The sequence below is a fragment of the Sinohyriopsis cumingii genome, chromosome 2, assembly GCF_028554795.1.
Source record: "Sinohyriopsis cumingii isolate HCF-2022 chromosome 2, ASM2855479v2, whole genome shotgun sequence".
Lineage (NCBI taxonomy): Eukaryota > Metazoa > Mollusca > Bivalvia > Unionida > Unionidae > Sinohyriopsis > Sinohyriopsis cumingii.
The window spans coordinates 148,778,092-148,887,102 of record NC_142962.1 but is presented as its reverse complement, the minus strand read 5'-3'; the positions used below and the strand labels follow the sequence as shown (position 1 = coordinate 148,887,102).

Below are 109,011 nucleotides of genomic sequence, written 5' to 3'. Positions count from 1 at the left end.
CATCAGCTATAAGACTAAAATAAAACGCAAAACATATGCCCTGATGGGGGTCAAGAGTTCACCTTTCTGGAAAAAATAGAAGTTTGTTTACGAATTAGCACGTCACTTAGTACAGGTTTCACCTTGACTCAACTCAATGATTCTTACTCTGATAAAGAATTTTAAAAAATATGATAAATTGTTTACCAAAACTGTCACTGATTTTAAGGTCAGAAACTAGATACAATGTTTCTATAATTAGGTATTTACATCAATTAAATAAAAAAAATTAAAAAATCAATCAAGTCAAACAGAACTGAACTTAATTCTGAAGAAAACAAATCAACTCCAGTAAGCAATATTACATTACAATAACATGTAATGGAAAAAAATATTTTAAAACAGACAGACAAACAATTAATTTAAATATAAATAGCACATGGTACACACAGAAATGGCATACGTCGATATGCTGTTTACCGTATGTGCCAGGAATTAAATGCCCCCTCCCCCTTTCATTTTGCTGGCGTGTTTCACAAAGTAAAACTCCGACAACCAAGGGTTCTGATATTATGTTTGCGTGTTTTGCATCTTAAATCACCTTCAAAAATTTATCACAATTTAACACTATTCCGACAACTGAAATAAAAATGGTTATATATATATATATATATATATATATATATATATATATATTATAATAATAATGAGGACTTTGTATAGCGCCTAATCTTTAGAAGCTCTAAGCGCTTTACAACATTAGACAACACCTATAAGATAATAAAAAAAAACATATAATGATATGATTACAAAAACAAATACCATTAAATTAGAAAACATTTTTTAAAAAAAACATGCTGAGAATATTTCAGGTAAGGAACATTATTAGGTCTTTAAGTTTGTTCTTGCAGTCGAAATAAGGGAGTTTTGAGAGCCCTGTTGAAGATGATCACTGTGTCTTTGTGTCTAAGTTCAGTGGGCAATTCATTCCACGTTGCTGGGCCCTGGTATGCAAAAGAACGCTGTCCATATGACTTTGTTTTCATAGTGGGAATAATGAGTATACGATTGTCAGAAGAGGAGCGTAAGTATCTTGCTGGTGTGTACACATGGGTGAGGTCGGACAGGTATGTTGGACTAGAGTCCAACAGTGAAACGTAGCAGAGAACAAATATATATATATATATATATATATATATATATATATATATATATATATATATATATATATGGTCACATCCGACTTAAAGAAACTTTGTCGCTATTCACAAACTTGTCAGAAATCACAGACGGGTTCAGCAGTCTCATTTAAGGCAATGCTATGTCATAACGTTTGTTCGTCTGCACGCATCTAGAATCTATTTGATTTACCTTAATTGGTTTGTTCCACTTCGTGATCCTTTCTACCTATGCAAATTAGCACAATGGGCTCACCCATTCCAATCTTGAAACGAACCACCCTAGTTGTTGTAAGCCAGTTAGGTTAACCATGCAATGGTGTTTTATATTGCCTTATAAATTGCTTCGATTTAAACTGCCATGGCAGGAACGAAAATGCCCGTATGTAAGCATGGTTACCCTAATTACCTACAGAATAATAACCAATCCAAAGTTGTTTTTTTAGTACATAGGCGATCTTTTGGCCAATTTAATAACACCGGTGGATATGTCCGTGCCCCAATTTAAGAGAAGCATGCAACAACAAAAAAAAAAAAAGAAAAGAAATGCGGTTGCTTAAAACAGGGCATGGCTGTCTACCACAAATCTAAATACGGGAAACGTCTCACTATTACCACACTTTTAAAACAATAGGATTTATTAATTTTCCACTAACGTAGAATTGCAACCGTTTCCTCTTCAATGTGAAATCTAAATTAAATGTAAAATTCTGACATTGTAAGTACAAATTAAAGAGATAAAAATTAGGACTGAAAATATTACTTTAGAAATGAGAGGAGGGAAAAGCATTTAATTTTTTCCCGCTCTCGCTCTTAAAACAATAAACCAATATATAAGAAAACTCGAGGGGAAATTTGACACCAATGCTGTCCTTACACACAAATCTATAACATACAAACAAAATTGCACTACACATATAGCATCCATAGAACATAGGAGACCCTTAGCAAAAGTCACTTGAAATTAACAAGGAAAGGGAATTCGGCTGGGCAATAGAAGCCCAGGCCAGATGAACAACCCTTAAGAATACACTAGGGAAAAAAAATACCCCATCATTAATGTTAAATTTTGGTCAAAATTCTATTTTAAAATGAAAAACACACACACGCACCTTAGGCGGAAACATGAAAACACTATATTGTTTTGAAACTTGGTGGGGGGTGGGGTGAATCTGTCTGGTGCCCCCCCCCCCCATTAAGTCAACATAATTTTGAATACAGGACTACATCATTGGAAATGTTTGTGAACTATGCGATGAATACTTGAAGATAAAATACAAAACTACAAATAATACATAAACAATAACCTAAAGAAGAAAAGTGAACTTTGAACTGTACTCACGAGCTACACGAAGAGAAACAAAAGATGGCGGATGAACAAAAATATATCAGAAATCAGCGAGTTAGAGAAGTATTTCGAGACAAGGAGAATAGAGACAGAGGAAGGATCTTTTCTTGAATGTGCCTACAAGGAAGGCACACAAGAAATATACATGTCTGAATTACTAATGGAAAGAAGACCGGGAATATCTATAATCATGACATTGTTACAAATAATGAATCCAAACCTTGCGAACCTAACTAAATCCCTCAACAGAAAGGCTTTCAAAGCTACATACTAAAACTAAAAGAGGATCAGCCAATATTGCCAATAGGAGAACTAATCGCTGGAAGTGACAAAGTAAACATCAAGAAATCTGCACCAATATTGAGAAAAATAAATTAAAAAACCGGAGAACTACACTCAGCAGTTATACCATTGCAAATACATGTACAAGCAACGGTGGGAAGATTTGAAGGGAAATACAAGATAATGGTGATCAATGCAAGAATGGGTACCCACACGCTAAGCCCAGTTCTAAATGGAATATGAATTTTGGGGATTGCGATGACAAAACTACTAGAAATTGAAGCCAGTCTTTTTTGCACGGATTTTTTAAAATAAAAAATCATGGTGCAAAGGATGTATCATCACAGAAAGTGCAACTGATGTGGAAATACTGGGCACACCCCACATAAATGCCCGAAACCCTAAGAAAAGACTCAAGGCGATCCTAAAAATTGCTAGTGGCGATCCTAAAATATTACGGCTACGAATACCGGGACCAACAAGAAGAAGTGCACACGGAGTGCAAAGTGAAATGATTGACTCTCAAGTGAACTTTGGCGTACTGAAAGAAGCCTTGCAGTCTGGACAGGATAAAAACTTTAAAGTAACGACCTACGAACTACGAACCTCACAAAATTTATTGTTTACCCACACATCAAACGTGCAGACGATGAGAGAAAAATTTGACATCACCGAAGGAAAAGTGACCATTCATATTGCATACATTGTACCTCCATGGTAAGAAGACAATGACTGCACTTGATCTGTTAACCGATTAGTGAACATAGCATTATGGATATAACAGCAGATTTACGAATGAAAATGAATATGCGATGGGAAACATCTACGCTAGGACACAAGTGGTAGCTGACCAGATTTTAAACAACGTGTGTGACGGATATAGAGAGAAACATAAACTTTGTCCTATTTGATTGTTTGTTACTTGTTTTAGCTTTTTCTTAAAAATGAACATTTAATGCAGCACGAAAGAAAATTGTATAATTTTATGAAATGTAAATACGTTGTATATGAAGTTTATTTTTTGAAGGCATGAACTTTAATTTTAAAAAGTAGTTTACGAGAACCAAGAACTAAATAACTTGAAAATAGTTTTGTTTCGTCTCCAAATGTTAATTTTTTAAATGGATAGTGCTTAGACCCTAACACAGTCCAGAGAGTCCATGTATATAATTGAATAAATGTTTTGTACCCGTACAATAGACTTTTCTTATTGGACTCTCTATTATATCTCTGAGTCTTTCTTTGGAACCTCTCTGTCCTTTATTATGTAAGTTTGGATGTGTATTTGTTTGTTTCTGTATGTATAGTTTTGTCCCTACCAACCCTTTGTTCATGCAAATACATTTCACCCTATAAATAGTTCTGACCCTATAATCCCCATGATGCCACCAATGTTCAATTCCCATTGACCTCCAGGTGACATTCCCATTTTAAATTCCCATTGACGCCAATTTGGTTATACACATTTTTAACGTTAAGGTCCCATTTATGCTCAAGTGTCCCAATCCCTTGTCGCTATATTCCATTCCCATTTACTCCATGTTAAATTTCCCCATCTTAAGTTCCCCTTGACGCCAAAGTGTCCCACGACCTTTTTGACTCGGATTTCCATTTACGCCAAATTATCCCCATTAACTATTCATTTCATTATTAGGACTTCTAAAATTTAATTCGTGAATTATTCTTGGATTATTTTTGGATTTGATTCTTAAAACCGTAAGTTCTTTTTTTTTTCATTTTACACAGTTTTTCCAGGGAAATAACTTATTTGTTAAAGTTTTCAAAGCTTGTTGTTTTCACTTTCTTTTTTTACTGTTTATTCGAGCCTAAACAGGTAACATAAGAGAAGGCATGTAAAGTCGAATACATGAGCTCAACAACAGTATCCAATTTATTACGCTACGCGAAATATACCTTGAAACAGTGGCGTTGATTCTTAAATAGGTCGCGCCTGTATAGAGTCCTGTTAGGACTGGTCTGCCTGGTATCATAATGTGACTAAGTCGGACATCATGCTAGATGTCTGTTGTTTAAACTACGTTAAAAATCTAAATCAGAGAGAGAGAGAGGTGTCCTCTCTGACAGGATTATATATGTATGATTTGTAGGGAAATTGTAAGCAACGATACGAGTCCCTGTGGTTGGAACTATGATCAGTCTATTCGACTTGTACAAAATAATTATATCGATTAAAATATTATATTTATCCTTCGCGGAAAAAAATTGTCCTCTATGTAATTGCCTTTGTTCTACACATAGAAACCCCAGTTACAGACAGAAAACAATCGTATGACAGTTACTTATATAAAACTCAGAGATAAAACTTAAATAACCTTATAATCATTTCACCAAATGCCTGCACTAGCAAAAGCTGGAATCTATAAACAATCTCACCTTCCAGTGCTATGAATAGTCAGTGTGAGGTATATACTCGCTTGTAAGTAGAGTCAACTTGCAAAACAAAAATAAGCTCCTGATTTGCCTTGGTATAATGTGCTTGCAGATCAGTGTCTATGTTGTTTGTTCTACTGATTACTCCTAACAAACTGCACAGACCCATATCTACTGATGCTAACTCATGCTAACGGTACAGTTGTTGTTGTTCTAGGGTTTAACGCCTTTTTCAGCACAAGATAGGCTATACATGGCGGCCAGTATAACTGGTGGAGGAAGAACCATGGAAAACCCAGGGAAGAACCACTGACCCACGAGAAGCTACTGGCAAGCTTTCCCACATACCCACGCTAGCCGAGCCTTGGACTCGAGCCCACGCAGACAGGGGTGAGATGGCAGTGATCCGGAACGGTGAGCGCCTTAGATCACTCGGTCACTCGGCTAACGTTACAGTAAAATAATTTAGAAAGCTCGCGCAACTTTATCTACATATAGTAAATACACATAAATCTAGTACCAGTCGGATCCTATTTCGCTAGCCAAGGTTCCCATATGTTAAGCGACCGCTTTGGTGGCATTGGTGGCATTCGGGTTCGAGCGTCCGCTCCGGATGCGGGAGGTCGTGGGTTCGAACCCCTGCCGAGTAATACCAAAAACTTCTAAAAATGGTACTTACAGCTGCCTCGCTAGGCGCTCGGCATTAAGAGGTTAGTGTTAGGATTGGTCGGCCTGGTGTCAGGATAATGTGACTGGGTGGGACATGATGCTACAAGTCTGCGGCATGATGACCCAGTGGTAAACATCAATTTTAACTGCTACACTGCAGACATCGTAGCGATATGACTGGAAAATTGTTAAAGCTACGTTAAAAATCTAAATCACACACACACACACACACACATGTTAAGTCTTTCTATATTGTGTAGATGGCGAAGATGGACTGATTCCGAATTATCGAATAATATTCCGGTTGAATTTGAAATACAACATATTACTGCAAGTTGTACAAAATATTACCGCAACAACGATTATTTCCTGTCTTTTGTGTTACCTTCTCTCTGCTGGCTTGGGATGTAGGATTACCCCTCCCCAAGATGTTGTAAGAGGCGACTGATGAAAGCAGGTGCTGAGATGGCGCATTGGTGAGTGTGTTCAACTAAAAACCGAAAGGGTACGCATTCGAATCCTACCATCGGATCAGCCTAGGTCTGCCACCGTGGCGTGTCTCTGGGTGAGGCGCTTTATTGTAACTGCCTCGGCACCAAACAAACTATTTGTGCTGATGTGCCGCAAAACACTGAACCAAAAAGAAACCAAACTCGTTTATTACCTTACCACCATGCCCCCCCCCCCCGATTATAAAAACAGATTCAAAATCCTGATTTGTTCGTTCGTATAATTTGTACTGGCTTTAGCTGTCAATATCAACTCAGTTTTAAATACAGATTATCATATATATTTTTAAATACAGATTATAATATATCTATTTTTAAATACAGATTATCATATATATTTTTAAATACAGATTATCATAGTTTTGGTTCATTGTAAATATGTACTAGTTTGTATTTTGTTTCTTGCAGTCGCATCAAGTTTAGCCTTTAAACGAAAATAGTATTTTACGAAATTATAGATATATAAATTATATACGTCTAAAAAAAATTAGAACTTGGTGAAAACTGTCATCAACCACGCACGGGATTCATCTTGACAAGGTTAGAGGTAGCGGTAAATAACAAAACACTATCAATGTTCTTCGCCGTCATCATCTGTCCGATAAGTTTTTCCTGCATCGACGTTGAATAATAAAACATCTTGAATATTTGGTTCTTTTCATTTCAGACAGTTAATTATTTGTATGAAAGCTTTCTCGTTGAAGTGCTCCGGTTTAATTTGGAATTTGGAATATATGCTAAACTGAAACTTTACAGATATATGGGCAGATATACAGATTGAGTGAGTGAAGGAGAGAGATTAATTAAAGGTTACAACCTGACAATCATTCCAGTACCCTTTCAACGTTTCCACCACCTAATTTCTTCTTCTTTTTTTTTTCTTCTAACAAAATATAATCAAAATGAATTTCGAAACTGTCAGTATTTTGCGTGCATATTTTCACACAAAGGAACGTGGCCTTAATAGCTTTCAGCTTGCGATATAAAACGTATTTAAAGCAACGGAAATAAAGTTAGCCGAAAAAGTGCTCCTTGGTTCAGTCTGGAAGAGAGAGAGACAACTGGCCAATGAGACGATTTGGGATGGATCTTAAGTATAATGTGGGATGGATGGATAGCGAAACTGACAGACATAGAGACAGACGGAGGAATTTAGGGATTAAGCAAATGAATATATTGCCGGACAGATATTTGAGAGAGACAAATAAACACACATGTGAGGAACACGGTAACACAAAGGGACATCTATGGAAACAGTACGGTATACAGTTGCTGCCGTGCGAAGTTTTCAGGCGCCCCCTCTCATCCTGCAAGTAACAGAGGTTAGGTGCGCTTTCAGTTCACACAAAGGTTTGCGGAGCTGTTGTCAACAAGTTACAGAAATCAAAGGAATTTATTAATTTCGGTCTTTTAACAACAAACTTTACATTGAAAAGACTGCATTGTTTCAGTGAATTGTGAACTTTTTGATTCGTGTTTACAATTCACAATACTGTTTGTGGGTTACAATAATACGCTATCAGTTATTGTGTTCAGTTATCCCTTTACTGGCGTGATAATTTCAACACCAAATATCTGAATATACTTGGCATTTACAGTAGTGAGAAAATTCGTAGAAAAACGATTCACTTAAGAAATCTTGGAAAAAGCAGGATATAGAGGAGAAATGTGGCGTTCACCATTGAAATTATTTTTTGACTTCGAGGAAGAGAAAGAAAAATATGACGATCAAAGGAACGGTTCGAAAGAGAAATCAAAAGAACATTTTCCAGCAGACAAACCATTACAGTTTCTTCAAGAAGAACATCATAACTTAGAAAGCCGTAAGTTTCATAATTCCGCAGGTTCCCGAGTAAGCATTTATTCGATGCAACAACGAACAGAAAGAAGACATTCCGAAATAATATCAGAAAAGACAACGAATCCTACGGGAAAGTTGTCGTGTGTAGAAGCACTCCATGCAAGCGTTGCAGCTTGTTTCATTGGTGATAGGCAAACCCATTGTAAGTTAAATAGCAGAGAGCGAGCAATATCAGCATCCCGTCAACATCACTTTGATGATGTGAGATCGCGACATGAGACCACAAGAGCTACAGCCGCCGTTGATAGACTGTGTGCGCTGATGACGCAACAAGCCAAGAAAGAAATCGAAGAAGCGGAATTTCATGCCGCCGGTGAAATCGTAACGCAAAAGAACAAACCATCGGGCACTGTGCACATCGTAGAGGATGCTAGTTCGATACAGCAAGGATACAGATGGAACTGTCAAAGCCAAGCCAACTTGACAAGTCAGAACCCTTCACAGTCTTTTGAATATGAATTTAATGGGCGTACGTCAGGTTTGAAAGAAGATAATATATTCAGCATTTTAAACGTTCCATCAACTATGTTACAACGGAAAGCAATAGACCATCCACAGTGTGAACAGAATATCGTAGAGGTTAGGCAAGTACATCATTTTGTTCAGAATCCCTACGCAACACCACAAGCTTCTCAGACTAGAACATCCCAAACAGCTCGAATAGGACTGAGAGGATTTTGCAGCTTTTGTAAGCGTAATGGGGAGAGGAGCGCCTTTTATGCATCGCATGTATTACGAGACGATCAATGTCGTGTCGTTTGTCCCGTGCTCAGGTCTTATGTGTGCCCGTGGTGTGGGGCAACTGGTGATTTTGCTCACACTTCCAGTTACTGTCCGTCCGGAAATGGGATTACCACAATGTCTGCCTCTAGGACCCCCAGGAAAAGTTGTGGATGTAGGAGAACATGCTCGGGAAAACACCACTGATATAAACAATTCTATTCCTCGCTCATAACGTGTGACTTTCGACTAGAAAGGGAATAAAACTGCGTTAGTTCAGACTCGGGATCTACAACTGTGCACCAGTACTCTAGTCCTACAATGTAAGACATAGCAGATGTTTTTGTTTTAGTGCTATGTCTTACTACCTAAATAACGGCCTTGCATAGCGTGTTCCGATGTCGGTTGACATCGGAATTAGTAGTCAAACTTTCAGGAATATCTCACACTTGACAGCCTATATCGACACTCTTCCACTAATTTATGAGTAATTAATATACTTACTGTGCTGTCTTTATCTGGCGGAATGAAAATATGACACAAGCAAATGGACGCATTTTCATTGTTAGTCGACATCAAATCACTCTACACAGCGCCGTTAGTTAGGCAGCAAGTCACCCCCCCCCCCCCGAACAAAAATATCGGGTAATGTGTCTTATGTTTAGGACTAACCAATATTTATAACATGGAAGTATCACATATGGGAAACAGTTATTTAAATAGTTTTCAATTTGGTAAAATACTCATGTTTTTATGTTATTGGTAAGAGAGACGAAGTGACCTTTCCGTTTGGAACTAAAGTAAAGACTAGTTCTTCATTAGGACTGACCATTTAATTTTCGGGGTAGGGTTTATCATTTTTTGCATTAAAAATTTCCGGTTCTCAAAAAAAATATCATTGCTCTAATTTATAGCAAAAGAACTGTTATATTAATTATGTTAAATAAAAATAATAAATAACCTTGAAGTAAAAGAGAACAAACATCAATATCCCGGCTTGAAAGAAAATCCCAGGTCACTTATCCCCCACTACTAAGACAATTAAATGATCGGTCCTTAGATATAAACTAACATTACTCCACATCTCGGGATCTAATATCGATTTCTTTATTAGGTGAATATATAGATTTTTCATGTAAGTAGTGGTTTCTAACTTTAAATATAGTGATTTTCGTGATTTTATGTTCCTTGAATTGTTTCTTTTTAAACTTTTGTTCTATATAGCCCATCGTTCTGTCTCCAAATTGCCTTTACATGACATAGATACATAATAGAATTTATTGTAGTATATAAGATACTCTAAAATAGTTTTAGACATACGAGGCCTATTACTATGCTAGATTTATACATCTGGTACAATTTGGGGACGACTCTTTATCCTTTCGTCAGCGTAAGTAATTGCATTACAAAAATTAAATTATTGAAATAATTTTATCCCATTTACATGCGAACGACTTTATATGACTTGTATTTGTATTACTTATATATACATAAGATTCTCTTTCATGATTTAAATAACTTAGAAATTGGTATCTAAAAATCGTACGCGGACGTATTTGGTTTCGGAACTAGTGTGCATGCATGATCCAGCCCTATCACGGATTGACTGGGGACGTCCATTAATTATGTCAACAATTTTTAGGCAATTTTTTTACTCCCTCCCCCCTCCTTGTCAACAACTGTCAAACTTTCAGTGACCCCCCTAATAAAATTATGTCAAAATTTTTTTACCCGCCCCCCCCCCCCTTACAAACTAACAATATTTTATACGGCTGGCTTTTATGCAGAAAATAGAATTATGGAAATTAAAAGGTCTACAAATAAATTTTAATACATTTTTTTTTTACTTGTTTAACAGATTTCAAATTCACTATAACACTTTGAATTCATGAAAAAATCGAGACTTTATATTCTAGCTTCTATCATCTTCCCATGGGGAAGCCAAATGTTCCTCAATTGTTATAATGGGCATAGTGGCTGATTCATTAATTTCTTCAGATTAATACCATATGTAGTTAATCTGTCTACACTCTACAATCTACATTGATTAAAAACAAAATATGATGATGCAAGACTATGACTTTCTTGGCAAGAGCTCAACCGGTTTAGGATTAAAATGGTGGGCTGTTGACGGGCGAGCGAGTGTGTGCCATACCAACGCACCGACTAATTTCCTATTTTTTGATTTATTAAATTTATTGTAAAAAATAACATTGTTGACGTCAATTTATCTTGAACTCCCCTCCCCCATGTCAACAATTGTCAAACTTCTTCAAACCCCCTCCCCCCTATTTTGTTGACATAATTAATGGACGACCCCTGTCCGATACGGTGACAGAATAAATTCAACATTCGTCTCGGCAACATCTGCTAAAACTAAACACATTGATGGTGGTGGATGTAGATTCACCCTAAAAAAAAATCACAGACACATTTCAGTAATGAAAATAACCCTCATCTTAACATGCCGCTAGTTTTAGCTGATTGACACCCTGGTATTAACTAACTAACAGAAATACATTTAGAGATTTAGAGAAAGACGGAATTACCAGATGCACTACATTATCAAAGACAATGACTAGAAAATGCAGCTAACTTTAGATTTGGCGTATTTTCATATATTAACTTTATTTTTAAATTTGAGCATCTATTTTAAACTCCAATCAGCGAATTTGAAAAGAGTAAACAAAACGAATTTTAACACTCAGCCAACAAAAACGAATACTATATATATATATATATATATATATATATATATATATATATATAAACTGATTTTGAAATCTTAATAGTTGTGTCAATTGCCGGTCTATCTCATGTTGTCTTGCATAGCCAAACTATTGATCAGAATATCTGTCTTTCCCAGATATGTTCGTTTTATTATAAGTGCTGTACTGTTTCTGTATCTTAACCGCGTAACTGATTTAAGGATTTATAAAGTATACTATATTGCCAAAAATCATTGTTTAGCAGACGAGAGAGAGAGAGAGTCCTAATTCAACGTACATGACAACTACGTGTGGGTAAATTGTGTGTGTATTTTCACCCAATATATTTGTATATCACCAATGTATTTGAATATTATCATTAATTAGTAAAATTGCTTGTTGTATTTTCTCAGTATATATCAGTTCTGTAAGACATATAAATTGTTGAATTTTCCACCAAAGAAAATTCTCTGAAAATTTGCAACTTGACATACATTAAAACTATACGAAAGGACCGCTATTACATTTGCTGATTCAACATCTGTATCGATAATACATGTGCGATTTCTCTGAAACAAGAAAATGATATCGTTTTACTAGGTTATTTTGCGCCACCCCCGCTCCAAAGTTTATACTATCATATATCTTTGAAATCTGCAAATACGTGGATGAACACCAGTTAATTAGTAAAGTATGTTTCCATTGAAATAACTTTATTAAACAATCGAATCAATTTAACATTAAAATGATTATTGTTGCAACAATTATTTTGAGGACGACAATACAGTCGTCTTTATAAATTCTCTGTGTCTCTCTCTGTCTCTCTTCTGAATGCCTGAAAATTATTAAGAAATACAGACATTTTACTCACATGTGGATACAATACAAATGAAGAAAAATGTTTAGATTCGCAGAACCATGTAAACTATTTGATAAGAGGATGATAGACGTGATCACTTGAGACTTTATGCCACAGAGAAAGTAGAATATATTCAAACCGAAGAAAATATATACAGGTAGAAGACTTGTTATAAATCCTCACCGACTCATAGGTTTAAGTGTTGACAACTTTAGTGGAGCAAAACAAGAATCCGGGGATAGACTATATAGCCATCTCTCTCTCTCTCTCTCTCTCAAAAGAGCTTCAGGATTTAATGAATGCACACCTTTGCATAAACTACACTGTTATGAATTCAAGGTGGCAGTGGACTTTGGTAGAGGTGGGACTGGACTTGGAGTTTTATAAATATGTTTTGTTTGTTTCTTTTATCTTGAGAAAAGAAAACCCTGCTCTAATAGATTCAAACTGGATGGAAAGGTAACATCAAATGTCACCGTAGTATACGATGTCACACATTTATATCAGGGATTCTAGTAATTTCCTGAACCAAGCAGCCCAGCACTTCATGGTTATTGGTTCGGAAATTGTTGGGGGCCGTCTATTTAGTAAGTACGCATGGAGGGGGGAGTGGGTAACCCAGATGCATACGCTTACGTATGGGGGTGGGTGTACTGATAATGTACGTACGCATAGGAAACGGGGGAGGGGTGAAGCCTCGAGAATAATTTGTCTAATACGTAACTTGTTCGATTGGGTTCAGTCGGCATTTGAATTTTAGTGGACACTAGACAAACTGTTTAAAGTTACGCAGCTTATTTCTTTGATGCAGCCAGACATTCAACGTCGTTGGACTGTTTTATTAAACACGTTAATATTATAAATCCTTTATGGTTTCTACGTGGATTAAATATAAGCCGTTCTATAGAATTGGGGGGGGGGTGGAGCGTCAAGCGTACTCAGGTGGGGGTGTAAAAAAGTACGCATGTGTACAGGGAGGGGGAGGGGTCAAGCTTTTATTTTTGCGTATGTACTAAATGGATGACCCTTTGCGAGTTTAACACAATTTGTCAGCACGCGATAGCTATACATCGCAGCCAGTATGACTGGTGGAGGACAAACCTCGGAAAACCCAGGTAAGAACCACCGACCCATAGGACACTATTGGCAGGCTTCCTCACATACCCCCATTAGTCTTGCCCGAGACTCGAATCCCCATGGACAGAGGTGATCGGTAAAGGCTATCACTTTAGACCACTAGGTCTCACGGGTCCCCTGTTTTGGAAGTCCCAGCCTTAACTATTGGAAGTTCCCAGATGTTTAGTGGTATAATCATTGAAACTTTCTTTAGTTTTAACATACAGGTATAATGTCTCTTATATTTGCGATAACCATGTACTGATAGAAAGAGATAACGATTCTAGAGTTTAGAAGATAATTGTTTTGCTGTTTTGATTGCTGAGTGAAGAGAGAGGGGTTAAGATTTAGACAAGTCAACAAATGTGATCTTGGTATAATCATAAATGGGGTAAGAGAGAGGGAATTCTGTCAAACGGAAGAAACTAATAAAAGAACACTGTGATGTACAATACATTTATTTTTATTCGCATTGCAGAAGGAATTAATGTTGCGAACAAAATTTATTTGAACAGCATACTTTATTACTTGGCATGCATACACACAAATCATTGTATATAACCACTACATGTATATATAAAAACTACAATACAAAGGTACAGATAACGATTAAGCTCCCATGTATATTGCAGTAGCACAACATATTTATTATATGGTTGTTATAGTTCTATATATTACATTTCAAACTGTTTTCATTTCTTAGGTATTTCTAAGAACTTGGCTGGTAACATTGCAAAGGTTCTTCTTTTCTCTTTTATTCAGTTACTGACCGGCATTATTTTAGCTGCTATTTGAAATGAAGCAAGATTGTTTACATGTGATAAACAGAATGTTACTTTGTGCTTAATTGGAAAGAAAGTTCAGAAAATGTCATAAACATGTTTCATCTTTTCAAATTATTTGATTCATAACGTTCATTTGAAATGAGCAACCTACCGGCTCAGTATTGAAAATACGTTTCTTTGTAGCCATAACGACTAGTAGAGTGAGAAATTTTCTTGTCTTGCTGAACTTTAACTAGTCTTTCACACAACACACTGTCAGACAGTTATGAAGATTAACTAGCCATTGAACTATTGAAATTATGTAAATCACTATTTAGACAGAAAACGTACTTGTCTTGGACAAGCAGACTACCATTCATTTCAAGGCCTTTAGGATGGCACGTTGTCTGTACATGAGTATATTTGTTAACACCACTTATTGTAAGTTAATTTGGACAATTGTCATGCAACATTATACTCACACATTCATTCTGTGGTCTGGACTAGTTGGTCGTAAATGAAAATGGTGTCGCTCCGACATTTAATATGGCTACCGCAACAGTCATCATGAAATCTTTTTATTGCTGCTAGTTAATGGATTGTCATGACAACACGAGGTTTTCAGTGAAAGACTTCTTACGATGTCTCTTGTTGATCCTAAATAAATATATTGCTGCTCAGATATACAATATGGTCACCACATTCGCCATCTTGAAAGTCCTATCACTACTCCTCAATGAACTGTCATACATGCATAGGCTTTTACTGAAATATTTATTTTGATGTGTCGATGGTTGTAAAATGAAAATGATGCTGACCAGACTTCCGATATGGCCACTGCAATGGCCATCTTGAAAATTTTGTTATGGTAACTTCTCCTAGATAACTCATACTAATATTGTGCTTTCACAAAAGACTTCTTAAAATGTATTTTTTTCCCTAAATACAGTCTTGGTTTTTTATAATTCAGCATGGTGCCAATGTGACGAAAAGCAGCTGGTTTGAAAATCTTGTCATTGCTGAAGAATATCAGAGATGGTTTAAACACTCAGGAGTTAAAACGAACAAATAGTGTTATATTGAATTCCTGAACATTCTTTTGCACCAGTAGCATGTCAGATCCTTATAAATCTCGCACACAGTAACGGATGAGACTCTCTGTTCTTCAACCATTCGAAATTCACTTCTTTGAGAACATAAGACATAGATATAAGGACATAAATACATCGTATAAAGAAGTTTGCACACTATATAAGGACGAAAGCATCACATATAAAGAAGTTTGCACATCACATAAGGACGAAAGCACCGCGTATAAAGAAGTTTGCATATCATATAAGGACAAAAGCACCGCATATAAAGAAGTTTACACATCATATAAGGACAAAAGCACCGCATATAAAGAGGACGAAAGCACCGCAGATAAAGAAGTTTGCACACCATATAAGGACGAAAGCACCACAAATAAATAAGTTTGCACATAATATGACGAAAGCACCGCGTATAAGGAAGTTTGCACATCATATAAGGACAAAAGCACTGCATATAAAGAAGTTTGCATATCATATAAGGACAAAAGCACCGCATATAAAGAAGTTTACACATCATATAAGGACAAAAGCACCGCATATAAAGAAGTTTACACATCATATAAGGACAAAAGCACCGCATATAAAGAGGACGAAAGCACCGCAGATAAAGAAGTTTGCACACCATATAAGGACGAAAGCACCACAAATAAATAAGTTTGCACATAATATGACGAAAGCACCGCGTATAAGGAAGTTTGCACATCATATAAGGACAAAAGCACTGCATATAAAGAAGTTTGCATATCATATAAGGACAAAAGCACCGCATATAAAGAAGTTTACACATCATATAAGGACAAAAGCACCGCATATAAAGAGGACGACATCACCGCATATAAAGAAGTTGGCAAATCATATAAGGACAAAAGCACTACATATAAAGAGGACGAAAGCACCGCATATAAAGAAGTTCGCACATCATGTAAGGACAAAAGCACCGCATATAAAGAAGTTTGCACATCATATAAGGACGAAAGCACAGCATATAAAGAGGTTTGCACATCATATAAGGAAGAAAGCACAGCATATAAAGAGGTTTGTACATCATATAAGGACGAAAGGACAGCATATAAAGAGGTTTGCACATCATATAAGGTCGAAAGCACAGCATATAAAGAAGTTTGCACATCATATAAGTACAAGAGCACATCACGTTCCATAAATACGACCGTGGAATTCCATATGCGCTACCGAACCCCTTTCCCACTGTAAACTCCTGATCCCCTGTCTCTCATCGGAGACAGGGTTAAGTTTTTACGCTGACATTTTGCGATAAAGGTCAATTCAGTTGTTAATGCATGGTTAGTGCTTTTTAACTGAGGTATTGAAGAATAATCCTAGAAAATAGTAAAAGAAATACATGCTAAGCAATAGGTAGAGAACAGGACACAAGCATTGTCCATTTTATCTTGCACATGCATGTACAGAAGCTTTATTACTAACTTTGCTATTTGAACCAAATATTATATACATTTTTATAAGTGGATTATTGAATGTAAATGCAGTGTCACATATCGAATTTTTAAAGACCTGACCGTTTGCTTTAATAGAAATTCCCATCTTTTCGGAGGTTGTGATGTACAAGTAAATGCTCAAATTTAGGGGGGGGAAATGCAAAATATAAAAGGTACCAAATTATGTATTGCCTCAACATTTTCTTTGAGTGTTCTCTCTCTCTCTCTCACACACACACACACACACACACACACACACACACTGTATTTGTTTGAATCAATTATTACGAGGTAGACCACCAAATCTTTATTTCCCCATTTTGGTTTTTACGTGTGAGAATAAAAGTCTGGACTGATGACAAGGGTGGTGTTAGGATTAAGGTTATTTGCTCTTTGTTCTGGATGATTTATTAGTTTTGTGTTAGTCTTGACTCTGTCATCCTTTTCATCTGTTGTCAGCGCCGCTGACCTTGTCACCTTGTCGATGAGAAAGTACACTTGCAAGTTGTACTGCATCAGATAACTGGCGATAGGGGTGGAGCTTAAACTATCTGTACTTTTACTATTATCCCACTCCCCAAGTTGAACTAACTCCTGCAATTTGCATTTACTATTTGTGTAGCATGTATATCATAGACTGCATCGTTACATCGGCCAATATTGGAATACTTTACATTCCATGTGCTTAGTCTCAAAACTACACACGTCAACATTCTAAACTGTAAAATTCCATTTCTATGTTTCTTTTACTACATGTTAATCACCATAGCTGTATAAATTTTACAACTATTGGTCTTAAAATATGTAACAGAACAGAAAGCAACAATCTCAGTAAAATCAACAAAATTTTTCTTCACAATAAAAAATTAAAAGTACGTAAAATATTGTGAATTAAATCCCAAATAATTTAAATGTCCTATCACATGTCCAAAATTACAGAATGTTCAGAATGAAATCAGTAGTCTTAAATGTTCTGATGTACCACAATGATGCAATCTAGACTGTCATTGAATGAGCTCACATAATCCAAAATAGTGTGTTAGTCCAAAAGCCAATGAGCACTTTAGTAATTCCAATGAATATTATTAAATAAATAATTCCTTTCAAAATATATCTGAGAGACGGATCGCAAACTTGAATGAATTATTTGTTTATCCGATCCCTATTTATACACCTTTTCACTTGACCTATAACATAATAGAATGCGAAGATTTGCAACCGAAAAACTTAGTCTGACGGGAAACAAGAGTCACCTAGAACCCTTGCTACGTAAACATGTTGTTTATAGCTTACAGTCATGGACAAAAATTGGTCAATTCTTAGCATACATGATACACCATTTAAGACAGATAAAGTAATTCTCACAAGTCGTATGATAGTGAAGCATGACCTTTCTACGATATATGGTTTCTATTACATACAAAACCACTAAATCCGAATCCACTCATGTCACTGAAATATGCTATGACTTTCTTACGATACGTGAATCATATAACGTTCATGACCACGAATGCACGATTATTTTTTAAGTCAAGGAAAATTGAATTATGAATTTAAGATGAATAAATTCAACGAATAATTAAAAAGCTTACATCAATGACCATATTGTATGCAATTGAGACTAACCTTACAATTTCTATCAACTTTTTTAAATTTGCCAATGGAAATGCAACTTTCGGAAATCTAAAAGTAAATCAAATCGTTCAGCACAAACTGATGATCTTCGGTCATACTGCTCAGTCTCCCAAACCCTAAGATATAAGACTTCATCTGACTGGCTGATAACATTAGCGATTATGGTAATAACATGGGTCACCAGAACATTGACCCGTAAGCGGTCGCTGTTAGATTTTCACGTAGGACAGAGAAGATCTGATTGCGATCATGGTTTGCATCGAGTTGGGTTGTGGGTGGAATCACTTAAGTTGTTACTTGCTGGTTGTTGTGTTTTTGTTGTTGTTTTTTTTGGGGAGGGGGAGGGGTTAGCGGAAGGCGGAGAGACAATGTATAAAATAAAAATACATAGTGTAATTTCAAACATCTCTTTTCAACTCACGATTTCAGCTGAATAGTCCCAATATATTTTTCATGCAATGCATGATGTAAGTAATTTTGGTAATAGGGTCTGTGGCTAGAGTTGCTTAAAGATTCAGAAATGTATTACAGTTAGGAATCGTGAGTATAAGAAAAATTCTCTCACAGATAGGTGTAACTTACTGTCTAGTCACTATCGTACACTTGCCGTAGACTACGGCTTACAATTTCTATCAACTTTAACTATTTTCCCCAACCCACCAAAATCTCTGTTTGGACACAAAAGGATTCGTCAAGCAAACGAAAGATAGATGAGTGAATTGCACATATTGATGGACAAAGTGTAAAAAGTAGTGAAATCAAAGACTTCTTAACGCACAAGCAAACATTGGACCGCTATTCTAATATTTTTTAATAAATTTTCATAAGGATAACTATCGATATTGGACTTTTGCTATGAAACCGATGTGAATGACGATTGGGTGGATGAACTGAAAAACGAACGAAAGCGTTAAGTATATTGAAATGCAAGGATTATGGATTTCATAAGGCACATCTACACCACTGGACAATAGGTGTTCTCAGTTTCACAGAGATATCGTAGACTGCTTTGAAACTTTGCCCCGAAAACGGAAACTAAAGCTCGATGAACTGACTGACAAACCTTCATTTTATTTTACTGTTTTATTATTATTATTATTATTATTATTATTTATTTATTTATTTATTTATTTATTTTTTCTCGGAAAATGAATGTGTGACAGGTATAAGGAAGCCATTAAATATTCAGTAAGCCGGATTTAGAGGATATACATGTAAGTAGTAGTTAAGTACACATTTTATAGCAAACACAAATGTCGTAAACAGCTTTTCCGAACTTTACTCTTTAAATTACTGAAGGTGTCACTATCAATCAGTGAAAATAAAGATTTTGAAGAATTAAATGTCATATGTTTTAAAAATACCGACAAATATTTGACATACTTACGTAAGTTTCTAGATTCTGCACTTGAAGAATTAGGAGAGGTGAATGTGTTACACCATATACTTCTCTCTTACTCTATTATGATCGCGCACGTACTGTGATGTACGGTAATGCCCGAATCTTAGTAGCGGTTTTCACTGCTCAAATTTTCTTAGCTCACAGGCGAAGAAGCTGTAAGACGTCGTATGATTAGAACAGTACCGAAATGCCCTTTATGTAAAGTAGAAAATTTTACAAAACTCCATACGATTGCCAAATGTGACAAAACCAAAAATAATAGAATTAGTTTGATAATGGAAATATGTAAGAAGTATAAATATTATAAATACCACAGGAATAATATTTTATATATAGATGTAAATTTCGAAAATAAGGTAGTTTTAAAAATAATTGATTATATTACCACAGTTATGCTATTCTGTGGCCAAGTAACAGAATTATAAAATAAAAGTTTTTTTAAAAAATTAAACCCAATTAGACAAGATGACATACCACACACACGCGCGCGCGCGCGCACACACACACACACACACACACACACAATAGCAAATACTCACATAACATACACAGAACGTAGGGGACCCTTGGCAAAGGTCACCACTACCAAACAAGGAAAGAGACCCCGACAAGGATAAAAACTTAGATCGGACGAACAACCCTTTAGATAACACTAAAGGAAAAAAAAAAATACCCCATCAAAAATTTGCAGATAAGTAATTTTTTTGGTATAAATTCTTTTATAAAAGAATACAAACGCGAACCTTAGGGGGAAACACAAATAAATAAAAACACTTGTATATTTTTTTGGGGGGGGGGGAATTTAGGGGGTATCTGTCTGGTGCCCCCCCCCCCCAACAAAACCTTTTTTTTTTATTTTTTATCTTCGCAGAAAAGGGGCAAGTATCATGAACAAAGACAGGCTAGACGAGAAGATAATATGGAACTGTAGATATCTGATACAAGCTGCTGCATCAAAAGCGCAATTGAAAAGTCCGGTAATATATCGATAAATCTAGTTTGTCATGTAAATATCTTAATTTGTTTTAAATCAAGTTAATTTGTTTTAAATCAGTCATATTGTTAGGTAAGTATGTTGCCTAAATTTTATGATTTTACGGTTTGGATCTTTAAATTACCTGAGATATAGAAGGTTTCAAGATTGATGATACTCTTAAAACGAAAGCGAAATTCTGCTGCGATATGGAGATCTCCTGTGAACACAATGACAAACCAGAATCTGAAATCTTAGTGCCCACTTTATTAAAGCACATTCCACGAATTATTACGGTTGTTCAGATTTGAAATCGTCCCTAGATATAGCAGTATACTGAGTTTGATGATGGTTTCAACTGGTACGATTACGTAAGAGGTAGGCCGATAAATCAGCCCTTCACCCGTGATGATATTGATTTTCGGGTGAGGGGCTGATATCATGTATTCATTGAAAGCTGCAATTATCTGCATCCAGATTTTGCAGCACACATCGGTGTATATTTTATACACTTACCGGTATTTTTCGTGGCTGTGCAGCTACCGTCGGCTGAAGGGTTCTTTTGGTGACATGTAGCTTATATTTCCTGAGTAAATCGTATGTTTGGTGACTTGTAAATCCACTTGGAATAACACAACCATCTGTCTTGTGGCCATTTTGAATTTCGCGCTTGGTATGGCTGTTACCATTTACCGGTATGTGTCTAAAGTGTACGCCAGTTTGTTCATTAATGGTTTGCATGCAGCAAAATTTCTAGATTAAAGACATAACGAATGCTGTGATCGCAATTTCTGATAAAACAAATCATATTCCTATCGATTTCGTGCAGATATATCTTGATGAAAAGTCGTTGAAGTTTGCTGGGTCGGCTAGAAGGCGGCTACCCCATACCGACACCAAAGATGGCGAATTCCAACTTTTCGATAGGGAATGCGCTCTGACCCTACACCCCAACATAAATGTCCAAATATCAAAAATGGGGTGGCAAGGGTCACAGGAAACTCGGACTACAAAATTTCATATTTTAATGAACAGGTGACATCATACCCACAACATGGTCCATCAGTATCAACACCGATTTGTGGGGTTGATTTATCGGACTACGTAAGAGGGTGAGACGCGATCTCTCGAGACAGACACATTGGCGCCCTGTATCCTTATTCTCTCAATATTTTTTTTTTTTAAATTGTGCAAGGAGAGAGAGAGCACGCAAAAAATACGAAAATTGGACAATAACCACTGGTACTTCTGAAGACCCGGGGAAACGATAATATCGCTGAAAAGCAATTGCCTCCAAATAATAAATAAAATGCAAGCTCCCAAGTCAGAAAAGAATTGCCATCCGCCAAAATGCAACTTATACCTGCACAACATCATCCCCTCCCTTCCGAAGACAATACGTATACACGTGTATGCAAGAGTGTGCATGCACGTGTGTCGGAGCGTATAAGTATATAGCTTACATTTTAACACAAACATGAACAGGGCTATTAATAACTTGTACACAGTATAGCACAGTATATAGCACACACACCTACTCCACCACCACCACCACCACCCCCAAAAAAACATACACATTTACCATACGGGGCTTTCAATCTGACGCACGAAAGCCCTCTTTAGATCAACAACTCGCTGGTCCCGAAAAGATTCTGTTTGGTTACATTTCTAACTCTTGATGTTTGACACCCAAATTAAGACCTCAAAAAACGAACGGCTACTAAAGCCTACGCGGTATTATGAACCTTTTGAAAAATTACGTAGGCACAGAACATAAAATTAAATTACCACATGATAGGAAAATTCACAACTCAGGAACATTCGAATCGAATGTGACCACCATTTGTTTGGCAATAAGGTATGAACAGCCCGATAAAAATAGGAAACTGGGCATTGATTTGGAACAAATGAATTACAAAACTGTTGCTGCTTGTGTACATAATGACGGCCTTCAGCGGAAGAAGACGGTGATGCAGACGAACATCACCGGAAGAGGACGCAAGAGGGTGTGGCTGTGGTGGGGACTTTGGCGAGCAAATTAAGCAGCACGCAAACGGGTGCAAATTAACGAGCCGTTCATACCGACTATTTCACGTATACAAATTGTTCATCATTCAATTTTTCGATAGGATATAAAGAGGTCCAGGTCACTGTTTGAATAAACGTCTGCAAAATTCTTACTCAAACTGAGATTTGTGATATTTCTGCTTTAATTTGACAGGGAGCAACGATATTAGCATGCATCGGGGATTAGAATGTAGTCACAAACTCTTGAATTTTTCTTAAAGGAATATTGCCTTATCGGTGAGGAAATTTGATGATTTCTTTACAATTTATGAATTGCTTCACTCCTTTTTCAAGACTATAAAGAGTTCCAAGTGTTAAATTTTAAAGAATAGTTTTGTTTCATTCCACTATCTCTATACGTAAGAGATTTTTTAATTATTTTATATTGGATGAAGGTCCATAAGGAGGATAATATATGACCTCAATTTCCGGATACATTTTGAGAACTTGAGACAAGATCCCGATATTGCAAGTTTGCTCAGGCCAGTTTGTAAGTCGTGTATAAACTAAGGTATTAGTACAAGCCATGGTTGCTGTCTAAACATACCCCAGGCTAGCGTTAATCTCTTACGCAAGGTTACTGTGACCAGAGAGACGATCCGACACTTGGATCAGCATAGGCGTTAGATCGACGATTTCCCACCTAGGTGTTATAGCTTTGTCCAAGATCAGAGGAACCGCGAAGGGAACCGGGGCGTGTTCTAAATCAGTCCCCACGTGGACAGACAGCGAGAAGGACATTATCCGCTAAGCTGACTGGATCGAATCAGTGCGACATCCAGTTGGAATTGAGACGGAGAATGTGGTAACAATTTTGATTCGAATTATAACTTCTAACTAGCAAGCGAAAATTTAGTTCTCCTGAGAAGATTGCCGAGCAAATGTGATTACTCTGAGAACGCCTGGCTTACAGGCGAAGAAGCTTTTAGACGGTAGAATAATACCGAAATTCTCTTTGTAAAGCAGCACATTTCACAAAAATCCATACGATTGCACAATGTGACAAAACAAAAAATAATAGAATAGTGTTAATAATGGAAATTTGCAAGAAATATAATAGAAATAATATATTATATATAGATGTAAATTATGAAAATAGTTTTAAAATTATTGGTTACATTGCAACAACAATGCTAGTCGGTGAGCAAGTAATAAGAGTTATAAAATATAACATGCAGAAAAAATGGTTTGTAATAATATAAATTTCCAGATTCTGCTATGGTACAATAATTATGGTTTTCACTAAATTTAAAAAAACAATGGGGAGGGAGATGGTGAGAAGGCTTCGGTTTACAACCCAACCAAGGGTCTGTACGTCAGTGCACGGACTGGAGCCCTGATCCAAACTCCCCCCTCTGGTATTTTTAATGATATCTAAATAATTTGAAGCAATATAGATTATAAAAATAATACATTCTATAGTATTAAAACACAAAGATTTCAATGAGAAAGAATACTATGGAAATTTATTTTGTAGTTTTATGCTTTCGCATAATAACTATGGTGTTTATGAAATTATACAAAGGGGGGGAGAGATGGGGGGGGGATTCGGTTTACAACCCAAGTAGGGGTTTGTACAGTCAGTGCACGGGCTGGTGCCCTAATCCCATCTCCCACCCACCCCACCCCAGGTATTTTTAATGAAAATTTAATAGTAGGACTTCACTGTGATGAATCCAATGCATGCACCACCTGTCCATGCTCATTTTTGGATAGGAATAAAACTTAAATGAAAAGTCAATTTTTTACTCTGTCAAAACAATTTAACAGTGGATACCCGAAGGGACAAATAAAAGGAAACCAATATACACAACGCTTTTATTAGGGAAAATCCTTTCCCTCTCCCCTTTTCTCTCTCTCTCTCTCTCTCTCTCTCTCTCTCTCTCTCTCTCTCTCTCTTCACAGTCCCAATCTATCCCGACCCAAATTACAGTAAAATAGAGGATACAGGGACCTGCATGACGAAGAAACAAGAGACATAAACATCGCAGGGCTATATAACAATGCTCGACCCAAAGTGGCCAGACCTGAGAAAGAGCCTCAGAAAACTCAGCATGCATGAAATGGACAAACAATACAAACAAATGGGGAATAAGTCTTATTTCTTGAATTACCGGGTATCTACTAAATATATTAAAAGCAATGACAATCTAGACAGATAGAAGCAAATTTATTTTCTAAAAAAATATACCAGTATTGGGTAAGTTAAACAGGGCTATACTCCCAGTATAAGAGCAGCATAAATAAGAAATAAAGAATATGAAGCTTCTTATTAACTACATCTTTGTAATTTTAAAATCAGATCTGAGGGAAAAGAGAATCGCCACACTAAATCGCATACCTACAAACAGTTGGTTTTCTTTTAAACTATATAAAGACATCGATTCTCTTTCGAACTCATAGATTTCAAAATGTATTATTTAACAAAAATAGATTAAAGTCTACAAATAAATATACCAACCAAATTTTGTCTTCTTAAACATACCGAAAATAGAAGGTGAAAACTCGAGGGGAAATTTGATATAACCGCTGTCCTAATATATACATCTATAGCACACAAACAATATATACATAGCATACACAGGACGTAGGGGACCCTTGACAAAGGTCACTGCTACACAAGGGAAGAGACTCCGACTAGGGACAAACCTAGATCGGAAGAACAACCCTTTAAAAAATACTAGGAAAAAAAAATATAAACACACACACACCTTCGGGGGATACACTAACACATAAAAACACCTTTTTACTTTTTGGGGAAATGGGGGGGGGGGGCATCTGTCTAGTCCTACCCCACCCCCACCCCCACAAAGAAATTCGGCGTGAAAACTTACAAAGGAGATTCTAAGTAAAGACAAAGCTTCGTAAACGTCAGTAAGTTATTTGCTCTATTTTTGCAGAATATTACGGCATTGTAATTTTAATTATGTGTAGTATGTATACTGAATTACTAGGATCGGTTAGTACGTAGAATTACCCTCGTAGTGTTTAATTTACATGCATATTTGAGAAACGAGTTTGAGTATCATGTAGAGAATTATACAGATTGTTAGCTTGTGGTCAGAATCAATTTTGTAATTCGCTATTAGGTTACTTCGTAGTAAACTAGTGCATTTATTCATGTGATAAGTTAGATTTTACACATACTTGAATTGTGAATTTGGAAAATGGTTGAAGTGTGTAAGATTAGTTAATATTGATGTATGGGTATATCAGAGCATTTATATGTGAATATTTGTGTACTTTGTATGAATTGTAATATAAAGAAATGTGTCTGATTGTTGTGATATTATTTGGTATAATGGGATTAGGAATATGTACTGATTTGACGCAATTTATTGATGTGTGTATATATATATATATATATATATATATATATATATATATATATATATATACGACGTTGTTTTACCATACAAGAACGAATGAGTATGTTGATGTGAATGAATGTGTGACCGAAGAAATTTAATAGCCGTTATCGGATAATAGGCTGGGTATAGTGTGAGATGACAGGGCTTGGGGAAATATTGTACCGTCATTGTATTTTCACAGGAAGCTTTTTGGGGGACTGAACTTCCGGTTCAGTGAGTTACGAGTCTCTGAGGGGAGACGGAAGTAAGACTCGCAGAGCAGTCGGAGTCGACAAGTCTGGTCGGTATAGAGTCGAGGAGAAGGAAAAGGAGTCGAGGAGGAGATAGTGGGAAAGGTGGAGAGGTATAGAGAAGTCGAGGAGAGAAGGTATTTGGAGAGAGTCGGGAGGAAGAGAAGGATTTGGAGGAATATGAGAGAATAATACACAGAGGAGTAGAATACAATGACAGGTGGAAAGCTATCTCACACTACAAATCAAATGATGCAATAGGCTATCACAGGGTCGAGCGGAAGGAGAGTACTTGGGAATTTTAGTCATTTGATTATTGAATTGACATTAAATTGTTATTAGTTGAATTTCAGTTTTTTGTATATTCAATCATTTAACCGTCGGCATTGCTGACTGGGGGCTCAGAGCTTTACATCTATCTTTCACTAATTTTCCAACCAAAATCGAGCCTGGGTGGGACTTCTATAATAATTTAAATAAATATTGGAAACACCCCACCCCTCACCTACCACAGTGTCGGCATAACAACCCCGACACGCCATAGTAAGTCTCAAACTCTTCAGGGCAGCCACGTATAGCTCTGCTCTTTTAGCGGATATTTGGACTTGTTATCCAAACATCGCTGATTCTATTTTAGCTTAGACTAGCCAGGGTCGGCTGCCTCGGTGTTTTTCTGAGAAAGGGTCTTAGCCCCAACTTCATAGCCAATACGGTAAAACCAATAGAAACAACAAACAGACTTTGGATGCCGCTTGCGGCTTACTATATAGATTACCGTATGCAACCGTGCATAGTAGATAATTTACACACACAAAAAAGAAAGAACTGACCTAGATATGATGTTGTATAATGCGCCAGCAAACAAGGGTCTACGCTGTTTCGCATACAATTTACAGGTAAAACGATTACTGAAGACCTCTGGTTTTCTCGCAAGGTTTGCGAATGTAGATCTTGGTCTATCTAGTTCGGATAAGCTGTAATTACACCAGAGGTAGTATGGCATACTTTTTTTTCTGCTTCTTCCTGCATAAATAGTTCAGTAGAAAGAATAGTACAAATTACCAGTTCAAAGACCGAATCGTGTCATCACTTCAGTCGTTTGACATCTTTATGCACAATCAAAGCGTACACTTTAAACACACATGCACACACAGATGATAACAAAGTATGAGATGATCTCTAATACGCAGAGTACACGCAGGAAGAAAACGTTGAAAAATCCTTTTGTAGTCGTCCGATTTGATTCAACAAAGCTGGATTTTTAGAAAGTGGGGGTTCCTGCCAGATATCGAATTATGCTAAGTGTTATTGAACAGAAAGATCAAAAAGATAACACTGGATAGAAAAAGCCAGTCTGCCTGTTTGTGATTAATATGTCTGTTATCGACGTGTTAAAAGTAATAAGCATGTCATTTGTTCATGCATTAAGTTTTGTAAAATAATTTTTTTTACAATCCTTTGTATTTGTAAAGGGTCTGAAGCGAGCTGAAGTTGCCTGCTATATCGCTGACAGAAAAGAATAATAGCAGGGTCCCTAGCATGGAACCTTGGTGAACCCCAGCAGTTACATTTTGTTTGATAAGTAGCTTTATAGCCATGATAGAAGTTTATGGTTATTTTTGAAACTTTAATCCCATGTCTATTATTTCAATCAAATCAAGACGGAACACATTTAATGATAAGTTAAATTATTTGATGAATTGTTGAACGGCTGGATGAAATCCGCATTGATGTTTATTAAATCATTTTCATGCACATATTATATGCAGGACTCAGTATGATCCTTTCATAAACCTTGGACACACAACTCCTAAGAAGAAAAAAAAGGTCTATAACTAAACAACAGCATTTTGTCTCCTGTTTATAAGTCAGCCTGACATCAGGTAGCTTTTGCAGTGAAGGGAACAATAGTTTCTACTGATTAACTGATAAATATTTGCAAGGACAGAGAAATTTCTTCAACTATAATTTTTAAAAAGTTTATGACTACGCTCATGGGATCCAGCAGCTATTTTTTTAGGTCAAGACTCGTTATTCCATTTATAATGTCTTGTTTATGTAGTAAATGTGGTCTTTTTTAAGCATCATTTTTATTTTTTTGATGGTTATGTTTTGACATAAGACTTCACTGGGCAATAGCAACACTCCCATTAGACCTTTAGTACCTTCGTTTATATATATATATATATATATATATATATATATATATATATATATATATATATATATATATATATGTGTGTGTGTGTGTGTATATGTGTGTGTGTGTATATATATATATATATATATATATATATATATATATATACACATACACACACACAAAATAGTAACCAATACAAGAAGATGAAATAAACGAAATGAAAAGGAGTCATGTATTGTTCTCAAGATTTTATTAATCTAATTTTTTTTTAAAGAGAAATTATAGTGAAACAGATTTAATATACAATGAATCGTTATGCTCCAAGAATTATAAAACCTTTCAAATTTACATTTTATTTTCTTATTTTTATTATTCTTATTTTTAAAGAATAATAATGTAATCATTGAATGTGATCACATTCGTATATCTCTTCAAATTCTCCACTTCGATGTTATATGTCAGGAATTCCACCATGACAACAGGCCCAGTCCAGGTTCACTAATGGAACCCTAAAACAGAAAAACAAAAGAACTGAACAGAACAACTATTAACTGACTGCATTGGTATTACAGACTTCATTCACCTCGATTTGCTCCATAGCATATTAAAGAGAAAAACTTGTTTGGGGAAACCAAAATTAGGAAAAGATGGGGATTCAGGGGCAATTAATATAAAAGGCTGGCATTCAGGGGCAATTACTCTAAATGATGGGCATTCAGGGGCTTTTGCTTGAAATGATGTAGCAGAATGCTTGAAATCCAAATCCACTGACTCATCAATTCAAACAATAACCCATAAAAATATATGATCTTGACAACAGCCATTACTCTGTCCAAAATGGAGTATGAAATGATGTATGTATGTATGTATGTATGTATGTATGTATGTATGTTTTAAGGCACCTCTGCACAAAAATGGCTCCATTGTGCTAAAAAAAGGTCAAGTTAATTTTTGTTGCTGGGGGTGGGTACTATTTCTCAGTGCAAGATAGGCAATCAGTAGTTGAGAAAGAACACAGGAAAACCTTGGTAAGAACTACCGACCCATGGAAGCTCCTGGCAAGCCATCCCACATAGCCACATTGATCAAGCTGGAGACTCAGACCTATGCAGACAGAGGTGAGATGGCAGTGACTGGTAAAGGTGAGTGCTTTAAACTACTTGGCTGCCCAAACAATTTAAAATTAAATTGCACAAAAAATAAAAAATAAGGTCTAAACACGAACAAGACAACTGTCAAGATAGATTTTGGGTCATCAATGTAAATGGCAGAAATGCACATAGTTCGGTTTTGATTCATAAAATTTGAACCTGTTTTCTTGAACCCAGTATGAACTTTGTTTATACTCATCTGTAGTTGACATTCAATGGTCTTTGATCGATGGCAGATCAAAATGTGATCAATATACCATGAGCAATCAGTTCATGGATTAAGGCATTTCACTGTTGTGGTGCTCTTAATTCTATTATTTTGCACAGGGTTAGATTTTTAAAGAAACGGAATTTCCCATGTTTCCTCGCTGTTTAACCTGGATATCTAAAAAAAGACCTTGTGTACTGTAGGTATTGTTAAAAAACAAGTAAACAGCTTGGATATACTTCAAATGTACACTGTCAGAAAAACTGATAGCTCTGCTTGGTCATTTTCACTTCCAGACTTTAAAGGTAAATTGTATTTTAAAAAAGTGAATAACTTTCTTACTTTTTATATATTTGGTTATTCATTCACAGCATTAGATACTAGTTTTATACTCATACTGAGAATGTTTTTTCTAATGAAGCTGTTTGCTTTCTGTATAAATTACTTTTATTTTTAATAAAACCAACAGATGAAAGATTGCTAAAAACATTTTTCTATGAGGTTTCAACACATATGGTGTGTACAGAAAACCTTGTGTATTATGTCATTGCTTTTTGCATGTTAATGTGAAAATATTTGAGTGTTATTGTTGATTCACAAATGTTGTTCAAATGTCAGAACTCAGTTTTTATTTGAAATTTAACCTGATGCAAAATCAAAACTGTGTTCTGGATGGAATCCAATCATACGTACGGTCACATAATACAAATAGATTTTTATCATAATTGTATTCATCCATTATCTTGATGATTTAAGCATATTTACTAAAATCTGAACAAAGTCTCCAAAGTGGAAACAAGCTCAACCTAGCACAGGCAAGACCAGCTCAATAAAATGCATGGTGTTTTACTCAGTATTTGTTATTTTATTATTGGAATATTAAGCATTCATTAAGCAGGTGAGAGCTCAAAATCTCAGATTAATTTCCAGAATTAACCCGCATTTTGCAAGTATGCAAGCATTAAATTCAAACCCTTCTCCCACATCTGACTTCCAAATTTTTTACAAAATATTCCATAGCTGTAAGACATATTTATCTCACCATGTTAATGTAAGTGAGACAAAAATTTAACACAAAATCTTCCATAATTGCAAGACATATCTCACCATGTTAATGCAAGTGAGACAAAAATTTTAAACAGAATCTTCCATAGTTGTAAGACACCTCTTTCTCACCATGTTAACACAAGTGAGACAAAAAATCTGATTATGATGTAGTTTGGATTCAACACCCATTATTATTATTATACACCCTTACTTAAATGCAATCTTGCCAAGAGTTTTATTGCTCCCATAACAACTGTATAAAAGGGAACTATACTTAAAGGGTGCCAGTGTGAACACCACAGCATACACATCTAGTCCATCTAGCCAATAATTCAGAAGAGTTTTATTGCTCCCATAACAACTGTATAAAGGGGAACTGTACCTAAACAGTGCCAGTGTGAACACCATGACATGCAAATCCAGTCACTAGCGTTACCAACTGTGTGTATATTTATAACCTGTACCAAAAAGTGACTACATGACAGTAATGGTTACTGTGAGCCCTGTAACAGTACCCATATAATGTCCTATACTTACAATTAAGGTGTAAGGTGACTTTTTAGCCTCTGGATCAGACATATCAGATCCCTCAGTCCCTAAACCATCTGGCCCTGTTGGTGTTGTGTCCACAAACACTTCATCTACCACTCGAAACCTGGGAAAATACAAGGATAAATATGAGGTAATCGTATAAAACCTGAATTTTGTAAACAGCATGGATTATATGCAACACAGTGAATAACCTGCAAACCATGTTACCGTATTTTCTGGTCTATAAGTTGATACTTTTTGACTTGAATGTCAGGTCTTTGTCTTATACTCCAAATCGACTTATATATGGATTGTCACTGAAATTGCATTGACTTATATATGGATTACGGTACCCTGCATGTTAATAAAATTGCTCTATAATCGACATAATCGAAAACGGGTCACATAGAAGTACAAATTCTTGTGAAATTACTATGTCAATAAATTGTTATAAACTAATTTGACTGCATTTGTATTTGTAACTTTTGTCATTATTTAATTTGCATTCTGCATGTATTTTCTTGTTTCTCAAACAAGAAATAAAAGAAAACAATTACTGGTAAAAAATTCACCGGGCTGCATAGCACACTTATGGTCTATACTCTATAGTGTGCTGTACTAATTCAAAGCATATTGTTTGTTCCTAAAAAAAGATATGAAATAATTTTGTTTTATTCATCCCTTTTAACCATACCTCATGCTTCCCGATAAGTTTTAAGTACTGGTCCATTGATATTTGATTTTCCAGTATACTGTTGGACACATGCAAGCGATTATGATATAGCTTTTTCATTGATCTAACTGATCCTACAAAGGGATGTAATCCATATTAACTTGAGCGTTATATGATTCCCCATAATCATATGTTTATAACTGTAGTTGACAAAGTTTCTCAAATAAATATGGTTTAAACTAAAACACCATATTTCATGTAATTTTTCTTACATGACAAAACAATTAACAGTTTCAGTGTACAAAAAATTATATTTAAAATAAATAATTATCATTTTGCAGTTCTGATCATGAACTAAAAATAAAGGGATCATACCTGAACAAATTCTACGAAACACATGCTACTTGACAACCTAATGGTACAAACGTGCAAAGTAACTGTATATTTTTTTCTGTCTCATTCTGCTCTCAACTCAAGAGTCTAACTACAATAAAAATATAAATACACAAAAAGATTTTTGTTGTTATTAGTGAATGAGAGAGAAAGAAAGATTGGGGATTATCTCTCAGTGTGAAAGCTCGTCTGCATTTAGAGCATATGTAACTGTTATGTTGTGTAATGTTGGCAAAATGATAGTCCTACATGAAAGACGTATCATTTGTTATTATGTTTTAGTGTGCACAAAAGTCAAAACATAAATATCAGTGTTGAGGTCTTACATGTAGGACTAGCAAAATGATCAAGATGGTTTGAACAATCATGTATTAGTTAAGGGTATTATTTATTGGTAAATTGTATGTGACAAAATGAGTCCACATTGTCAAGAAATCAAGTGCAACTTGAATTTTACAGCAGCAATAATCTCATTATCAAACTGCAATAAAAAAATTAAAATCACGTTTCAGTTAATGCACGTGAGAGTGCGCGCACATGTGTGTGCCCACACGAGAGGGAGATGAAAAAAAAATGTGTACAAGACTGTATTTATTCAGGGCGGTTTTTATTTGCAGCTTTTGCAAAGAGAAAAAAGACTGTATTCTGAGATGTGATAATCCTCATGTATTACGACCCTACTAAATTCCATTATCAAAAAATCCCGCTAAATCAACTATTCATTCTTGTTTAATTACGATGTACATTGTCACAACAACTACATGACTATGCAGTGTTATTTACACAGTAATTAAACATGCTTAGCGCTTTGGTTATTCCAGTTGAAACCAGATCAATGGCAAGAATCAACAGAACAGGTTAAATCAGTGAGGCTTCCAATAGGGAAATGAGGCTTTCTTTAGGGTAATGAAAATCTGTTGACGTGCTTTTGAAGCCATTGTCCATACAGAAATTTGTTATAAGGACAAGCGATCATACGCATTACTTGTTATTCAAACTCGCCAATAAAGATAATAGAGGGGTATATCGTTGAATTTGCAATTTGCAATAAAATGTTAATTCTATCCAAGTCAAAACAGAACAAACATTTAAAAGATAGTATATGTATATATATATACGAATCAATTTAATGGAGTCTGTGACTTTCAAATTTATGATAGAAAATGACAAGGTTTTGTATTTTACGTTTGTGCGACTATAATTTGAAACAATAAGACTAATTGACCAAGGGTCTGTGTTCTTCACTTTAGCATGTACAAGAAAACATTGAAAGGGTTTCTGAACTCATTTTAAAATGCACGAGGTGTTTTGTTACGGTGATGGACTTTATAAGGAGAAATAATTAACGATAATATTTAAAGGTATGTTCTCTAAGTCCTTTGTCCATTTGTTAATAAACACCAGTAGATATTGTAATGACAATAAAACAGCTTATGCATCATTCATTGTATTTTCTCACCAACAATTAATTAATAATTTTTGTAAAATCAAAATGGCAATACAGTATTATTGATCTTTTTAGCATTTTTCCTCACTAAGAAGTCTCTCTTCGTTATGGATTATGTGCATGCACACATCAGTGCCGAGACAAAGGTGAAGACTGAAACCAAGAAGACATCGTTAGGCATCATCTCAGGTGGTATGACAAAGTTATTACAACCATTAGAAATTTCTGTTAATCACTGTTTCAAAGCTGAGCTTTGGAAGTTGTGGGAACATTGGATGACGGCAGACAAGCACAGCTTCACAAACACGGGACGTATGCGGCGCACTACATATTCCCAGATTACACATTGGGTTAAGGATGCATGGGACAAGGTTCCTGAATCGGCTATTGTGAATGGCTTTGCTAAAGCAGAAATTGTCAGCAGGATAGAGAAGCCAGATGAGGATGATGAGATGGAGACAGACGACAATGAGAACATTTCCAATGATCTGAGCCCTGAGATAGCTGCCATTTTTCATTCAGATATGGAAGATGAAGACTTCGAGGGATTTTCAGATATTGGAGATCATTAAGTGAACTCTTAATCACTATTTTCTTAATTAGTGTGTGGGACAGTTCTACTACAGGTAATAAAATGAATTACAACATCGATGTGCTTTCAATTAAAATTGACATATTAAATAATATTATTATAAAACTGTTCATTTGTGTAAATTTGATACAGCATTTCATAGATATGTTAAGTATAATAAAAAGTATTTTTATTTATTTTTTGTTTGTAACTTTTCTGTTCTCTGTCTCTTAATTTTCTTCACATTTCTGATTTCCCTATGGATAGCCTCATTTCCTTAATGTTAGTCTCACTGAGTTTATCTCGTCTGTTGAATCTTGCACTCAAGACTGGTTTCAACCTAAATAATCATGTTAAAGCTTTAGATCTTTAATTAACATGTACACAGCATGCACAACTATGTCTGTTGTTGCAATGGATATCATAATTAAAACAAGCACGGACTGTTTATTCAACTGTGTCAACTGATAACGGAATATAGCACTGCCTTATACAGGAGTAAAATCATAAACATGTTAGCATCGGTGATGCAATTTCATGATTGCCGGTAATATGGAATATCATACATTGATACCATTAATATTCATGAAACTGGAAGTTACTAGTATAAAATACAAAGCCAAGTTATTGACCTGGGCTCGTCTTATACTCCAAATTGACTTATATATGGACAAAAAATGGAAAATTTACAAAATTAGTTAATTCGACTTACACTCTGCATCGACTTACAGACCAGAAAATACAGTATGTCGCACCATAGCTGTATATGACTTCAAAACCATGTTGATGCCAGCAGTAGGTGTGTGTTTGTACAATATATATGCATGCACTGCAGACCACAAAAATGTTCAAAATTTAGAAGACTATACAATTTGCTATGATGTCCCAAAAAACATTAATTTTTTCATCTGCTAGTGTTTTTTGCTTGATTGTGCTAATAAGGCTTTCCTCAAAAACTAAACAGTAAGTCTATTAAATCTAGCCACAAATGAAAATGGCTGTAATGACCTAAAATCAAATCAGTTCATCAACAAAAATGCAATTATGCCATCCAAAATTTCATTTAATTGCATTTTGATTCATCATGCTAAATTGTTTTATATTATCAAAAAGTCCCAATCCAATAAAGTTATTAAAACATGTGTAATTTAAATTGAAAAGCTGCAGTAATGGCTTGAAATTCTAACCAGGTGATTGATTTATAAACACAAATACACCTTATATACCTATTACATTTAATCTACAAAAAGTAAAGTTTAATAGTTCTTTAGGCACTTGCTGAGTATAGCTGGCTTGTAGAGTATTAACCATTGGGTCTCAACGACCTTAATCTTTGTGGTCTCACTGTGTAAAAGCCATTTTGTTCTTATTAGACTTATCATAACATTTAGACACCACAATGTACAAGTTCTTTTATTAACCTAAGTGCATGCCATCCACAAAGCTTGGTCAAGGAACTTACTTTAGAACGAAATTTCTTCTGCAAAACCCATTTTTTAAGGGTCACAGTGACTTGATCTTTGACCTTGTGACAGCTGCAGATGCAAGCCATCCACAAGGTTTGGTCCATGTATGTAGTGTAGAACTCATGTGATTATGTGTGGAAATGATTTTTCTTCGTTCAGTTCCAGTGACATTCAACTTAGACCATTTGACCCCAAAATGTAAAGACTTTCTCCTTATTCTATGTGCAATCTACCCACAAAGTTTGGTACAGGTATGTGTTGTCCGAAATAATGTTATGTGCAGAACCCAATTTTCTTCTTTCAGTCAAAGTGACCTTGATCTGAGACCTTTTGTCCCCAAAATAGATAGGCTTTATATAATCAAAAAGAAATTATTGCAAAATTTTGGCAAAGGTAGGGGCTGTAGAAATGAAGTTATTATGTGGAAAAGGAAAACTTAACAGACAGATGGAAAGATAGACAGAAAGACAAGGTAAAAGCATAAAATGCTCCAACAAAAGGTGGGAGTATAAAAATGTGAAAAGTGTGATAATGGCCTGAAAATCGAATCAGGTCTTCTACATATGAATACAAATATTCTTACAAAAACTGTTTGTCTGCCTCAAGTGATGCTGCTTAATTATGCTCATGTTTTTCTCAAATTAGTCAAAGTTAAATAATTGTTAAAAAAATATTAAAAAGGTTGAAAAACATTTGAAAATATCTTTCAATTCTTGTCAAGTCATCTCATGGTTAAAATATGCAAGTTGTCTTTGTTGCATGTTTTTTGTGCAGTTTTTTAAAAAAGTTTCTTAGAACATTGGTACAGATGATCAGACCAGAGCAAATCAAATCAAGATGTCCTTGTTGATAGCTGTGAGATGTATGAAAGCAATACTGACAACTATGTCTAGTATTAACACCATCTCACTTACAAGGAATTTTGAGAATTACTCCATCCTCATGCTAAGTTCTTGCATTTATCTGTGTACATTTGTAACACATGAAGACCCGGTATAAGACAATACCAGGTCAGAAATAAAATACCTGGTCAGTGAGTCACCACACCACAAATGGCATAATTTTACCATGAAGCTGCTCAACATTTCATTGATAAAACAGGCAGGCAGGCATAAACTTGAAATAATTTCTAAATTCATTTAATTAAATGTTGCAAGTTTTCAGTTTAAGATGGCCAGTCCTTTGTAAGGCACATTGTTGTTTCTCTGTCTTAATGACAAAATGCCTTGTGAAAAGTATACACTGCAAGCATTAGCCCCATTATGTAATATAAATTGGTAATCACTCCCTGTTTAGGCAGATTATGAAATCTGCATGACAGTTACATTACATGCATGACATTTAGAGCTTTACAACTGAAATAGGTGAGTAATAGCTCTGAATAAAAGTAATTTGAACAAAAAATTATATTTAAAATAAATAATTAAATTAAAATAATGTATAATACATGTAACAACATAAACAATAAATATTTTAAACATTTTAATACATGTATGACAATACTAGCGAAATGTCTATTTAAAAACATTATCAAACTCATTTTTTTAACAATTTTAAGAGTTATTATTTCTGCGGTCGAAGTTTAGCAATAATTCTCTGAAAATAAATTTATAAACTTAAACATGGATTTTATAAGAATAACGTTCTTAAGCAAAATCCTTCTCTTGCACAGAATTATAATTATTAATTTGAAATACCTTCATGCTAAGATGCTATCCATCAAATTTGGTCAAATTCTATTAATCAGTTTTTTGGCAAATGACGTTTTCTATTTTCAAATGGTATTTGTATTTGATGGTTTATCAACATTATTTTAATATATCTGAAAGTACTAAATGCCAAAATACTTGTTTTTAAAAATTTCAGTAGTGTTCAAGAAGAAGCTGTAAAAATAGCAATTGTGAGTAGATGAAGCATGATGCTGCCTATACTGTATGTTTGAAGTGTTATCATTTTCATTTTGGACCAACCTGACATCACAAGTTGTCTTTTGGTGAAAACCCTATGTTGAGATGAATTTCCATTCAGGAGTAGCGTGTAACACCAAACATTTTAAGATGGCCACCATGTGAAATTTATATGGGCACCACTTCATTTAGGACTAACTAGACATTATAAGACTGCTAAAAAAATCTGGACAGCCCAACACCCAGGGCCCCCTCTCATATTGTAAGTGAATTACCAACAGACCTGTCCCAAAAACAAGTTTTCTAATTTGCCTGAAAGAAATGTTGAGCCTGTCAACTAAATTCTTCATTTTTATTTTGAACATCTAATAAATGGGGAGTAGTAGCATTTGATTTCTCTGCATTTTATGAGATACCTATAATTATCACTCATTTGTACAGTGTGAATAGTACCAAGCTGTCCCTTGTTCACATTGACTTGGTTTAAGTACCTATGTGATCATTTGACAATTAAGATCAATTAGGGGATCTGTAACTAATGACAGCCCCCAAGACAATGATTTTCACCCTACATGAATTAAGATAATCACATAATATTTAAATCCATTTAGTTCAATGACTTCATATAAACTCATTTTATTGTTTTCAGTGCCATATAAACAGTACTATCACAAGAACTAATTAAGAACTTGAAGCTGCTGTTTTCAGTTGTTTTCTTGCATGTTTTTTTTTGTTTGTTAAGCACAATTTTTAGTGCATGAAAGGTTATTTATACATGGCAGCCAGTATAACTGCTGGAGGAAGAACCTGGGAAAACCCTGGTGGGAACTACTAACCCATGGGAAGCTACTGGTTAGCTTTATCACATAGACACACTGTCAGAGCCAGATACTCAATTGATATTTTTATAAAATCTCAATGCCTCTCCGAGCTGATTTGTTTTTCTAACTTTGGCCAAGAAACATGGAGATTTGCAGCATTCAGAAAATGAAATTACTCCAAGGCCCCCAAATACTTAACACTAAAGAGAAATCATGGCAAAGTACAAGCTGTACATTGACCTGAAGGCATATAACAGTCAAAAATTGTAAGAGCTGAGTTGTAGGCCAAATTTTATCCACTGAGCATGCAGAAATTATGACAATTTTGGAAATCTCAATGGATGTGAAACCCTCTTCAGCAGAATGTGAATAGGGTTCTGTAGCCAATATTCCTTGTATAATGACCAACCATTTATTCTTCTATACAGAGTGAGTGTCAAAATAATACTAAGAAAAGTGGCCTTTTTAAGCAAGTGGATTTTAAGTTTGGCCTGTTTCTATCTGTGTCTATAAAATTCTAAGAACAATGAAACAATTGGACAATCATTGACATCAGGGCCTTGTGAAAAAAATTGCTTATTGTGAAATATTTTGGGAGTCAGTTTAATGATTTTTGTTTAGTTCTTTTCACTTGTAATGTACAGCAATTTCGATGTTGCGTCAAAATAAAAGAAGTAAAAAAGTATGGCCCTTTTGGTCATATGGAACTGGAGTCGGGGCTAGTGGAATTTGAGCCAGGGCTTGTGATTTTCTTAAACGTCACAGGCTTGGGCCTGTGTCTGAAAAAAACTTTTTTCTAAGCACTTCAAAAAGTTTTCATTGTTTTAGTGAAAGCCTCGTGTTGATATGACCATCCAGTTAGGAGGAGTAACAATAACAAGATTTTGAAATTGGACTACTAAAATTTGTCCAGTAACAATAAAGTAGGTAATAAAAAGAACTACTAAAGTCTGAATATACCTCCCCATTTGTTTAAACCAACCTTCCGATTTAAAAAAATGAAAAGTACAAGATGCACGAACTGAATCAGTTCATTTATTGATTTATAATTTCAAACCTGATTATGCCCAGGGGTGCCCTAACACCTCTGGTCTGCACAATTCACGCCAAAGGGAAGTTTTCAGTGTAAAAGATGACCAGTTCCTGGACAAGTCCATTTTCAGCAAAGAGGTATATGCATGACTACACATGAATGTACATAGAAGGAAAATACAATGTTGTCTGCTTCCAATATTTACGTCAAATCAAGAAAAGAAAAAGAATGAAAACTAAAAATTTGCCTTTCTCATGGATTTAATTGGATTTTTTCTCTCCAAAACATTAGTAATTAATTACAATATGCCTAGAAAAGTGTCCTGTCACTGGCCTTCCAGATAAAGAATGCAGCAAAATATAGTTTACTATTAACCACCATTTGATTAGTACAAGTTTATCTCCCCTTACATACAGACATACCAGCACTGCTGTTCTTTGCTGTGAAACAGGAATCTGGAGCTTGGAGTGTTGTCATTATTTAGCATGAAATCCAAAGAATGAAGTTTACACTTGACTGGATGTCTAACATTCAGTTAAAGGTATATTTTTAAAACAAATAGACAAAACTGCCCAGTTTTAAAAAAATGTCTCCAGTAGCAAATGATGCAAAACTAGCAATAATTTTTTCAGTAAAAAACATACAAAGTCATTTTTGTTGTCATATTCTTCCTGCTTAGAACAGTATCAGATAAGTTTGCAAATATATGTATTTATGATTTTGACTGACTAAGTACTCTGGATCATTTCATTTTCATAATAATTTTGTGTTTCATAAATCAGTCCAGAGCAAATAACAAATTTTATTATCGCTACCAAAAGTTTACTAAGCTCTGAGGTCACAAAAAAGATAATGGTGTTAATGACTGTCTTCTCTATTCTGCATAGTGAATGTCCAAAAAGACTTTTTCTTTGCTTTTACATTTCATTTAAGTCGATGCAGAGTATAAGTCAAATCAGCAAATTTGGCAGATTTTCTAGCCTTCATCCTTATATAAGTCGATGCTGAGTATAAGACGAGGCCAGATCAACAGCTCGGATTGTGTTTTTCATGCATATTTTCGATGCAATGACTTGTGGATTCAATGAATGTAATGATATTTGTGGGTGTGTACACGGTGTTGATACTCTATTCAAGCTATACATCAGACATGTTGTTGTTGTATGGTTTAATGCCATTTTTAGGCTATACATGGTGGCCAATATTAATGGTGGAGGAAGAACCTGGGAAAACCCTGGAAAGAACCACCGACCCATGAGAAGTTACTGGCAAGCTTTCTCACTTACCCACATTGGCTGAATCTGACACTCGAACCCACGCTGACAGAGGGTAGATGGTAGTCATCCGTAACAGTGAGTGCTTTAGACCACTTGGCCACTCGAGGCCCCCATTAGACATGTATATATAAACAGTATACATGTATGTGTACCTATGCATGGTTCTCTGAATAAAGTAAAATATTATATATCCCTTCTCTGTTTTCACAGGTGTATTTCACATATACTCATTTATGTCTATGTGTTATAGACATAAATGAGTATGTGTGAAATACACCTGTAACCGTGTTGGTTGGGTTCTATGGCTCCTAACTACAGTGTAATAGCAGGGTAACAATGTTATTATATGTTTTAAAAAATATTAATTATGAAGAAAAGTAAATTAATTGTGTCATGTTTGTTGCTTGTTTATCATCAGTTCATAATTAGAAAAAGAATAGAAAAAGAGGTAAACAAAAATTACATGGAAAGGGAGTTGAATTCTGAAAGAACTGATTTGTGAATCCAAAAACCAGATTGATTCAGTCTCTTTCACAATATACAGTACCTATTGTACTCATATGTACAATCAGCATCCTTTTCTAACACTCACACTGACTTATCTGCACTCAAATTAGCTAAAACTTTCATCACTGTTCATCTGCCTTTAGCTCAAGTTCAAAATAAATGGTAAGCTGTCTTTTGCCAACTTTGTTTGGCATATGTTTGTTATCCCCGCTTGATGTATTTAAAATATATAAATTTTACACCATGCTGGAAATAGTGGCTTGTAATTCAACACATTTGATGCTTCACAAAAAACAACTTTCTAGGCATTTGATGTCATGACGTTTGAAGTATAATGTGTGATATCAATTTATGTTGTGCATTAGAATGCAAATAAACAATATTACAGTTTGTCTTTAAATGTTAACCTACTTTATATAACAGTGGTCATACTGGATGGCATATCTGCATCATTTGCACGCACAGAAAAATTCTGTCAAATACTTTTGACAAGACCATTCCATAAGCTCGCTTGGACTTACTGTCTGATGAGCTGAAAATATATAACTTTAATCTGTTCGATGCACAATTTTAATTTTTTCTCTCAATATGATACAAATGTTTGCTACTGTTATACAAATACCCAACTGGGCAAAGAACACTCACCTGATTTGCTCCCCCACATCCATAAATAGATCATGTTTGCCACCTTCTGTCTGGTACTCCCAGGCCCATAGCTGTTCCTTTTCATCGCTGGATAGTAGTTAAGTATCTACTACAAAGTGTCAAATACAACAGTCACAAAAGCTTTTCAAACTTTCAAAAAATAACTTCTTAAATGGGAAGAAAACACATTTATAAACTTCAGTAAAATTACATGGTTCAACAAGTCAAAGGCCCAGTGGCTGCCAGAAATTTAATTCTAGGTTACCAGATACTGTATTGAGGTAACCCACGGGATTACTACACAATATAATGCCTTGATGTAGTCTACTATATAGTGTACTGTACTGTGTACTGTACTCTGGAAGCACTGTGGACTACAATATGATGTAGTGCCCATAACCCAGGGACTACCAGAATGCAGTAACTGGTCTAATATACGTTGTATTCAGGTAGCCCTGTGTACTACTGTATAACATAGTGCCCAGAGTCCAGGGGCAACCTGAATGTTGCATCTTGTTCACTATGCTGTATATAGTGCAGGGAAGCCAGGGACTACCAAATGCAGTATCTAGTATACAATATGTCAAGGGCTACCAAAATGATTTATCTGAAATACTGTAAGTTCTATTCATGTAATTCAATGGACGCTATATCATATAGTGCCCCAACCTCAGGGCTACCAGACTATTATATAACATAGTGCCCAGACTCAAGGCTACTAGAATGCTGTGTCTGGACTACTATATGTTATATTCAATCAGACCAGTGGAATAATACACGATATAGTACCAAGAGCCCAAGGGCTACCAGAATAATTGATCTGCTCTACTATATGTTCTATTCATGTAATCCAATGGACTACTACACCATACAAAATATTGTCTGGAAAAGTAACATCTTTATTGTCATAACTGCGTATTGATCAGCTTTGCAAGTTTGTCCAGGGAGAAGAACCAGATTACATTACATCCTTGGCTTGCCCATAAAGAACACTTGCATAATAATGTTACAAAAAAGAATTGCATTTCTGATGTTTGTTTATCTTCTTGTTTGTAAAACTTTGATGGTGTGTTCATTGCGAATATGTACTGTTGTTGATGATAAGTCAGGGTGGAAATTTCATTTATGACCTTGGCCCAGTTCTAACAATGATATTATTTCATAACATGGAGACTCTCTTTGATAACAGACTGTATCACCGTATCACCGAAATAAGAAACATCCCCCTCATATTATCTGAAAATCTTGAAAGTAAATTCCATATTTTCCTTCTGAGGCAATCTCCAGACTTAAATGCCAACTATGGCAATCAATTCCACTGTCACATTATAGAATGATGCCAAATCACATACGCTGTTTAAATAATTTAATTGCAAAATACCATTACTTGAATGCAGATTTCAAGTATTAGGACTAAACTGGTCATTTCCAAAAAAGAGTTTACCAAAGAAATATGCCACTGTGTGTCAGATATGTTGACTACTTTATCAGAAATAAATGTAAGCCAAGTTTCATTGACTGGAAAAGGGAAAACAAAAATAACAACCTGCATAATATTTAAACACTTTATAGCAATTTAGTCTTCTTTAGTGAGAAGAGGAACTCCCTTTGTATGCTCTTCAGCAGTAAATATAAAAGAAGCCTGCAATCACATGCCCGCCTAATGTACCACTGATGACCATTGATTTTATTGTTTTCAAAGTGATTCATTAATTCCACAAACTGTTTCAAGATGAAAGGTTGAATTTCTTTTATCATTTGTAGCTCACTATGTTTAAGGATCTGCTTGATAATGAATTGCAGTCCATGTTAGCTGTTTTTGTAGCTGCCAATTGACAATACCTTCAGTTAATCCCCATGGTAATCAAAGTGGTATCATGGCCGAACATTGTCTATTCAATCTTCAATTTTTCAGTACCAATCAAAAAATTCCTTGGTTCACATTTCAACTTAATTTTTTTTATCAGCTTCAAAAAATCATAATCTCTGAATAATGTTTGTATTATTCAACATTAATGAAAATATGGTGTCCTGATAAATGGAGGGTCCATCTGTTCAAACAAGTAAGTTAAGATTGATAGAGGTTAATAATTTCAGCAAGTACCAAGAAACAGAAAACCATATTCATCTTGATGTTATAAAATCACATTATCAACTTTTCACAAAATTGGATCTCTGTTTATTCAGTTTTTCCAAAAGCTGCATGCATTCACTGGCACAAAACATCAAAAAAGAAAGAAAATACCAAAGCTGCAAAATCCTATCACAACAACAAACATGCAAACAATCTCTTAATCAATGATTTAGATAGAATAATGAATGGTTATCAAACTTGAAGACCTATATATCAGATAAAATTACATGTCACATCTTTCATTGTACTTCTTACAAAACTGGGGTGGATGTAAATCCTGATCAGAAATCTCTTAATCGACAAACTTAATGGTATATTTTGTTGCTCTGAGTTTATACCTGAACTTCTTATTAAAAGTGTCTTATGAAGAAAACAACAACAAATATATGTAATACAGAACTTTACAATTATACCACAAGAACAATTACATTTAAGGAGCTGAATTAACCAGCAAGTGAATGAAGTTTTGTCCACATGGGATAAAGAACATAATAGAAATATGTACCAAATATACTCGCTTATAAACAAACTGCACAGATGAAGATCTGCAATGACATAATGTACTGTCATATCAGGGTCCATGCAGTTTGTTAGTACAGTACAACAAACAAAAATTGATCTTGACCCACTGGCACATTATGCAATAGCAGGTCAAGGTCTATGTTGTTTCCAGTTAATTCAACTTGTAAGCTAGTATATACAGTAACATTTCACAACCTTTAACAACTTCTTTAAAGGATACAATCTTGATGGATGCTGCAAAGAGTCTGCAGGAATAATTATATCATCGAAAAATCCCAACCAAACTGAAATGAAAAATAAGAATAAAAACATAAACCAGTCAAACCTATCCCAACAATCACCTTTACTCAGCAGTCACCTGTTCACAATGGCAATTCTAATCCCACCCTCCCCAGCAAATTTCCCATATCAATCTCATGCATGTAAAGATCACGTGCCTTCTGTGGGTAGTAGTCATGTGTTTCCTAGCCAAACAATGGTTTCTCCCTGCCATAAGCAGTTTTTGTCTTAAGTATATATGATCTAGAAATTTGTTTGCTAGATGGTGGGAACTGTAGCTATGTTATTGCACAAGAAATGAAAGTCGACTTATGTGCCAGTGTGATAGGTATAGGTTAATATCTTCATCTATCTGCTGGTGAATTAAAGCAATCTCTGAGGAAAAAAGTTCATCTTTCAGCAGAGATACGAGTTACATAATACAATAATAATAATAATAATGATAATAATAATAACAAAAGTAATAATAATGATAATTAAATTTGGTAAAATAACTCTATTCTTATTCTACCAGATTGGTACAATAACTCTCCTCTATTCCAGAGCTGAGCTAAAACCTTCAACCAAAACTTTACATGAATTTTCTACAACTGTTACCCTAACGTCCAAAGAAAACAGGCAGTGTCACAGAATGATGTGTCTTAATGATTCATGCCAAGTATGATGAGAATCTATAAAGTGATTTAGGAAATATAGCAAATGAAAAAACTGCAAACAATACTGTAACATAAATATTTTATAACTGTGACCTTGAAACACAAGGTAAAAGGGGCAAGTAATCATGAATTGTGAGGGTCTTAATTTCACAATGATTCATGCCAAGTACATACTTGTGACAGAACTGCAAAGTCAGCTTCTGACAAATCATTATATTAGCAAAATTTGGTTGGGAGTTTTTACTATGAGAGAGAAGATTTTCAGTGCAAATGGGAACTTGTCAATGCATAACATGTCTTCAAATTTCTTTTCTTGGGTCACTATGAAAGCAGTTTTTATCCATTTGTGTGAGAACTTTTTGTGATTTCTGAGTCAGGGAGTGTTACTTTTACTAGATCTGAAAAATGATCTGCTACCACAAACAGGAGCTTATGTTTGGCTACAAAGTTGGCAAAATGTGTCTTATCATGTATATCTTTATCCACATTTGACATGGATTTCAGGTGACAATTTGTTGTCACATTTAATATGCTGCATGACAAGCGATTTCATTAGTCACTGTAGCAGATGTTAAAATCAGCTTTACTGGATGGGCAGAATACATAACCGTGTTCTTTTTACTTGATACCAACCAGTGAAATTTGCATTTCATTCCATCAGACTGGGAGATAATGCATGCATACACATATCAACAAATTTTAACTCTGAAGTCAAACTAATCTAGTTTTATGCTGATTGAGCTATTTAGTAATACAACTATAATCAATTAATCTCTAATCCTTTTGGAACTATGTCTGATCACACATAACATAATTCATGTCCACAAACTTCAAAAACTGATGCCAACTGACCTTGCGGACAGAATCAGAAGGCTGTTAACTGTTGTATGTTGCTTCAAATCAGCAACTGAATCATCTTGCCATAAGTCATGTGATCACAGGCAGTAGTACCATAAATATATACTAAACCGAAAGCAAGGTGCAAAAACAAATGGAAAAAAATAAAAAATTTCAATAATGATTTTGCATCTATGAGAGATTTCAGTGAGTGATGGGCAGGACTGGTGACACTACTCAACTTGGTAGCAAAATTCTCCCATATAATAGGCTCACATGTATACACACATGATGAGAATCTCTCAAAGAGTTTAGAAAATATATGTTCTTAAAAACTTCAATCAAACTGTTAAAGATGACAATGATGTCACCATAGCAGCCATATTGGATGTTTAGTGGGTACCATTTAGGACCAACTAGACCCAAGAGCAAACTGTTGGCCAAGTTTCACAATTTTCCTAAAAGTTTTTTTTTTTTAAGTAGCCATATCCAGCATTTGCTAATGGACAATAGAAGCAGGTCCTTGAGATCAAGAGAACTGATAATAAGATTTCCACGATGACCACCATAACCATCAAGTTGGACATCAGGTAGGCATGATTTTCATTCATGTCCAACTACATAAGAGGTCTTTTACTAAACACCAGCAGGCAATATGAACATCCACTAAGGAAAAGTAGCAGTAACAGGATTTTCAAAATGACTATCCAGGTGGCCATATTAATTTTCATTTGGAATCAAACAAATATTGTAAAAAGAATTTTAATAAAATCCCATGTAAATATGATCACCCATTCAAGTAGAACAGTGACAAGACTTCCCAGATGGTCATGATGGGCATCAGATAAACATCTTTTCCACACAGGAGCAACTGCATATCATGAGAAGTGTTTAATGAAAATCTCATTTCAATATGACTATTGATGAAAGTCAATATGACTATTGATGAAAATCTCATGTCAAAATGACTATTTATGAAAATCTCACGTCAATATAACTAATAGTTCATTTGATTAGCAATAACATGAATTTCAAGATGGCGATCCTGATGGCCATATTGGGATGCTGGTGGTGGATAAGGGGTTTCGGGAAGGTGGAGGTGGCAGGACCATTTTCATTCTAGGATGAACTAAACTGCAATATGAAGGTACATGTCAGATTTCAAGACAATACTCCCAATGTGTAAGGAGAAGCAGCAATAACAACAATGACTGACAAAGGATGCATGAATAAGTTGTCTTGGTCTTTGAGCAATAGTGCCGAAAAAAACGAAAGAAAATTTCTAAAAATATAACTTTTTATGAAATTGTGTACATCCTACATTCAAAGTACAGTTAAAAATAAACCTACCATGGACACCCTCTTTACTGCAGGATTTGATTTTGCCCACAAGAATCTGATCCATAAAAGGACGGAAAACCACATATCTGAAATGTACTGAAAGAAAAGATGCAACTTCAATGAAAATACAATGACAACTGTCCCCATCTTATGATGGAAAACCACATACCGGTATCTGAAATGTACTGAAAGAAACTGCAATGAAAATACATGTACAGCTGTCCCCATCTTACGACGGAAAACAACATATCTGAAATGTACTGAAAGAAAAGATGCAATGAAAATACATGTACAGCTATCCCCATCTTATGACAGAAAACTACATATCTGAAATGTACTGAAAGAAAATATGCAACTTCAATGAAAATACATGTACAGCTGTTGCCATCTTACGACGGAAAACCACATATCTGAAACGCACTGAAAGAAACTGCAATGAAAATACATGTACAGCTGTTGCCATCTTATAACGGAAAACCACTTATCTGAAATGTACTGAAAGAAAAGATGCGACTTCAATGAAAATACTTGTACATCTGTCCCCATCTTACAATGGAAAACCACATACAGTGTGACCCCACTATAGCGCGCTCTGTTATAACACAAATTCAGATATAACAGTCATGGTGTGGCTCTTGAAATTTCATATACACGTATTTTTCTTGTACATGAAAAAAATTCCTTTCTTAAAAATACGAAGAAAAAAAGTTTATTATCATTTTGGGGAAGAGATTGTGTATGAATAATATAAGAAGATTGTGGTGTGGCTTCTGAAATTTTATATGTATTTTTCTCATACCTGATAAAAGTGTTTTCTTCTTAAATGTACGAAAAATAACATGTAAAAAGTTTATTCAGGGATCACACAGGGCTTTGGCAATGCCTGAAATTGGGATTTTTTCCCCCCTTATTGGTGGCAAAATAACATCTGGTGATTTATTTTATTGATGACATTGTTGGCTGTTTAAACTTGTATATATAACCATTGGTTTGGAGTGGAAAGATTCAGAGATCCCATGAAAGAAAGCCGCAAAGTTGATACAAAATGCACTGAAATTTATCTATTGTTACATAAACAAATTCCTTGTCCATACTGACAAGCCATCTTAACAGTGCATTGTTATATCATAATCCGCTTACACTGACATCTAGCATGAGTACTGTATGTTGTGAGATATCAGCTTTTTTTTAAAATTTACATTTCTGGTAGCAGATATCAACCGGATGAGACAATATCTCATAATCTTTCTTTTGTCAGATTTTCGGCTACTCACTAGCAATTAATATATTTACACAGACTGACATTTGTATGTAGTAATCCCTGTCATCAGACCACACCTGCATCTCTATCATCGATTGACCCTTTCTTTAAATTTCTTATGCATGAAAGGAAGAAAGCATCACTCCACTACCACAAATGTATAAAAATACAAATAAAAACCCGAAAACAAGATCTTACTTGTCTATTCAATAGGCAGGGAGGAACAGTAACTACAACTCACCATACGATAGCCTATTCATTTTTTAAAAAAATGCACCCACATAAAATAGTTTGATGAAATTACAAAGAAAACTACTTTTGAAGCACTGATTGTTATGAAAACATTCTAAGCAAATGAAAAAAAATCAGTCTCAATCATGCAATACAACTATTTGATGTTGCTGCCACAATAAGAAACAAGCATTTATTTTGTTCCCCAAAGCTGTCCTTTAGCGGTGTCTTCAATAACACATGCACCTTTCAAAAAAAAGGCAGACTACAATCTTCATTAAAAACAAAGAACCTTTCTTCAAAGGAAGTCAGTACCAAAATTAAATAAAAGCAATGGAATCTGATGGATTGTTTCATTTTTCAATGTGACTGGAACACTTTTATTGTGCCGTGAAAGTTTCCTTTTCACAGGAAAGCTACCAACGGTGGCTTAAAACTTTTACTGACTTGAGATGTACTGAAAAGTAAATGTACTTCATCATTCATTATGTGATTGTGCTATGTTTTTTCCACTGAATTCAAACCTATATGACCTGTGACAAAATTATTGAACATTTTAAATCTGTCTGTGGGCATATTTTTGATGGAATTACTTCAATGTATTTGATGTGATCTGCAGGTGAGTACATGGTGTTGATACTTTATTCATGCTATACATTAGACATGTATATATAAACAGTATACAAGTATATGTACCAATAAGTGGTTCTCTGAATAAAGTCAAATATTATATATGCCTTCTCTGTTTTCACTACTGGTGTATTTCTCATTCAATATGCATCGATTTAAGATGATAACTTTGCCAATGAAGCACATACTTTGCACCCACATTTATTACCTACACCCCCCAAATTTGCTGGGGTACATGCATCATTTTCTTCAGCCAGCTGACCTGGTTGCTTATAACATGGCTCGATCTATAACACGGTCGGGTTCTATGGCTCCCAACTACCATGTTATAGCAGGGTCACACTGTATCTGAAATGTACTGAAAGAAAAGATGTAACAGCAATGAAAATACATGTGCAGCTGTCCCCATCTTACAACGGAAAACCACATATCTGAAATGTGCTGAAAGAAAAGATTTTTCAGCAATGAAAATACATGTACAGCTGTTTCCATCTAATGAAACCATCCCTTCTGCAGTGAAAAGCTGGTCTTTTAAAAACGGTGGCCTCTCAAGTGGGGGTGGGGGTGGTTATTGAATTACAGTTTTATAATCCTTGGAATAAAGCATACTAGAAGAAGCAAGATTTTATTGGAATGCAGTCTCACCTGTATACAGAATAATGTTGAGACAGCTCTTACCTAAAAATGCAGACATGACAGAAACAGTATGCACATTTGTGTACAATCTTTAGACATATAGTAATACTATCCCAAAGTTTAAAAGGGATTTGAAGATTTGATAACTTTCATCAACTTTAACACAGGTTTGTAAATACAATTGCTGACTCTGTTGCCATGATTACTGTTGCCATCAGAAGAGCAATACCCACATCTTGCCATTCCAAGGTCAGACAAAAAATCCTTGTTCAATTCATCAATTGTTGAAACACCATCCTGAATTCTAAGTGAGGCTTGTACAAAAGAAGAAAAAAATTCCTGAGGAAACTTTGATCCTGCTGATTATATGTGTAAATGTGTTTTCAAGATGTTAATATACCTGCCATAACACACTGAATTCTAAATCCGATCACCACTGTACTATGTGAAATTGAAATCTGAAAGTGAAGCATGGAGTGTCATGCTTAAAATACAATTTTGTACTCTTAACCCCCGACATGACTGTGGTTGAGAAAACACAATTTTCAGTAATCTTTAAAAAAAATTAAAAAAACCCACCACTTTCAGTATTACCTCATTATATGTAGCATGTATAAACAGTAAACAGTCATGATTGTTGCTGATGTAAAACTATCCCTTTGGCAGTTTAAATAACGGCAATTAAAGGCAAAGAGGTCAGATATAAACCACCATTTCACATAGTCCTATTCTGACTGACATTAGCTAGTGAGAATTATTTGAAAGCTGCAATGGGTGAGCCCACTGTGCTAATCTGCATAGGTAGGATCAGGGAGTGGAACAACCCGTTATAGGTAATAATGGAGATCCTAGATATGTGTACAAGAACAAAAATTATTACATATCTTTGCCATAAATAATAATGTTTAAGTCATAAGTATTTTATTTTTGACAAGTTTGTGAACAGCGGCAACATTATGTCAGATTTTACTGCATATATAGAATGCAAATCATGATTATTTCAGTTGCTGGAATAGTGTTCAAGTGTAATTCATTTCTGAAGGAAAATTAGGAAGCATTAGCTATCAGTCAAGCCCAACAAAAATAAATTTCAGAACTCTTGGTTGATGGAGTTTTACACTGTGAAGCACGCCAGCAAAAAAAAAAGATAACATGGTGCTATTAATTCTTTGCACATACTGCCAACAATACATTGACATATGTCAACTCAGTACTGGCCAGGATTCACTCAGAGAATCCAGCAGAGAAGTTGAAAACCAGGACAGTCCAGTCCCTAGTAAGTGTAGTGATGAACAATAACGACACTTGCATTACTTTCAAACCCCTTTGAACACTACTTAATTTATACCAGAATTGTAGCTATTGCAAAAGAGGAGATTTTTGATATGTAGAAACTGGAGTCCAGGCTTGTGGAATTTCAGTCTGGGCTTGTGAGTTTACTTAAGTCACCAGCCCAGGGCCTGTGTCTAAAAATAATGTTCTTTGAGCACAAGTGCCCCCACCCCTTCAAAATGGATATAAATTCTAAAACCATTTTGCATATCTACAGACCATCCTCAATGATATCCCAAGGTCTCAAGTTTTGATCAATGTAACAGAAGTAAAGTAGTGTGACTTTGTTAATGCATGCATGTCAGAACGTGCAGAATCCCATATCACAGATTTTTCACCAAAAATCATGAAAAAATATTATGATGTACAGTACTGACTATACTAATTGTACTTGCTCACCTACTGTATGGTGTGACCCATCCCCTGGAAAGATATAACTGTCCTCTAACTTGGTAATATCCCACAATGCAATACACAGTCCAACATTGTGGACAACCTGCAAAAGAAAGACAACCCTAAAATAATTTTGAATTCAACCATAAGCTATTGTGTCTGTTTGAGATCTCTGCCAGTGAAAGTTTGGCAAATATATGCTTAACAATAACTGTTTTCCTTTTAATGCCAGAATGAGGCTGTTCCAAAAGTTTGGAATTTTATTGACTGATGAGATGAGGAGACATATTACATCACTGTGATGATGAGGCAAAGTGACATAATATGTCAGAGATAAAATGACATAAACATCATTGTGATCATGAATCAAGGAGACATAATACATCTGAGATAAAATGACATAAACATTACGGTGATCATGAATCAAGGCGACATAAAACATCCTGAGATGCAGTGCTAAAAACATCATTGTGATCATGAATCAAGGAGACATAATACAACCTGTGATGAAATGCTATAAAACATCATTGTGATCATGAATCAAGGAGACATAATACATCCTGAGATGAAATGCTGTAAAACATCATTGTGATCATGAATCAAGGTGACATAAAACATCCTGAGATGAATAGATTAATAGAATCTATGTTGGGGTTTGGACCAAAACAAGGAAATCCCAGTCACGGGGTTACATTATTTGTCTCCATATGGGGCTCTGCCGAGGAGGGGGGCGGGGAGGTGGGATCAAAAAATGTAACCCCATGACAGAGATTTCCTTGTCTTGGTACAACACTGACTTAGATTATTTTTCTCACCTAAATTTTTCCAATAACCCTGCACTTTTGCAATATAATTAGCAGATTCAAAACAGTATTTTTCAGCTACTATTATTGCCTCTCACTCTATATAAAGGTCATCAGGTTTTGCACTCTTTATCGAAAATCGGAATATTTATCTAAGAGAAATCTAGCTATATATGCCATTCTCAGAAAAGAAACCCCCAAAACTCAAGAAAAAAAAAAGTTCTAATTGTTACATGTTGCAAGTTATGCATGATGAGCATCTCATGCCGACTGGTTTAATTTTGTAAACATGCATAAAGACAATATTTGTTAATGAGAGCAGTGAGATGGCCCGTCAATCCTACGTACACAAGTTCTACTCATAAGAAAACAGAAATATAAAAACATTAGATACTAACTGTACAATCACATCTAATCGATGGATGTCATATGAAAATAACAACAAATGATTAATATATTTTATACGGTTAAATTTTAACTTTCATCAGTTCTATGTTGGAAAATGTTCTAAGGTATGCAATTGTACGATACTGTGCAGTACAATAGGCCTACCCGGTACAGTTCTAACAAACTGTGTAGTGATCAAAGAAATTTCTAATTCATTTTTTAATTCGTAACTTTCTTGGAAGTTTATATTTTTTGTCCTGGAAATATGGCAAGTGTTGCTATCAAGAGTACAGTGATAAGCTAACTGGAAGTCATCTTTTCGAATAACATGTGGACTGATGAATGAACCACTCTGGTTGGTGCGTGCAGGAGTTTTCATTTACAATTGCATTATTACACTTGATTCAGCTGGAGTGGATTGTGGGTGTTCAACAGAGTTAGAAGACATAAGTTTGACATAACACATTTCTGGTTTCTGCTTGTGGCCAGTGATGTGTATTACCTGTGTCTGGAGCTCTATCAAATACCTGTGTGCGTGTGTGTGTCAAATTTTTTGCATGATGTTATCAAAGTTGGAGAGACCTTAAGTTGTTTTATGAGTTAATTTCTTGTTGCTATATATATGTTGTTGTTGTTAGATTTTATAACAACTCCATCAGGCACACCATAAGACAGCAAGGGTTTCTTTTTAAAAGTAGCTCCTAGTGCATGAACACCATGACTGAGACAATAGGTCTGAGATAACCAGACTGAGATAGCAAAAGTAAGGTTAGCAAAACAGGTAGATTTCTCTGTCACATAGGTGAGAAAAGGTGATATAATGCATCAGTAATAACGAAACAAGGTGGCATAATATATCACTTTTGTGATGAGATGTGGTGACATAATATATCACTGTGATGAGACAGAGTGTATTAACACTGTACATGTATATCATTGTGATGAGATGAGGTGGCATAATACATCATTGTGATGAGACAGAGTGTATTAACACTGTACATGTATATCGTTGTGATGAGATGAGGTGGCATAATACATCATTGTGATGAGACAGAGTGTATTAACACTGTACATGTATATCGTTGTGATGAGATGAGGTGGCATAATACATCATTGTGATGAGACAGAGTGTATTAACACTGTACATGTATATCGTTGTGATGAGATGAGGTGGCATAATACATCATTGTGATGAGACAGAGTGTATTAACACTGTACATGTATATCATTGTGATGAGATGAGGTGGCATAATACATCATTGTGATGAGACAGAGTGTATTAACACTGTACATGTATATCATTGTGATGAGATGAGGTGGCATAATACATCATTGTGATGATGTCACAAGGTGGCATAATACATCACTGAGATGATGATGTGAGGTGACCCAATATATCATTGTGAAGATGAGGTGACATAATATATAATATAACATTGTGATGATGAGAACACATGATATCATACATCACTGCCATGATGAGATGAGGTGACATAAAACCAGTACATCACTGTGATAATGAGATGAGACGACATTTGCATCAATTTGACAATGACACATCATATTTGACATACACATGGACAGTGTCCCTGATTGACTGAGACATGCCTCTACTACTGAGTACCTGCTTAAGTTTTCAATTTAATTTGGTTTGAATACTTCCAAACATTTCAAGAATATGTCTATACAAAATATGAGATAGGAACAGCTATCAATGTAGTTTGTAGAAAGCTTAAATGAAGCACCTTCTAATGGTAGCAGATATCAATCAAAGATTTTATCATACTGTCGTATGGTGGAGGTTTCACAAAGCCACACAAGAAGTCTGACTGAATGAAACAAAATATAAATCCGACAAATTTTCCTACAGCTAAACATCCTTAGCACTAAGCATTAATTTTCCATGATCATTCAGAAATAAAAATGTTCAACTTTTTTTCTCAGCCTTAAAGTCATTTCGGGGATTTATATAAGCATTAAATTTCATCATGACATTACTGAAAAACACAAATCACCTTATACAATTGAATATTTTAAATTGAACAAATACATATGTAAATTTCAAGAATGTAATCAATAAATATTTTATCTTTGAAAATGTCAAAATAAAGGGAAATATAAAAACTACTTTCTCTTCAAATCAAATATATGTAATACAAGATTGATTGGCGGATTTCAACAAATTAAGCAATGTAAAAACATAGGATCTAAATATTAAATTCTACATACCTTGTTGGCCAGTTTTGTATTCAAAGCAATGTAAAAACATAGGATCTAAATATTAAATTCTACATACCTTGTTGGCCAGTTTTGTATTCAAAGCAATGTAAAAACATAGGATCTAAATATTAAATTCTACATACCTTGTTGGCCAGTTTTGTATTCAAAGCATGTATAATAGCATCGTTAGTATCTTTCTGGAATGTATGTGGTGGAATGCGGACAGTATCTTTCATTTCACTTAGGACAAACATTGTTGGTTCATCTCTTTTTCTCTATCTCTGAAATGAAACAAACACAATGATACAGCATCTAAAAACACAGCAGATCAACATGTATCTATGGTTACCAGGTAATTTATTTTCCACTGCCCATTATCTTTACCTAAAATCTGTGTGCTTGGTAAGGTTATGAACAGATGGCAAAATATATTAATTAGCTGGCAGGAAAATCATTCGGCCTGCCAGTAATTAAAGAGAATAACTTTAGTGTCTCAGAACCAGCTTGAGTGAATGAATCACAATTTACACATAATTTTCTCAGATCAACACCATAACTCTGGATTCATTTTGGCAGTCTTAAAAGCCTATATTATACACATATACAAATACAGAAGGACTGCAACAGCCCCAGCCCACCTGTGCTCCTCATATAAGGATAGTCTACTGCATAGAGGATGTGGGTTTGCCGGCATATCTGAGCAGGATGATTTAATCAGTAAAGTTTCTCAACAAAATAAGAGTATCACCCTCCTTTTTGTATCGTGACATAATGGGCCATAAATGTGAATCATAAGTCCAAATTTATAAAATTCCAAATGAATTCCAGTGGTGTCTCAAAATATACTAATGTGCCAGTAGCCTGGATTGTGGCAATTTGCCACAAATATTTTGAGGCATCACAATAATATACATGTAATCCAAAAGTATTCATGTCTGAATACACTATAATTCCAAATTAACATTCCAGTCCAAGAATATTACTGATCAGCAGTTTGTATTTCCAGTGAATTATAATTTGAATAAATAAATTCACCCCATGAAAAACGGAACACAAAAAGATGATTCTATTACATGACGTTAAAGCAAGAATGGGTAATTTCTCAAGTAAACAATATTATATAAAACTCTAAGACATAAATGAAACCAGGAGGAGGGTCAAAAGTTCATTTCTAGAATATTCTAAGTCATCAACAGGATAAGGACTATTTCTAAAATTATAATAAAGAACATATCAAGCATCAGGTACACCAGGTTTTTCCAAGGGGATGGGAGATTTCAATGACCTAGACTCAGATTAAGATAAGCATGTTAACTTCCACCAATGATAATGATCCTAATATTTAATCTCGACTCACAGAGAAATATTAGCTAGGTATTATGTTGTTTACAAAATCAATGTTCCTAATTAGGTACACAGTGATTTTGGACTGAGGTAAATTAAAATTACAAATATACGTAACATATAATCATTAAGAAAAGGCAACAAATTAAATACATAACATATGCCATTAGGATTGGTGATGAGGAATTACATTAGACATAAACACCGACCACACTAGGGGGTGAATCAGATAAAATGGTCACCACAGATTCTGTCATTTCATTCAATCCAGCTCAACAGGTGAAGTTCACTTTGCCTTGCACTGAAGACTTCACAGCTAAAGCTTTACATAATAACAGCATTAAAAAGGCAACTGTGATAAATCTTATTCACCCAACCTATTAAAACTCAAAGAAAGACTGGTCCTGTAACCAAACTCATAAACTGCATCCTTGACCAAAACATTTTCACAGCAAGACTCAAGGAAGCCATGGTGCTCCCAAAAAATGATACACTTGATAAACAAAACTACCATCCTGTAAGTATTCTCTCAGCTATGTTGAAACTGTTTGAACAAGCTATCTGCGACCAGATCACTGATTACTCTGACAATATCTCAGCTACATCTCACTGCTTTCAAAAATGGTTTCAACTGTCAAACTATACTAATTCAACTACTAGAAGAAAAGCACTTATCCACAGACCAAAAAGAATCTGCTGCAGCTATTTGATGGATTTGTCAATTGCATTTGAATGTTTAAACCAGAAACTCCTACTACAGAAACTGGCAGAAAATGGGCTTTTGGTTTTGGTAGTAAAAACTACAGAAGATTACTTCTCAAACAGAAGACAATGTGTCAAAATAGGAAACTCAGCTAGTTCATGTCCAAATATTATTAAAGGGGGTACCCCAGGACCCATACTTTTTAGTAACTTCATTAATGACATCTTTGTCATAAATGGTTCTAATTTATACAATTATACTGATGACAACATACTTGCCTACTCACCACAGCTTTAACATTATGAAATCTACTTTGGAAAGGAATAAGTGGACTATCAACAATAAAATGAAAGAAAAACTCGATAAGTTCCATGCAACTGGACTTAGAAAGAACTAATGAACAGCAAAGTTAATATGTGAAGATGCAGTAAAACTACCAGTAGTCACGTTGGATTTTAAGGTAAACTTCAACCAGCGAATTACTAAAACTGGATAGAAAGTATCTAAACAATTAAATGTTCTCAAATGAATTGGAAATACATTAAAACTGAAGGAAGATGTCTGTGTACCAATCTTTCATCATGGCAAATCTTAACAACTGTTCCCTAGCTTGGCATTTTAACAATCTCACTAATATGATTAAACCTGAAAATCTCCATGAATTAGCTCTGAGATACATGTATATCTTCAGTGATTTCAAGAAACCTTATTCTGAAGTCTTGCATTTGGCAAATGTTTCAACTGTTCACATCCAAAGGATAAAGACCATTGTATCTGAAGTACTGGTACTCAAAATTTTAGTAAAGAACTGTCCAACATACTTCAATGATCTTGTCGTTTTAAAACAATTTTTATATATCTATACACTATGGAGATCCCAAAAAGTAAGAACATCCAGAAATGGGCTACTATCATTTATGTTTGCAACAGTAAAACTAAGAACTCTCTCACCAATAATATACACTTTCAGGTTTTAACCATTTTAAATACCTGATCTGGTAGATTACTGTGCAGAGATCTCAGAAACGCTTAATTATGCGTATTTCAACGCCAATTTTTTATCTGGGACACAGAAAATCACTGAGGCAGGAGTCCTCCATACGTATGTAATAGGTGTGCAGCAAAATTCAAAGACTTGCCAGTCCTGCTTCAGCCACCTGCTTTGTGGGAAAATGTGTTGATCAGTTAGCTGTGCTGATATTTACAATGACAGAATTCAGTGACTGAAAGATCCCTTGATGTACATACATGTTGCCATTATAAGAGTACATCATAAAGAACATGGTACAATAGCTGGGCAGCAATTTCAAAGGCTATGACTGGCAGCCGGATGCGAAAATGTAATGATATTTACAGTGATTGAATTCAGAGTCAGAAAGACCCAGAGATGTACATCTGGTCATTTATAAAAGTACATCAAATAAACAACTTTAGCTTTTGTTAATGTGTTCATTTCTGAATGTATCGGAATAAGTAGTGCACTAGAATCAAGATATGTTGAGACTTAGACAAAATGCCATTTGTAAATTTGAATAAGTATTTTGTGGTTAAACTTACGAAGATTGTAACGAGATTAAGAAGAGTGCTAAAGCTGCTAGAATTGATAGTTCGGATAGGACAGTAGCTAAGTGTAAGAAAGTGTGTGATGCCTAGCTTAGTGTTTGGAATAAGTCCTTACTTGGATTGACAAAAATTCAGTATCACTCTGATGGACAAACAAGAGTTATTTAAGAGGTACAATGACTGACCATACTTTTTTTAAAATGCCCCTCACCTTAGCCGGGTTAGTTCTAGTGTTGTAGCGAAATGTATACATCAAGACATCAGTAGCTAGGCTTAGTTTTGATATCAATTATGTTGACAAACAAACTCTTGCCCATTCACAAGCATGTTTTGATAGCTGATTGACCATTAACCCTTTTCCGAGTAAGGTAGCAACTATCAATTTCCTGCATGATATCCTTTGATGATAAAACATACAAACATGTGTTTTAAGATCAGAATCGGTGATCTGGACATATATTAACTGCCTCTTGTACACTATTTCGTCATAAAATTAGTTTGAAACTGTAAGTGAACCAGTAGGCATAACAGGAAATAATGGCAGACTTTGCTAAGTCTGGGATGTACCAGTTTTATTAGATTGTCTGTTTTCGTAAATCATCGGGCAAATATTTTCAGAAAAATTTACAGATCATTGAAAGCAAAGCCAAAGTATTATTTTATTAAAGATTTAACTTTAAAATGCAACTTATGTAGGTCAGATATGTATGGGACAATGCTATGTTGTGGAATTCATGAGATGCGCTTTACGGTCTAAGATGTTTTCCAACCTGACACGTTATTGCGAAAATACGGGGAAAAAAACAGCAAATCAGATACTATTTAACCATTGCCCAAAATTACTACAAGGACGCAGACAAATAAATAAACCATAAATTTGCAACCCTGTCAATGGACTGTTGTAATGAACTTATGAAGCTATATTAAAGTGAGTGATTACATTATGAAAACCTCTCCATCTAAAAATAGATGCACTCACGTCTGTGTTGATTCTGTAGGAAAGAAGGGACTGCAACTTTTGATGGTGGGACTCCTATTTTTACCAAAATGGGAGTCCTGGACTCCTAGTTTTAAAATCCTAGCAAGACCTCTGACTGTGTATCTAAACACAAGTATGTTGCTGCTGATACCTTAATCGGCTGCATGTTTAGTGTGTTTGATGTGGTTATCTTAAAATTGAATTTCTAGGGTGAAAACATCTCTCAATGACATCACAACCACAGCATTTCTTTACACTCGTCAAAACTTATTCATATAAGGCTGAAAATCTGATAATCCTATCATTATGTGTTGTGAAATGAGAGACATATCATGAAAAACCCACAGCTTCACTAATTATCTTTTTTACAATCAATGAACAGACTTTTGTAAAACTTCTTTAGTATTACATTTTCTTGGATTGTTTACAAAGGCATCCATCAATAGATTACCATGTTGCAGCACAGGCCTTTAAAATTTTATTGCTGTAACGACAGCACAGGCCTTTAAAATTTTATCGCTGTAATGACAACACAGGCCTTTAAAATTTTATCGCTGTAACAACACCACAGGCCTTTCAAATTTTATCTCTGTAATGACAACACAGGCCTTTAAAATTTTTATCACTGTAACAACACAGGCTTTTAAAATTTTATTGCTGTAATGACAACACAGGGCTTGAAAATTTTATGGCTGTAATGACAGAACAGGTCTTTAAAATTTTATCACTGTAATGACAACACAGGCCTTTAAAAATTTTTTTTGCTGTAACGACAGAATATCAGCACAGGCCTTTACAATTTTAATGCTGTAACAGAATATCAGCACAGGCCTTTAAAACTGTATTGCTGTAAAGACAGAATATCAGCACAGGCCTTTAACGTTTTATTGCTGTAATGACAGGATATCAGATGGAGAAAAAAATCACACACATATATATCTATATAGATGGCAATACAAAATTTTACTTTATATTGCACAATATTCCTATAATGTAAGTAGCTATGTCCAAGCAAGGAGGTGATAACTCTAATATGTTTTTGAAAATTACCATTAGGCACAAAGATCAGAACAGGTCTCTTTTTGCAACATATCCTGTGTTCAAGTGATAAGGTCAGGCATAGAATTATTGGCTTTTGTGTTAAGTAATAAACCCAAATCTTGCGTATGTGGCATCATTTTAATTATAACACATATTTTAAGATGAGTATTATAAGGCGAATAAAGGCACGAAATAATATTTAAATTGCATTTTATCCTCTTATTCTGCCAAATACGGGCTCTATGCAAATATTTTTAGAAAGAGCAATGATTTTACCATTTTTTAAGATATTTTAGAAAATTTTAGTTGACACACATTGCCTGAAATGGAGTTTTTAATTAAGTGGGTCAGACATGTAATCCAAACCAGAAGATGCATTGCCAGCAAGATGGAAGTAGTACAGATACTTACTGACACGATTCTGAATGCTGGAAAATATGTTCCATTGCAAATTTATATCAAGAGTTTGATCAAAACTAGCATACCATATAGCAAATTCATAATTTTTAAAAGACTAGATATGCAATTTTAATTGGACTGACCTCCATTATATGAGGTATAAGCTTCTGGACTTCTACTTTGGTAATTTTCAGTGCCAACCTACATTGTTATAAATATGACTTAACCCATAGTCATCTCAATGAAGTGTCGGTAAGTATAGTCTCAATTTTTAATATGCTACTCAGTTATTAAGAACATATATATGTCAAATTGAAACAATGGATAGTAACAAGCATTTTGCAGTTTGATTCACTCAGATTGATATTTTGGAGTAAATCAAAATGATGTGAATCCTAATGCATACTCAGAGACAATTTACTCCAAATTACCGTAAGTAGGAACAAATCTGAATACATGTTTTAAATAGCTTTTTTTATTTACTTTTATAAATTCATTAACACCTTAATATTTATTTAGTTTAAGGTATTATAAAAAATGTTTCCATCTTTTAAATTTTTGCAAATTCCTGTTTGAGGAGAAAACTGTTGATCTCCAAAGGTCGTAAATTTTGACTGGTTATTTTTAGATTATAATTTTTGGACTGCTAATGGTGTAATATTTTAGGGTTTCTGGGGGAAAAATATAAATATGTAATAATGTGACCATAATAAATCCCAAAAAGTTGAAGATGCTTTTTTCATAATACCTTTCGAATAGCTAATGTAAGACATTAATCCCGATATTTATGGTTAAAAGGATAAGCATCTTGAATGAAGAGAAGCTATCAAAACACTTTCTTCAATATTTTTTCTCTTGAACGAAGAGAAGCTATCAAAACACTTTCTTCAATATTTTTTCGCTTCGATAAAGAAACATACTTTATATCTATCTATCCATCTATTTATCTATACATACATACATACATACATACATACATACATACATATATATATATATATTCTGCCAAATTCTTACTATACTGCGAAAGAAATTCAATGGCATCTGATGTACGCACGTTCTCTTCTAAGTGACTGATTATGCAACTAGCTCTTACGTGTTCCTTTAGTTTGCTGGTGATGCATATTAGTGTTAGCATACAGGAAGTGTATATATAGATACTAAAATGTATGCAGTGCTCGATTGTAAACAGCAGTTATAACTCCTATTGTATTAATGTACCACGCGTTTAACACCGGTTTGTTGACATCTATCATACCATCATACTTTTAAAGCGCTTATTTTTTCAACAGTGTAAATTAAAGCATCTTACGTATCCCAGATTGCGCTACCAGAAATTGACAGCATTTTTGCGACATAAAAGTTTTCTTTCCTGTCATAAAATAAGTATATAACGATATACCTTGGATATTACTACATACGTATAGTATGTTTGTATTGTTTTGCATCTTTTCAATGTAAATTTCATTTTTTGCAGACCAATTTTGTTTAAATTACGATAACCGTATAATGTACGGCTATACGTAGTCGGAAGAGATGTTGAAACTTGGTCATTTGTTTGTGATTTTGTCGCATTTTTTCCTGTTATTTTTTACTTTTCTACCAGGACTTAATTGTGATGATGGAGGATGGTAATGTTTATGAAAATTTTGTATTGGAATCAACTATTGTTTAGTTTACTATGGTTATTTTCATTCCATAAACGTTCGTCTTGTATTTTCGATGATTAACTATAGTTCGCTCCACAACATCGCGAATTTTATCCTGTCAGTTACTCAGTAACTTTTCAGGTTAGTGTCATGTAATGTTGCCAAAAGTTCCTAATTCGTTTCTCACTGGATATTTTAAACGAATTCGGTACTTTTAGTTACATTTAATGACGCGGACCTGAAAATTTGATGAGTTACAGATACGACAAAATACGCGACGCCGAGTGCAACGAATTTAGACCAGCAAACAGATCTCCTTTTTTCTGACATTACTGGTAGTGGATCTCAACCATACTGGGCACAATTTGGAACGAAGCTTTCACCATCTGATTAGTTCACTCTATCAGCCAATCGTTAATAATTAATACATTTATTTTGACTGACCTTTGTATGCGGATGGTACATAAATTCCTTATTTTGTTACTCGTGGCATCAAATCCTTCAAAATATTCACTTTTTCAATATGAATCCTGTTAGAACACCTGTGTATCCATCGGTTACTAACCTACTTTTAACATTACTGATGTGCTGAAAGCAGGATCACCCCAAAGAAAGTATAGTGTGTAGAGTTCCTAATGATATAGTCCTTGCTAGATGGTCTCCATGCTTTACTCTTACCTTGGGGTGATGCTGCTTTCCATCAGGTTCATTTCAAAAAGCTGAACTGTGACAGCTTCCTTTCCTGGAAATTAATCAAATCAATGATCTCTCATTATTTAACAGCAGTTATGTATTCTGAAATTATTTTCGTTTCAAACTACTGAATCATTCATCAATATGTTATACTAGTGGCCATGAGTGATTTTGAATTATAAATCATTAGATTATTATATATCTGGAATAATTTAGTTGTTAAAAATGTTTTAAAACAAATTAACTGCCATCTTAACATTTTTATTATTGTTGACCACTTATGTAGAGACATCATCATAGCCATGAACAGATGTGTACTAAAAGAAAATAGTTGTTTGATTTTTCTTTTTCTTTTAAGAAATAGCTTGCCTTGGGGGATGTATAGGAGTCAAGTTCTGAAAACATCAAAAATCAATCTGATTATAATCAGATCTCCACTGTCCTATGTGAAGATTTGACAGCAACCACTTAAGGTTCACGTTCTCATAGCATTTGAATTAGCCAATGGAAAATAAGCTTGTAAAAATCTGTAAGTGAGTCAAATTGTTTGGCATACATCGATGTTCTTCAAGCATACTACCCAGTCGCCAAATAAAAATATATAAGGCTTCATCCGATCATCTAATTAAATTAGTGATTATTGTAGTAACATAGGTCACCAAAATATGACTCCTAAGCAGTCACTCTCAGATCTTAACATGGGATAGTGATCTGATTTTAATTAGATTGTGGAAACAAAACAAAACCTATGATCCTGGTGCAACACTGATTACTAGTATTGCTAACAGAGGTCCCAGAAATGCTTGATCACGCATATTTGGATGCAATTCTTTTATATGGGATGCAGAAAATCACCTATACAGGAGTCCTCCATACGCATGCACTTGCCTGAATGGCAAATTCAAGGGCATGCCAGTCCTGCTTTACCATCCTGCTGAGTGGGAAAATGTGTTGATCAATCGATCACTTTAGCTGTACTGATATTTACAGTGAGAAAATTCAGTGGCTGAAAGACCACCAGATGTACATGTTGTCACTGTAAGGAAACATGTAAAGAACATGACCCAGAATCTTGGCAGCAAGTTCAAAGAACTTAGATTAGCTGCAGAGTGGTGGGAAAATGTGCTGATATTTACAATGACTGAATTCAGAGGCAGAAAGACCCAGTGATGTACTGGTGTTTAATAGTACATCAAATGAACAACTTTAGCTTTCACTGTTATGTTTGTTTCCATGTGTAGCCAAAATAAGTAGTGCATGTAACCTTGAAATCAAAACATGTTGAGAGTTAGACAAAATGCTGTTTGCAAATTTGGATAAGTATTTTGGGGTTAAAAAGCAAATTAACGTAGATTGTAATGAAATTCAACAGAGTGCTAGAAGTTTATAGAACTGATATTTTTCATGGAACACTATGTGTGATGCCTAGCTTAGAATTTGGAATAAGACCTTTCCTTGGCCCGACAAAATTCACTCTTACTCTAATGGACAAATAAGAGTTATATGTCATTGGTGTAAAGAAGTTAGAAAATTAAACTCAATGGCAACCACTGGTTCTACTCATCTGGAAATTTAGCCACTTCAGATATGCCCAATATGCTTCTGGCAGGGGACTGCAACTTTTGCTGGTGGGACTCCTGTTTTTCTCCAAGTTTTAAAATCCTATTGAGACCTCGGGCTAAAACTAGACTTGTTTACAGCTAAGTTACTGACTATTTTGGTATTTTCCCATTCTTTAGCTTTATAATGGTATTCTTTTGTTGTCCAGAACAGTAGAATAATTATGTCTTTGGAGTTTTTGAGGGATGGGGGCTTAATACTAGACTAGTAGATATGCTTGAGTTTTTCCAGTATTTTCTCTCATAAAAGGAGAAAACTAGGACTGTTTCAGTGACTATTAATTCAGTCACCTCTTTTTGCTAGTTACCCATTTTTAGTATTAGCATCTAAACATAGTTAATAGAGTGTATGTGAATGACATTTGCAATATATTTATATGTAAATCATATTTATACCCAAGGATCCATGTGTGACTTGCAGCATAATCATTTATTGTTTTGACAGGCAATTATTGCCCATCATTTAGGGATTTTTCTACTATTTTAAAACAGGGCCCAGATGCCATGGAATTGAGACTTTTTACACATAAAATGGTTGCAGTGTTTTTTTCTTATTAAATACTTTAAAAAATTTACAAAGAAAAGATTCATTAACATTTAAATAATTCATGACCCTAGATTACTTTTACTATTTGCATCCTTTGCTGTATTCATGGTAGTAATTTCTCTGCAAAGTGGTTTAAGGTGCTTGCCTTTACAGATTACTGACATCTCACGTCTGTCCACATGGGTTTGAGTCTTGTGGTTGCCAACTTCAGTATTTGAGAAGGCTTACCAGTAGCTTCTTCTGGGTTGATGGTTATCCTGGGGTTTTCCTCCACCAGATATACTGGTCACCATGTATAGCCTATAATGTGCAGAAAAATGGCATTAAACTCGTATCAACAATTCTTCATATCTTCAGTTTTATCCTCCAAATTGTCCACAACATTTTTAGGTTGAACATAACCATATTTTGAGATCAGGTAAGATTTTTAAAAAACATTTTAATGGGTTCTTTGTGCATAATATTTAGAATTATGAGATGTTTTTTGTCTCGTAGTGCACCCATTGTGCAAATGGAAAGTCAAGTCAATTAGGCAATTGTTGTTTAAATTGCAATGCTAAATTGTCATCTTTTATGAACCAGATCAGGTCATTGCTAATAAGATGCTTGAATTTCTTCATTGAAATCATACAGCATCTGCCTTAGCCCAAAGGCAAGGGAAGTAACTAGTAACTAGTTTACACAATTTCCCGTCGATTCTATTTTTTTGTTTAATTGTCAGAATCTTATATGAGGTGTATTTTCTTGACAAACTGCATCAGTTGTTTTTTGAAAGGTCTGATTGGAAAATTGTTACAATCAGATAATGAGGAAAAGGACAGTTTTTAAAAAATCCCTTTATCAGCCCCGACTTGTAGTCTGTTGTAGAAATTTTGTCAGTCTCTAACATCAAGACTTTTTTTAATGGGACCAATGGTAATGTGGAAAAAAATATTACTGAAGAGGACTAAATGAGTGAGGTCACATGCACATAAATAATCAGGTTATTGATCTCCGAGACACATTTCCATGGTTACAAAATGAGGGCTGAAAATGTATCTGGGGAAGCAAATTTTGGTTGTTTCAATAGGCATTTAACTCTGACATGACCAGTTTGCAAAGTGTCATTCTAATTAGATCAAAGTTTGAATTATTATTTAAACAAATTCAATTGTGCAAATTGAATATTAAGCCATTTTGTACATACCTTAATAATTTATACTAGCTATTTTTGATACCTTGAAACAAATTGACATTACATACTTTATTTTGTCAGGTTTACAGATGAATCTTTGCTCCTGGCACACCCTGGTCCTTGTACAATAGATGTCAGAGATGAATCTCAACTGTCCCAAAAGGAATTCCTAGAAAGGTTTGATTAGCAGCAGATGGGTAGATAATTGTTCAGAATGTATGGTTATCCACTAGACATAATGGTTACCTAACAAATATCACCTGGTTGTCCAATTAGAAATTTCATAATGCAATTCCAGTGAAAATGATTAATCAACAGTAAGTCTACTTTCTTTGCCAAATGTTTGATCAGATTGTTTACTTAATTGGTCCTCCATATCTTAACAAATTTTGATTTTTCTCAGCTTTGTCTGAAATGGAAATTTCTGTGGATTCTGTCATGGTTGATTATTGCACCCTTTGAACCATGTTCCGGAATCTTTGTTACTCAAACTCATACAAGATGTGCCTCTTAATCACTGTAGCAGAATCTTTGAAGATATAGGCTTAGATGGTTGACTAAAACTACCAGCAGTTTCACAATGGTTATTCATTTTCTCTCATGAGAGCCCCTGCTTTCTTTGCCATTAACAAATTGCTGCTGATGTTGTTCAACCCTTTGTATTGACATCACTGCCATATTTGGATCCTTTATCCTAGATTGTTTGCATGACATCATTAGGGCTCAGAAGAAAATTCATTGTTGCCTGAATTAAGCCAATCAAAAGAAGGAGATTTCTCTTCTTATTCCTTGAAGAAGGAAAGGATTTTATTTCTGCTTAGGATCTATCAACCTGGATATGATGGGTTATGCTCTCAGCCTTCAAAGAACCATATATACATTGGTTTTCAAGGTCAGCTTAGGTACCATTAACATAATTTGGTTTCTGCTACTCAATAACTGCCATCATCCAAGTCATGGGATGGAGGTCAGAGATTGCATTTTAAAGTTCTTACTTCAATGCCCTTTCATCCTGCTTGGCTCTACATTTTAACCTGGTAGGACTTATACCAGCAGAACAACACCTTCCAGGGTCATTCAACAGCATGGCTTGGTGCAGTTTACTTCAAAGGAGTGAAAATACTTTTTCAAAAGTGTCCAGCCAACCTTAGCCCATATCTCACCAAAGAGCCAAAGTTGTTTTATATGTGTTATGTGATAAGAGGATGTATCTTCCTGCTCCTCTTACCTCCTTTTCTAATGTATTATGTTTGGGCAATTTCTTTGAAGAAACCAATTTTAAGTGAGAAATACGTTTCTTAAAATAATATTTACCCAACCATAGTATGGGCACACCTTCACAAGTCCTTTCAACAGTTATATCCCCGGAAGAACATGCACATCCACTTTAGCAGTAACTGACAATTGACATGATTTGGCACCAATCATTGCATCCAAAATGGGGAGATCACTCTAGTCTGACTTCGACCTTGGCAAGCAGACAACCTGATTTTTGTTTGCTAAAAAAGCCAAAAGTGTGGCAGACTTCTGGTTTTTGTAACTTGGGATGGGTGGATTTGTGAGACATTTGATGTACTTCAAACATATTATGTTTGGATTAAAATTATCAAAGAAACATACTTTTAAAAACCTGGTTTTTATGCTGTATAAATGACTTTTGTGTTTTTTGTACTTCAAAAATATTATGATTGGATTAGTATTATCAATGAAACATAATTTTAAAAACTTGGTTCATAGGACTCTTTTGCTTTCAGCTATTCATTTATTAGACCTTCAGTGTATTGAACCCTATTTCACCTACACACATGAAACTTGGCATGTGGATGCATCTCAAGGAGGGTAACTCAGATGTACCAAAACAAGTTAATATGATCTCATGTTTATATCTGAGTGACTTTTTAATGCTATCTGTTCATTACTCCTAAAACATCTTGGACATACAAATTAATATGTGAGTAAATGTCAAGGAGAGTAACATGGCTATATTGTTGTTATTGTTGTAGGGTTTAACGCCATTTTTCAGCACACAATAGGCTATACATGGCGGCCAGTATTAATGGTGGAGGAAGAACACGGGAAATCCCCAGAAAGAACCACCAACCCTCGAGAAGCTACTGGCAAGCTTTCTCACAGAGGTGGCATGGCAGTAATCTGTAACGGAGAGCGCTTTAGACCACTCAGCCACTCGGGGCCCCCAACATGGCTATATAATGTGACTTTATTTTCTGGTTTGAGTGACTCTTTTATTTTCTTCAGTATTAGTTTGTATATTGTTGGCTTCTTCAAATGTGCTCTTGTTGATTAGTGATTTGTGTTTATGGGCATATACCTTGTTACATTAACATACTTATACATAAAGTAAAAGCTTGAGAATATCATTCGTGTAAGATTACACATATTAACAAATTCACATACAAACTTGTTACCTGTAACAACTCGTGAAAATAAAAATAGAGATATTGTGAAAGTAAAAAAAATAGATATTTGACAAACAGTGAATCGAGTTTAAATATATCTGATACAATTGATTTTATCTCATTGGTATGTAGAATTTAATGAGCCTATGTTAAAATTTGATATTCCTTTCATCCTGTTGTAACAATAATCTGTTGTAACTAATGGCATGGTCATTTCATTTGATATGCTTCAGCTTGTGTGGTTGAAGCATATAGTGCTTTTGTTCCCAATATCTCTTTGCTGCAATCCAAAATTGACAACCAACAGGACTTCCTGACCCTCAGGTTTATGATATGATTTCTTCTGATTACCCTTCATGACCATACTGAGACCCACTGTGACCCTGATTTGGGTCGCAACCTGAGTTTGGGAACTACTAATATAGTGCCAAACTTAACCATTGACCCATCCATCTGTATGAATTTTACATTTAAGTTAGCTCCTCATTCAATATTGGCTGTAGGTTCTTATATGTTTGTATACAGATAAATCTTGGAGAACACTTAAAAGTTTCACCTAAAGTAGGTAAATATGACTTTTATGTCATACCTGCGTGACTTTTGCAATAACTTGGGTTGCTGGACATTCATGTTCTAATACACATTTTTGACATTCATGTTCTGGTACACATTTGACATTCATGTTCTAATACACGTTTGACATTCACCACATTTGACATTCATGTTCTAATACACGTTTGACATTCATGTTCTAATACACGTTTGACATTCATGTTCTAATACACGTTTGACATTCATGTTCTAATACACATTTTTGACATTCATGTTCTAATGCATATTTGACATTCATGTTCTAATACACATTTTTGACATTCATGTACTGATACACATTTGACATTCACCACATTTGACATTCATGTTCTAATACACATTTGACATTTATGTTCTAATACACATTTGACATTCATGTTCTAATACACGTTTGACATTTGTGTTCTAATACATATTTGATATTCATGTTCTAATACATGTTTGACATTCATGTTCTAATACATATTTGACATTTGTGTTCTAATACATATTTGACATTCATGTTCTAATACATATTTGACATTCATTTTACACATTTGACATTCATGTTCTAATACACAGTTGACATTCATGTTCTAATACACATTTCTAGCTTCATTTACTTTCAGATATGCATATTCTAAACCAGTAGTTATTAAAAGAGCCAATGATAATTTAGTAAGTATTTTAGCGTCTTACCTTAGATACTGTACATGAACTTGGGGCATTTTAAAGACTTTACACAAGTGTTTTATTAGCAAACCTTTCATTTTATTAGCCCTTATGAAGTTGTTATGCACAGCAAGAAATAAAAAACAGTGCATATCACAAGGATTAATTAAATAATTTCTCCTTTTCCTGAAACTCTTCTGAATACAGGTTTATGGCTCTAAGTAGACACCTAATATACAGCAACCCCTGTTCAAGTGCTGATCTGTGAATTAAAATGTTCTGCATATCTTTTATACAACTATGATAAAATTACTGTATTTGCTGGCCTATAAATCAAATGAGCAGATTTGGTAAATTTTCCATCCTTCATCCATATATAAGTCGATGCTGAGTATAAGACGAGGCCAGATCAACACTTCAGCTTCATCTTTTTCACTTCGTTCCACACACCATCACAAATTTTATCCTATCTGTAACTCAGTAACTTTTCCAGTCTGGATCATTACTTGTTTGTTTCACACGAAGTATTTGAAATGTATTATTTACTTTTAGCTACTAATATTAATGCTGACCTGAAAAAATTTTGAGTAACAGATAGGATAAAATTTGAGATGGTGTATGGAATTAAACTATAACAATTTCCTGTTTCGAAAATATTAAAAGTATCACTATATGCTATTTCAGATTACCAGCAAAACGGAAAATGCATTATTAATGCTAAAATGCTTTCTCCACATTTTTTGGGGAAGAGAGATACACAGATAGATGCATGTGTATTCCATTACATTTTTCTTCTTGCCCCTCGTGAAATATGGCCCGATATATATGAGAGAGAGAGATTCCAGCTGATCATGTTGTTTTTGACCTTGTTATCCTGGTTTAGCGGAAGCTTTTGTCAAAGAGAGAAAACATTAATCAATTAAATAGTAACTGTAAACTATGAAAATACATTCCATAATCCTTTAGGGTTTAAATATTCACAATAGTTATATCCATAGAGACTCCACTTAGGTTAAATCCCAAAAAGGACCATTTCGCATGCTGTCTAATTTTCTTTGCAAGTATAACATCCTCTCCATTTCCAACAAACAAGATTTTTTAAAAGTGCATGTAATCTTCCTGTACTTATGCAGCATTGTTTTTTGATCTTTGCACTTGCTAAATGTTACTGTAATTGCTGTCAGTCCTATCGGCAAGTTCAAAAGATGTCACTGGTTGAGAAATTTACATAAGTAACAACCAGGCATTTCCTTTCTTTATATGGTACCATATTCATAATCACCATGGGAAGCCGCTTTTCCCTATTGGTAGCCTCACTAATCTGATCTGGTCTGCCAAATCTTGACCTCAGACAGGTGATATTTTAAGAAAACCTGACTAGAGCTCTAGCATATTTAACTGGCATGTAAATACCACTACAAAGCCACCTAATTCTTGAACAATGGAAGTTATAACTAAAACTAGAAGGAATTGCTTACCTACTGGTATTAATTGATAATGGAATATGGATTGCACTTTTGTACATGAGTAAGATAACAGACATCAAGTGAATTCTCTCTCTCTCTCTCTCTCATAATGGAGCACAATTTTTATTTGATCATGAGGTGCAATATGAAAATTGTGATGGAATATCTGTCTTTGTCATCATTATTCATCTTCTAACTTGTCATTTTATAGGCACATATATCAAATTTAAACGTATATTACAAACAATATATATTACTAATGCATGCTGCTTTAGCGCAGTTACATCTGATATACGTTCATTTTTAATACTGACCATCATGTAATTGTTTAAAATCCTTCTCCTATTATTTTTCCTACTTTTTGGAGAATTTTTTCCCATACAAAAAGTTATGTGACATACGATGAAGCTATTTGGATGACAAAATCTATACATAAGTTGATTTGGAGTATAAAACAAAGCATAGATTTCCTGGTAAAAAAAAGTATCATCTTATATGCCAGCAAATATGGTAGTTGTTAAATTACTCTGACTGACAGTTTTTGACCATGCATACATTCTGTATTATTCCTTTTATCAACCTTGGTAGAATATATGGATGTATTTTCAAACTTGACTATTAAAATCATATCAGATTTATTAATTTTCAGGTTTTTCAGCAGATGTGTGAAAGAAGTAACCTGATTAAGAAATTTGGTGATAAAAAGATAAGACTGAGCTCAGCTAATACATATTCATACACCAAAAGTAAGTACAAGTATTCAAGCACAGATAAATGTTTTGTAAGTAGCAAAAACTTACATGCTTTTTAATGTAAATTGAGAAAAGGTATGATAGTCACTTTACTTAATAATTCTTTATTGCTATTCATTACTGGTTCAGATTTTATGGAATACTGGAAAGCTTATGTCTAATAGGAACATTCAGCAACATAGCTAGAAAGAAACATACTGTACATTAGCTCTATGTAAGTCTTTGACATTTAGAGTTGAATATCCTCATCCTCATGAAATTTGGGGTTAGGATAGGAACATTTTGGGGTCCAGGTAAGATAAAGGTAAGTTGATCAATAGGCATAAGGTCATTTCATTTCCAGGGAAAAAAAATCTTTATTATTGCCATTCTAGATCCCCAACCCTGTGTAAATCAGCTGTACATACTTTCTTTGTGGACCTCAGTAATTGTGTGACGCTGAAAATATTATTTGTTCTGTATGTATTTTATAAGAGGAGATTATGTCTTGAACCTATGCAAATCTGATGAGTATTTAAGTACACATTCAGTTTTTATATATGGATAGCTGGAGGGATTGTCCTTTTTCCCCACACTTTTCTTTGTACTGTTTCCCAATACTTTTCTTTGTACTGTTTCCCAATACTTTTCTTTGTACTGTTTCCCAATTCTTTTCTTTATTCTTCTGCCCGATACTTTTGTATATATGTTTTTCCCATAGTTTCCTTGTATGTTTCCACATACTTTTTTATGTACATTTTCCACATACGTTTTTATGTATGTTTTCCACATGCTTTTCCATGTACATTTTCCACATATTTTTCTATGTTCATTTTCCACACACTTTTCTGTGTACATTTTCCACATACTTTTCTATGTATGTTTTCCCCATACTTTTCTTTGTAATTTTTCCCCTACTTTTCTATATACTTTTTCCCCATACTTTTCTTTGTACTTTGTCCCCATACTTTTCTGTGTACATTTTCCCCATATTTTTCTGTGTACTTTTCCTCATACTTTGTATTTCTTCCCCATGCTTTTCTATATATGTTTTCCCCATACTTTGTACATTTTACCCATAATTTTCTATGTACTTTTCCCAATATTTTTCCAACCTTTACTAGAGAATAGATACTCAGAGAGGAATAATTTAAACAATAGTAATGATAGTAGGTAAATTAAAATCTGGAATACAGAATTAAGGGCTATCTTGAGCTCATTTCATGGTGTAAAGTTAGTCCTACTAATGAAAATGTTATTTTGGTGATATGTCTTGCTGCCCAAATAACAGCATTGTGAAGCATGTTCTGATGTTGACTGACATTGGAATGGGCATCCAAATTTTCAAGAATATCACACACACTTGGCAGCACATATTGAAGCTTTTCCACAAATTAATTACAGTCATGTTGATTTAGGCGGACTTTACCTGCTCCGTTGCTGAAAAGATCTGATAGCCCAATGCCCAGGGCTTCTCTAATTTCAGATCAGACCCCTACAGTATTTTAAGTGTGAAGCCCATCAGACTTGTCGGAAAAATCTGATTTACCAGGAAAAGCTTCGGTTACATTCTGAAATGTGTCAATTTAATTTCAAGATGTTGACCTACCATAACAGGGTGTGTCATGCTGAAAACACAATTTATACTCCAAAAACCCCTGACATGGTTGTGTTTGAAAAAATAAAATTTTCAGTGATCTTTGAAAATGGAAGGAAAAAAAGCAACACTTCAGTATATGCCTGTTACATGTAGCATGTATAAACGGTAAGCAGTCATGATTGGAGCTGATGTAAAACTATCCTTTGGACAGTTAAATAAAGGCAATTAAAAGAGGTCAGATATAAACCACCATTGTATGGTTTACATAATGGGCTTACAATAGCTAGTGTTTTGCATTTGCAGACTGCAATGGGTGAGCCCATTGTGCCAATTTACATAGGTAAAAAAAGATAATGAAGTGGAATAACCCAATATAGGTAAATCAGACAGATGCTAGATGCATGCAAAGTTATTACATATTGCCTTGAATGAGAAATGCTTAAGCCATCTGTATTAGAGATTATTGACAAGTTTATGAACATTGGCAATGTTTCTTTCAAATTGGGTTTTACACTATAAATATATAAAACGGAAAGCATTATTTCTTTTGTCAGAATAGTGCTCAAGTGTGACTAATTTTTAAAGGCAATTTAGGAAGCAAAGCAAGCAAAAATAAATTTCAGATCTCTTGTTTGATGGAATTTTCTCTGTGAAGCATGCCAGCAAAACAAAGGGGATTTAATTCTTTGTGCAGACTGCAAACAACACATCAACATCTTTGTCTGTCAAAATAGGAGACCACCTGCATGCAACATATTTGACACACTAAATTGAACATTCTGATTAGTTAATTGACCTATGCTTTTCAGTATGATTTTAGCCATGAAATAGATTGATTGATAGACAAAAATATGCACATGCTTGTGTTTTGAACAGTTGTTTTGTGTTCATAAAGTGTTTTACCCATACTCGTCAGAGGCATTTAATTATAGTCTAGGCTTGTGGAATTTGATTTGGGGGTTGTGATTTTTTTATTGTCACCAGCCCTGGGCCAGTGTTTAAATGTTTTTCTTTGAGCAGTGCTTACTCTGATGTCTTTTATTGATTGAAATCAAATTATCACACAAGCAAATGGAGTATTATAAAGTTCCGTTGACCTACATTTCAGTTGGTTGGAATGCGATGGAAGCCATAAATGTTGAAATTGAGTAATATCTTGTATAAAATGAAGCTATCTTAACACATTTTTCAATATTACTATATTTTTATTTGTTTCATTAAAGAAACATTCTTTAACCTAATCCGATTTCAGCATTCCTGGCTTCTATCGCATTCCAACCAGCTGAATGGAACATAAAAACATGTCCATTTGCTACTGTCAGATTTTGATTCCATCTGGATAAAGACAGCATAGTAAGTATAATCAATTAGATTTAAATTTGTGGAAGAGTATTGATATGGGCTGCGAAGCATGTGAGATGTTCCTGAAAATGTTACCTCTTGTTCTCCTGTCATTCGATTGGGGAACAAGCTACACAAGGCCATTATTTGGGCAGTATGACTAAGCACCAAAGATAAACATCGTACATTGTAGGAGGACCACTGCGGTGGCCTATTGGTTAGCGCATCCACCTCAGATGCAGGATGTCGCAGGTTCGAAGCCCGGTCTAGAAAAACCAAAGACTTATAAAAATGGTACCAACAGGTGCCTCATTAGGTGCTTAGCATTAAGAGGTTGATGTTAGGACTGGTCAGCCTGGTATCAGGATAATGTGACTAGTTGGGACATGATGCTTATTTATTTTGAGGCATCTGACTAAATAGTTTGTATAGTCCTTATTGCATTACTGGAGAACAATCAAAACTGTTCTTCTCATCATCTAAAATATGCCTGTTTAACTAGATGGAATAAGTGTAATAATTAACAAATAAATTAATAGTTATGTGGAACTAATTGTCCATAGACCATAGACACAAGGATGATGTGATCTCATTTAAGAGTCCTCCAATTTTGACTACTAGAACAGCCTTAAAGACTTAATAATGTTTTCTTCCTTAACTATAGTCAGCATATGTTTGTGTTTGTAATTTTATTATATATGTTTTCAAGTGTTATCTAATATTGTAAAGCACATAGAGCTTCTAAAGATTATTATTATTATTATTATTATTATTATTATTATTATTATTATAAATGACTAATTTTTCTCCAAAATAAGTTTATGCTTCTTAAGTTTTGAAATTATACATCAGTATTATAATGAATCAGCGAAGTTTGTTTTACTTAACTGTTTTTCTTTTACAGAGGATGTTTCTCTTCTGACATATATAAATGAAATATTGCAGCCCCAAACCTTGACTATGCTTGGAAATGGTGAGTGTCAGTTTTGTTTGTGGCAAATAGTTTTGATGATATTAAAGCAGCCATTCTGATGTGATACATTAATCATTTTTGTCTTTTTCTCTCTGTATTTTCATGTGTCCATTTTCTCTTTTATTTCCAAGTTGAGACTAACATTTGTTGGAGTTCTGTATTTTTTGGGAGGTTTTGTCTTGTTTCCTCCCTTCGGGACAGTTATGGGCCCCTGTCATTCAGCTTAGTGTCTTTACTTGAGATGTTGCTTGTGATGAGCACAGCACATAAATCATTCATTAGATTCGGATGCAATTTGTTGCCAACATTATTTCAAAGACCTATGTGTTGCATCTACTCAGTTTTCAACAGAGTTATGGCCCTTATTAATCTACTTAATATCATTATCTTTACATGGTATGTTGCTTGTTTTGATGAGACCTTGACAGAGTTGGATTTCAAGCATTCCACATATCATAAAGAGCTATGTGCTATGAATGCAGTTCCTCTGCTTGAGAAATGATGGACATACTTGTAGCAAGGTGGTCTCTTTACAATACACCCATTGCAGATAGCTTATATGTTTGTATTTACATGGAACATCAGTATGAAAATGGAGACAAACTTGCATGACATACTTGTATTTAAACTTTAATTATTTATTTATTCCTGTTTTTATTGCTTACCTTTATTAATAGAATATTGTAATATTGACATAATATAATATCAAAAAGTCATCAAAAGAAGTGTTTAGTTTGCTTAAAACTGAAACTCATTCTAAAACATAAGTACCATATAAATTAAATCATGACCATCATCTTCATAGTATGACATATATGAAGTAGCACATCACCATATTAATTACTTCTAGGAAACTAAAAGTAAAATGTTAATATAGTAAAAATGGAGAATTGCTCAAAAACCCTTGGAAGAAAAAAACAAACAGTTTTGTTTTATAAGATACATTTAAATTTTTACTTATTATTTAGGTGTTGGTTTAAAAAAGGGATGGAAAATTTTAAAGTTACCCTCATTTTTTGTTCTCTTCTGTAATGACTGGAGTCAATGTCTTTTTCTCTGAAAAATGTTGTTTTGCATTTTATGGATGAGTTAATTCTATTGTTATTGACAAGGTTTGTATTGATTGTTACTTTTATTAAAGCCTGCACACAATTAAAAAAGTGTCAGTCAGAGATTTCATCATCTGTTCACTGTGAAACATCTGTTATACCCATTAATTTATAAATTTGATCCAATCATTATCTGTATCAAGGATGAGTTAGGTTTTGACCTTTGGCTCTAAAACAGTTAATGTAAGTGTTATCATAGCTAACTGTATGCATTATGGACAGAATAGTAACTAAATGTTATCATAGCTAACTGTATACATTATGACAGAATATTACCTAAATGTTATCATAGCTAACTGTACACATTATGGACAGAATATTAACTAAATGATATCATAGCTAACTGTATACATTATGGACAGAATAGTAACTAAATGTTATCATAGCTAACTGTATACATTATGGACAGAATAGTAACTAAATGTTATCATAGCTAACTACACATAATGGACAGAATAGTAACTAAATGATATCATAGCTAACTACACATTATGGACAGAATAGTAACTAAATGATATAGCTAACTGTATACATTATGGACAGAATATTACTCTGATGTTATCATAGCTAACTGTATACATTATGGACAGAATATTAACTAAATGTTATCATAGCTAACTGTATACATTATGGACAGAATATTAACTAAATGATATCATAGCTAACTGTATACATTATGGACAGAATAGTAACTAAATGATATCATAGCTAACTGTATACATTATGGACAGAATATTACTCTGATGTTATCATAGCTAACTGTATACATTATGGACAGAATATTAACTAAATGTTATCATAGCTAACTGTATACATTATGGACAGAATATTAACTAAATGATATCATAGCTAGCTGTACACATTATGGACAGAATATTAACTAAATGATATCATAGCTAACTGTATACATTATGGACAGAATATTACTCTGATGTTATCATAGCTAACTGTATACATTATGGACAGAATATTAACTAAATGTTATCATAGCTAACTGTATACATTATGGACAGAATATTAACTAAATGATATCATAGCTAGCTGTACACATTATGGACAGAATATTAACTAAATGATATCATAGCTAACTGTATACATTATGGACAGAATATTAACTAAATGATATCATAGCTAGCTGTACACATTATGGACAGAATATTAACTAAATGATATCATAGCTAGCTGTATACATTATGGACAGAATATTAACTAAATGTTATCATAGCTAACTGTATACATTATGACAGAATATTAACTAAATGATATCATAGCTAACTGTATACATTATGGACAGAATATTAACTAAATGATATCATAGCTAACTGTATACATTATGGACAGAATATTAACTAAATGTTATCATAGCTAACTGTATACATTATGGACAGAATATTACTCTAATGTTGTCATACCTAACTGTATACATTATGACAGAATATTACCTAAATGTTATCATACCTAACTCTATACATTATGACAGAATATTACCTAAATGTTATCATAGCTAACTGTATACATTATGGACGGAATATTAACTAAATGTTATCATAGCTAACTGTATACATTATGGACAGAATAGTAACTAAATGATATCATAGCTAACTGTATACATTATGGACAGAATATTACTCTGATGTTATCATAGCTAACTATACATTATGGACAGAATATTAACTAAATGTTATCATAGCTAACTGTATACAATATGGACAGAATATTAACTAAATGATATCATAGCTAACTGTATACATTATGGACAGAATATTACTCTGATGTTATCATAGCTAACTGTATACATTATGGACAGAATATTAACTAAATGTTATCATAGCTAACTGTATACATTATGGACAGAATATTAACTAAATGATATCATAGCTAGCTGTATACATTATGGACAGAATATTAACTAAATGATATCATAGCTAACTGTATACATTATGGACAGAATATTACTCTAATGTTGTCATACCTAACTGTATACATTATGACAGAATATTACCTAAATGTTATCATACCTAACTGTATACATTATGACAGAATATTACCTAAATGTTATCATAGCTAACTGTATACATTATGGACAGAATATTAACTAAATGATATCATAGCTAACTGTACACATTATGGACAGAATATTGGATTACCACACACATACCCAGAGTTACTTTTGGACTCTAATAAAAATAAACAATCAGCATATAAAAATATAAATCAATTCATAGACTTAGCAGGACTTAGGAACAAAATATAATTACTATCCCCACAAAACCAAAAGACCCAGTAACTAGCTAAATAAATGTAGAAGCCACCACATAAAAAACCATAACATATCATTCAATTTTATAAAAGTATTAAAAAATAATTCACTTACGAAGCACCTATAAAAAATTAAGGAAACCGCAAAATCGGATGCCCTAGATGTCCTTAACGAACCTAGTAATCAGCTAGGATTCCTGTCCTAGATGTCCTTAACGAACCGTGTAATCGGCTAGGACTCCGGTCTCTTGCTAAATAAAGTATAAATAACATTCAGTCTCTAAAAACATCAATTAATAAATAACTTAAAGAGGTAATATCTAAAAACTTATAAATAACATAACGTAGGAAACACACCCTAAACACCTCGACTAGTAATACCATAATAATCTTGAAAATCTCTCTTCATACATGATATCTACTAAGAACCTCTATAAACAGCATAGAACATCCCCCCTCCTTTTAGAACATTTTGAAGAGGAAAAAAAAAAAAAAAAAAAATCTCGGAAAAAAAAAATCTCAAAAAAAAAAAAAAGAAAGGCAAATGCAACAAGAAACCAGCGATGTAAAGCAAGCAGGACCATTCCCGAGCTCTCCTTCCCACTAATGACAGCCAACCATTCAAATGTAGGGACCTTTATGGACCCACAGATTGAGGCCAAACTATCAGGTTTCCTTGAATCCATAAAAGCCTGGGGGAGGTGGCACCATCCCCTTCCCCAGGAACAACTAGCAGGCTGCGGTGCAGTCAGAAAAAAAGTGGCACATGCACAATTGTGCGAACGCTACTATAATTAAACTCAACAACAACAACTAAATGTTATCATAGCTAACTGTACACATTATGGACAGAATATTACTTAAATGTTATCATAGCTAACTGTACACATTATGGACAGAATATTACTTAAATGTTATCATAGCTAACTGTATACATTATGACAGAATATTACTAAATGCTATCATAGTTAACTGTATACATTATGACAGAATATTACCTAAATGTTATCATAGCTAACTGTATACATTATGGGCAGAACTTTAACAAAATGTTATCATAGCTAATTGTATACATTATGACAGAATATTAACTAAATGTTATCATAACTAACTGTACACATTATGGACAAAATATTAAGTAAATGTTATCTTAGTTAACTTTGCAGTTGTTATATTTAAGGACTGTATGTGAACTTCAAATAAAAGTGATAATGTTCATGATTAAAGCTATTTATGTATGTAATAATTTGAGCAAGCACTATGAATAAAGAATAACATTGTCATGGGTATTTTTTCTTTCATTCAACTCAGTTGAACTTTTACGATGAAAACTGGCCTTCCACAACAGACCTGTTTTGATAAACCACCTGTCTTGAGAGTCCACTTTTTGTTTATAAAAGGATGGGTTCTCAAGTCAAGTTTTACTTTATGATCAGTGTTTCTTAAATATGCTCTCACATTCTAGGACTGCCTCTGTCTCTGAAACAATGTCAGCATAACAAAATTTCTTCTTTGTTATCTTGTTTTTCATCAGAAACGTTTTATTGGTTTGGAGATAACAACTACACAGAGTGGGAGGAGCTATTCAGTCAATACAAACCTCCACCATACAGAATTCCTGGGATGACAGGTGCATACAGTTTTGGTTTAGCAGGTAAGTCCATGACACAGGTATATTTTATACAGGTATCCCTATATTTTTTATATAAATCTTTCTGTTTTTATCCCTTTAACCTTTCCCAAATCCCTATAATAACCCCAACATTATTGTAGGGAAAGCACATGCCAATTTTTCTTATGAATTTTTCATCAGAAAAAAGAAGTCAAATGACATATGTTGATTTATCATGGTAGATGTACTCATATTGAAGTAGCAGTTATGGTTTATATATTGTGAATTCATTATTTGTGGGGTACCATTAGCAAGCAAGACAGTTTGTGGTACTATTTAGCCTGCTAGACCATGTTGGGTACCAATTAGCCTGCTAGACCATGTTGGGTACCAGTTAGCCTGCTAGACCATGTTGGGTACCAATTAGCATGCTAGACCATGTTGGGTACCAATTAGCCTGCTAGACCCTGTCGGGTACCAATTAGCCTGCTGGACCATGTTCTGTACCAGTTAGCCTGCTAGACCATGTTAGGTACCAGTTAGCATGCTAGACCATGTTGGGTACCAATTAGACTGCTAGACCATGTTGGGTACCAATTAGCATGCTAGACCATGTTGGGTACCAATTAGCAAGCTAGACCACAAATTTAAAGTTGCAACAAAATATGAACCAAGCTAATATTTAAAGAGCACATACTGTAGTATCATTTATTTTTGTTGGGCTCACTTTTCATGGTTTTGTATTTTAAAAAAGGCATTTTTGTGGGTACTTAAATTTGTGGTTTTGCCTGTCAAAATTTGCATATTAGTAGGTATTTAATTTCATGGTTTAACCTCTACAAATACACAAAATAAAGAATACAAAAGAATAAAACTGTGCCGACACAAATGGTGTTTACTTTAATGTTTAAGACAATACTACCACCTGTATGAGCACAAATCAAAAACCTCTCAAGTTCAATACTTACACCGTGTTTTTGGACCAGATGATTAACATCATTCGAAGCCGATGCAGCCAACAACACTAAAACAATATTTCCATCTCTATGAGCACAGATAAAACACCTGTCAAGATTAACCACTTTCGCCATGTTTTCGTTGGAGTGCTCAACATCAAAGGAAGCTGATGCAGCCAACAACACTAGGCCAGTCAGTTATTAAAGTACATATGAATTATCTCTTAAACCACTGTCCATCAAGCTGCACCATCAGCACTTTCTGATGATCATGGCGTTAACACAGTGGTTTAAGAGTGGTAAAATTCAACTAAGACATCCCCTGCTGAATGGATAATTGCAGCTTACGCGACAATGAGTGAAAGATCAGATCTAATTATCATTAGTTTTGAGAAAGCTAGACTTGTTTAATTCAGCAATTTGGGGATTATTACCTGAGAAGCATTTGTGAGTACCATGAGACTTGATTGACACAATGTTAATACAGTGGTTTTGTCCAAAAATCGGTGAAGTGTGAGCTTTAATACTCTGCTGTAATTAGTGTATATACACAGTGTTTCAATAATAATAGTGTTTCAAGAAATAGTTATAGTATTTTACAGGATTGTTGTTCTTTTGGATTAAAAATGCATGGATAAAATGAAATGTGCTTTCAGAAGGATTTAAATGTTTCAACAACAGTTGTACTCGAATGAAGGATTGATTTGAATAAGCATTAGATTTCATTTTTGTATATTGTTATTTTGTATTATTTTTTCTTTCATTTTCAGTATTACTGTTGTTTGAATACATTATGCTTTTTCTCTATTTTCTCTCTATCCTTACCTCACTTATTGATTTAAGGCAGTGAGTGTAAAATTATGGCTATCAGATATCTTATTGTACGTGTGCATTGAAACAATATAAAATGTTTTATAATTCCTGTTTCAAAAGGTTAAAATAAAAAATAAAACAAACACATGTAAAAGCTAATATTTAATTACCATATTACAGTATTGACCTTGATTTATCAAATACTAGTAGCTGTGTTAATCTCTAGGTATGAAACACTGTAAGAAAATGGGGTGGGTGGGATCATCATCTGACGTGGCTCATTGTTCATTGGGGATTTAAATTTGTGGTTCGGGGCAACAAGGAAAACCATGAAAATTTGTCTCCCATGAAAACTGATGATACTACAATATATTCAAAAGTCTTGCTATGAATTTAAGACTAGGAGTCAGTGACTTTCGGGAAAATAGGAGTCCCACCAGCAAAAGTTGCAATCCTGTCCCAGAAGCATATTGGGCATACTTGAAGTGGCTAAATGTCCAGATGAGAGAACTGGGGTTACCATTGAGTTGATTTTCCAAATTCTTTATATCACTGACATATAGCTCTTGTTTGACCATCAGAGTTTAACTAAATGTTGTCAGTCCGTAGAAAGGTCTTATTCCAAACACTAAGCTAGGCATCAGACACTTTCTTACACTAGGTTACTGTTCCATCCAAACTGTCAGTTCTAGCAACTTGAGTACTCTTCTGAATCCCATTGCAATCTTCATCAGTTTGCCATCTAACATCAAAATACTTAATGACCAAATTTGGAAACAGCATTTTGTCTTAAGTTTTGATGTGTCCTGATTTCAAGGTCACATGCATCACTTATGTCCTGATTTCAAGGTCACATGCACCACTTATGCTACACTCTGAAATGAACACAATAATGAAAGCTGAAGTTATTCATTTGATGTACTCTTATAATGACCACATGTACATCGCTGGGTCTTTCTGCCTCTGAATTCAGTCATAATAAATAAAAGCACATTTTCCCACCACTCAGCAGTTAGTCAAAGTCTTTGAACTTGCATCCCAGCTATTGCATCATGTTCTTTTGATGTACTCTTATAATGAAAACAAGCACATCCTTTAATAGTGTTAGTAATGTTTATCCATTTTAAGCACACATATCCTTGATTAGCTTTAGTCCCTGTTTATTCATTTTAAACACACATGCCATATATATTCACTTATAAAACAAGTCCAACTGCAAACTACACAGACCCAGATCTGCATTGCATAATGTGCTGGTAGATCTGAGTCTGTGCAGTTTGTTAGGAGTAATCAGTAGCACAAACAACATAGACCATGATCATCAGGTGCATTATACTACGGCCCATCTGGATCTTAGTTGTTTGCAGTTTGACTTGACTTATAAACGAATAAATATGGTATACTTTATTAGCTTTAGTCCCTGTTTATCCATTTTAAGCACACATATCCTTAATTATCTTTAGTCCCTGCTTATCCATGAAAATATTGAACATTATACACGGATCATGATAGTACTGTATTGTCTGCTGTTAGACAGTGTTAGAGTACTTATTGTCTACTCTTAGACAGTGTTAGAGTACTTATTGTCTACTGTTAGTGTTAGAGTACTTATTGTCTACTGTTAGTGTTAGAGTACTGTATTGTCTTCTGTTAGTGTTAGAGTACTATATTGTCAACTGTTAGACAGAGTTAGAGTACTACATTGTCAACTGTTAGACAAACCGCTCCTGTGGCTTAGTGGTTAGAGCATCTGCCTCAGATGCAGAAGGTCGTGGGTTCGATCCCCGGCCGAGTCATACCAAAGACTTACAAAAATTGTACTAACAGCTGCCTCACTTGGCGCTCAGCATTAGGAGGCTAGTGTCAGGACTGGTCAGCCTGGTGTCAGGATAATGTGACTGGGTGGGACATCATGCTACATGTCTGCAGCATGATGCCCCAGTGCTAGACATCACTCTAAACTGCCACACTGCAGACATCGTAGCGATGTGATTGAAAAATTGTTAAAGCTACGTTAACAATCCAAATCACACACACTGTTAGACAGTGTTAGAGTACTATATTGTCTACTGTTAGACAGTATTAGAGTACTATTTTGTCTATTGTTAGTGTTAGAGTGATATGTTGTCTACTCATAGATGGTGTTAGAGTACTATGTTGTCTGCTATTAGATGGTGTTTGAGAGTACTACATTGTCTCTTGTTAGACAGTGTTAGAGTACTATATTGTCTACTGTTAGTGTTAGAGTACTACATTGTCTGCTGTTAGTGTTAGAGTACTATGTTGTCTGCTGTTAGATGGTGTTAGAGTACTACATTGTCTCTTGTTAGACAGTGTTAGAGTACTACATTGTCTACTGTTAGACAGTATTAGAGTACTACATTGTCTGCTGTTAGTGTTAGAGTACTATGTTAGATTGTGTTAAAGAACTACATTGTCTATTGTTAGAGAGTGTTATTGTCTACTCTTAGATGGTGCTGGAATACCTAAGATACACAAGGCCTTTTTTAAATAGCCAGTAAAACCAGTGTGGAAAATAGGGGAAATTATATTTCTTTAAAACCCCAATCCTATGCAATGTATGAAACAGTAGAGTGCCACCTATTTTCAGTCAAAGGAAACAAAAATTTAAATTTGCTAACAAATACTTTATAGCTATAATTGTATATTTTAATTAAAATCCAGAGCTGTCTTTTGCATTTTCTGCATGAGCTATATCATTACAGCACACATTTAATAATACAAGGTACAAAATTGTGGTTCTATCCCTTTAACACTTTCAAAAATGGAAACCTAACTTCAATAAATACTAATCCATTTCTTTCCAAAGACTGAAAATGAAAGGAAATGATGGATGAAAGCATTAATTGCAAAATTTGAATTCAGTTTTGAGAAAATGAAAGAATATGATTGATGAGAGCAATAAATAGAAACTCTGAACTCATTTTTAAAAAATGATTGATGAAAGCAATCAACACAACAAATCTGAATACATTTTAAGACCATAAGCAAAGTAAGAGATGATAGATGATTGCAAATCGAATGCAAATACAATGCAGACTTGTTTTAAAAAATTACTTATTTCTGGGCCTATAAACTTCATGAATGTTACAATATTTTAAAAGATTCTATTTAATTGAATGTATTCTTTAAATGGCTGTTATTTTTTAAGCAAAAGCAAATAAAGCTAACTGTTCCTGTTATCTTCTGACTGTTGATGTTTGATTTGGAGCTGTAATTTAAAGAAGGATTCAGGTTCTTAATATCAAGATGTTTTAGCTGCAACTAGAATTTAATCATACAGTATATTTTTGGCAAGTGGTTGAGATTTTTCATAAATTTAAATCACTTAAATCTTGATGATAGTGCAGCTGTGTGTTAGAAATGAGGATTGAACAAATATTTACTAAAGGCAGTTGTTATATCTTGTTGAAATGTTATATATACAGTGTATAGTCTACTTGGTCAGATGTATAACTATGGGTTGAGAGAATCAACATGAAACTTAGTATTGTATTTTTACATTCATTTTAAAACATTATTATTTCACAAAATAAATGTAAAACTACCATGGAGTGAAATTTTTATCATGCTTGACCTGCCATGGTTTGCATTCATGGACTGTAAGTACTGCATTTTAGTAGGGGTGATTGTATTATTAGAACTATTTAAGAATCTGCTCCGATATGCAAGCAAATGTGTATGACCCAACCTCATTTCAATGATTCTAGCACATCTCACTGGGGGCCCCGAGTGGCCGCGTGGTCTAAAGCGCTCACCGTTCCGGATCACTGCCATCTCACCTCTGTCTGCATGGGTTCGAGTCCAAGGCTCGGCTAACGTGGGTACATGGGAAAGCCTGCCAGTAGCTTCTCGTGGGTCAGTGGTTCTTCCCTGGATTTGCCAGGGTTCTTCCTCCACCAGTTATACTGGCCGCCATGTATAGCCTATCTTGTGCTGAAAAATGGCGTTAAACCCTAGAAATGGACTATAACAAGAAAAATCTGATTCAAGTTCTAATAATAACAATAACATCTCACTGTAAGCACATTTGGACACACCTGCCATATCTCCATGCATAAATTCCAGATATTCTTAGTAAAGCCTACCATTTGCATGGTCATGTCATAGCACTGCTTGATTTTAATATCCTATTTAGTAAAACAGATTTTTTAGTGCTGGTGTATTTGATGAATCCTAAGCAGCCAGTGGGTGACAACGACACTGGACATTCCACCAAATGCAGCCATATTTGCAGTTAGAAACAGGGAATCCAGACAATCGGTTCACTTTTGAGGATTACATTTATCTCAAGACCTTATCAATAATTTTGAGAAACTGTCTGGAAAACAAAAATGAAGAAAACAAGTCCAAATAACCTTCACATTAATGACACCAAATTTAACATTGAGTGGAATATATTTATTGTACATTGTCTCACCACTTGAAGTACAAGCTAGCAAGGCTGTTGGTGTTATAATGCTATACTTTAAGAAAGAAGTAATAAGCACTAAATATTACATTTGAAAGCATAAATGCTTATATCAGTGTGCAGCTTTCCCCAGTCAGCCATTTTGGAACTGTGTCAGCTGGTGGCATGCTGTTCTGTTGATAACATATTGTACAGTGTAGCAGCTGACATGTACTCAGTGGTAAGCACCATGAGGGAAAGCTTTGACTAACTCAGTATTAGTCAGATATGGTGCTAACTTGCATATGTAGTCCAAATGATAGAATTCAGTGATTCAGATATCCGTATTAGATACGGTGTTAAATTGCATACCCGTATAACAGTAAATCTCAATTTCAGGTGCAGGTACTGGTGTTCCATTTCATTTTCATGGTCCAGGATTTGGTGAAGTTATATTTGGTAGAAAGGTAACGGTATAATATTTAGTAGAAAGAGTGTATGGAACCCAAGTACCCCAAATGTAGTGGTCAAATTTCAGAACTTGACTGGAAAGACACATGGAAGGACAGACAGACAGATGGATGTTTGGACAAGTGTAGAACAGTTGTGGAGGCATAAGAAATAATTTCAAGCCTTAATGCCTTAATTTTATTGTGTGTATAACAGACATGATTTTTCTCCATTTTAAAGTGAAATTCTGCTTTTCTCCTGACTTGAATCAGATTTTTCTTGTTATAGTCCATTTTATATATCATCTCTGATCCAGTTTTTAAAAAACGGTCAGTCTGGTCCCATTCCTCAATGAATCCTTGTAAATTATTTGTTCCATATATTAGTTAGCACATGACTCTCGTAAAGAATATTCTGATTGGTCAAAGGTTTAAATTCATCCAGTGAATCTTCATGTAATGGAAATTGATGACAATGGAATAAAAAGCATGCTTGCAAAACATGGCGTCCTGAGTTGTTGAGAGAGACCATGATACAAAAAGTTTAGATAAAGGTTTAAAAAATGTATGGAAATGGGAATGACTGGAGCAAAATGTTGACGGAAATTTAGTTGGTCAGTTTATAAGGAAACTGATTGTTAGAAAGATCTGAATTACGGTAATCACAGTTGGAAGAGTTTGGAATAGCACCTACAGAAGAAGCTGCATACGGAAAAATTTAAGCTCAGAAGGCATCTGGAAAAAGTGCAGTTATTTACTATAAGAAGAAAGATTTCTTGCATGAGAGAACAGAAGGAACCCCCCACACACCCCTGTAAGAATATGCGTACTGCATGTTGCCAATACAAGCACCAGCTTGAAAGAAAAAAAGGCTCTCATTGAGAAGGAAAAGAAACTATTGCACATTGAGCCAAAAAAGACAGTGTTGACAGAAAGGAAGGCTAAAGAAATCTTTGCCAAAGCTGCAAAAAGAGCTAGTCTGGCATATCAATAGGTTGTGTCTATTGGAGAAAAAGACAAGTGAATGTATGGGATTATTTGTATATAGTTGATGTACTTGGGTGTTTATTTTACAGATTTGTTATGAAAAGAGACAAATTTTTGTGACTTAATTGTGATGTGAACACTGACATGCACATGAAATAACTTCAGCATCAATAGTATTGGAGAACAAATTCATGTGACAATAAATATTGTGAAATTATTGAAGTCAAGTTGAATATTTTTAGTAAGTTTATTAGTTTTTCAAATGATTATTTTTGTTTATTTTATGATCATAAGTTGCACCAGGAACAGTTTTTTATGAGTGTAAAATGTGTTTTTTGGCCTGCCCCCCCCCCCCATGTCAGGGGCACTGCCCTTCAAAACCTTGTTGGGGGAGAACCCCCAAACCCACCTTTAAAAAATTTCAGGTTTTTTTTATGAAAGACCCAAGTCATGTCTGGTATAAATAATTCAGCAAGAATTTTCATTTTGGAAGGATACAATTTTTTATTCTTTTCTAGAGTCGTTAAAGCAGTAAAGAGAAAATTGCACGAATGAGCATGCAGTCAGGTCAAACAACCATAACACCAATGAGTATGCAGTCAGGTCAGACAACCATAACACCAATGAGCATGCAGTCAGGTCAAACAACCATAACACCAATGAGCATGCAGTCAGGTCAAACAACCATAACACCAATGAGCATGCAGTCAGGTCAAACAACCATAACACCAATGAGCAGGCAGTCAGGTCAAACAACCATAACACCAATGAGCATGCAGTCAAGTCAAACAACCATAACACCAATGAGCATGCAGTCAAGTCAAACAACCATAACACCAATGAGCATGCAGTCAGGTCAAACAACCATAACACCAATGAGCATGCAGTCAAGTCAAACAACCATAACACCAATGAGCAGGCAGTCAAGTCAAACAACCATAACACCAATGAGCATGCAGTCAGGTCAAACAACCATAACACCAATGAGCATGCAGTCAAGTCAAATAACCATAACACCAATGAGCATGCAGTCAAGTCAAACAACCATAACACCAATGAGCATGCAGTCAGGTCAAACAACCGTAACACCAATGAGCATGCAGTCAAGTCAAACAACCATAACACCAATGAACATGCAGTCAGGTCAAACAACCATAACACCAGTGAGCATGCAGTCAAGTCAAACAACCATAACACTGTAGTATTAGGCTTTAATGTTCTTTAAGTAATTATGCATTATATGAATTAAATGATCACAAAAGGCTTCATGATTTTTTATTGCTCCAGATTATTATTTTTCCAACTTAATTAAACTTTGATCATGAAATACTGAACAGAATCTCAGATCTACCACTAATAATGAACTCTAGATTCTAGGGTTGAGAAACACCCATTTTAAAACTGCTTTTAAAAGTCAGCACCTACGTTTTGGAATTCCCTGTCCCTGTTGACATGAAATTTAAATTCCTTTGCTTCATTTGAAATGTCACTCAAGAAATTCTGTCTTGATCAGATGGACTGATATATTAATGCCTCCCAGCAATGAAGTTTTTCATTGCATCCAGAGATGATCTGTTTTTTTAATTCTATACGTGTCTGCATGACTTCTGACATGATGAAATATGTATACCTGTGCATTGTGTATGTTCATATGTGTATCTGTTGTCCACTATAGCTATATCAATGATTCTATTTTTAAATCTTTGTGAGTGAATGTGAGTGTGAGTATTATATCTGAATGTGTGTAAGTTTCTTTTTGTGTAATATAACATATTATTACATTAGGGTCACATGCAGGGTTCTCAATAGATGTGTACCGTCTGCTTTTGAAGCTTGGACTTTAAATGTGAACCATTTCTGTACATTTTAAAAGCTGAGCATCATTCCTAATTTGTCTTGATGTGCCTCACACACCGCCAGTAAGAAGTTTACTGCATGCTCCAGTCATTGACATTTGCTAGACTACTGTTTATTGCTCTTGTGTAAAATCAGTATCAACTGGGTGGAACTAACAGGTCACATAATGTCCTACTTAGGTGTACATAATTGAATGAAGGTGGAACTAACAGGTCACTTAATGTTATACTTAGGTGTACATAATTGAATGAAGGTGGAACTAACAGGTCACTTGATGTCATACTTAGGTGTACATAATTGAATGAAAGTGAAACTAACAGGTCACTTAATGCTATACTTAGGTGTACATAATTGAATGAAGGTGGAACTAACACTTAATATCACACTTAGGTGTACATAATTGAATGAAGGTGGAACTAACAGGTCACTTAATATCACACTTAGGTGTACATAATTGAATGAAGGTGGAACTAACAGGTCACTTAATGTTATACTTAGGTGTACATAATTGGATGAAGGTGGAACTAACAGGTCACTTAATGATATACTTAGGTGTACATAATTGAATGAAAGTGGAACTAACAGGTCATTTAATATCACACTTAGGTGTACATAATTGAATGAAGGTGGAACTAATAGGTCACTTAATGTTATACTTAGGTGTACATAATTGAATGAAGGTGGAACTAACAGGTCACTTAATGTCATACTTAGGTGTACATAATTGAATGAAGGTGGAACTAACAGGTCACTTAATGTCATACTTAGGTGTACATAATTGAATGAAGGTGGAACTAACAGGTCACTTAATGTTCACACTTAGGTGTACATAATTGAATGAAGGTGGAACTAACAGGTCACTTAATGTCATACTTAGGTGTACATAATTGAATGAAGGTGGAACTGACAGGTCACTTAATGTCATACTTAGGTGTACATAATTGAATGAAGGTGGAACTAACAGGTCACTTAATGTTGTACTTAGGTGTACATAATTGAATGAAGGTGGAACTAACAGGTCACTTAATGTTCACACTTAGGTGTACATAATTGAATGAAGGTGGAACTAACAGGTCACTTGATGTCATACTTAGGTGTACATAATTGAATGAAGGTGGAACTAACAGGTCACTTAATGTTCACACTTAGGTGTACATAATTGAATGAAGGTGGAACTAACAGGTCACTTAATGTTATACTTAGGTGTACATAATTGAATGAAGGTGGAACTAACAGGTCACTTAATGTTCACACTTAGGTGTACATAATTGAATGAAGGTGGAACTAACAGGTCACTTAATGTTCACACTTAGGTGTACATAATTGAATGAAGGTGGAACTAACAGGTCACTTAGTGTTCACACTTAGGTGTACATAATTGAATGAAGGTGGAACTAACAGGTCACTTATGTCGTACTTAGGTGTACATAATTGAATGAAGGTTTGATTGCTTTGAGATTATCTTTAATGTTTATGATGGAGGAAGAGGGAATCGGATGTGACTTGACTGGATTAGCTTTTGATCAAAATATTGGCATTTATTTGATTACCCATCATTTTATAATCAGTTTGACAGAAATGGAAAATATAATGTGTTGTGTTTCATTTACAGTCAGTCTGCTTCAGGCTGTGCTAAAGTTAAACAATTAATTTGTTTTAATTAATGTACCATTCATTAACTATTTACCAGACATTACACTCCATGATTTATTTCATGCTTAGGAATTACTCAAGATTGAATAATGAGAGGGAATAATTTTGTTGCGTTAGATGGATCTGTTAAATCACAATGGCTCAAAAAAGTAATATTTTCTTTTTGTCTCCATCTTAGAAATGACCTGTTAATGATGATCATTCCAACCCTTAGACTCAAAAAGAAACAAAGTTAGGAAAAGTTGAGAGTATGAGAAGAAATCTCCTAAGTTGTAGGAACATTTAAGGAAGTGTGGACAAGTGAATTTCCATGTTTTAAAAATGTTATGAGAAATGGAAATACAGTGTGTAACAGAATAGAAACTGAGTGGGTTTTTTGGATTAAATGAATAACGCAAACACAATGTGATGGACGATAGAAATTTATAAAATGATTTTTGTTGTTGTTGTTGTTGTTGTGAGGTTTAATGCCATTTTTCAGCACACAATAGACTATACATGGTGGCCAGTATTAATGGTGGAGGAAGAATCCGGGAAAACCCCGGAAGAACCACCGACCCGCGAGAAACTACTGCCAAGCTTTCTCATTATAAAATGAATTAATAAAACTCTATATATATTATAAATACAATGATTCTCTCACACTCTCATCATACAATTGATCCAGTCACTCTACACAAACATTCACAAATTGAAAAACGAAAATACGATTCACGTAATCTTACGTATGGAAAGTGAGATTCAAATAACCTCATGGACTGCAAATATGTTTCAATAATATTATGTAATGTAAGAGAGATTCACATAATCTCAAGTATGGAATTCGATTAAGAATCAAATAATCTCAAGGAATTCAAATATGTTTCAAATAATATTATGCGCTGTTAGTGAGATTCACATAATCTCCTATATTATGCAATGCAAGTGAGATTTCAAATAATCTCCTATATTATGCAATGTAAGTGAGATTCACATAATCTCCTGAACTACAAATAAGATTCAAAAATAATCTCATGTAATTGAAAATGTACTCAGTTGAAACATCAGTTGGAACAAAAAAATGACTCTTGACACTTGTACAGTTGTATGATTCGTAAACTGATGAACCACACAGTTCACTGAATCCTTGGGTTGGCCCACACTTTTATCGGCCGCTCACACCCTTCATGGATCCACCACATGTACAGACATACGTATACACATACGTACAGACAGCATACAGCACCCTTGTATTGGCTATGTCTACATTCGTGGCTCCACCATGTGTACAGACACACATATATACATACATGTAGACAGCATGCAGCACTAAACAGTTACTGACAGCCCTTCACAGCTACAGTCAGCCCTAAACAGCTACCATCTTCAGTCAGCTCTAAACAGCCCTGAACATCTTCAGTCAGCTCTAAAGAGCCCTGAACAGCTACAATAAAACCAAACTGGTCATAATAATGGCTTTTGAAAAATCTTTAGATATATGCTAATAAATTAAACTCTAATAGCAACTTATAATTCAAAGTTCACAACGTTTCAGATCTGCGTAGTAGTAAATGCATCATTACACGATATGACATTAAAACCTGAATAAGCTTCACATATCAAGTAAAATATGAATTTAACACCTACCCCTATGGCTGGAGAACACAATGGAGAACGTTCAGTCCTTGACAAGATCCAAAACGACCAGTGTCAGTTAGAAATGGATTCTACCTTAAATCCATAGGAGAGTGAGTAGTAGGGTAAAATACCCGTGTATACCATGCTATTAGTGTCTCTCGCCTTAAGTGATTTTCGACGAGATACAAGCTAGTACAGTCGCTTACATGGAAACACAATTATTCACCCTAGATAATAATGTATGCATGTACAATGAAAAATGGTCAAATTGTTCTAAGGCAAAACCAAGTTATTTCTTGCCTTATTCTGTGACACAGTGATGATATATGACTTGGTGTAAGGATGCTGGAAAATGAAACCTGTTTGCCACTGAGAAGCACTTACACAGAAATAATTATTGGCCCTGTCTGTCTCACTGTCTGCTTATCTTTTTTGTACAACATACTGTTATGTGTTTCTCTTTATTTAGCATGAAACAATAAATCTTAAACAAAAATCCCATCTATGAGTTGATGACTGTCAAAAACTGATGACTCTTGAGATTTCAGTTTTGACTTCTGAGATTTTAGTTCTGACTCTTGAACTTTCAATTCTGACTTCTGAGGTTTCAGTTCTGACTTCTGAGATTTCAGTTTTGACTCTTGAGCTTTCAGTTCTGACTTCTGAGATTTAAGTTTTGACTCTTGACATTTAGTTTTGACTTCTGAGATTTCAGTTCTGACTCTTGAGCTTTCAGATCTGACTTCTGAGATTTCAGTTCCTACTCTTGAGCTTTCAGTTCTGACTTCTGAGATTTCAGTTTTGACTCTTGAGATTATGACACTTTAGTTTTGAAACTTGTTGCAAACCAAATGTGTTATACTCATGAAATAAGGATCGTTATTATTGCCACAATTTTAAGCAAATTGCCATTTTTGCATTCCAAAATACGGTGTACATAATACGACTTTATGAGTTAATGGAAAATCAGACCAGAACAGTAGAAGAAGAAAATGGAAGATTTGCATACTTTAAAAAAAGATATAAAAATGATAGTATGAACAACAATAAAAGTAGTTTGTAGACATACTATATTTTATTGTATTTTTTACTGAGCTGAATTTAAACATGTATAATAGTAAAAAAAGGAACATTTATAATGTTGCAGAGATGGTTTATGTACCCACCAGAGCAGACCCCATCATTCCACCCTAATAGAACCACCCTCCAGTGGCTTTATGAGGACCATCCAGAGCTCCATCCAAGTGACATACCTATTGAGTGTACCATTAATCAGGGGGAAGTAAGTTGGATTATAGATCCTAAACTTTTACATGCAGTATAAAATGGAAATTATTGACAAGGCTATATAAGACAGATTTTTTTAAAAGCTGAAAATCAGAAAAAAATGTATTAAGAAATTACATTGATATTGATCCTCATCAGATTGCATCTTAACATCTGACCTATCATTGTAGAATGGCATCCCTCATATAGAACTAATCATATAAATGAAGTGCAAAACAGATTTTGAACACTTATTTTTACAAATTGTATATATTTTACCATTGTGTTTTATTTCATATGCATTTGACAGAATTCTAACATATCTACTTTTTATCTTTAATGATAGTACCATATATAATCGCTTATAATTCAGGTCAAACTGCACATGACAAATATCTTGATCTGTCATTGTATAATGTGCCTGCAGATCAGGGTCTTTGTTGTTTGTTGTACTGATTACTCTAAACATACTGCACAGACCCAGATCTGACGGCACATTACACAGCAGCAGATCTGGGTTTATGGAATTTGCATCTGGACTAGTAAGTGAGTATATATTGTACTTCATGTCTACTTTTATTTGGAATGGTTTATCTTTCTAGAGTTTCTCATGCATTTCCTTATTTGTACATGTTTAAAACCTTTAATTGGCACCATATAGCCATTATTGTACTGAGGTGCTTCGAAATGCTAGTACATACATACATACATACATACATACATACATGCATACACACACACACACATACTTGCATACACACATACATACATACAGGGGCTCTGAGTGGTCTAAAGCACTCTCCGTTACAGATCACTGCCATCTCACCTCTGTCTGCGTGGGTTCGAGTCTCAGATTTGGCGAATGTGGGTGTGTGAGAAAGCTTGCCAGTAGCTTCTCGAGGGTCAGTGGTTCTTTCCAAGGTTTTCCTGGGTTCTTCCTCCACCATTAATACTGGCCGCCATGTATAGCCTATCGTGTGCTGAAAAATGGCATTTCCCACATACCCACGGTAGCTGATCCTTGGACTCCAATCCCATGCAGACAGAAGTGAGATAGCAGTGATCCAGAACATTGAGCACTTTAGACCACGCAGCCACTTGCAGCCCCACATACATGCATGCATGCATGCATACATACATACATACATGCATACATACATACATACATGCATGCATATCAGATCATTCATGTTTGCATTTTACTTTCATGTAGATTAATTGGTTCATTTTTATTTATTTATTCATTAATTTATCATCTTACTTTATTTTACATGCTTGTTTATTTTCTTTTTGTTTTTGATTCTTGTGAACATTCTTTATGATTGACTCATTCATTAATTAATTATGCATTTTTTCTTCTTCAGGTAATATACTTCCCAGATAGATGGTGGCATGGAACACTAAATATAGATACTAGTGTTTTCATATCAACATTCCTAGCTTATTAAATGTTTTTAACAAAACATGAAAGTATTAATTATAAAACCTCATGTACAGGAAATGAAGCATTTCTTTTTTTTCTCCATGTTTTTTAATAATAAAAATACATTTTTGTTGACATAATTTGATTCTTAGTTCTGTAATACTATAATAGGTCAAATTTATTTTGAGTTGCTACAACTGGTGACACAGGTCATTGAGACTACTGTACTATAGGTATGTTACCAGTTTTTGTTGCATATTTATCCATTTTTACTCACTTTTAAGTTGATTCAAACTGCAAACTACAAAGATTCTGATCTGCTATAGCATAATGCACCTGCAGATCAGGGTCTATGTCATTTGTTTTACTGATTACTCCTAATCAACTGCACAGACCCAGATCTGCCAATTCATTATGCAACAACAGATCTGATTCTGTGCAGTTTGCATTTGAACTCAACTTACAAGCGAGTATATATGGTAAGTATGTATAAATGGTTGTGGAAACTGGAATCCGGTATATCACAAACACCAGCTCTCAGACATGTTTCTCTTGTAATTTTGAAACTTATTTCCAATTTATGCTCAACCACATTTATACTTAATTCCCACCCACCCCCAAAGGCAACATGGAAATTCTGTTTTGCATATCTGCAGGCTATTCCCAATCATATGCCAAGGTCTAAAGACTGTCTTAAACAGCATAGGGGGAGCTGAGTGACCAATCATATGCCAGGGTCTAAAGCTGTTTTGAACAGTGTAGGAGGAGCTGAGTGACCAATCATATGCCAAGATCTAAAGACTCTGTCTTGAACAGCATAGGAGGAGCTAAGTGACCAATCATATGCCAGGGTCTAAAGACTGTCATGAAAAGTGTAGTAGTTGAGTGAAATTATTCATGCATGTAGATGGATGTGATTACATAGTTTCTGCCTTCTCTAGAAAAGCATGGGGAAAAAACAAGGGAACAACTCAGCCATATCGTAATTTTACCCTTCCTAATGATACAGCATGACCCTTGTTTAACACAATGGTTGGGGTCCACAGAACCAGACCATGTTTTAACTGACCATGTCAGTTAGCTACGGAAAATGATGCATTTACCTAAAATATGGGGGTGGGGGTAATAAAAGCAGGCACAAAAATATGTGCTTTGGACTAAATGAAGACAAGCTAGTCTGAAAAACACTTGTATCTTGACAACTTACATCTCTGTAGTACAATCTATAATCAGTTAAGTACTGGGTATGTACATAATAAGTCCATGAATTTGAGTATAGATCACATGTTTTAAACTTCATGTTTGACTCACATTCTGTTAGAAAATACAAATAACACATATAATTTTTTTAGTTATATCCAATTGTTACTAAACACTTCATTACAATATTGTCACCAGCAGCGTGTGGCTATAGTTGTTTACGTGCTACATGTGCATGTACCTAAATTGACCTAAATTTTGGTCAGCTAGAGACAGCTATCATCTTGCCGAGGCCACCCGAGGGATGAGGCTATTCATAGGGAAATAAAAATGTCAACAAATTAAAAAGTTTAACAAACATATTTGCAAGATATCCCATCTTCAGTTAAGACTTACAAAGATGGTACTAACATCTGCCTCGCTTGACACTCAGCATTAAGAGGTTAGTGTTAGGACTGGTTGGTCTGGTGTCAGGATAATGTGACTGGGTGGGACATCATACTACATGTCTGTGGCATGATGCCCCAGTGCTACACATCACTATAAACTGACACACTGCAGACATCGTAGCGATATGACTGAAATTGTTTTAAAGTTACGTTAAAAATCCAAATCACACACACACACACACACATCTTCAATTAACTTGACGGCCAGATATCTATGGTTTCAAAAGATTTTATATTCACTTTGCATTTTATTTTGCTGCTGGCAGAGACCATAAGTACAATTTTATTCCCTGCAAAAATGAAACTTTAGCTGCACAATAAATGTGTTCCAGTCACTTTGGACAAGGCAACAATCCATCAGATTCCATTACATTTAAGTTTGGTACTGACTTCTTTGATGAAAGGTTCTTTGTTTTTGTTGAAGATTATTGTTGGCTTTCTTTCATGAAGGGTGCATGTGTTATTGAAGTTACCGATAAGGACAGCTTTGGAGGACCAAAGAAATGTCCATTTCTTATTGTGGCAGCAACATCAAATAATAGTAGAACATTGATTGAGACAGAATTTTTTCATTTGCTTAGTATTTATACAGAACAATCAATGCTACAAAGGTTGTCAGTTTTCTTTGAAGTTTCAACAAAAATATTTTTCAGGGTACATTTCAAAAACAAAATGACATTTTGTGACCCATGCCATCATCATGTTGTATCTTAATTTGTGTTATAACGGAGCATGTTGTAGTGGGCTAACACTGTACCTGGCTTCAGCCTATTCCATTGGAGGGAATTATGAAGTTCCAAGATAAAATGCCTGCTTATGAATTTCCTATTCTGGTTTGATTATCAGTGATGAATTTAAAGAAATGTATGAACGTCACTGGTCTAAAATTTTACCTTAAACCCCACCCCCAATAAAAAAAACAAGACACAATGCCCAGTATTGTAACAAGTTTTGAGCATGAAAGAAACCTCAAGCTCAGACCCTTAAATAAGATAATGGTATTTGGAGTGCATACATGTCAGTGAAATTTAGCAGTCTTTGAGAAGGACTGGAGGCAATGCTTAATGGTATATGGTTCTGAAGGAAATAAAATTAAAGATAAGGAGTGGCAGAATTTTGGACCCTGAATTTGAGCTTGCATCTTGTTTAAAAATGTTACAAGAATACAGGGACATAGCTACTTAATTTGGTTATGAATTTTTTAATATCTCTTTCAATATTAATTCATATCTCAGTGTTATTCTCCAGGCATTTTAGTTAAGCAGGCCCTCTATCAGGCCACTATCCTTGTGTAGATATGCTTTAGCCCAGTAATGCATTGCCGCCACAACAACACTTGAGAACTACCAAATATGCTCCCTTATAAGTCAAGTCAGACTGCAAATAACAAAGATCCTGATCTGCCATAATGTGTCTGCAGATTGGGGTCTATATTATCTGTTCTACTGATTACTCCAAACAAATTGTACAGACCCAGCTCTGACAGCACTTTATGTGATGGCAGATTTGGATCTATGCAATTTGCAGTTGGACTCATCTTTTAAGTGCGTGTTAATGGTACTGGAAAATGGGTGTCAGTTAAACATGAAGGTGCCATAATTCCATGATTAAGATTATATGTGCCAGCTTGATTATCATATAATATAGTAATGTTGCATAGTGTATTGTTTTTCATAAACTTATTGGTTGATCATGTAGCATATTGCACTGGTCAAGACAGTACCTGACAGCGATTTGGAATTGTGATATTTTTGTGTAATTTCATGGCAAACACAAAATTCATCAAAGAATCACTCGAACAAAGTCAACAATACTGTTAACTTATCCACCTTCTCTAATGCACACACACAAATATGGTTGGTGCAGCAGCTGAGCTTTCTGCAGTGCACAGTGGATTTGTGAACACAATAATTATTTGAAGTTCTTTTCATTTCTTACATATTGACTTGTGGGTATTATTAATTGTGGCATGTGAATTGAATAAGCAGGAGACCACATTCTGTGGACCTGCTAAATAGTGAATTTACTATTCTGAAAATGCAAGGAATGGAATGGAAATACAGAAAAATAAAACAGCTAAAATATGGCATTGTGTGTATATAAATAAATAAATATATATATATATATATATATATATATATATATATATATATATATATATATATATATATATATATATATATATTGGATATTTACTGTTATGAATATATGCTCTTAAAATAAGTAACAGAAAAGAGTGAAGACAACAAACTTTGTAAAATTTAACAAATAATTCATTTCCCTTGAATACAAAGTGAACAATGAGAAAAAACTACAGTTTTGCGAATTAATCCAAAAATAATCCAAGAATTAAAGACACAAGTCCTAGTAATGAAAAGTCCTGAATGAAACTCAGTTCAGGTCCCGAAGAGATCCAAAATTGAAGGCAATGATGTGTCTGTTATTGTCAACGAAGTGCTGATGGCATCAAGTCTCTTGTTGAATTACAGAAATATTATTCCAGGTTTGAATTCTGTATAAATGCCAATGAATGTCTTTATCCAAGAAAGTTGTCAGAGCACTTTTGTATTTCCAGAGAAAATAATCAATTGAAATCAGTAATTTGGAAAAAATAAAATTCAACCCAAACTGGTCACAACATAATACAACTTAAAGTGCTAAATGGTAAAACACAACTGGTAAAATCCTCACAGTCACAAGATCATATAGTTCTCTGCTTGACTCCAGGTCACAGATTAGCATTTTGTAAAAACAACCATTACCTACTGGAAAATAACCCAGAATGATCTAATGAGTCATGTTTACTTACAACACAATAGCCTGTAAAATTCACTTTAGAATCTCCAAAACCCTGACCCAAATCAACATGTTTACCTGACTAATAATTTGGTTAATAGGCTCATACACATAGAGAATAATGAAGCTATTAGTTGTTTACATAATTGAAATAAAATATAAAAAAGTCAATCATGTCAAGCAGAAATGAACTCAAATTTGGACAAGGTCAAGTCCAGCAAACAAAGTTACCTTATAATGTAGTAACATGTAATGGAAAATAAAGGTTTATACAATAAAGCTTTCTTTTTACTACAAGTCAGATATGTATGTGGTAAAAAACACAAGATGAAATATTATGAATGACAAAAAGTATACATGAAACAGTATATTTCTGTACAGGTGAAAGTGCATCTTCTATTAAATTGTCTTTTCCCATGATGTGCCTGATGTCAATATTATATTCCTGCAACAACAAATTCTACCATAATAATCTCTGATTTTTGTTTTTCATCTTGCCAATGAAAGTAAGGGGGTTGTGATCACTAAACAATAATCTGAGAAAGAGCTGAACTAATGTAAACTTCAATTGTTATAATGCCAGTATCAAAGCCAAACATTTGTTCTTGATTGTGGAATAATTTCTCTGGTGCTTTATTTAATTTCTTAGATAAATAGCACATTGGATGATCAACACCGCTTTTATCTTCTTGAATCAATACTGCTCCAACCCCAACATCCCTTGCGTCAACAGACATTTTAAATGATTGACTGAAATTGGAAGCTGTAAGAACTGGTGCACTCTTAAGTATGGCCTTTAACTTATCCAAAGCCTCCTGACATTTTTCAGACCAATAAAACTTGGTTTTCTTACTCAATACATTTGGCAGGTGCTCAGCAATTATAGAAAAATTGGAACAAAATGTCCGATAGTATCCAGCCATAACCAAAATTTGCATCAGTTGCTCTTTAATGATAGCCACAGGGAATTCAGAGATAGACTTGATCTTAGCATCCATAGGTTTAACTTGTCCATGCCCCATGATATGGCCTAGAAATGTTACACAAGCATGACAAAACTCACTTTTGGATACATTAATTGTCAAACATCAGTCGGTCTGCCAAAGAATTTCCGAATTACCACTAAATGATCTTTCCATGTGTCACTGTGGATGATGACGTCATCACAGTTATCTAGACCAAATGTAATCATGTTCAGTAAACGCTGAAAAGTAATAGGCAAACCTTTCGTCCCAAACAGAATCATTTTATATTGATAAAGTCCATCTGGAGTCACAAATATTGAAATTTCCTTTGCCCTTTCCATCAGTGGAATTTGCCAAAATCCTTTCAGAAGGTCAGATTTGGTGACATACTTTGCATTTCCAATTTTATCAATGCAGACATCGATTTTTGGTAATGGAAATGAATCTGTTTTAGTCACACTGTTCACCTTTCTACAGTGCACATGCAGAAAGTATTACCTGGTTTCATAACAAGTATACATGGTGAATTCCAGTCACTTTTACTCAGCTCAGTGAAATCATTCTCCAGCAAATACTGAATTTCTTTTTTCAAGTATGCCTGTTGAGAGGATTCATCCTGTATGGGTGTTGTTTCACAGGTGTGGAATTTACAATTTCAGCTTCTTGGTAAATTTTGTTTGTTCTTGTAGGAACATCTGGAAATAAGTGCTCATATTTAAGTAATAACGGTTTTAGTTCATTCATTTCTTCTTTTTGCAACTGTGAAAGTTTCTGGTCCAAATTATTCACAATTTCTGAAGATTTGTTAATCCAAAATCAATAGAGTCTGATTGCATTCCTCTGCTTAAATCCTCAGTGTTGGGACAGATACAACCAAATTAATTACATGATTAACCTGGCTGTCTCTCTCAACATACTCATACTCCTGTAACATATTTATGTGGCATAGTTGTTTTTGTTTTCGTCTCCCATGTGTATTTATGATATAATTTAAATCATTTACTTTCTTTTCAACTGTGTAAGACCATAATACTTGGCCTGAAAAGGATTTTTTGGGTATGGGCAAGGGAGCCAGAACTCTGTCACCAGTCTGAAAACTCATTTCCTTTGTGTTTTATCATACCTTAATTTCATTTTTGACTGAGTGGAATGTAGATTAGTTCTTGCAACCTCACAGGTATTTGACAACTTATACTTAAATTGGAAACAGTTGAGAAGATCGATTTCGGTATCTTCATTAGAAAGAAGTTTCTCTTTTTACAACTTCGATGGTACATGCACAGTATGTCCAAAAACTAGTTCAAAGTGACTGAGTCCTTAAGATTATTGAGCTGATTCCCCATCAGCAAGCAATAGTAAATGAATGCCTTCATCCCAATCTTTACATGTATCGAAACAATATCACCGAATCATATTTTCCAAAGTTTGATGAAATCTTTCTAAAGCCCCTTGGCTCTCAGGGTGATAGGCAGAGGATTTAAATTGTTGGATGCCTAATTCTTACATAAGTTGCTGGAATATACCAGACAAAATTTGACCCATGATCAGATTGGACAGATTTGGGAAGGCCAAACTGAGTATAAAAAAACTCTGTTTTTACTATTGTTTTAGTTTTAATATTCCTCAAAGGTATTGCTCTGGGAATCTCGTTGATGCACACATTATGGTCAACAAGTATTGGTTACCTGACGTGGTCTTAGGTAAGGGACCAATACAATCTACCATTATTCTGCTAAATGGTTCATCAAATGCAGGAATCGGTTGCAGATGAGATTTGGAATCTTCTGATTGGGTTTTCCTACCATTTGACAAGTATAACAAGATCTGCAGTATTTACAAACATCACTTTTAATTTTTGGCCAATAGAAGTGATTCAAGATCTTGTGATGAGTCTTATTAATCCCTAAATGACCAGCCAACGGAGTTTCATATGCTTGACTTAGCATTTCCTGTCTGTAAGATTTTGGAACTACAGATTGATAATTCACTGACCACTCGTCAAGAGCAGGTACGTCGGGTCGTCTCCATTTTCTGATAAGAATCTCATTTTTAATGACATAACCAACAGGTGCTTATGTGGCTTCAGTTTAACTAATGGGCATTTGAAACAAACAGGAGATCTCGGGATCTTTTTCCTTTTCAACGACAAGTGATTATCGTTTGTTACCCTGATTAGAATAAGGAGAATGAGTAGTTAAATGAAGATCACTGTGATCAATACCTTTTGATTGATCCAAACGAGGAGTAAAAGTGACCTCACCAAACACCTGAACAGTACATGTGTCTTCGAAAGGAATACTTTCCTGATCAACATCGTTCTCAAGAGCTTTCTTTGCCATAGCTCTAGTAACTGCACAAGCTGGGTATAAATCGGGGAATTCTTTTTCAAAAGGATCGATTTTCTGATCCAAACAAGGCTTGTCAGTTACAAGTGGATTAACCACAACCTTGTCTCCAGCTAGGTCATTGCCCTTGTAATAAATGAAATCCCCAAAATGGGTACAGAAAACACTGTTCCGACTGTAATGGGTCATATGACTAAGTCTGATGACAAATTAACACATTGGAGAGGAACATTAACAAAGCTGCACTCTACTCCATGAATAAGAATACTCTCATTAGAAGAAGACTTCTCAGAAAAAGGCAAAGTACCTGATAATAAAAGACTGAGAAGCTCTGGTGTCCCATGACATTTTAATAGGGTTAGGACTGGCCGAATCACTCATAAGTGATATGGAACCCTTCGACATGGCTGGCTCATAATTCTCCATAATAAAATCAGACTGGGGTTTATCAGCCCCAACAAATGTATTGCTTTCAATACACGACCGTGACTTTGACCTCGACCTCTTAGAAATAAGAACATTTGGAATCGGTCTGTCTTGATTCTGATGCTTATTTTTCAATTTGCAGCAATCAGAGAGCGTCCTTTCTACTTGCAATAGGTACACGAAAGAAGAGACAAGGATTTGTGATCAGTCTTGTCAGAAACTTGATTTCTAACAGTTATGCCAGATTGTACTTTAGAAGGACTCGTATTTGGGTAAAATACTTTTTTACCAGACGACGGCTGAGTGGAAGACTTACTTACAAAATAAACTTTATAAGCTAAAGGATACTCGTCAGCAGTATGAGCAGCATTTTCTAAGGTTTCGGTCTTATGATCATCAGGATAAATCCTAATGTCACTATGGACACAGTTCTTGAACTCTTCAAGTAATATTAGTTGTCTTAGATTTTCATAATCTTAATTAAGCTTTTTAGAGGAGCGCCACCTATCAAATTGTCGTGCTTTTTACCGTGCAAATTCGACAAAGATCCGGTCAGTTGATTTTCTTTAATTCCTAAAACCTTGTCGATAAGCCTCGGGTACCAACTCATAACCCTTCAAAATATAGTCCTTAACCACATCATAATCAGCACTCTGCTTTAGTGACAGTGAAATGTAAATATCATGATCTTTACCTTAAGTACACGTTGTTGTTGTTGTTGTTGTAGGGTTTAACGCCATTTTTCAGCACAAGATAGGCCATATATGGCGGCCAGTATAACTGGTGGAGGAAGAACCCTGGAAAACCCAGGAAAGAACCACCGACCCACGAGAGGCTACTGGCAGGCTTTCCCACGTACCCACGCTAGCCGAGCCTTGGACTCGAACATACGCAGACAGAGGTGAGATGGCAGTGATCCGGAACGGTGAGCGCTTTAGACCACTCGGCCACTCGGGGCCCCAAGTACACATTGTAATAATAGAGTCCAGTATTCTCTTGGCCACGTCAAAATTTCAGTAATTTTCTCAAAATAGACCAAAATATTGATCTACTTCTTTTTCCACAAAAGGGGTACTAACTTGATATTTCTTAAAACATAAAAAGCGGGGGGATTGTTTTCCATTTGCCAGCTCTAATTTTTTCACCTACTCTGAAATTTCATTTTTTCCTTTTATATTTGCCTCTGCCACTGTCTTTCGCTCTCTTCATTCTCTTTTTGCATTTTCATCATTTCTATCTGAAACGGAACCTGTCTTAACTCTAATTCCAACTATTTTAGTTGTGATTTCATTTTCGAAAATTTATAATCACTCCTGGTAGTTTTTAATAAAATTCTCTATTTTAGATGAGATTGTAAAACAAGCTTGCTGATTTCACTAAAGATTTCCTAGATGTTAAATAATACTTGGGGTTTAAAAAGTTCCGAAACTAGGGGAATTTAAATTTCAAAAACAAAGTTTTCTGAAATACTTAAGCAAACTTCGTATCCCGGACGAGGCCCCAATTTTCTGTTACGAGTCTATGCTCTTAAAATAAATAACAGAAAAGAGTGAAGGCAACAAAATTTGTAAAATTTAACAAATAATTTATTTCCCTTGAATACAAAGCAAACAATGAGAAAAAAGAACATACGGTATTGCGAATTAAATCCAAAAATAATCCAAGAATTAAAGACAAGTCATAGTAATAAAAAGTCCTGAATGAAACTCAGTTCAAGTCCCGAAGAGATCCTCAAATGAAAGCAATTATGTGTCTGTTATAGTCAACGAAGTGCTGATGTGTCAACAGTCTCTTGTTGAATCACAGAACTATTATTCCAGGTTTGAATTCCGTATAAATTCCAATGAATGTCTTTATCCAAGAAAGTTATCAGAGCACTTTTGTATTTCCAGAGAAAATAATCAATTGAATTAAGTAATTTTGGAAAAAATAAAATTCAGCCCAAACTGGTCACAACATAATACAACTTAAAGTCCTAGATGTTAAAGCACGACTGGTAAAATCCTCACAGTCACAAGATAATATAGTTCTCTGCTTGACTCCGGGTCAAAAATTAGCATTTTGTAAAAACAACCATTGCCTACTGGAAAATAACCTTCTAGAATGATCTAATGAACCTTGTTTACTTACAATACGATAGCCTGTAAAATTCACTTTGGAGTCTCCAAAACCCTGACCCAAATCAACATGTTTACCTGAATAATAGTTCGGTTAATAAGCTCATACACATAGAAAATAATTAAGCTATTATTAGTCGTTTACATAAATGAAATTTATAAAAATATAAAAAGTCAATCAGGTCAAGCAGGAATTAACTCAAATTTGGACAAGGTCAAGTCCAGCAAACAATGTTACGTTACAATAACATGTAACGACATATAAAAAATTAAAACTAACAGACAAACAATTAAATTAAATATATATAACACTGCACACATTCGCAGAATCGAGCACAAAGATATAAATAAATTGTAATAAAGTTTTTCCTTCATATCGGGGAGCTCTGATTAGAGTTACTTCAACCATATAATTGAATGGTGAATCATTCCCATTTGCTGGATGGTTCCCATTGTGTGACCCAAAGCCCACCCTCAATGCTCGAAATATTTCCATCCCCAATAAGAGGTGAACAAGTCTGCTCATGCAATAAATACATAAAAATGACATCTAACAAAAACAGAAAGCTTGCATACTAGCACAACCCTAACCCAAATAGGTAACGATATTGCAAATGGATAAAAAAAACTGGTTTGTCTCTAAGAGTTGATGACGAAGAGAGGCGAGGTGCTATGCAAAGTAGAAAGACTCGCATAAAAGAATCATAAAATAAGAACATAACGCAACCATT

At 34.7% G+C, this 109,011-nt stretch overlaps 2 protein-coding genes across 4 annotated transcripts; one reads left to right on the top strand and one right to left on the bottom strand.

Annotated features, from left to right (window-relative positions):
• Positions 1 to 28,985: 28,985 nt before the first annotated feature.
• Positions 28,986 to 63,431, bottom strand: LOC149806057 (DNA-directed RNA polymerase III subunit RPC8-like). Of its 3 annotated transcripts, none has more exons than XM_089950928.1 (8): positions 63,340 to 63,431; positions 56,233 to 56,370; positions 52,686 to 52,782; positions 48,206 to 48,292; positions 45,304 to 45,367; positions 42,428 to 42,514; positions 31,694 to 31,811; positions 28,986 to 29,259 (listed from the first exon to the last, which is right to left on the bottom strand). In XM_089950928.1, the coding sequence occupies exons 2-8, from the start codon at positions 56,341 to 56,343 to the stop codon at positions 29,209 to 29,211; spliced, it is 615 nt and encodes a 204-aa protein (XP_089807054.1). In that variant the 5' UTR covers positions 56,344 to 56,370; positions 63,340 to 63,431; the 3' UTR covers positions 28,986 to 29,208. The 3 variants fall into 3 exon arrangements, with proteins under 3 accessions (XP_089807054.1, XP_089807053.1, XP_089807052.1); XM_089950927.1 differs by having other exon boundaries at positions 63,136 to 63,392; XM_089950926.1 differs by having other exon boundaries at positions 63,215 to 63,392.
• Positions 63,432 to 63,628: 197 nt separating this feature from the next.
• LOC149806056 (jmjC domain-containing protein 8-like) lies at positions 63,629 to 101,717 on the top strand. Its single transcript, XM_089950925.1, has 9 exons — positions 63,629 to 63,749; positions 67,882 to 67,977; positions 71,417 to 71,465; positions 73,575 to 73,671; positions 77,502 to 77,570; positions 82,473 to 82,592; positions 89,130 to 89,197; positions 96,441 to 96,575; positions 97,924 to 101,717. Exons 1-9 carry the CDS (start codon positions 63,655 to 63,657, stop codon positions 98,005 to 98,007), a joined length of 813 nt encoding a protein of 270 aa, XP_089807051.1. The 5' UTR covers positions 63,629 to 63,654; the 3' UTR covers positions 98,008 to 101,717.
• The last annotated feature ends 7,294 nt before the right edge of the window (positions 101,718 to 109,011 follow it).

Bases quoted from the DNA above. Each gene is read 5' to 3' on its own strand.
- LOC149806057 (XM_089950928.1), bottom strand. From the start codon at position 56,343: ATGTTTGTCCTAAGTGAAATGAAAGATACTGTCCGCATTCCACCACAT. The intron at 42,515-45,303 runs GTATCCTTTAAA...ACTACTATCCAG, and splicing joins TTGCAGCATCCATCAAGATT to CGATGAAAAGGAACAGCTAT. The intron at 31,812-42,427 runs GTGAGTGTTCTT...GTATTTTCCCAG, and splicing joins GATGTGGGGGAGCAAATCAG to GTTTCGAGTGGTAGATGAAG.
- LOC149806056 (XM_089950925.1), top strand. From the start codon at position 63,655: ATGTTGAAACTTGGTCATTTGTTTGTGATTTTGTCGCATTTTTTCCTG. The intron at 67,978-71,416 runs GTTTGATTAGCA...ATTTACTTTCAG, and splicing joins CAAAAGGAATTCCTAGAAAG to ATATGCATATTCTAAACCAG. The intron at 77,571-82,472 runs GTGAGTGTCAGT...GTTTTTCATCAG, and splicing joins CTTGACTATGCTTGGAAATG to AAACGTTTTATTGGTTTGGA.